The sequence below is a fragment of the Halichoeres trimaculatus genome, unplaced genomic scaffold (assembly GCF_033239565.1).
Source record: "Halichoeres trimaculatus isolate MK-OKI-2021-1 unplaced genomic scaffold, fHalTri1.1 fHalTri1_scaffold_14, whole genome shotgun sequence".
Taxonomy (NCBI): domain Eukaryota; kingdom Metazoa; phylum Chordata; class Actinopteri; order Labriformes; family Labridae; genus Halichoeres; species Halichoeres trimaculatus.
The window spans coordinates 29,164,795-29,288,088 of record NW_027437192.1 but is presented as its reverse complement, the minus strand read 5'-3'; the positions used below and the strand labels follow the sequence as shown (position 1 = coordinate 29,288,088).

The 123,294-nt window shown below is 41.1% G+C and overlaps 2 protein-coding genes across 3 annotated transcripts; both read left to right on the top strand.

Annotated features, from left to right (window-relative positions):
* The first annotated feature begins 1,604 nt into the window (after window positions 1-1,604).
* On the top strand, window positions 1,605-48,069 carry pkib (protein kinase (cAMP-dependent, catalytic) inhibitor beta). Its single transcript, XM_074686889.1, has 3 exons — window positions 1,605-1,829; window positions 43,880-44,033; window positions 46,340-48,069. The coding sequence occupies exons 2-3, from the start codon at window positions 43,892-43,894 to the stop codon at window positions 46,420-46,422; spliced, it is 225 nt and encodes a 74-aa protein (XP_074542990.1). The 5' UTR covers window positions 1,605-1,829; window positions 43,880-43,891; the 3' UTR covers window positions 46,423-48,069.
* Window positions 48,070-74,363: 26,294 nt separating this feature from the next.
* Window positions 74,364-97,814, top strand: LOC141803192 (uncharacterized). 2 transcript variants are annotated; one of them, XM_074687134.1, is made up of 12 exons: window positions 74,364-74,607; window positions 75,284-75,371; window positions 86,034-86,136; window positions 86,234-86,337; window positions 86,432-86,704; window positions 86,844-86,937; window positions 87,107-87,174; window positions 87,274-87,495; window positions 87,588-87,722; window positions 87,809-87,871; window positions 87,981-88,049; window positions 88,152-97,814. In XM_074687134.1, the coding sequence occupies exons 3-12, from the start codon at window positions 86,034-86,036 to the stop codon at window positions 96,534-96,536; spliced, it is 9,516 nt and encodes a 3,171-aa protein (XP_074543235.1). In that variant the 5' UTR covers window positions 74,364-74,607; window positions 75,284-75,371; the 3' UTR covers window positions 96,537-97,814. The 2 variants fall into 2 exon arrangements, with proteins under 2 accessions (XP_074543235.1, XP_074543234.1); XM_074687133.1 differs by having other exon boundaries at window positions 85,623-86,136.
* The last annotated feature ends 25,480 nt before the right edge of the window (window positions 97,815-123,294 follow it).

Below are 123,294 nucleotides of genomic sequence, written 5' to 3'. Positions count from 1 at the left end.
TCACGCCGTCCTCATGTAAACGCGGGTGGCTTTTGAAAACGCAAAGGAAGAATCGTTGCGGGAGTCTCCGTGTAAACGGGGCCTTAAAAGAGAAGATGGTATCGAAAAGAAAAGCAGCTTTTCATGTCATGTCATGTCATGTCATGTCATGTCATGTCATGTCATGTCATGTCATGTCATATCACATCATATCATATCATATCATATCATATCATATCATATCAAATATATCATGTCAAGTCATGTCATATCATATCATATCATATCAAACATATCATGTCAAGTCATGTCATATCATATCATATATCATATCATATCATATCATATCATATCATATCATATCATATCATGTCATGTCATATCATATCATATCATATCATGTCATATCATATCATGTCATGTCATATCATATCATATCATATCATATCATATCATGTCATATCATATCATATCATATCATATCATATCATATCATATCATGTCAAGTCGTCATGTCATATCATATTTATACATGTATCTTTTTGGTATATGAGTTTTTTGCAGGTGATCTTTCTGCTCGGGCCTGTTGTATTTTTAGGTAACTTGTGCAGCACAGCACCAACTGAGACACATTAAGATGGCCATTCTGGGTGTTTTTTATGAGTGGATAACACTAAGAGAGCTTAACAATAAAAACAAAAACAGTGTGGGTCTAAAATCCTCACACAGCTGTATTTTTCTTTGACTTGACCACACTTCTTCTCTTTCTATTTTAAGGTGGTAGAATCTATAACAGCCCTGCCTAAGGTTTATCGCCCGTGTCATGAGAAAGAGATAAAATAAATGATCTGTATAATTTAGGAGTGAAGACAAATTACTGTGTATGATGAGATTATAATAAATGTCAGGTGGAAAGACGAGTCCACTTCTTAATATTTAAAGGTGTTGGGTTGGAGCACCCCTTTGTGAGAGGACAATGGTCCAGACCTGGCTGCTCAGCAAAACGAAACTTGTAAACCGGAAAATGAAGCAGAAATACTTCACAATAAAGTCATAAATAATAATTTTCTATTATCTATTACAAAATAAAACAAAAAAGAAAGAAAGCATTAACTGAAATAAAACTCTGATCAAGATTTTTTTTAAGATGGTCTTACTCAATGTCACTTGCAGAAAACACATTGACCAGACACTGATGCCAAATTTAAAAAAAAATAATGATAAAGGTAATAAGAAATTAACCTGCATTAAAATGTTTTTCATTGTCCTTGATTTAACAAATAAAGGTCAAATAGAGAAGCTGATGGAGATTTAAACGTGCGTTATCTTATACGAACACTTTTTGAAACAAAAACATCCTACTGTCTGGGGTAACAGGTATTGTGTCCTACCACATGCATGAAATTAACATTATAATAGTTAAGTTCTTTTAAAAAAATGAAAATTTAATTCATTTGAGTGTTTTTTATTTTTTATTTTTTTGATTAAAGCCTGGTTTTAACATCCTGAGCAGTTTTCATACGGTCTCCCGCTAAAGCTGCTTTTATTTTGAAGGCGCAATCCCTTTGTTCGCCGGGTCATCTGGGCTGCGCGTGTTCGCCTTGACGCTCCTCCCCGCCGCTGCGCGCACACTGGAGCGCTGTGCTGTCGGCGCGGTGTGTTCAGTCATGAGAGCCGCGGGTTCAGCGTATGAGCTGTATGAGGCAGCGTGAAGTGGAGCACCGGACGGACTCGCTGACACTCCTTTCTCTTCTCTTTCTCTGCTGGAGATGGTGACAGGCGGCTAGTTCCGACTTCGGACTACTTCGTGTGGTTTTTTTTTCTTCAGCGAAGCGCGCAGAAATCAGCTGGTGAGTGTCCGTCATTGCGCACTTAAGCTTCCCAGTCACCTGTTCTGCTCCACAGGTAGGACGACATGCTGGCTTCTACAGCTCTGTGCGTCAACAAACCTAAACAGGCACATGTATTAATGCTGGAGGAGCAGCTCCTGGTTTTAACAGATACTAGGCGTGCAGGGAATAATCATTGAGCCATGCTGGGGCCATTATCTGCACCCATGTCAAATAACTAAGGCTGGAAAAACAAATGCTCATAAGTCGTTTCTGGCTTCACATTTAACACCAACAAGGAGTGAATGCAGAAATCAGGCCGCCAGCAGTCAGCTCCAGCAGCCTACCTGTCACCTCCATATGGGCTCACAGCATTGTGTGTATCAGCTGTTGGGATGAAAATGTCACCGGCTCCCTGCAGAGAGCTCGATGGCAGCTGGATTATCTGCTTTGGTTTATTAAAAAGTGCGCAAACAGTGACCTTCTGGTGGTGATCAATCAGGATGTGCAGCAGTGTCTGAAGACTTAACATCTGAAATATTAATAGTAGATAGGGAAGAAAGAGAAAAGGCCATGCTTGCTTTGGAAAAAGCATGCACCCTCAGAGGCCTGTATGGGTTTATAATTAGACATTTGTTTGAGCTCTAAAGTTGATTCAGTCAGCTTCTTGGGCTTAAAGAAAGAGGACAGTGGACATATGAAACCTAATCCAGCATTTAGACCATGTTCCATAGCTGCAGCCTGTATAATATTGGATTGATAAGGTTTCTAAGCACTAAGAGGGGAGTCTTTAGGTTTTCGGTCTGCATTCTTTTCATCATAACATGGTTGTTTTATGCTGATGGATGAAGTTGAACTTCCTCATTTGTTGCAAGGCTCTAGTTCAAAGTCTGTTCAGCAGAAAGCATGATGACTGTTGAAGACAGAGGTTGCACTTCCTCTTTTTTGTGTTTGTCACAACAAGTGTGACCCTCCTTTATTTTACTATCAAATCTTTGAAGCGTTTCAAGCCTGCAGTGTCCACTGAGGAGAAAGTGGACTCCACGAATGGCTGAGACGCTGCTTGACTGTAAACGTCCACCAGTGGAAACAAAGGTCCGGTCACTTTGCTGCAGAGAAACTCACAAAGTGCTGCAAAAACTGACACCTAAGCAAGAGTTTATGTCTTATTTTGTTGAAAAATGTTTTATTAGCCTTAATATGAGCCACATTTACCTGAAAAAAATTAAAAAATGTCAGGATTTAAAAGGAACAAAATGGTGAGAGTAAACAAAATCTGCTATAATGAAGTAAAAAAAACAAACAAACAAACAAAAAAACAAGTTTTCCTCTTATATGAAGGCATTCTTATTTCAAGAACCTTAGAAAGAAAAAATATTACCTATTTGGAAAAAAAAATTGGTTACTTGTGTCATTTTTTACTTTAAACTTCATGAAAATAAGAACATTTTTCCTGACCCTGAGTGAATTTTGCTTGTTCTCTGTCATTCTGAATAAAGCTTAAAGAGACAGAGGATTAAACTGAGCACTCCTTTGCTGTCTCCCTTTCTCTCCCCCTCTGATCAGAGATTTGAACCTAGCTTAGATTTCTCTTGTTCCAATGGGATCATAGAGTCTACAACTAAACAATTTGATTGGTTAGAATAGGTGAGGCCAACGATAGCAGTGCTAGCACCTCAAACCCTCAGTCCTCCTTGCAGGCTAAGGTCTGCATGTCTGTGCTGGTGACTCATTGCACTGGTTAAGTGGTAATATGCCAGTTTAACCAGCTACAGCCTATATACAACTTTAATCTCCATTTTTAAGAACAAAATATTTCCAGGCTATGAAATCTGCGTCTCTGTGATGTCACCCATTTGTTTCTGATTCAAAGTTCTGAAGGCTATTATCAGCAAAAGCCAGACTAAAAATACTGATCTCTACCTGGCTGTGTTCAAGTCAGGATGAGGTCAAGAGGTGGGTTTCTGGCCTCTTTGCAAACTGCTATATGGTGACTACCAGTCAGTTAAAACTTTGAAAAAAGAGTTAGGAAAAAGTCAACCTCATTCAGTGTGCGCTGATAGAGAAATGAGCTCTTCAGACTCAACAAGTTCTTTGAACTAAGCTGTAAACATGATCAGCTTTTTGGTTAGGTGTCATTTCTAGTGTTTTTGCAGCTAGCCCCAAGTGGACATTTGACGTACTGCAGTTTTTAGAACTTCTGCGTCAGTTTCAGATTTTCAGACCACGGATTACTGCTTCATTTACATCAGGCATTGTAACGCTATGGCAGAAGCTGCATCCTTGGCTAGTGGTGAGTGGCTGCACTTAGGGATGGGTACCAAATTGGGAACTTTTATGGGCACTAACAATTCTGTCTGTAGTAACAAGAACTGATTTTCATAAAATAAAACGGTGCCATGTTAACGTACCTAAAGGCATCCTTGTGTCTGTGAGGGAGTGGAAGAGAAGGGGATTTTCCATGCTGGACATGAATGCAGCATTGTTAATATATTGAGAATTAAAAACGTTAAGTTAAAAACTCTGAGATTTTATTATTTAGCAAATTTATATTTATCACAACATAAACACAGAAAAGTACCAAAAATTGGTACTGTTGAGTACCGATACAGATTGCCAGGTACTGGGTATCATTACTGTATCAATTCAAATGTAAAAGGTACCCATCCCTAGCTGCACTGCTGTATAGACATACAGATACTAATGACTAGTTTAACAGACTAGTTTTGGGGCTAACCAGAGAGAGAACAATGTTTGTTTGTTTGGTCCACTAAACTTGCATGTCCCTGAACACAATCAGAACCAGGGTTCTTGCCAAGTGTGTTTTCACACCAAGGGAATTTTTGTTGAGATACCAACACAATAAAAATTCAATAAACACTGTTGCAAAGTGAGAAAGCTAACAAACAGCAGTGGTGAACAGTCTTACAGTCAAAAAATGAGGACCAAAAAAAAAAGATGATTTGTAAAGCACAAATAGATTACAACAAAGACAACAGTGTGATAGAAGAAAATCAGTTTCAGTCTGAATAGCTCATTTCTTCACCAGCACCCAGAACGGAGGTGATGTTTTTTTTTTGTTTGTTGTTGTTTTTATTTTTTTCAAACTCAGCAGTTTAGAAGAAGATTACCAGTTTGGCCAATCAGCGGCACAGCTCTGCTCATTAGCAGATGGGACTCCTGTACCCATACAGATGCTAGGTTGTGTTTAGCATTTCCATCAGGGCTTCCCATGACAAAAGGCTTCAAAACTCTGCATCAGAAACAGATGGGTGATGTCACGGATTCTAGGCTCATTTACAGTTTATTAGAATAGTGGGTAAAAAAATGTATAAAATGATACAAAACTTTATTTTTCTGTTGTTAAAAGCTATTCTAGGTCAGCAATCTCAACCTGTCTTTGAAACAAAGCTTCTTCATTTTAGCAACACTGAATCTGTTGACAAAGAAGTGAACATCATGAAGGCCAACCACCTGAAATCTGACACTTGACAAAGCTTTGCCTTGAAGCGCTGTTGTCAGGCAGAAGACGTGTGCTCTGTTTGTGGCTCTACCTTTTTTATAAAGCTGGATTTAATTCCTGATTCCTGCGTGCATGGGAATATGTTGCAACGACTTCAAATTTCTATATTTTTGTCCCAGATTTATAAAGCTGATTTCTCTAACTTTGAAAACCCAGATACAAAAGCTGTCCCTGAAGTAAAGATGGTGAAATGTATGTGTGTGTGTATTTTAGGCTGTCAAGTCCTTATCCTTCACAGAGCATCTATTCAACCGAGTGCCAAATCCACATGTGCACCGAGGCCCTTGAACAAGCCTAAGTCTTTCAGCTTTGAGTGAATGTGTCCCAGAGAAGTAAAAAAAGAAACTCAAACACTGTCAGTGTGTGTGTGTGTGTAGTTATTATCCTGGTTCTCATGAGTTCTCTTACATTGTCAGCTGTAGCAGATGAAGCCTGGGTCCGCCGGGGTACCAGCAGCTCCTCTCTATTTTTAATATTCATTTTAGCTCCGAGGCTCTCCCTTTAATTTTGTGATTTCACCCTATGTTAATTACACATCCACGAGGTCACTTTAGGAGACAGGCTCATTTCTTGGCTGTGCTTCAGTGCCTGCCTGCTGTGGTGTTTCTGCAGCGTGAGGCAGCAGTCATAAGTCACTCAAGCTGTGTCTGATAGACATAATTTTACTCTGGTGGCTTCTGCGGCACAGAAAGTTACACATGTTGGCAGTGTTAGTGCGTAACAATGACCCTCTGAGAAATCATCTTTTTAGAGAAGTTATTGTAATTTTTTTTTCAGCTTTTTACTGTCCCTTTGGTGCCCCCGTAGTAGCTTTAAATGATTTCCAACTTTTAGAAAACTGTATTTCAGCCTCTTTCTAAAACACTTTCTCCACTGCCATCTCAAGGCCCCCTGCTCTATAGCCATCTGAAGGCTGCTTTGGGAAGATTACAGTTGACGAATCTTTATGTGACGTCATCATTGCAGCAAATCTCATGAAGATCTCATGAAGACTTTCTTTTAAGAACACTTTTTCTATCAGTTTCCAGACAGATTCAGGGATTTTCTATGAAAATGTAGAGGTTTGAAAATCTGCACATTTAGTCTGAACATCCAGAATGTTATCCCTATCCATGCTGAATACCCCCTCTTTAACCATTAAACCTAATCGACTGTTTAAAGAGTTTTATGAGCAGTGAATCAGCAGTGTTATACTCATGGAAAATAGTCGGCCTGTTGGAGTAAAAGCCTTGATCTTTAGATTTTTATGGGAAGTAAAGGTATTGTCTTTGTTGGCAGCCTCTGCTCTGTCACCGCTGGCTGAATCATCTGATTTATCACCATCTATCCTCCTTCCTCCTCCTGCTCCGTCGTTAACGCCAGGCTGTAATGTCACTGTGTGTTAGCACAGACGATGGCACGGTGCTGCGTACCCTCTGCTCACCCGATCTGATCCTGGAGTCCCAGAGGTGCCACATGTGACCTGTTGCTCCATTCTTTATCTCTCACCTGCAGAATGGCGTCACTCGGCCTTATCTTTTGCTTTTTACGAGGAACAAAGGCCGTCGTGTGATCAGTAAACGGGTATCTGCTTACCGATAAAAATCTGTTTAATCTGCCGTGAACTGGGCTCTACTGAGCGGCTTAACTTAACACCCTGTTAAACACTTTCTTTCAGTAACAAGCAGAGGAGGACATGTTTATTGGATCTTAGATTTTAACCACCATGTTTGTAAGGTTAAACAGATGGGTTGTTTTTACTTTACGTTTCCCAAAACATGGATTAGTCCCATCAACAAAAAATGATTTTGATTCATCAAGCAAAGTGCAAATCATCATAATCATTGTTTATATTCTGTTTTTTATTTATTCATAAGAATTTAGTTTAGCAAGGATACAGAGATTTTTTTTTAACATAGATCTGTGTTCAACATTCAGCTCATATTATCAGCCTTTAGTTCATATATTTTACAGATAATCCACAAAACTAAAAGATTTATGATCTGAACTTCTAACTGACATTACGCATCCCTTTAGTGTTGCCCCTAACATAGACTTCGGCGCCTATGAGTGGGGATGGATACCGAATTGGGTACTCTTATAGGTAGCGACCAAATTCTGTAAAAAGTACCGGGTACCGAATCACGTAAAATCAAAAGGTACCATGTTTAGGTACCTAAATGCATCATAGTGACTGTGAGGGAGTGGAAGAGTAGGCAGTTTTCTATGGTGGACATGAAAACAGCATTACAAGGTTATATATTGAAGAATGGATATCTTAAATTGATTTTTTTAATATATTTTATTATTGAACAAATTTATATTTTTTACCACATAACCACAATAAAATGTACCTAAATTGGTACCGTTGAGTACCAGTACCGATTGCCAAGTGCAGGGTATTGGTACCGTATCGTTTCAAATGTGAAAGTTACCCATCCCTACCTATGAGTGTTTCAAATTGCAGAAACATCGGTATTTTAGAGCCGTGGATACCAATCTCAAGCTTCCTCTGTGGAAGTGCTAAAAACTGCAGTTCTTCGAATGTCCACTTGGGGCTGGCCGCAGAAACACCAGACACCACACACACACCGAGCCAAAAAAGGAGATCTTTACAGCAAACAAAAAAATGTTTACAACTTGGTTTAATAAAACTTTTTAGTCTGAATGAGCTAATGAGTTTTGCCCATATAAGGGCATGGCTAGCTTGAGTGACAGGTGGGCACCCTGTAGCTGTTTGCAAAGAGGCTAAAGATTAACCTCTTTACCTCTTTATAAAGATAGGTTGAGTTGAGCATTTCCAAAACAGCCTCTGTCAACAAAGGACTTTAAAACTTTGCATAGTCTAAGGACTATGTTTGTGTCAAATTGTGTGTCTCTTTGAGCAAGCAGCATTCAAAAAACTGAGTTCTTGGGGCCGGTTTATGCTCAACGTTGCATTCGGATCCAGATATGACTGAAGTCTTCTGTCTATGCTCTGCTTTCATTTCATCCATAATTCTGCATGTTTCTAAAATGCTTACGGACGAACGGAGCAGTACCACCACATCCATTGGGGCAGTGTTGCTGTTACCACCTAATACGTATATTTAGTGAGACACAAAGAAGAAATAACAATGGTGGAACTTGCACAATGTATTTAACAGCCTTACTGACCACCACCTCCTACAGTCACCATGCTTGTTTTTGAGTTTGCTGTTGTCATGAACTTTTGGCTCTTTTTGCCCCCCTGGTGGATGTATTGGTTGACAGCAATGCCGACGTAAAGGACGCATGGAAGTATGTGAGCAGTGACGTTACATCATTTAAAAAGGACAGATACATTTCCGTACGTAAAGGGAGGAGAAATGGGTCTTTACAGCTGTGTACAGAGAGGTGGATTGAACACTATATATCTTCTTATATTTATAAGCCTATGCACTGTGATAATTTGACAAAGAAGAGAAGGTTTCCTCTGTTCAATTAAACGTAGAACTGAGCAGGCGTACACAAGAATTACGCCAACTTCCAATGAATGAATGAATATTGCTACTCGTTTTTTGTTCCCCATGTGAACACGTTAAGTCTCCACATTGGGGGTGATGGTATCCCCCATGAGTTCAGCCCTTGAGCTGTTGGCCCAGTTTTAAATCCAACTAACGGCCTCTTTCCTGAATGTCACTCCCCACTCCTCTCACGGTGACCACTGTCTTCTTTGTGCAAAAACGTACAATTCTTAAAAAAACACTTATAAAAAGAAGTGGATTTTTGAAAACCTCAGTTTTTCACTGTCTTGAAAAAAGCCAAAGCCCTCATGTATTCTTTGTTTTAGAGAAATATCCACCTTCGTGTGGACAAGGCGATGGATATCATGTCAGCACTCTCACCAAAAAATGTCAAATGATTTCCTGCCTGGCTCTCTTTGGCGCTGACTTGCTCAGTGTTTGAAATAAAAAAAGTGGAGGAGCTTGTGCTGTTTGGGGTCTTTGCTGTCTGCTGTGTGAATGCCATAAAAGGAAAAAAAAAAAGTCACTTTCACTTCTGTCTTTTTGTAGTAAGATAAATGACAGCAGAGTGTCGCCTGTCACTTACAATTTCACCTCCCAGCTCTAAACCCAATTCCTATTGATTGCTGGGCTGGGCCGCTTTGAAGATGGAAACAGTAATTTCCTGAGCCAAATTCCAGTCATTCATTATTCCTCTGTATTGACCACTGACCTAAAGAGTTTAGCTTGAGCTGTGGAGCCTCTATGGATCCTTTTGCCCTTTACACTGACCTATAGCTACTTTTATCTTCCTGCCGTTAAAACACGTCAGTCAGTTCTTCCTCCACCTGGCTCTGGAGGATATACAGGATGCTGGACGTGGATTTTAAGAGGACAAAAGACGACAATAAGACCAGAAAATATGTGTTAGACTCCTCCGACCTCATTCTTCCCAGCAGCCAGGCCTAGGAGAGGCTTTCAGCGGGCAGTGTAACCCAGTAGACGCCCCCAGCATGCCTCTGCCTGCCGCTTTGGGAATGGACTGTTAGTCAGTGTCACCCCTCCATACTGATGAGATGGAAACGGGAACAGTAGGTGAGATGGGCTGCTCCTTCAATGCAAACAAAGGCTGTATTGTCATTCCCACAGCGTGCACTCACTCCGCAGATCCCTGACCTTTCACTGTATCAGACCAAACAATAGAATCAGCTGCTCTGTTTCCCCCCCACGGTAATTACAGCGTGGAATCCCGTCTGCCCCAGAAACAGGCACGGCATCTCCAAACGCTGTCAGACATCAAGGATCTGAAGAGGTTATTCAGTTGATTGGCAAATGGAGAGGCGGTGGGAGGTTGAGAGGTACAATTGCCATTTAAATCCACTTCATACGACCATCAAACGTGCTTTTTTAAAGACAGTCCTCTTTACAGCTAGCTGCACCTGGCAGCTTTGCACATTTGCATCTTTAAATGGCACCAAGAGGGACACATTTGAATACCAGAGTATCATCAGCTACTGATCAAAATACTCTTGTCTTCGGTGTTTATGAAAACCAGGTTTGCTAAGAACTGGTTCAGTCCGGAGGGAATCGAGGAGCTTTGATAGCTCCAGCACTGCTGCTGCTGATGTACACCAACAAAACTCAGAGCCAACATCTGAGCAGTAACAACATGTCAGATGACTGAGCACAATGTGGATGACATGCCTCATTGTCACAAAGTCTTGTGTCCTTTAGCTTTTCAGTCTTGTTTGGCTTGTTTGGTTTTTTGGCTCGTAGCTTTCACCACAAGCTTTCCTTTTATAATCAGAGCCAGAAGATCTGTGGCATCCACAATGTGCTACCTGCCAAACCAACAGCAGACACAAAAACTTACTGAAAAGATGAGCAAAGAGGCTGAAAACTCTTTGTTTGCTATCATGAAATGTCCTTTTTTTTTCTTTTTCTTTTTTTTTTTTTAACCACAGACTAAATCATAGACCTATGTACAGCAGATGAAGTCTTAAAGCTAGGTGTGGAAAGTGGATGCAGACTGGCATGTTTGTGATACCTCCTTAAAGAGGGGGTGTTATGTCTCCCCATACTTAAACATGGATAAAAAGTATCCAGTTTGTGCAAGCCCCACAAACATTTCATGAACCAGTCAGGAGATATCTTCACAATATCTTCACAATATCTTCACAATATCTTCATGAGACTTGCAGAAATGATGAGGTCATTTTGTAACTGTTTCAAAGGGATGGGAAACGAAAACTAGCTCCTGTTGAGAATCAATAAGAAATGTTTCAATCCATTGACGTCATCAGCCTTTATGCCTGACGATTCCCTTGACTATTCTTTACGTAACGCCGGAGCTGCCAGATCTTATGTCCACTAGTCTGCCACAGCTAGCTTAGCTTAGCAGATAACAGTTTCCCAAGAAAACCCTGACTCAAGATTTTCTACTTGAAGTTTTACTGAAGAACTGAAGTCACAAAGAAATGAACATTACTCACTCAGAGGAGATTCCTATTCAACACACATGGTATAAATCTCCTTATTCACCAAAAATGATTAAAATAAAATAGTGCTAGCTTGATCCATCCATCCATCCATTTTCTTCCGCTTATCCGGGGTCGGGTCGCGGGGGCAGCAGCCTAAGCAGGGAAGCCCAGACTTCCCTCTCCCTAGCCACTTCGTCCAGCTCTTCCGGGGGGATCCCAAGACGTTCCCAGGCCAGCCGAGAGATGTAGTCTCTCCAGCGTGTCCTGGGTCTGCCCCGGGGTCTCCTCCCGGTGGGACGTGCCCTGAACACCTCACCAGGGAGGCATCCGGGAGGCATCCTCATCAGATGCCCGAGCCACCTCATCTGGCTCCTCTCAACGCGGAGGAGTAGCGGCTCTACTCCGAGCTCCTCCCGGATAGCCGAGCTTCTCACCCTATCTCTAAGGGAGAGCCCGGCCACCCTACGGAGGAAGCTCATTTCGGCCGCTTGTACCCGCGATCTTGTTCTTTCGGTCACTACCCAAAGCTCATGACCATAGGTGAGGGTGGGAACGAAGATCGACCGGTAAACAGAGAGCTTCGCCTTCCGGCTCAGCTCCCTCTTCACCACGACAGACCTGTGCAGAGTCCGCATTACTGCGGACGCCGCACCAATCCGCCTGCCGATCTCTCGCTCCATCCTTCCCTCACTCGTGAACAAGACCCCGAGATTGCTAGCTTGATGCTAACTTATATAGGAAATTTAATTGAATCAAATTGCATTGATATGCTAGCTGTTAGCATATATCAGCATAACTTAGACTTCAAAATAGAATTTCATCTCATCAGAAAAACACATCACAATTAATCTTCCTAAAAAAAAAAAAACGAAAAAACACAAAAAAATAACTCCAAATGTCTAAATACTAATATGTAAATAAAAGAAAAGTTAGGTGGAGGCTCATGGCTGGCTTCATAACTACGGCAAGGTTCCAAACTGCTTAGAGTAATACTACAACCACTTCGAGACACTAGATGGTGTACTTCAGTGAACAACGTTAAACAAAAGAGTAGATCAAGGTCACGTGACATTCGATTTTTATCTACACATTAATATCCTGAGATATCCAGATCCAGAGATTAATTTTACATTTATTCACTTGTAAACTCAATTTAATGTTGTTGACCCAGAAAACCTGTAAAGCTTCTTTTTTTTCACAGAGAAAATTCACAAAAGGAATTGATAAATATTTGTATTGATAAGCAGAATCGATAAGGGCATTGGTATTAATAAGATCTTATCAGTACCCATCCCTACTGTTTCATGACACATTGGAGGGGCAGGCTTTAAACACCAAGGTTTACCCATAGCTCTGTGTGGTGTGTTACACTGAAAGACTGATCAAGAACTCCTCCTTCTTTAATGAAAGAATTATTATTTATATGTGAGCAGTAATTAGCCAATATATCCACTATTTTGTCTTACATGGAGTTTTATCAAAGGCATCTGTTAGATTTGGACCATCAATAGCACTAACGTGATGCTATTTTACCTGAGAAATGAATTGGTCAATCAGATATTCTTTTTTCAACTCCAGAAGAATGTATCTGTTTCATTAGCAGCTTAATGCTAATATCACAGCATGTGAGTGGAGAATAGCAGGCAGAGTTTCAGCTCCTAGCTCCCAAAGATGTCAGCCTCTGTTTCTCCCCACTCAAAATCTCACCTGTAACCACTCAACGCTAAACCAAGATTGCATCCCACTCCACTCCACGCTCACTCCAAAACATGTGTTCTGATTCTGGGCCAGATTTGTGCATGCTTCAGACTCATGATGTGAGTGATAACACAGCGAATCTGGAGTGGGACAGCACCCCACTCCGCCTTACTCTGAAAAAAGAACCCCCCCTCAGCGCTCTTTTCAAAATTCACCCACTCCTTCCACGCTCGCTCCTGATCCACTCCACTGAAATGCTCTGACTAACACAAGCTGCGCTTTGGTCTCAACTTGTCTATCTGTCTCCAAACAACCAGCCTAACAAGAGTCTTAAAAAAATCTGTTGTGAACTGGTTTAATAGAGCTATCAAGCTAAACTAAGTTTTTGTGGAGCTAATTAGAGCTGGGTCTTTGGGTACCTGACTGGAAGCTCACCTGGAGCTCACCAACACTGATTTATTAAAAGGACTTTAACAAAACCAGAATCTCATAATTAAATAACACTTAGGTAAAGGTGTTAAATCTAATGTTGAAAAAAAAAATCACACGCACACACAAAAACAAAAAACAAGGCTTTCCCTTTGATACTACTGTTGTAGCTTTATATGCAGCAAAAAGAAAAGAAAAGAAAACAAAACCCTGTTTTTCTCAGACTATCATCTGAAAACTTTGTTGAAGCTGCTATCTCTTTAAGGCTCTTTACTCCACCAACCTTTTCCCCTGTGATAGGCCAACTCTGTTGTGGACCTTGGTGTTTAAGGTTCATGTCTCCGGTGTGTCATAAAAGTTGTTTTGAGAACTTTTTGTGATGACCTTGTAATTTCAACAAATTTCATGAAGAGCTCCTGCTTTTTAAGATTGTGACTATATATATATATATATATATATATATATATATATATATATATATATATATATATATATATATATATAAATATAGGGATACATATAGGGATTATTTGTTTATCAACATTTGTTTCAACTTGGGTGCAGAAGTACTGCAGAGTATAATGGTTTGTCAACTGACGCGGAGGAGTTAACCACGAAAAAACACATTTTTAAACTAAATACCATCACTTTGAAGGATGGTCAAGAGCTCCCAGGTTTGTGAAATCGCAATGAGCGAACAGAAGAGATCAGCAAGTGGACAGATATAAGTTGGACAGATGTTTTCAGCTGAGAAAATTGGCGTGTACCCAGAGAGCAATTTAAACACACAACTCACTCAATGCTCATGACGGCATTATCCGTGGACACTTACCAGCAAGGTTGCCAACCCTCCTTATTTTCCTGGGAGAGTCCCAAATTTCAGTGCCCCTCCCGAAAATCCTGTTTATCCAGGACAGCGCGAAGGGGACGGGATATGCATAGATTGGTGGTTAATCTATGCAATGCATGCCTTATTTGTTTGTATTTTTATTTATTGAGCATACATTGCAGAGATTAACCACCAATCTATGCAATGTATGCCTTTTTTTTTGTATGCCCCCGTCCTTCGAAAATCTCCCTAATTCTGAGGTCTCAAGGTTGGCAAGTATGCTAACCAGGCTGTGACAAACCAGGATGTAAACATGTGTCAATAAATCAGAAACCCTCACACACCAAAAAAAGCACACAGACTGCTGAGTCTGAGGCCCGGTTCATAATAAAAGAACCAGAAAACTACGTCCTGAGTTATTTATTTACCCGCAGACTTTGCTGGTGTTTCAGTGTAAAGTGTGACCCTGTTAACTGGTGACTCTCGGTCGTTAATCACTGATACTGTCAGTTGAGAATCACCGGTTAGCATGGTCGCTATTAACTCCAAAACACCAGTTGCTCTGTGATGGTCAAAACTTGACAGACGTTGCCTCTGTTGTGTAGTATCATTTTTAAAAACTGACCACAGAGCAACCATACATTTTAATGATGATAGCAGGTTGAAGTATGTTTGAGTATGTGGTTGAAAAAGCTAAACGCTGCTTCTGCGCTCAAGATGCATGCACATCTTTGTGATAATGTAAACTGATAATCCCTCTATTTGAAACAGATCATTTTGATGAATTTCCGGACAGATTCAGGGATTTCTACGACACATGAATATGAAGCAGAATCCCCCTTCTTTAAGATCAGATCTTCTTTGATTGTCCATTAATCCATGCTGGGTGAGACGCAGTCTACTTGCTTGTACATCGGATGAGAAATACATATAAGTGACATTAGATTTGCTCAAATTGAGAGGTCACTGATTGGTGATACTCCTTCAATGAGCTTGATCAAAATTGCCAAACACAAACATCCTGCTCTGCTCTTTGCTGCTGAGACACCAAGGTGAGATAAATCAAGATTTAATTGATCTGTAAATCATGGAGATCTCCCACAGAGGCATCAGAGGGGCAGCATGAAGCCTAATGATGAGCATTATTCCCCTTTTTAATAGAAAATACAACATGTCAAACAAATTCTGTTTGTTACTGGTACAAACATAAACCCTCTTGTTTTCTCTCATCATAGAGGACAGATAGTAGTCCTGAATTATGTTAAATCCTCCTGTGCCTGATTATTTTTTTTCTCTGACAAAGTGAGATGAAAATGATTAATATCCTCTGGTTGGGTTTTCTGGGGGTTTCTCCTGAAGAGCTGAAGACAAATCTTTGTTCATCTGTTAATTTTGGATCATTCTAAATGTTTGAAAACGACCAGATGAAAAGATGAGTGGATTCCCTTGGTGGAGATGAAATCCTCGTCTGTTGCAGCTTTTCTTTCATCCTGCTTGCCGAGTGAAGCTTTAATCACAAACATAACACCAGAGCTTGACACTTCCGCTGATGCATGATGGCAGTGTGTGTGTAGGCTTTATAGCATTTGTTCAGAGTGTGTAGTGTGGGTCTGTGTGTGTCTTTCAGCCGTCGGAGACTGCCAGAGGCGTACGGGTGGTAGCCAGCGTGCAGGAGCAGCACGTGCAGCCACAGCCACTCAGGCTGCTCGCTGTTGACTCGCTGGTCTAGTTTGGAGAGCGCCCGGGGTGGAGGACGGCCCGGTCACACTCTCAGAGCAACAAGCTTGGTGCTGAAATATTGATGTGACGGCATCACAGATTGTCCTCCTGGTGTCACACATGTATCAGACATGTGTGACACATAAACTAGATTTATCCTCCTGGCCTTGCTCTTGATGCTCTTGATGCTCTTGGTTGCGGCTGATAAATGTGATCTAAAAAAGCTGCTGCTGCAAGTTTTAAATGGGCTGTGCTTGTGTGATCACATTTCAGAAAGTTCACCTTGTTTCTTTTATAAATAGAAGGTTTTAAATGGACAAATGTTTTCTTTTCTAAAGATGAAATATCCAAAAGTCCATCAGTTTTGAATCAGTGACAGAATAATGGAGCCACCTGTTTGAAATTTCACACTAAACCCAACACTCTTCAGACCTTACATTTCCATTCATGGTAAATCCAGACATTAGCCAGCTGCACTGTTCAAAATCACTTTTTTATTTAACACAGTCAAACAGTGGCTTTTCCAATGGTGTTTTGAGCTGGTGTATTAAATGACTGCAGATCTAATCTAGATCTTCTGCTTCGTATAAACTCAAACTTTTCTGACAAAAGAAAAAAAAATGGAGTATTGTGCATCGTGTTTTTTAAACTCTAAATTCTAACTGTAAGCAGCATGAAAATATCTGGTTGTTCTGTGGTCGGTTGTCAGAAACGATACTCCACCGCTGACTCAAGTTCTACTGATTCCTGACAGGATCACGACCGTTAAAGAGCAATCAGTGTTTTGGGGTTAAGAGTGACTCTGCCAACTGGAGACCTTTGGCCCAATGTGCCAGTTATTGTCATGGTTACAACTGTTAAGACATGAGAAGAGACTTCATGAGTGCACTGTAGTTTATTTCTTACAATAATGTAAAAAATCTTTACAGACATGTATTTGATTACAAACTAAAGGTATTCTTGTGAAGTGCACTCAGCTGACAGTCACCAGCTAACAAAGTAGTTAATCGAAAAGTTGCGATTTGCGATATGGTGGACAATATTGCGATTGCGATTGTGCTTGCGATTTAATAAAAAAAGTTGTTCATGATGAGTCTACAGACTTGCTTGGTTATCATGGAGAAAAATCTAAATTGCATGTGCTGACATTGCGATTGCGATTGCGATAACCTCTTTTGCGATTACGTAATTGCATGTGCTGACATTGCGATTGCGATAATCGTGCAGCCCTATAACAAAGTTACACTTTAAACCCTTTGCACACTCTACGTGTATTTTTTGCACAAATGTTTCACACGTCATTTATTTTTTTCGTACTGTTTTCCAATGCAAGCTTTCACACCAGCAAGTTGCGCCGAGCTAAGTGGCGGCTTTTATTTTTCAGACCCAGGTAGATTTTTCCCCAAGTTTTGCTTTCAAGGAGTACACATCAGACCAATCGAAACGCTTGTTGTTGACACGTCTCATACCAAAACATTCAACATGGCGGACCACTTGATTGTGTTCATGTCATAGTCTGTGGCCGTTTTCGAATTGGCATACTATACTAGCAGTGCCTACTGATTCGACCAAAATGTAGTATGCAGTATGTGAACAAATGTCAAAGTTGTAGTATGAGAAAAACACCCGGATGACGTACTTAATCGGGAAAAATCCACAGTATGCATCTGACCAGTCTGCTTTGCCTACTGTTACCCACAATGCAACACTCCTGGTCCCATATCGGAAGTGAAAATGGCAGAGAGCAGAGCAACAACAACCGGAGTAGCAGAGGAATATAAATGTAAGAGCCATTTCTTTTTTATCTTTAAATCCACATCATCTCCACCACTGGAAGTTAATATAAAATGCTCTCTCTGGCAATATATTTGCAGATAAGTTACTCGTGGTTCGTTTATTTTCTACATTTTCAATATAGTTTTTTTGGGGAAAAAAGTCAGCTGTAGCCAACTTCTGTTTTCTTTGAACTGAAGACCAGCGTAGCATACTACAAAAATTAACCCAACTGAACAGTCATACTACATACTGCTTATGAAAGTAGTATGAAGTAGGCAGTGCCTACTACATACTACTTTCTATGACGCCAGCTGTGAGTTTTCCTTCGAGCAGCTACAGGGCTCTGACCTGAGCTGTGCCTCTGATTGGACGATCAAACACTCCTAATAACTTCTAAACCCCAGAGATAGAAAAAAATTCACTCACCATACAGTGTGTGCCTATAGTGAAATCAGCGTTTTAGACACAAGCTGTTTTTTGAACCAGGCTGTAAATGTGTTTTTTTTTTTTTTTTTTTATGCCTTAAAAGTCTGTTTTTATTTCTGGGTGTGAACGTGACTTCCGGTCTTTCTGCAGCCAGCCTCAAGCGGATAACTGGATGTTGCCCATTGGTTCGTGTCCAAGTGCCTGCTTCTTTATAACAAAAGACATAAAAACTACAAAAACAACAATTATAAAGACAATGTTTGGAGGAGTTTCTGATGTGCATAGACAGTCTGATTTTTCACAAATTTTAGCCGTTTATTCTCGTCGCTGTTGGTGTGCATAGGCCTTTACACTGGAACACCAGTGATGTCTGTGGCTGTGAGTTGTTATTGTATGTGATTTCTGTATTGAACCACAATCAACCTGTTTTCAATAAGTAGTTAGCTGCCAATATCTAGTTTTTACCAGTATAGTTTACTTCATGACGACATTGGTTTTGGACCAAAGTTATGACCTAATACAACAATTCGGACTCAATATGGAGAGTAGTTAATAAATAAGTGTTTAAACTTTGACAGAACAAAATTTCATGTTTACAGTTAAAATATGGTAAACTATCAAACTGTTAATCATTCTAATCAGCAAAACCAGTAATACACTTATATATTCAACTATATTTCATCATTCAAGAAGCTTGTGGTACAACTTTTAGCACTGTAGCCTCACAGCAAAATAAAGTCATCAGTTCCATTCCCGGGTCGTTTCTTTGTGGAGTTTGCATGTTCTCCCCGTGCATGTGTGGGTTCCTCCCACAGTCCAAAAACATGCTCATCAGGTTAATTGATCACTCTTAATTGTCTGTAGGTGTGAGAGTGTGCGTGAAAGGATGTCTGTATCCATGTGTCAGCCTTGCGACTGATTGGCAACTAGTCCAGAGTGTACCCCTGGTGCCTCTCGGCTTAGGACAGATGGGGTAGGCTGCTTCCACCTGTGACCCCGAACAGGAGAAGCGGTATTGAAAATGGATGGATGGACTTCGGAGTGTAGATGGTCTAGCAGTTAGGGTTGCACTCCATGAGGTTCCCTCATGTGTTTCCTGCTCTATCCTCTGTCTTCTCTCTGATTAAAGGCATAAAAGCCCAAAAAGTAACTTAAAAAAAAAAAAAGAAAATGGATGGATAGATATTTTAAAGCAGTTCTCTGTCTTGACGTATTTTTTTTGGATCCTTTATCATGACTTAGGTTTCATACTCAGTAGTCTGTGTGCTTTAGAGGTCGACCGATATGGGTTTTTTGGGGGCCGATGCCGATATGCATATTTTTCCAATTTGATATTCAGGCCCATTGTTAAATAAATATATATTAATCACTTTGTGAAACGCAGCAATTTCTGAGCAACTAAAAGAAATCTATTACAACAAGTCGTGTCCAGTCCTCTGAACATTTATTCAGCTTTCAAAACAATGAAATATTTTGTCTGAGTAAACACACAATGTAACAAGCAGTAGTGAACATTCACACTCTTCTTAAAATGTCAAAAAAGAAATTTAAACTTATTAATACAATTTGAACAAAAGTATGTAATGTATCCAAGTGGTTCCACAAGTTTGAGGTGCTCATCTTTTTTGTGCCTGATCAAAAATTGCGTCATTTTATACAACGGATCAAAAATCGGCTTTTTAAAAGGAAATACGGCCGATGGCCGATAGAGACAAATGTCCAAATATCGGCCCGATATATCGGCCGGCCGATATATCAGTCTACCTCTATTGTGCTTATCTTAGGTTTGGGAATGTTGCTGATTTATTGACAAGTTTATGCCTTTGTATTTCACAGTTTGAACAAAACCATGGATAATGATTGCATTATAAGCCTAATTTGAGTGTTTCTCTGGTGTATATGCTGGATTTATCCCCGGAAAACGTTTGTCCACTTACTGAAGTAGGTAAGTGTGGAAGTTATCATTCATTGAAATGAGGTTTTTGGTGGTTAATCCCCTTGCATAGCTTGACAAACTATCGTATTCTGCCATACTTCTGTTGCCAAAATGCACACACAGCTGTAACTGTTTACGGACAGTGAAGAGGTCTAAACCCGAAAGAAGAAGTTTCTGGTCTTGGTGATTGGTTTTGCTGTGTATTAAATGAATTTTGTGTTGGTGAACCACTGAATTCAAATGTACTGCTGTTTGGATCTTAATCTTTAATGTTGAGGTCTATCTCTGTCGATATCCCCTCTGTGATGTCAGACCCTGACAGCTTACACACACTCTTTTATTGGACACACTTTGATCGACATGTGCCCACTGGTTGATTGAATCCAAAGTGATTTCAACCTTATAGCTCTGGCAGTAAAACTGGTCCAAACAGGCCAAAGGTCCAGGGTAGCCTTCCAAGAAGTTCCTGCAGAGCCAGAAGGACATTATATAACTGTTTTCATGCTGAGAGGGCGATCCTGCTTTTTTAGGACACCACACTCAGGAACTTGTTTAAACGGTTCAGGTTCTCCTTGTGTTTGGGGATTAAGGTTCACTGACAGATTTATTTAAAGACTCATTCACTTTATTCCTGATGTCCTAACAGAATCAAACAATTTACCTCACTGCCAGAGGACATCACATTACATCACTGCTTAAGTTAAGCTTCTCTTAAATTGACCGTGGCTGACACCACAGGATGTGCTGGAAAGTTCGTCTGTGACATAACCCTTGTTTTTTAATTTGATGTACAAGTTTCTGTTGGCTTGTTGCTTCTTATGGTTTGACTTATAACATTAGCTCTGTCGATTTGTACATTACTTCCTGTTATTGCCCACATGGCCTGGTTTAACCTCTAAGCCATGGTTTGTATCGTGTTTGAGTGTGTGGCGGACGATAACAATAATATCAGCTATAGATTATTTAGATTAACAGTAGCAAATTTATTTCAGCACAATGTTATCAATGGGCAAAGTGCAGGGTTATTATGTTTATCTGGACTTTGGTTTCACTGAGATCAAACAATGTACATGTTTAAGTCAGTGAATTATTGAGTATGGAGCAAGCTGTAAAAGTATTGCACAGATTTCTAATTTTTTTAATGGTTAACAACAAACAGACCCATGAAACGTCAACTTGTACCTGTTATAGCAGCAGTTATATTCGATGTGTTTTCAATAACTACAGCTGGATCTTTGTCAGCCTGCTTCCTTTCCTCTGTTGAGATTCAAGTGCATCTACTTGAAGCACTAAGGATAAAGGATTCTCAATTATTGTCAAAAAGAAAAAGAAAAAAAAAAGGAAAGGGTAGTGTCTGTCAGATTTAGATGTGTTTACAGAAGTTTCTTGGCATTGTGACTTGTTTACCCCTCAGAGTGATTCTGATAAGTTTTTTTTATTTTTCTGGGTGCAGATTAGATATCGCAAAACTTCACAGAAAGTTTAAGTGCCTTTGACCAGAACTAAAGGGTTCCTGGAGCTAAAATGTGTCTGTTTTCACCCAAACTCGAAGTCCCATTTAGACTGTCTCAATCAGACCAGTTACATGTGGAGAGAAAATAAAAGTCATTGCACGACATGGCCATGCCACTAGAGGGCAGTAGAAAGGCCATTAAGCAAAAATGACACCATAGATGATGTGCAGGACTGGAAGTTAGCCTGTTAGCCTGTTAGCATGGAGGATATACAGCCTGTGCTGGTTTTCTAATGTGCTTTTTTGCACCCAAGCTGCAAGCTCCAGTCAGAAATTATGACGTCTATGAAGAAGAGCTAAAAACTGTAGTGCATTGAGTGTCCACTGGAGGCTGGCTGCAGAAAGACCGGAAACCACAAACAAACCTTATTTTGCTAATGGCTCACACTGTAAGGGGCTGATTTTTTTCTTTAACTCAGCAGTTTAGAAGATATTAAGATCATGAGTTTACCCAATCAGATGGGCAGCTTACATGAATGACAGAAGCCTCTTGAGTCTGCAATTTCAATATGGCTTCAACCAAAGTTCAGTACATCAGGAACACATGGGTGACATCATGGAGACTACGTCCATATATCATACAGTCCATGGTTAATCCACTAAGCTGTTACAGAAAGTCAAAATCAGATTTTACTTTTTTAGATCAGTTACCCGAGAACTAAATTTAGACCCTGGTTCCAGCAGTTGAAAAGCGCGTAGTTCCATAATAAGTCTCTAGTTCCTCGGGAATTTCCCTGTGGTCTAAAGCGCTTTAAGATTCTAAGCTGTCACATTGTGTTTGTGAAGATATCTTTTTTTTTTTCTAACATCTCCCATGTAACAGGACATCTTTATTTTTTACACAATGAGGACATTCAAAGTGCTTAAAAGTTGAATATCGTAGGATATAAAAGTAATATTAATCACACAAAAGGAGTGTAGTAATGATAATACATCTAGGTTATAAAGCCCTGTTCATCAGACAAACTGAAAGTGCTACAGCTTGACAGAAAACAAAAAATGAAATTAAAAAAGAGATAATGAATGTTTTATTTATTTGAACAGCAAATGCAGTGATCTGGCTTTAACAGAAAAAATAGGTGGAATTCCCCTTTTTAATGAGCTTATACCCAACAGGTAGTCACAGGTAAAGTCTCGTCAGAGTGAAAAGTCTGACAATGGCAGCTCTGGTATTGGCAGAAATCAGGGCATCTTGCAGTAATAAAACAAGGTGTTTTTCTTTCACTCAGCACTTCTGATGGAACAGACCGAGGAGCCGTGTGACCATGTTTCAGGATCAGCTAATTATCAGAGCTGGGAAAGAAAATAACATGAAAGTCTGACATGCGCCAAACCAGCCTGTTCTTACCGGACCCGTTCTGTTCTTCAGATCGCTCCTCAGGCCTCTGCCAGCACCGCCGCCGCCTGCCAGCCGTTCTTTACTCTTTAATTGTGCTAATTGCTGTAAATAAATGGGCGCTGTGTTGGGTGATTGACCCTTGTGAAAAGCTGTTCAATCTGTCTCATATTTGGCAACGTGGAAAGCACTTTGTCAGCCCCATCTAGTATAATGGCTTGTTGTTATTGCGCATTAAAACACAGTTAATTACGAAGAGGGCAGTCGGATGGAGCGGCTGATAAAAATCAGAGCTCGTAGCTTCCTGCTGCTGATATATCTGGAATCCTGTACAGTTTATGGTTCTTACAATATGGTGTAATAGATTAAAACTACTAACTCAGGTTAAAACTACTAACAGATTAAAACTACTAACTCACTACTGTGGTTGATTTTTTTTTTGTATATATGTATTGTTTTCTTAATTTTGGGAGAAAATACAAAAGGGTAAATAGTTTTCTCAGTTTAGTCTTCCATACCTACAGAACTTCAAACATAGCAATTAGCTAATGCTTTGTAAAAATGACATCTTCAGGAAATTTACTGCTCAAAATCTGATAAAAATATAAATGATTAAAAATAATCTCCAATCTTAACAGCCTTCTCTTTAGAGGTCTCCAGCAACCATTTGGACTGAAGTTGCTGGCTGAGTTATTTGAGGTGTAGACATTAATAACTTGGAAATAGTGAAAAAATTTAGCTCTTCATCTCATAAACCAAACCTTAGATTGTAGACTAAAATATCCATCATCTGCTGTTTTTTCTTTTCTTTTTACAAATAAAGGTAATTGATTCAAAGAAGAATGCTGCACTTTAGATAACTCATGCATTTCAGTCATGTGACCCTTTTAATGCTGTCACCATATTTAGGATCATGTACCGTTAGCCAGATCCATTGAAAAATCACTATTCAGATGAAAATCGGCTGACAGCTGATAACACTTGTTGACGTTCAGTTTAAGGATGGTCCTAAAGCTGAAGCTCATGAGCACCTTTATTCACTTTCTTAAAGACGTGGCTTTTATCAAGCTGTTTGTTTTTAAGCAAATGAATTGAGAGCAGATCTGTTGTTCAAAACTTGACAACAGTCAAACATTGTAAACACAGTTTGTACCAAGATATATTTAGTATTACGTACAGCCTGGTGCTCCAAGACATGTCTGTAATGTGTAAAGTTAGTAAATCCTGGTTATGTCGTGCCAGTCATCTACCAATCAGAGCTAACGTAACCTCACTCTTCATTTTATTGATAGACTCTCAAGTTTGAACAGACCACTGCAGAATAACTGCTGACTGTGGGTTGGAATGAACATTATCACAAACAGTTTAGCTCCTGTGTTAGCCTTTAGCTCGTGCTCTATCTCTCTCCTGTTTATCTTTCTTCTGCTCTTCTGTCCTTTTTCTGTCTAACAGTGAGGCTCCAGTGTCCACCATCACTACAAAATTAATCACAGAAACAGTTCAGCAGAGGAAAACGAGGATCTCTCTTCTCATTGTTTAATTTTGCCAGCTGGCGTGGTGTTGTCATGGGAACTTTTGGTCTAGGAGCTGTGAATGGATTCATTGCCTCAGGGGAATCTGACAGAAATAGCATTTAGAAATAACCAGATTTGATGCTGATAATCTCATTTAAAATCTTGGATTATAAACAGACAAATATATAAAAGTAAATTGATTTCAATATCGCTTCACAAGTCCTGACAGGGTTCTAAGGACGCGGTCACACTGGCCATCCAAAACGTACCGTGCCTAAGCACGATTGCCCCCCTGCAGCGCTGTTCCCCAGCTGGAGAGTACGGCCGGCGGTCACACTACCTCAATATGAACCAGACTTTAGCAGGTATCAACACGTGCACAGCCCGCCTACGTCATTGTGAAGCATTTATTTACATGAATCTCATCAGAGTCAGCACAATGAGACACAGAGAGCACTGCTACAACTTGAGAGACTTTTGGACTTATATTAAGTCGTTTTCGCCTGACACAGCCCTCTAACACCCCCGCTTTGTTTAAAATGACTGTCGAGAGATGCGCTTGCGGTGATTATACGTAATGGATCGCACGCGCTGTCCCCGTGCTTGTGCTCGTGCATGAAGTAAACTGTGCCGAAGCCCACCTCTTCGAAGCGTGCCGAAGCACGGAAGGGAATCGTGCTTGAGCATGGTACAGTTGCAGTCACACTGGCCATTCCAAACGTGCTTTACGGCTGAAGCGTGCTTAGGCACAGCACGATTGGCCAGTGTGACCGCGTCCTAAAAGATGTAGACATCTTTGAGAGGAACCGTTAAAGTAACTATAGTAAGCAATCTTATTCATTGGTTCCTAGATGGATATCTGGTTGTACTGGCCAATCAAACAGTGCCACTCTTGGCATGGTTCAAATGAAGCAGGCTATCGCAAGTGTCACACACACTATTCCCTGATAGCTCTTCCATGTGTTGGACATAGTGCTCTTACTTGGACACAAACTAAAATATTCAAAAGCAAAGATTGGTGATGCCTCTATAGGGCATAGACTGTAAAAAAAAAATTTAACATCATCTTGCTCGGCTTGAAGTGAGGTTGCCACAAAAACTGCTCCCCCTGGTGGCTGGCTGCAGGAAAGGTCAAAAAATCCATCTCCCAGTCATTCCAGATTGGCTGTGGTCAAACTTAAAAAAATTGATACACCTCATAGAAATGTATCTCACGTTCAATTGTTGTGGTGATTTGAAGATATCATTTGGCTGCCTTGTATTCAAGTCCTTTTTTTCTGAAAAGTTTTGTTTTCTGTAGTTAGAAGAGGCTAAAAACAAGGCTTTGCATCATGTTAAACGATGATTGACAGCTGCTGTTCTTGTGTATTTTTTTTCGGGGATTGTAAAATATGACGGGAGGTAGAGTCAGGAAGTGATTAGACTCTTGAAAGAAAAAAAAAATATATTTTTTTTGTCACCAGGCTCCACTCAGATTCTCCCAGAATCCCTCACAGTCTCTACTGCGCAGATGCTAGCAGCACAATGGTGGCACCTGTGGCGAGGAATATTTTGGCTCCAAAACTATACAATGGTAAAACACGAGGACACGTGAACAACACACATGAGACAGCCCTTGTGCAAAACTGGCTTAGTGTTTAGGTCAGTTTTTAGCGCTCAGCTCCTGGCTCTTGGTGCGAACGAGAGACTGTTCCAGCAAAAGACTGAAAATCTTCTCACGGTGAGATTTTTCCTCCATCCAGGGATTCACCTGTATTATCCTGTGCCTGCACAGACCTGTAGCTTAAGACCTGAGAGATTTCTCTCTTCACACCCTGCCCTCCCCCCAAAAGCATGTCATCTACAAAGCAAAAGCCTCTGCTGATCCATTTTTGTCTGCGGTTCCTGGCTTCTGAAACATGAAAGCAGGCAGCTGTAGTAAGAAAAAGAGCCGTGTGTGGATCAGCAGAAAGATGTGGCTGGGATGTGAGATCTAAAGGGAGGCTGTGATCACGCTGTCTCATTAGATCAGGCTCATGTCTCTGCTTCACCCTCTGCTCCTGCTGCTGCTGCTCAGGAAAAGAGACACAGCTTCACTGAAAACAAACTAAGAGAGTCATGTTTCATGTTTCTGCCTTTGTGCATACGTGTGACCTCGTGTGCACCTTTTCATGACAAAGACGACGGAAAAATCGCTGTTTTGTAAGTGTTTCATACTTCTGCGCTGCATGCATCTCCTTAATGCTGCATTTTTAATCATCCTACACTACTTCACCAGATTTCAAACAGACATACCCTCACAACATGTTCTTTAAAGTAGTATTCATTACACATTATTATACCGGCAGGCTCTCCAGACTTCACATATGACATTATTTCCACAAAAGTCACCTCTGAGCAGAAAAAAATGAATGCAGCTCCTTCCTCCCTGGCTCCCCTCCTCCACCATATAGATGTCTTCATAACAATGGAGCTGTTTCCATGGCAGCTGGAGCATGTTAAGCTTTAGGATAACAGTGAAAAAAGTGGGGAAAAGGACAGGGAATAATCACAGGGTATGAGGGGCTAAAAATAGCAAGGAAGTTAATCCCAGGCATTATTTATTCATCTAAAACTTCTCCCGTCTGTGCAGGCTGTGTCAACGTCTTCTCCTCTGCAGATTCTCGTTGTTTTCTGACCCGTACCCTCACAATCCTTTTCACTGACTAATACTGAGACAACAGGAGTCACAAGACAAGCAGGGAATCAAATGCTCATATTTGACTTTTAAACCTCTCAGAAATGACGTCTTCTGACTGCATGTTGATCTTTCTCACAGCCTGGTTTAAATAGATCAAATCTTAAATCTTTTTTAAGCTTCATACCATCCTTTTGATACCCCTGTGGTAGCTTTAAAAATTATGATTCAAGCTTCTTATTTTTAGACGGAGCTTTTTTGGGGGATTTGATTGGAAAATCTTTGTTGTCCCAAAGGAGCAATTTGGTTTGCAATAGAAGTCCTCAGAAGCATCTTGTATAACACAGACAATAAAAAACTCAATTACAAACATATGAGCTCAGTTAATAGCTTCCATGTACCACAGCATTGTTTGTGCAGTCAGATTTGAGACTCAGTATCACAGGCTGTTGTAGCTGTGCAATGGCAACAATACTCCGGTTTGTCTAACCTTATTTTGTAGACGATAACACTAGATTTTTTTAAATCGTCTAAAAATGTGTTTTCTTTCTTTGAATGTAGAAATAATATCAGAAAATTTTGCTTTTATATTTCTTAAAAAGTTGAAGTTTGATGTTTCAGACTTTCAAATGAATATGTGTCACAATCAAACCTTTACTTAGTAATTTATAGCCATTTATTTTAGTATAGTTTTAATTTGTTTTTTTTTTTTTTTTCTTGATGGGAAAGCCCTTTGAGATAAATCATCTTTTTTTACAAGGGGTCCCAGAATTGTCAGATACACCAGATGTGTCCCTGTTCCTTCATGGCACCAGATGAGAAAGGTTTGTATTAAGGGGAAACATACGGTTTGGAAAAATGAAGCCTATGCCGAGGTGCTAAAAATTGCTGTTCATCAAGGATCTGCTTGAGGCTGGCTGCACAAAGACTGGAAGTCACATAAACACCCAGACAAAAAAGTGGCCATTATAGCATTGAAAAGCATAACTACAGCCTGGTTCAAAAATCAGCTTGGGTCTGAAACACTGATTTCACTATTGGTAGACACTGTATCATATCCAATGTGGCTGCATCCAAGGATTGGCTTCATTTTACAGTATCAGAAACAAAGAGGTGACGTCACTATGTCCATATTTTACATACAGTCTATGGTTTCTATTCAAGTCAGTGTGGTAACCTCAAACTGGATCCACTTTGTTGTGGTCCAGCTGCTTCTCTGCTCCGGCAGGTTGCAGCAGTTACACAACAATGCTATTTTTGCTGGACAATAGAGTGATTGAGGGATCAATTTACTAAAAGCAGATCGAGCGGAACTGGAAGTTGTGCACGAAATCACCTGAAAAAACCCCCACTGACTTTCAAAATTACACAAAGCAGATCATACTAAACTTGACTACAACAGATACAATAAGAGCAACCAGGCCAGGTGTCAACAGGTTTGAAGAGAGGCTTATGATGGAGTAGAGACACATAGGGTGTATTTTTGTCTTTTACCGTTTTACGGTTTTGAAGTCAAAATACTCTCCACCAGAGGTGCCACCATTGTGCTGCTAGCATCTGTGCAGTTGAGATTATGAGGACTCTGAGAGAATCTGAGTGGAGCAAGGTGACCAAAATATTTTTCTTTTCTTTTTTTTTTCTGTTTTTTTTGAGAGTCTAATGTCTTCTCAGACCTCCATCCCCGGCGTATTTTACTAATCCAGAAAGAGCTACACAAGAACAGCAGCTGTCAACCATTGTTAAATATGATGCAAAACCTGTTTTTTAAAGACAATTTTTCGGAAACAAGAGAACTTGAATACAACGCAGCCCAATAATATCTTCATATCACCACAGCAAACAGACGTAAGAAACATTTCTAAGGGGTATATTTAATTCTTTAAAGTTTGACTACAGCCCATCTGGAATGACTGGGGAGACAGGGTTTTTTAACCTATATTGCAGCCAGCCACCAGGGGGAGCAGTTTTTGTGGCGACCTCACTTTGAGCTTAGCAAGAGGGATCTTTTTTTTTTTTTTCTTTTCTTTCTTTTTTAAAAATTTACAGTTAAAGCTGTTCTTCTTGTGCATGGCAGACCACATACCGCCCCCTACTGCATTGGCATGTGAAAGCTTGTTATGCACATGACATGAGAGCTGTTATTATCAGCAGATGAAATCAGAAAATTAAATAATAAGATATTTCGGATAATCATCCAATTTTTTTCAGACCCATATTTATTCTGTATCCTTCTTTTTTTTTTTTTTTTACAAAACATCAACAAATGTAAAGATTTAAAAAACATCTGCAGTGCTTAGATAAAATGTCCATTTTTTTCACAGTCAGCTGTTTCAGTTTGATGTGTTTTCTACATATCTGCAGTAACATCTGATGAATGAACCATGTTAATGGTCTATTGTATTTGATTTTCTTTATCCTCAGTAGATAATGCTGTGACAACAAGTGTTGGATGATGATCAGGAAACAAACTGCATGATGACATCTGTCATGAAAAGTTGTGAAAATGTCTGCAGATGGTGCCAGAAAAAAAAAAAAAGGGAATGTGTAAAATGATCATTTTCGGCTCCTTTCTTGTGTTGATTTGTGCTGTTTGGCTCATAATGAAGCTGTAGTGTGCTTTGAGAGTGTGTGCTGTGACGGTGTCAACAGTGACAGTGTGTGTGTGGCTGTCACACTGTGAGTGTTAGACTGATGAAGAGAAGAATAGAGGTCAGCCTTGGGCAGCAGGCAGGCCAGGCTGCCTGGCTCCAAGAACAGATATCAATCACTGTCTGTTGGAGAGCAAAGAGCTCTGAAGGCTTTTTTCAAACACTCCTGGTATTCTGGATGGGAAGCCTGAATCCTTCTGACTGAATGTCTCACTATTTTGTCAAGAAAGAGCTGAGAATAACAGGAGTGTTATAAAATTTAGATAGTCTTTGAAACACTTCAGAGATCAAAACCAACAGGTCTGTTTTTCTCATCTTTCTCCTGTAGATTAGAAGCTGTGTCCTTGACAGACAAATGTTTTCCTGAGCATATTATAGGTTTTGTAGTTAGTGTAAATACAGAGCATTCATTTTGATTTATTCATTCACTCAGTACACAATAGCGCTTTCCCAACAGCAATCAATAATGTAGCCAGCCAAGTTTACATGAACAAAATGTTCCAGTTTTATAACCAGAGCTCTTTCTGTAGCTCATGAAACTGAATTTCTCACCGGGCTTTTCTTTCCAACAGCGAGCCGAGCTGAGCTTCGTGGGGTTTGAGCTGACCGGAGACACGCTGTAGAGCCTGTGTTACAAAGAGAATTAAAAACAGTTTGAAGGAGACAGAAGCTAAAGGCTGCATCCGTACATGACATCAAACAGGAGAAGTGACAGAGTACTGACCTGGAGCTGAACCTGTGTTTGACGTCTGTAGAGCAAGACGTGACAGTTTTAGTCAAGCTTCAGGTTTAATACCAAACAAAGTGCTCTGTGAGACTGATGAGTTCTCTGCTTCTCATACTGTGAACATGGGTATGAAGTAATGATGCTGATCAAACTAAATGTTCATATGCTGTAGAAATCCCTAAATCTGTCTTTGAACTGATCTAAACTATTTGTTTTAACAAAGGTACGAGATCTTTACCAGAGTTACTGAAATGATGAGGTTATCATACATGGCTCTTCTAACTGGTTAATGACACATTGGAGGGGCATGTCTTGTTAGAAGCCAAAATGTGATGACCCAAATTGACAAAAAATGTTTTTTTTTTTTTCTTTTTTTTTTTTATTGATAAAACCCAAAATGTAACAAGTTGCTTGGGGTTAGTCATTTTATTTAGAGTTTTATTACTTTTTTTTTTTTTTTTTACATTTTGGGTCATTGTTACATTTTGGCCTCTAACAGACCTCAAACATCTCACATCTTCATCTCAGTACTCATGGTTCATTATTCAGTGCTGATTCTTGTACTTATTTTATTCTTATGTAAAAAGTAATACTTTTCCACTTTTCTATATATATTTTTTAAATTTCTAATTTCATATTCTGAGAAGTACATTTTTGTTATTATTGTATTTTTTTACTCTGTGAGCTGCTGTGACAAAAAAAAAAAATAATAATAATAGCAAAGAACATATTCCATTCTATTCTATTCCATACATGAAGATCTGTCCATAGCTCCACCCCGTAACAGGCCTCCAGAGAGCGGGCCAATAGGAGCAAAGGGGGTTTGTGGAGCAGGAAGCCTTAAAGAGACAGCAGCAGAGTGCAGATGGCCTAGTAGTCTAGGCAGCACTCCATGACCTTTGCCCCTCTTGTGCGGGTGGCCCAGGTTCAAATTGAGCATGTGGCCTTTTTCCTGCATACAACCCCCCACACTCGCCCTGTTTCTTGCTCCATTCACTGTCCTCATCTCTCTGATGAAAGGCATAAAAGCCCAAAAAGTAACTTAAAAAAAAGAGATAGCAACTTTAAACCGAGGCTAAGGTAAAATATTTTCTAAAACAACGGAGTACGAAAAATAGGGATTTTCAATTGCTCTATGTCATGTTAAGATACTGTGTGGACATAAAAGACACAATACCCCCTCTTTGAGTTTTAAAACATCTGTGGGGATTTCAGCAAGACCATCAGTGACAAGCTTGATCTGTGTTTAGTGCCTAAAAAACAGTGTTTAGCAGAGTTTCAAAATAATTGACACTTTTAAATATCACAGGGGAGCAGGGAGGGCCATAAACAGAAGTTTTACATTTTTAGAAGACCTTTTGTTTCACGGTTCAACCAAATTAGGTCTGTTTTCTTTAATTTAAAGACAGAAAATAACACATTCTGTGTGTTTAAAGGAACATGTGAAGAATGCATCTTTTTTTAAAAAAATATATATTTTTGAATGTCAGAGACAAAAATCCATGCACACAGTTTGCACAAGTAAATGAAAGTTAAACACCACCCTGATCAAATCATTGCTGTTTTTGGATTTTTTTAAATTGCGCAGTTTTCTCTCTGATGTTTCTAAATAATATTAAGTCAATTTAAAAGTTGTGTAACAGGTCAGTGCAGAAGAGAAATCTTCTCTTGAACAGGGTTCAGGTTACTCGGCTCTCTGCGGGTTTATCGCTGTCCGTGGTGCTGAAAGCTTCCATTCACCGTCAGGGAAAGTGTCTGTGCTCAGAAGCATTCTTACTCAGGGTCCTTGGACTTACTTTTTCCATTTACAGGCTCTTAGAAAAAGCCTGCAAAGTTCCTCCTGAATAGAGCCGCTCTTACTAGCGCTGAGAGCACTATGAGGTTTGATCATCGTCAATAACACCGCGCTGCTGAGGACAAAATTACCCTTCAACACTGAATGTGATGGGTTGTTAAGGAACAGAGATAGAACAGACCTGAAGAAGACACGAGTGAAAGGGCCTTTCTGTCTCCAACTGGTAACATATGGGAGGGTAATTTTAGCTGCATGATTATATACACAGTGTCCCTTCAAGAAAGACGATGATTCAACTACAAACTGTAATTTGTTGCTAAATTATAGAGGCCTCTGTTTTTGGACGGGGTCCAGGTAGCAATTTGCTGCATCAGTGAGCTTTTGTTTGATTCCAGTGTTGTCACATGTTTGCAGCTCCAGAGGGAGATAAGAGAAAAAAGGCTTTTGTGTTTTTACCCAGCATCATCTCCATGAACAGCTCTGAACAGCTGACATTTCTTTAACCAGAGTGCTTTCATAACCCTACCTTGTTGCGTAACATACCTGCGGCTTGTTCCTGTGTCTGCGCTGAGCCTGAGCGGACATCAGGGTATCCAGGTCAATTTTCTTGACAAGCTAATCCTACCTAAACAGTGGCTGGATTATCAGCTTAAATAAACTTGTTGAGATGTGGGGTCAGTGGCTGCTCTCTGTTAATCAGAAGGGCTTATTGAATAACACTAAACAGATGTTCTCATTGGGATTGGGTTTGTTGTTGAAACTGAAAGGATAGATTTGACTAACAAAAACCCACTAACGTCAGTATTCATGTAACAAACTGTTTTTAAAACCTCTTTAGACGAACAGACCAGGTTTTATCCACCCATCTGTTATCTATTCAGTGTATCCAATTCAGGCTACAGCCTGGGCAGGTTGAAGGTCTACAACGAGGCATGTGTGAGTTCTCTGGCTTCCTCCTACAGTCCCAAAACAAGCTTCTCAGGCTGATCGGTCACTCTTGTGCTATAGGTGAAAGTGTGACTGTCTGTTTTTATTTGTTAGCCCTGTGATAGGCTGGCGACCGGTCCAGGTTGTACAACGCCTTGCACCCAGTGACAGCTGGGATAGGCTCCAGCTTCGAAAAAGAAAAAGTAGTAAAATAACACAGTATCACAGAGTTGACAGGTAAACAATGTCAACTACTTTTTCACAGTGTGGCTAACATTAGCATTTACTAGCAGAGCTAGCAGCTGCAGCCTCTTGTTCCTCCTGCAGGTGATCATTCAGATGAATATGTTTATTATGCATTGCTCCAATGGAGTTTGGTTTACTCCTCTGGACAGATTGAGCAGGGTTTTTCTTTTGTAAGCAATGGCTTATTCCTCTGAGGGTTTTGATATAACTCTCTATTTTATAGTGGCGAGTATTGGCAAGAACCTCATGATACAAAAGTATCACGATACCACAGTATTGTGATATTCTACACATTTAACTATTTGATTTAAAACATTTTTTTCTATTTTATTGTTTTTAAAATAATGAAATTCAGATTAAGTGTTTCATACAGACACTTACCATAAAAAGATAAAATGTGCAGAGCTGGTTTCTTAAACTACTGTGACATTAAACTGTTTGAAATTATTGGTTAAAAGACGTGGTCACTTGGTGAAACTGATAAATATCACTTGGTGTAACCATTGTTACCCATAAAAAAATTGAATGCAGCGCAAAACATGACTGATTATTTTATTAGTCTATGATACTGTTAAAATTAAACTTAAAATGATTTTAAACAATCAGATCCAAGAATCAGGAAAAGCATTGATGTTTACAGCATCAAACCCACATCATCAAGTTTAGGATAAAATATTTGAATATACTTTGAGATTATATCTATTATACACTGTTAAAAAAAGTAATTTTACCGGAAATGGTCTGTAATTTTTAACAGATTTTTCCTTTTTTTCAAACAACAACATGCTAGTAGATCACAGATGTTTTCAGTCATTTTACAGAGTCAAAAAATAACAGAATTTATGTTTATTAACCCTTAATTTTTTTTATTTTTCTTTCTGTTTTTCAAAAACATTATACAAAACTGTAAAATTACAGAAATTATCTGTAAAATGACAACATCCTGGATGCTTTTTTTGGTATGGGCAACATACAGCGAAGAAGTTCTTTGGTGCCATCTACCCCAGTGGAGGCGAGGAAGATGTATTGTACTTCAAACTCACCTAAAATATGAATTTTTATTTAAACAAAAATATCAGTAGTAAGAGTTAAAATATCGATAGTTTAACACAGGTCAAAGCATCATGATATATTGCTGTATCAATATTTTTCACACCTCTGCTACTTTATTTGTAATGTGACTTGATGATGGGTTTGCATGGTGGTGGAGCAGTTAGCTCTTGTCCCTTACAGCAAGAAGGTCACCTGTTGGGGCAGGGTGGGCCTTTCTGTGTGGAGTTTGCATGAACTCCCTGTGGCTGCTGCCATAAACCTCTCCTTAGTTAATTCTGTAAATCGCCTCTGTATGTGAAAAATGGTCACAAAGCTTCATTTGGCTTAAATTATCTATACACATAGACTGTGTGGCTTTAGTTTGAGTTGGATCAGATTCTCATGTTCCTGTCTTCTTAAGCACACATGAACCCTGTTTCCTTCAAGCAGTTCAATTAGGTTCGTCTTGGCAGGTTGCACATTTTACGGGACAGATCCCTAAATAACCAAGACGAGCCGTCTCACTTTTTGGGACCCTTCCATAAGGGTGCCAGACTGATCCAATCTGGTCCCGGAAGGTGGAGCTACAACACTGCATACTGTTGATTGGTTGAAAAATCGTCACTTACCGAGCAGCAAACAGTCTTCTTTGAAACAAAGCTTGATTGTTCTGTGTATCAAAGAGCCACATGCCAATCACAAAGAAGACAAATTACTAGATGTCTGCCATTATTGCTCTTTGTTAACTGTGTTGTATTTTTCTTGATTTTCTTGTATTTATTAGTGGGGTATAATGTGTCACGCTTCTATGGTGTCATGCTATTATGTAACTGATCCGGCTATCGTCACCAGGCTTACACTCCGTCTACCATGAGGGGGCACAGTTGGCTGTGGAAATGCAAACAGGACCAGGCTTAACCGAGCCAACCCATGCCAAACCGGACTGCTTGGTGGAAACGGGGCTAATGAGATCCCAAGCTAAGCTGAACCCATTGGCTCAAAGATTGATGTCACAATCTCAGGAATGGTAAATACTGAGCACATGGACTGGTCTGTTAGAAGTGAATCTGATTACACTAGGCACCCATGTGTACTGTCTGTCACTGTACAAACTATTTCAACATCTGAGTCTCTTGAGTCTTCCTCATCAAGGGGTTAAGCTTCCTGAAATTTCCGAAACACTCCCTGTCCATGTGTTGGTTCTCTCCAGCTTCCTCCCACAGCCCAAAAACATGCTCATTAGGTATATTGGTGATTCTAAATTGCCCATAGATGTGACTCTGTGTGAAAAGTTGTCTGCCTATGTATCAGCCCTGCCTCTACCCAAAGATGGCTGGGACAGGCTCAGCCACCAATTACCCTGAATTTGATAAGCAGTAGAAGATGGATGGATGGATGGATGGATGGATGGATGGATGGATGGATGGATGGATGGATAGATGGATGGATGGATGGACGGATGTGACTTGGGTGGTTTTATAAATACTGTGTCACCAGTAAAATGCAATTTATGGAAACAGTTGAAGATGCACCAGTTACCCCATCTCCTTTTTGTCTCTGCTCTAATGCTCAGTTTGAGCTTCAGCAGGTCATTGTCAACATGTTTACATGCCTACATGCATCGAGTAGTGGTCTACTGATTAGATACTTTCAAAACAAAGCCCAGGATCAGAAAGACCAACATTTCTGAGAAGAAAAATCTACAACTCTGCCGTGGGAAATCCTTGGACAGAGTCCCAGAATGTGTCCCTGTGCAGGTGGAAGGTATATCTGGAATCAACTGCACGGTAATTATAGACCTGGAAGAACTCCAGCCTAACTCTGTAGTAGTTTTAATTATCTGGATTACAGAATTACCCAGGGTTTCCATTGATGTTCAGCTGTGTAGCGTGACATGAGTGACGCTGTGTAAGGCCTTCTCCCTCTTTAGACCTGATTAGTCCTTTTGTTTAGTGGGAACCTGACCCTTGGACTCTGATCAGGGCCAAAGAGCAGCTTTTTTTAGAGCAGGAAACTTGGAACAGGGCTCTGGCTCACAGTCAGTAAAATCTGAGGACTGGCAGCTACAGAACGAGCACTCCAGTTCAGGGACCTGAGGTTAGAGTGCATGAGAGGTCACTGAGGCCTCATCCTCTGTGTGTTTATTTATGCTCATGTAAATTCTACTTAGAGGCTTGTTTGGATATTCATTCAACAAGTGAAAAGTATAAAACAAAACCTTTTCTTCCTTTTACTCTCTTTGAAAATCAGTATACAGGCTGCATCAGGTGCTCTTACAGGTGGACAGTTCCCGAAATCCATCTGACCCGTTTAACCCGTCAATAACGCCACAACTGGTATGCAAAATAGATTTACCACTGATGACATTAAGCCAGTGCAAAAAACAACCGAGGACACAAAGAGCTCCCATCAAACATCAGTATGAAATGTGTCACTATGCATCTTTAAATACATCATTAATGTTGATTTGATGTCAGTTTGGATTGGTTCAGTGTCATTTGATAATTTATGAATTTTCCTACTGGAGGATGGGAACCATTCATTTACTGCTTTTTTGTTATTCCCTTTGCTCTTTAAATAATGTTAAAAATCTGCTTTTCACCCTTTTAAGCAGCTACAGTCTAATTTTCTGTCTTTCATTTATAGATTTTTTCAGCTTACTGTTCTACAGTTTAATTCCACAAATTCTGTTTATCTTGGGAAAATATTTTAAGGACTTATTTTTAATTGTGGTGATTATGGCTTTCAGTTTATGAAAACAAAAAAAAACTCAGTAATGTGTAAATTCTAAATATTTTATAAGACTGATAAAGGTATTTGTATTGCAGAAATGCTGGCCTTCTAAAAAGTATGTCCATTTGTTTTCACTCAGTGTTTGGTTTGGCTCCTTTTGCATGATTCACTGTACCTGTGTGGTGTGTCATAGAGGAGATCAGCCTGAGGTGTCATGGGAGCTCAGGTTGCTCTGATCGCAGCCTTTTGATAGCACCTCCTCTGTGTCCCTCATCTCCCTCTTGGCAGTACCTCATAGATTCTATAGTCTGGGGTTCAGGCTGAGAGAGTTTGCTGACCAATCTAACAGTTACATCATGGTCGTCTTACCAGCTTTTGGTTATTTTGGTTGTGTGGGCAGGAGCCAGGACACACAGAGAATCCGTAGTTTGTGCTGATGGTGAAACTGTTGATTGCCGCAGCTGGAGTCTGTCAGGTCCACTGTAGCAGGCGGTTTACAGCAACAATCCAGAAGAACCTTGGAGACCTCAGGGACTCACAGAAAGATCTTTAGTGCGACATTGAGGTTTAAAAAGAGAGACAGAAGCTCAGAGTGTCAGCCCAAGCCTACAGCAGCATAACTAAGAGCTGGTCCAGACCATAGACTGTAGAATAGACATTGTGACTCCACTTTTTACCATTGTACAGTTCTTAAGCCTAAAAAACCCTGTCAATTTTTTTTCAGTCTAATCACTTCATGTCTCTCCAATATATTTTAATAATCCAGAAAAAAAACTACACAACGGCAGCTGTCAATCACCGTTAAACATTACATAAAACCCTGTTTTTAGCCTCTTACTACTAATGAAATGAAACTTTCCCAGAAAAGAAAGGGCTTAAACACAACACAACTCAATAATGTCTTCATATCACCACAGCATAGGGATGTGAGAAACGTTCCTACCAGGTGCATCATTTTCTTATGGTTTGACTACGGCCCATCTGGAATGACTGGGGAGATGGATATTTTGACCTATACTACAGTAAGATGTCATCTTACTCTAGCCGAGCAAGATGACATCCATTTTTTTTTCAGTCTGTGGTCTAGAACTGATCCAGCTCTAACTTTAAGCTGTATCAAAAAGGAATTTTTAAGCCTACTTAAAGTAGGAGTGTCTGCCACCTGGACTCTGATTGGTTGATGATTCCAAACAAGAGGAGCCTGATCACTGAAGGCTCCACCTCCTAGACTACTTTTAGAGACTGGAGAAATACAGATACTGAGAGTCCTGAGAGTATTAACAGGGCAATAACTCCAAGTTTCTCTGCATACTTTGGTTCACCATCAAGGTGACTCACTTCATTTGACAGAGTCACTGACATTTGTGTTCAGTAAGATGGATCTATTTTACTGCCTCTGCCAAGGTTATGTTTTTGGGAGAGTTTGTCCGTCTGTTTGTTTGTTTGTGAACAACATAACTCAAAAAGTAATGAACGGATCTTGATGAAATTTTCAGAATTTTTTCAAAATGGGATAAGGAAGAACTGGTTAAATTTTGGAGGTGATCTGGATCACCGTCTGGATCCAGGACTTTTCTAAAGGATTCTTTATCATTGTGAGATAGGGCTGTTTTCACCATATGTGTATATAACTCCACCATAAATGGTCAGATTGCTTTGCAAAACAACACAAGACAAGGTCACCATAATTTCTGACAGATGTAAAAGTACGATGCAGATCCTGGCAATATTCTGGATACTAAGATGCCCAATATAAAATATGTACTGGGTCATCATAATTTTCAACACTGTCAGGTAACAAATTATTGTACAAACCTGCAACTAACACCAAATTGTAGCAGACAGTCTGCTGAAAGGGAGTATAACATCAAAGTGCGACAATCACAATATATTTGGCTGAGGTCTGTGCTTACTGAGTGCTTCTCTAGTTTTATTGTGACCTTAATTTATTATGACTCCAAAATACTGTTTTAATTTAATTATCAATGCCAGCACTCCTGCTTCTGCTGTCCACTTTGGTCACAGTAGATGCCTCTGTGTTCTACAGAAAGCATATCTGCACATGCAGCCAGCAACACGAGTCATCACATATATATACATGTATATATATATGAATATACATGCTGACAGTTTAAATATCCATACGCCTTTAATAATGTAATGCGACAGGCGGTGTATCAGGTGTCATATGCTATCCACAATGAGTCATCTGCACTCATTGATTTATTTAATGTTTTTCGTATTATTGTTGAATAGTGGAATGATCTAATGGCATCTTCTGATATAACCCAGGCCCACGTGTCCCCTTAAATCAAACAAAGCCATGCAGAAGTCATCCTGCTCTCTCCGCCTTGCTGATCCCTCCCTCAGTGTGCAGCAGAGTCACATTTATTCACATTGATTTCCCTTCAAAAGTAGGCCACAACACACTGCTGTGGCTCACACAAAGGCTGAGCCACAATGACACTTCAGGCTAACAGATGGCCAACCTGTGGCCTCTTTTTCTGGAGGTCTAGTGTGTGTGTGAGTGTGTGTGACTTTATTGCTGCATTACCTCACATGTCATTCCTTTGTGAAGAGGGCGCGATGAGGAACGGGGCTTTGCGGTTATTTAAAGCGAAGCAGCACAACAAAAGGAGGAGACCAGGGAGGCAAAGTGAGATAGTGAGAGAAAGGATTTGAGTCATATGTTTACCTGCCAGTCCTGCTTTTTCTGCATTGTTGCCATGGCAACAGCAACTCGCTGTATTTGTGTGTGTCTGTGTGTCTCTATGTGTTTGTGTATGTGTGTGTGTGTGAGGCAAGGGATGTAATTCTGCCTGTCACCAGTGTAGCCCGGAGCCGGCTCCCCAGCTGCTGGTTGCCATGAAACCAGACAGACACATCCTCCGCCTCACTGATACATTTTCCCTCCTGACACTGAAAACGCCTCAAAGATCGGGTTCATTTTGGAAAATGTCACAATAAACGACCACTGACATCTCCTCTTTGACTCCAAATGTGTCACGTCAATCAGTTCAAAAGTGATGTCATTGAAATGCCATGAAAGAAACCAGGGTTAACCCTTTCAGGACTGTGTGAGCCTCTTTTCCAGCATGATGTCATCACAGTCATAAAATGTGCTGCTCATGTTGTTCTGGGAAGTTGACTCTACTATGGTTCATTGGTGTTATGGCACTGACTCTTTTACCCCACTTCTGGTGCTGTACTTTCTAGTTTTTTAGTTGTGATTTTATTTTATATGAAGATAATATTGCTTGTGTTTGATTAAACGGCTCTGTAAGGTGAATCCAGAATTGGTAGTGTTTTTCTGAAGGAGTATTAAACAGTAAAAAACAAAAACAATCCAAACATTAGTGTTTCATTTTAATTTTAGCTTGTTAGTCCCAACAAATACTGAAAAATTACATGACAACTTCATACAAAAAGCAATAGCTTGAACATTTTTCATTTTATTTTCCCTCTAGAGAGGGGATGGACCGATTCTCAGCCAGGCCGATTATCAGGGCCTATATTTGGCATTTTGAGGCATATCGGCATTGGCCTTTTTTTTTTTTTAAATCCAACAGCCAATAAGAAACAAATTTAAAACTGTGTTGTTGCAGCTCTGATGCAGCAGCTGTCTGCAGTCACTTCTCAGCCCCCCCTCAACAGTATCATCTGATTGGTTACAAGCAGAGCCATGGCTTGGGTAACAGCCAGTCAGCAGTGCAGTTATTACAGTTCTTGCAGTTACATTGAAATTTTAGAAAACTTTATTTACTGCAGAAAGCTTTGGCTATTTATTTTTTAAGTTTTCATTTCACTTTATAAAACATGCTGCTAAGCCTGGGAGCTCTGTAACAAACATGTGCTTAAAGGTGTTTGAATGAAGTTAAGTGTTGACCTTTGTATTGGTCAAAATTATGACACCAATATTTTCACTTTAACTGCAAATTAGTATCGGCTTCAAATATCAGTTATTGGCCTCTTTGACTACAAAAAATCGGTATAGGTATGGGCCCGGAAAATTTGGTATCGGTCTATCTCTAATCTAGGGCTCTAATTTCGTAGCGCGCACCAGGGGGAGGTGTCAGCAGATTCATGTTGGCGCAGTGACAATTTCTGCCAAAAACATTGCAGAAAGTGCGCTGAAAGCTCACCAGCTCCAACCTGGTCTATTCTCGGCGCAAAGCGGAGCGCACCCTCCGCAGCTGTAATTTGGTGACAGGCGCACATGTGCGCACATGTCAACAAAGCCTCAGAGGCAGGTTTCCAGAGTGTCAGGCACATTTTAATGCAATAAACAATCACAGCAATCACTATTTAATGTAACTGTCTGAACCAGCATATACATTTATATCTATATGAGCTGTCCCGTCACATCTGATGTCAGATTAAAGCCATTTGTCATAATGGAAAGTTAACCTGACGGCAGCTGGAAGTTTGATGCACATCTTACAATTAAACAATAGACAGCCTTAACATCTGATACTGAGTATATATCTGGCTTCTCTCATTTCATTTAATTCAAAGAAAAGAGGGAAAGAAAAGACGAAGAGAAAAGAGACAAAAAAAAAATGTTTGTCACTCAGGATTTACCTGTGATGTCCCATATTTCTCTGTTTTAGTCTTTATTTTTAACGTGATCTAAAAAGATGGAGTACATTGTTGTAAGGAGGATGAGGTGGAGACACTGGGAGAGTATACAGTATATCACCAAAGGTTCTGCTATTTGGTGATGACAAACCAGGTGTGCAGGTGGATCAAAAGTATTCTGAATGGATAAGCCAGCTCTGTAACTGTCTCTTCATTTTGTACTCCTATTAATGACAAAGGAACAGATAAAATCTGTCCCTGGAGCTGGCCCACACGGTGACGCGCTTCGTGTCCTCTGATGCACCCCGCTAGGAGAGGCGCTCATTTGATTGGTAAAAACAGCGCTCGGCTGTGTTAAACCCACTCACGGCTTTTCTCCTCCCTCTCTGCCATTTGCGCGGAAAGAGGCGTGGACACGCACCTCTGCGCTCCTCTGCGCCTTGACTGCACCTCTCTTGGCACTGCAGGAAACTTGCAAAGTGTGCCGGTCACGCCCTGTCCGCGTGGCGAAGGCCGGCGCAGGGCAGGTAGATGACTCTTTGTTCTATAGAAAAGCATTTCTGCACATGCAGCCAGCAACACGAGTCATCGCATATATATTAACATGTATATACATGAATATACATGCTGACATTTAAAATATCTGTACGCCTTTGATAACGTAATGCGACAGGCTATGTATCAGGTGTCGTGGTATCCACAATGAGTCAAGATAATGTTGCTTGTGTTCGATTAAAAGGCTCTGAAAGGCATATCCAGAATTGGTAGTGTTTTTCTGAAGGAGTAATAAACAGTTAAAAACAAAAACAATCAAAGCATTATTGTTTCATTTTAATTTTAGCATACACTTACCTGTCTACCTTACACTTTGACAATGATGGAGAAAGCTGTTATGCTCTGCAAGTCAATCATCAAACTTACTTAGGTTGACGAAGCCAAACACTGTTGACTGTTGATCTGTGGACAGTGCCGCACTTTCTGCTGCATGCCTCTTCACAATCTATGATTGAGCCTCTCCTCATTCTTGTTTTGCCCGTAAATCCTCCAGCCTGTTCACTTCAGGTCTGGCTCTGTTCAATATTTCAGCTTGTTGCCTTGGTCAAGTTGAATACGATTTGGTTTGGACATGGTTTGTTTATTTTGAAGGTCATTGGGCATTTTAGATTGTTTCTGTGCACGACTTCTTGTCCCACTCGACTTGCTTTTTTTCTGAGAAATTGACATGTGATAGCTCAGGCATCCTGCATAAAACTGCAATCTGCTCCAGAGAGGAGAGATCGATCATCGATTTATTTATTTTTTTTCCCCAGGCCCACCGGTGGGCTAGGAATGCACTTATTTCTCAAATGTCTGGCGTTTACAAACAATTTGTCTTATTCAAAAGCTGTAAAAAGTGGTGTTATCATCAGATTCTTTAGTTTCCGAGAGTCTGTGACGTCAGCAACATGCCGAAAACAGGCAGGAAAGAACCGTGATTATGTGAGACTGCCATCATCTTTGAGTTTATTCACACATCATCTTTGAAAATCTGAAGAAAATCAACAATATACTCTAGCTCAATTATATTACAAACAAATAATTCTACACTTTCTACTGCTTTAAACAAGCCCTGAATGATCAATTTATGTCCCGTATTTATATCTAAAGTATTCTTTGAAAATTTCCTTCCATCTTCCTGGTGTCATGTTTCAGCCTACAGGCACATGCTGAACTGTCCCTTGGCAAAAAATGAATCCTCAAACTGCTCCCGCTGTTGTTCAGCGATGTGTGAATGTGTATGAATGAGATTAGCTAACACTGATGGTCCCTACTATAACAGTTTCTGCCATCAGTGTGTGAATGTGATGTGTATAGTCAGTGTGAAAGTGTTTTGACTGGTTTGAAAGACGAGAAAAGCACTTAATCAGTCCATTTTTCCATTCAGACAAACAGCCAACAATCCAGTGCTTTTGTTCGCCTCCTGTATACTACTTACCAATGCAGTAAACAGTGCTGCATGCTGCTGGTTATTTATTTCATTTTTCATAGGAGCCGGTGTGGTATCTGAGTGGGAACAGTCTGTTTATGACAGTGGTGTAACATCGTTCTTTCTTCCTTTGTCTTGCAGAGTGGTCCTGAGATGACGGAAGTGGAGCCGGTGTTGGACTTTGCCTCCTCGGGACGCTCGGGGAGGAGAAATGCCCTGCCTGACATCCTGGGCTCTCCGGCGGGTGTAAACCCTGGAGATCTGCCTCTGAAGCTGGCTGAGCTGAACCTCAAAGGTAAAGAAACCAGTGGTTTAATACCTGAAACTAAAGTCCTCAGTTCTGTGCAGTGTTCTTTAAAATAAGCCAGGGAAATGGATTTTTATTGCACATTCTGTACATGCAAAAAGGCAATGACAAGCTCCTCATAAGACACCAAAGAAGTATGCCAGGACATGATCCACTACCCGCTTCCCTGACAGCTGTGCAAACAAGGCTGAGCCGTGTGGTCCATGGCTGCATAATGTGGCACAGATTTAAGGAGAAGATTCCAGATTAACCAAGGTTGGGTTAGGTTTGCCATTTGGGGAATTTGGTACAACCAGCTAATTTACCAGATTTATCCTGAATCATTCATCACGACTCTGGCAGCAGTGCAGGGAGCACGCTCACTAAAAGTAGACGGCAGTTGGGATGAGTATTTTTGGCTGAAAAGGAAACAAATGAGCATGATGCACAACCGAAAAGGCTTTTATGATGCTGTTTGTTCTGAATGAAGAGTCTATGAAGTGTACCTTTGGGTCTTTGAACAGTTTGTAGGGATGGGATAGTGGACTATTTTTTTAGTTTAAGGGTTTATACTGTCCCTCTGGGGCCCCAGTAGTAGCATTACATATATTTTATGTACACTGTTTTAGAAAACCCTGATTTCAGCCTCAGTCTGAAACACTTTGTCTAAGCTGCTGTCCCTTTAAGGCTCCCGGCTACACAAACCCTCTTCACTCTGATTGGCCAGGCCTCTAGAGGTCTGCTACAGTCAGAGCTATGAGCAGACCTTGTTGTTTGTGGCCCTGCCCCACCAATGTGTCATGAATTAGTTTATGAGGAGATCCTTATGATGACTTCAACATTTCAGCAGGTTGTTGATTTGTGCGTTTATTGTTTTTTTTTTTCTTTTTACTTTAAAAAACAAACAAAAAACAAGGCATTTCAATCAGTTTACCGACAGATTCAGTGATTTCTTCAACATATGAATATGCAAAGGTCTGGAAATCTGCATACATTTAGTTTGAACACCCAGCATTGTTACTTTATATCTGTCTTTAAAATATGGGAATGCAGAATACCCCCTCTTTATTTTTTTTTAATCCTCAACCACTTTTTATTATCACAACTACTTTGTGTTTGTCTGAAGTGAAATCACTTTTTTTTTTTTTTTTTTTCTTTTTTAGAAATTTGTGTTTTAATTTCTGTAAACCAAAACTTGTATAAGTTTCCCTGAAATTCTGGAAACATTTTCACCTCATGGCTACAAATCAAAACACACATCAGGGCTGCTCCTTGTGTTGACTCTGAAAAATACATATATATATATATACTAACTGCTTGGATTGTTAATAAACAGTGGGTATAATCACATCACTCCAAAATCACTGATCTGATCAATAACTGTCACTATGACATTCTGTATTTAACTATAACAGGCTTTAATTTCTTCAATTATTCAAACAAAGATTCCTCTTCAGTGCTTGTCATCTGTAAAGACATTGTTGACATTATTTTAAAAATAATGAAATAAAATCTTCTTAATCTTTTTTTCCCCTTTTTTTAATTGTTTGCCTAATAAGAAACATTTAATCATCAAACTAATCCTAAAAAGGAAGGTGGTGATTGAGGTTGTCTTATATCAAGATGCCCTCATATTGGGGTAAATATGGTATTTCTGATCCCCTTGGTTTGGCAGGGTTGGGATATAAAAAGATTCACTATTCACCCTCTGAAATGGTGTAAACTGAAAAACACAAGCAAGTGAAACTGAAGAGTCAGTTTATGTGGAAGACAGATAACAACACTGCCCCCTGGTGGCTGGGTGTTACACATGATACGATATGTGACCCCTGCAACAAATCTCTGCCTGTGCATCAAAGAGTTAATGCAGTGGTTTATAGCAGTGGATCCCAAAGTGTGGGATGCAGAATTCTTTCCAACATCAGAAACATTTTGCTCGTACATATTTCATCTGTTATTGTAAAAATAAAAACAAATGTTCAATCAGTGGAGCAGTTCAATTCAGGAAGCAGCAGCTTTTCTACTGATCATCTAACTTAAATATTTATTCATTCAATTATTAATTAATTAATTTATTTTTAATATTATTATTTTTTGTTCATGTTTTTCTGTTTTTGGATTGGCCTGTTAGTGTTTTATCAAAGCAGTGGTCACCAGTGTCTCGCCCTGCTATTTTCCAGGTCAGGCTTAAAATCTGAGAGTCCCTGGTGTAGAGAACTAAAACAATGTTACAGACATCAAACAGTGTTTCACAAATAGTTCATCAGTATTTCTTCAAAGCCCTCACTCTACCCTCTGTGTGTTTTTGTGTGCAGATGGTCCAGGAGGAGCCCAGTCGCCCACGTCGGAGGAGCCTCCAGCCCCACCGGAGGGTTCAGAGGGGAGCGAGGGATCGTAGGGACTCGTTTGTTTTCCTCCCCCCGGAGACCTGAGGAGATAACCTGAGGGACGATAGAGAGAGGACACCCTGTGGGAGAAGGAGGGAGTGATATCTGTGGAGTCAGTCTGTTTGTGCAGCAGCTGAGCCACAGAGTGACGGAGCCAATCCCCTGAAGACTGGAGCCAGGAGCTTAGGACTGTTTGACACTCAGCGCTATCTGAAAGGAGTCAGACGTCTATTAGTTATGAACCAGAGAGTGTGACTGTGCGTGTGTGTGAGTGTGTGTGGAGGTGAGTGACACTGCACTGAGAATCAAAGGAACACTTAAAGATTGTAAACTGTACAGAACTATTTTTCTATGATTTATTTAAAAACTAAAAAAAAAAGGACTCAGAAATCAAACGTTTTAGTGATGTGTCACATGTTGTCTGATCATGTTCAGGAGTTTGGTAGCAGCCTGTAGCGGTAGAGATGGATCAAATTAAGACACGAAATAGCAGAATCCAGTCGAGCGTCATCGTGCTGCTCACTGATTCTCTCACACTAGATGATCTGCTGTATGTTTTCCAATCAGAGGATGTTTGTACAGTTGATTTACTTTATAAATGTACAGTTTCTACCCCTCAACACTAGACTGTTTCCACCCTTGCAACAGTGTCCAGGGATTTATTCCACTGTTGATGTGTCTGTGTGGACGTGGAGGAGCTGAGGACTGACTCACTGCCAGCAGTGAACACTGCTTCACTATGATTCAAGAAAAGACAGAGATGTGCTTTTAAAACTCTTTTGTTTTCCAAACCTTTTACAAAATGTGCCTCATGGCAGTGCACGACCCAAACCCCCGCGCTGGGTTCTCTTTCTGTGATGTACTGTTATTGACTTCCTCTGTTTTTTTCAAGGAGGTATCGTAACACCTCTGATCAGTTTGAACTTTCAAACAGAAAATAACACTTTTGTAACATCCTGCAGACTCTAAGCTGCAGATTCTTCTCTGTCAGGAAAAAGCATTCAGTTTATTTTTTGTGTGTGGGGCTTCTTTTAGCTGCTGCAGCATATGCCCTCTGACTAGGGCATGGGCGAAAACCATCAAACAGTGTCACACGCACACACACAATGTGTTTCCCGGTGAGGCAACTGACAGCACGCTCTCTGCACGCTGATAGAGCCTGTTCACACTCATCAACACATATGCAGAGCTGTGAATAGGATGCAAGAAACAGGGAAGTGAGGAACACATGGAGCATCCACACTTGTTAGCTTTCCTCTCGCGGCGACTGTAAATATACTGTATTGTCGTAAAAACCTGTGCGTGTCATACATGCTGCCTTTACCAGATTTAATCACATATTTTACCCGCAGAGAAAAGATGTTCTTATTGTCTCTATTTGAAGATGTGTTGCTGGTAGCTATGTCTATATGTGGATGTGTTAACAGATGCAACGAGGAAAGCCAGATGTGCTGCGATCTTTCTTCTAAACATGAGAAGAAAGCTGGATGAGCCACTCTCCTACGGGGGCTGAGGAATCACAGATGTGTTTTGTAGTGTCCTGCTCTCTTAGTGGTGCGTATATCTTATGTAGCTGGATTGAATCCCTGATGTTGATTCTATCTGGTGGTGAAAATTGCCATATTAAACCCACAAGCTTTACAGAAACAGATGTGTCTTTGAATGTGTCTCTATTTACTTAACATTTTGACGCAAATAATCTATTCAAAAGAGCACGCTATGCAACCTTTTTCTTTTTTAATCCACATTAGCGAGGATGTTAACATTTTTAAAGAGGAAGTATTTTGATTTTTCATAATTCAAAAATGGACATAAAGTGACAATGCTGAATGTTCAGACTAAATTTGTTCAGATTTTAAACCTCTGCATCTTATTATGTTGCAAATCTGTTCCAAAAAACAGGATAAGATCTTTATGTGATTGGCTGAAATTATGATGTCATCACATTAGGATCTCCTTACTGGTTCATAACACGTTGGAGGGGTGGGCCTCAAACACCAAGGTCTGCCCTTTGCTGCACCCCTAACAGGCCTCTGGAGCAGTGGTTCTAAAACTTTTTTTAGTGGTGCAACCCCTGTGATTTTTTTTTTCCACGCAAGTACCCCCTAAGAAGCACAAAGCAGTTTTTGTTGGAAAAAAAGATAAAACACAGCACTGCACTATTAATGTCTATTGGACACAACGTTCAGTTCAGGAACTTAACTTAAATTTGGTTCAAACATTGATTGAATAAATGGTGTTACAGAAATTGTGCTTGGTTGCTATTTCATTAATGTACTCCCTGGAGTGCCCTCGCAGACCCCAGGGGTACACCTACCACCATTTGAGGACCACTGCTCTAAAGGGCTGGCCAATCAGAGAGAATGGGGTTTCTGGAATTGGGAGCTTTGGTCCTTGTGCACATGTAGTGAGGTATTTTCATATATGGAAAACCCCTGCTCATTCATTTAAAAAAAAAATACATTCCCTCACATGTAACCAGGTAAATCAGTCAGTAAGTGTAGTATAAAGCATACCACACCCATACATGGCAGTGTTTTTCAGACGTGAAACCCATGCCAGCCAATCAGAATTAACCCCCATCATTCAGCTCCAACGTTCGAGAGCCAAGAAAACCAAGTTTTCAGAAAATGTTGTTTCCAGTGACCTAAAACTGTGGTTGACAGGCTTAAAAGAATAAAATATACTCAGCTTGCCAAATACCCAGCTACGTGTGGACAGGACCTTGAAGAGACAGCAGCTAAAGTGATGTGTTGCCAACAGAGGCTGAAGTAAGGGTTTTCTAAAGTATTATTGTGAAAAAAGGGATTTTAAATTGTTTTAAGTTACTGCAGGTGTACAGAGAGAAGATCTCTCTCTCTCTCTCTCTCTCTCTCTCTCTCTCTCTCTCTCTCTCTCTCTCTCTGTCTCTATCTATCTATCTATCTATCTATCTATCTATCTATATATCTATCTAACTATCTATCTATCTATCTATCTATCTATCTATCTATCTATCTATCTATCTATCTATCTATCTATCTATCTATCTATATGTATATATATATATATATATATATATATATATATATATATATATATATATATATATATATATATATATATATATATATAAAATTCAAAAATGCACAATTCTACATTTTTTTGCATGAAACAATGTGTGTTTAAATTGGACCTCAGAAACAACACAACCCAAGATATCCCAGACCTTCCTGACTGGGGTCTTTCTTTGGTAAGAAACTCTACTGAAGGTCTGCAGACCTCTATAAACTCATGAGTGATGGACATTTTGATGTGAATATCTTCCAAGTATGAACAGGATAGCCCATTTTTAACGGTATTTTAACCCTCAGAGGTCTAAAGCAGGAACAGAGTTCAATCATGTAACAGTCCTGAATGTAAAAGTCATTCATTGTTTCAACATCATGAACACAAAAGATAAATACCAAGCACTTCTGCCCCTTCTCAGTGGGGGAGAACTGTCAATTTCCAACACATTTCTGGTGCACTTAAAGCAGCTGACCAACAGGTGGCAGCACATCAGTTACCGTTCAGCAAAAACATCATGGCCAGTGCCTTCAGTCTTTGAGTAGCTATTACTGCAGTCACCGCTGTCTGTGAAGGGGTTAAAAAGATAAAATGATAATTAAAGATAAGCAGGGAACTATTATGTGACGTGTATTCTTGCTGTACAAAAAAACATTTGACTGACAAACAGATGTCTTTGTGCAAGTTAAACTGGTAGATTTTTCCCTTTAACTATCAGTTTGTTATGAAGGATGGTGAGTGTTAGATCATTTAGACTTCTTTCTTGATAAGTCCAAAGTATCAACAAACTGCAGCACATCTCACTGCAGACTACCTGTGATTCTATTTAAGCGTAGCTTCTGAATGTGATGAATGGCAGATACAGTTTGTGATGTGCTTTGCTCTAAAGCAATCACTCAGTGGGTTCCACAAAATTACCAAATAGTTTGAGATGACAGGTGTGATGGAGTAAATGCTGGTTGAATTTTAGAACTTTCAGTAAATAAGGTGATGAAGTTCAGTTATCCTGGACTCAGATCTGATTTTTTAGGGTCACATCAAATGAGTCATTAAATGAATCTTTTTTTTTTTCCCATTTGAAGAGCAAAGATGGGCTGAGAAGAATGTCAAAAACAGACCTTGAAGGGCTGTTACATGCAATAGGCTGTTTACAGGGCTGTCAAAACACATGGTTTAGCAACTACTGAGTATTCAACATGCTGCTGCAAGAGTCCTGACAAAAACTAAAAAGAATGATCACATCACTCCAGCTTTAAAATCTTCAAACTGGTTACCTGTGACTCAGAGGATTGATTTTAAAATTCCACTGCTGGTCTATAAGTCTTTCTGTGGCTCAGCTCTAACATGCTTGTGACATATGAACCATGAGAACATCTGCCTCTGACCTCCTGACTGTAACACAAGCTTCCACTCAGTGTCAGACAAGCCCAGACTCTGAGCACCTTTAAGTCCAGATAAAAGCATTTAATTCTGCTAACTCTGCCCTCTGATGGATGAAAACTCATCTCCAAAGTTATACTATTTTTTTGAGACAATCATACTGATTGAATTTTTTTTTTCTTTTACAAACTGCATTTTAATGAAATATCTTAACTATCAGAGGCTGTCTTGGAACTCTAACAGCCAAAATCCACCGAATGCAGCTTTGCTCTGGCTCTGCTCTGGCTCTGCTCTGGCTCTACTCCGTTTCTGTTCAAGTCACTGTATTGTCTGACACCACTCCTTTGCTGTCTGGCTGCATCCCTGCTCTGGCAGGTTGCACCAGATACACAGGCCTCCTAATTTTCCAGATGCTAGAGCTATGATGAATTAAGTTGCAAAAAGCAAATTAAGCAGGACAGGAAGTTGTGCACGGAACCCACAAAAGAAAACACCTAGTGACTTTCAAAATAATACAAACAGAGCCAGACCAGGAGTCAACAGGTTTAAGGTTTTACAGCCAAACATGGACGAAGAGAGACTTATCAATGGAGTGGGAAGTGCGCAAACTCTTCTGTCTCATGACTCTAGCTGTCCGGCATTCCTGCAACGTGCTTGACTAAACACGGCCAGTGTTAGTTGACAGATGAGAGAGCATGCAGCAAACACATAACAGAGCAGAGCAGAACTGGAGCTGCAAGCTTCTTCTTTCTTCTGCAGCTTTAACCCCAAATTTGCATGTCTCAACAGGCCCCAAAGTTAAAATTCTACATTCATGATCTAAAAAATTGTATGAATCCATTGGTTCTCAGCAAATGTATGCTCTATAGTGCCCCCTAATGACTTTAAAAATGCAGTTCCTCCAGCTACTTTAACCCCTTGATACTTGTTGACGCAAATTTGCGACATACCCTGTCAGGTCTTGATGCAGCTGAAATGACCTTTGTATCTCATTTTTACCTGTTGATTCATATTCTACACAAACTAGAGATTGTGTCAGATCCACCATGTCACAATATATTGGTCAAGGAATGAACTTCTCATGTCTATATATACAATATAAGTAAGTTTCAACTATTGTGTGTACTATACTCAAATTTACAATCTCAACTTAATTTATCATCTGCAAGAAAACACATAAAACAATCTATTTTCATAACTGTTAATTCAGGCAGAAAGGGGTCAACCTCCTTTTTGACACAGCTACCACACCAAGACCAACAAAAAAAGTCTATTATGACCATGGTGACGTCAAGGTATGACACTAAAGTTAGGTCGTCCTCTAATCTAATTGAAGGATATTGTCAGGTGATCATAAGAATAAGGCAAACTTATTAGCTATTGCTCTATTTTTTTCTCACTCTGTAAATGAACATATCTTTCCAGACTGAGATCCTGTTCCCCTGAGGATGATGATAAATTACTGGACCAGTGGGTCTATAAGGGATCTGATAATCACTGAATAACACTCAGTTTTTCTGCTGCTTTATTTGAGTTTTCCACTGGATTTGTGAACTGATGTATAGCTCTGCCACAGACTCTTCTGCCTGACAAGGGTTTATACCTTGAGTCATAAAAGCTCAAGACTGGCCTTTGCAGTTCTTCAAAGTTCCAGGGGAGTGTGTGCGCATTTATACTGGGATTTCATTTATTCATCAGATTTTTTTGTGGACTAATCATAGAAAGCATAATGAACACTTGAAGGCAGCACAGAGCGACACCAGCACTGTCTGCCCCCCTGTAAAAACACAGTTAGTACACTCCTCTTACATAACACTGCAGTTCCTTTGCTGTAGCAGCAGATGGCGACATCCACTAAATTATCTTATACTCCACATTACGCTCGCACACCAACAAGGGAATTTCTTTGTTATGTCTGGTCCAAAGAAAACAGATTTAAAACATTATATTTGCATAAATCACATAAATGAGGTAAATTTGTTGGCTGAAATCAGGATTTGAAGGTTGTGGCGTCTTATTGCTGCTCATGTTTTTAAGTTTAAACCCTGTTAAGATTAGACTTGGACACACCCAGTGTTGTCTCGATGCTCTAACTGCAGGAGGAGGTGATCTGATGAGATATCGAATCAGTCGTGGTTTTGTTAGAGCTGACGCTCTAACCTGTGGAGGTGGAGGTTAGAAATGAAGGAGGTGTGTGTACAGAGTGAATCTTTGTGCTCATGCAGACTGCTTTCCTGGCTGCTTCCCAGCATCCCTGCTGACAGGAGATGAGAGCATCCATTCACCCAAGGGCTCTTTTGTCTCTCGGCAGACGCAGTAAAGCAGTAGCATGTGAGGCCTTATGTTAGTTATGTAACTCTCACATTACTTATTAAACACATAGAAGTGCCCCCAACTCATGAGCTGTACTTATTTATTAATACTGCTCCTTTATTCCAGTGAGCAGACATGTGTAGTCCATCGGTATTGTTTTTTCTAATGTATCTCTGTTAGTCTCCGCCTCCAGACCCAGGCTCCTCGTCTCCTCTGAGGTAGCGTCTTTGCCCAGACTGTTTCCACGTAGCTTGTTGCTAGGGTAGCCTAGCCTTGTTGAAGTGTGTGCAGTCTGATTTTTTCAGAGCATGATGGGAGGTGAGGAGTTTATCTGAAGGACAGGAAGCATGTGCATGATGTCACCCGCGTGCAACAAGGTGAGCTGCGTGTCACCCTCGAGTGAGAGCAGATTTGAGGTGTAGTTAAAGGTTGTTACGCCTCCCAGCAACAGAGACGGTCTAAGCAAAACAGGAGCGACCTTAAGTTAACACGACAATGAGTCAAAGTGTGTAATGCTCCACGTACTGAAGGAGCAGAGTGATGTTGTCTAACAACACTGGCTTTATGATATTTTATCCCCAGAGTGAATTTATCTGAAGTTGCAGCACACTGTATGAAAGTTTGCATGGCGATGCAAAAGCAGTGTCCCCAAGGACAGAACTTGATTTAATTATAAAAACAAGACGAGTCGTGAATAAACACTTTGAGACAGACCCTGAGAGGATTTAGAAGTGATCTTGCAATAGTTGAACTTTAATATTTTTGACTGTTCATTCTTCATGATTTGAAATAATATTCTAGGCACTAAAATTGGTTATTTACAAATGCAGAGGAAGAAAACAAACCTATTTACAGCACGCAGACAACAAGTCCCTTTGATGACACTATGGCAGCTGGTGAAGTTTATCAGTAGGAAATAAGACCTGTCCTTTTTCTTGACTAAAAGGATCCCTTTGATTTATGTAGTGATGGTGGACACTGGAGCCTAACTGTCAGACAGAAAAAGGACAGAAGAGCAGAAGAAAGATAAACAGGAGAGAGATAGAGCACGAGCTAAAGGCTAACACAGGAGCTAATCTGTTTGTGATAATGTTCATTCCAACCCACAGTCTGCATTTATTCTGCAGCCTCAAGTGGACACTGGAGAAACAGCAGACTTCTACATTGTCTCATATCCTTAGACCAGAGGTTGCTTCTTGAACTACCAACTAAACTACCACCTAAATTGACAAAGTTTGATTGTCGGCATGCGTCTAACAACAGCGGCATATAACTACAAATGGATACATCACCTCAGTCCTTTGCATCCTGGGGAAAGTTGTCTTGAACAAGGACAAGTAAAGTTAAAAAGAGATTGGCTATCCCAAAAAAAACACACACACCATGGTAGGAGTCACATCTGTACGATACTGGGTGATAGTGCTCATGGGAAACTGAGTCTTTATCCCAAAAAACAACACCAATTCTGGCCAGGTGTCAGTACAATGAACAAACAGATATGCTGTGTGTCAATTCTGATTCTTCTGTAATTGTACTTACTTTATTTTAAGTACATTGCATACTTACTAGAGCAGTGCACAGAATCTTGCAGGGCAGTGTTGTCTACAACACTTCTGCTTCATACTTACTGGAAATGATGATAGCTTTTCACAACCATTCACAGGTGTTCTTCTGTTATTCAATATTGCATCAATCATCCATTGTTTGTTCAATTCCCTTCGTGTACATAGCCAAGATGGCGACCATTGAGTGTGAGAAGGTTCCACACCTATTTTTTTTTTTAATAGTTTGTGTGCGCCAGCTGAGAAATCAAAGTGCACTGTGTTCTTCCATACTGTCTGTATGAACACACTCATGCTCTCAAAAACGTAAGAGTACATGCAGAAGCATGTGATTGGAGACACAGGCATAGTCCCCACAGTGCTTTTAGCTTTGGAAACTGGGAGTAGCCATCTTGGATTTTAAATTCTACATTACTGAGGTTATAAATTGGACTTCCAACTTCAGGAGGTTAACTAAATGGCGTATTCGACTGGCAACTTGGAATTCGTGGGACCAAATGGAACTATCAAAAGTTTAATCACCTACAGTGTCTGTTTTAGATTGTAAAGTCGGTGATTGAGACTTTTTTTTCCCAAGAATTTAGTAATGAACCATAATAAACTGATATGAAAAGGTAATGATAGCTAGAATAATACGTGATCTAATTTGATTAAAATATCTGTGATATGAGATGGCAATATGATGCCTGTTTTATTTTTATTATCTTCTTTTTGAAGTCAAGAACACCACTGATGTCTACTATATTACTGATGTAAGGTGCATTAGCTCTAAACTCTATGCAAATGGGTTTTAATCACTCGTGTTTTAAACTGCATTTTCCTATTATGACCCATGGGATCAGAATAATCTGCAGAAAGTTCTTTGATCAGAAACATTCCTATCAATTAATACCATCGACTGTATAAAACATGGATGTAGTCTTGTCCACGTCACCCCCTGTCTCTGAAACGGAAAATGAAGCAGATCGGCTATCGCGGCCATATTGGTAGTGGCAAGGGCTTCGTCTACAGCCATAGGGCGCCTGTCGGTCAGGTGACCCTCAGCTGTGCCTCTTATTGGGGGAGCTTGTGATCTTAGGGTGTTGTCACACCTGATAGTGCGCACCCTGGTGCGGCTTGGAATGTCATATTGATACTTTGTTGCCATTTTGCAGTTAGTGCGGTTCCTTTCACATCTGCTTTTTGTCACTCGGGACCAAACGCCGCAGTATTTTGAGAGCGTCATGTTTCCATGACGACAATGGCTAGAGCGCGTGCAGCGTACTTTCAGTTGGAAGCTGGAAGCGCCGAGAGAACTGTTTGCTTAAATCAGAGATGATGGAGAGTCAAATAGGCCTACGCCGAGTTTTTATAGTGCTTAAAATTCATTTCTATATTGTTTGTGTGTATAACCATCTACAAACAATAGTGTCTGAAAATGAAGCGCAGCTGCGGCTTGAAAAAAGCATACAGATGCACTGGAGACGCCGAATGGAAATAGCTGCCCGATTCCGGAGAAGGCGAAGATTAATAGAGTAGAATAAAATAGAAAATACTTTTTTTTTTTTTTTATCCACAAGGGGAAATTCAGAAATAATGATTCTTACCATGTACCGTGAGATCCTCATCAGACGCAGATACACACGACCGACAAGGTAATTAATGCCTGTTATATGATAGGCCATATAAAACGATGTGTTTTTGACGTGAGGAGTCAGGGGAGAGCTCTGCTTTTTAGATGAGTATATAAGGGTAGTTAAGGATGTTGGAGTGCGCAGCTGTCCTGCATCACAAACAAAACACCACGGGAGCCCTCTAATGTCAAACTCGCCGAGTTCGCCTGACAGTTGCATCGCACCAGAGTGCTTTCACACCACAGCTGGTGCGCACCAGAGTGCGGCCAGAGCCGAACCGAGACCACCTCCTCTGGCCGCACCGGTTTGGTGCGCACCAGAGTCCGATTTTGGTTTCACACCAACCCAAACAGGACCAAATATAGGTCGATCCAAATTTGGGTCGACCTAACACTGTAGGTGTGAAAACACCCTTAATTTCCTCTGAACTGCCGAGTTGGAAAAGAAATCACCCCCCCGAACAGTGTGTGCTGATAGTGAAATTAGTGATTCAGACAGGAGACATTTTTTGAACCAGGCTGTAAAAAGGTTAATTTCTGCTGTAAAAAAAAAAACAGCTTTTTTTTTGGCTCGGTGTGTATGTGACTTCCAGTACTTCTGGAGCCAACCTCAAGTGAAAACTCGAGAAACAGCAGATTTTAGCACTTAAGCATTGTCTCATATCCTCAGACCGGGGGTTGCTGGTTGATTAATACATTCATTTCAGGACATCATGAAGAATGTGAAGAAACAGAGACGTGTGTGTTTTTCTTTAGAGGTCCACTGTGTTTTAATATTTGTTCTTGTTTAATGTTTTATTTATTGCATCCTAATTTGATGTGAGTGGCTGCTTCCTTCTCTCTTGTAAAAGAGACTTTGAATCTCAATGGGACTTCCCGGTATTTTTTTTTTCTCACACAGGTGTTTTAAAAACCTTTATGTCAGCCTCTAAGATACTTTTAGCTGCTATCTCCTTATGTGATGACCTCAGCTTGTGCTTTTTTTATCCATTTATTTAAATGAAGAATGTTTTTTTCATCACTTTTCAGTATTATTTTTTAACAACATATGAATATGGTATGGAGGTTTGATAATCTGCATTTTAGTCTGACCATCCAGCGTTGTTACTTGCATTTAAAATAGGGGGAAACAGAATGCTCCTCCTTAAGGTGTTAAAACTGATAAAAAGGACAACCTGGGCCCATATGTATGTCCAGCCATTAGTGGGGAAACCAGACCATTTGCACTAATGGTGAATTTAAGAAAAAGAAAAAACATTAGTGGTATGGATGAGCCACGCTAACGGCCCAAGAGAGCATTACATTTGATGTTGGTAGACCCCATCATTACAGACACTAATGGCAGGATTACCACACATTTGGCTGTTTAAGACCATTTCAGATGAAATATGCAAAGACAGCAGAGACATATTTAGGAATTGAATGAATTCTTTTGAAAAAGATGACAATGTGGAGCTATACAGCAAATTTAGACAAGACATTTTTCAGTTAACAGATGAGATAAGATAATCAAAGTCTTGAGCCAGCGAGACTTGCAGCTGTTAGTTTTTCAAGTTTGATCGCTCTTCGCTTTTATGGGTCTGGATCCTTCCAAGTTGTGTGTGATGAAATATTGGAGTTCATCAAACAGCTGCTTGTAGAGTTATTGATGGACTTGCTCGGGCAATGCTGTGGTGATTGTTCAACAGAGCAGCTTTCGTATCATTTTTATTTTTTATTTCTGAGGTTTTCTACTGTGTGCTCAGTATCACCACACACATTTACTCTGTTCAAGCTCTTTAGTCAAACGTTCCTTTCCTCTTCGTTTGTTCTCTGATTGACTTGCTGATAACAGCTGTTTGCTTGGTCTATATCCTTATAGTAAAATCCCCATTTCTTCGTCTAAAAAATATTTTTCTTGATCTTCTCAGTCAGTCACTTTAGCGCTCACCTGGTTTTTTGCTTTTTATGCACAATTTGAATTTGTTGGGTAGGGGTTTTCCAGGAGGTTCCCCTGACATATAGTGTTCTGCACCTGCCTCGCTTTCATGGCATAATTAGTTACTGGAGGATTGTTCGTTCTAAACAAAACTACCTAAGCAAACACATGATGAGCGTTTGGGTGTTCAAAGGTCATGTGGTGAATTGACCCTCTTATGTGCAGTCTCAGCTCACTCCTGAGTTCATTCCCATGCACTCTGACTGTGATGGCTCTCATTCAAACAGATCCAGAGTAACTCAGCAGTTTGTATCTAATCCCACAGCCCAGACGGGCAGCAGAGTGGAAAGCTCTCTGTCTCCTTACATAATTGAACAGCATGGTATACGTGGTTGGGTTTATGGATTTCCTGAAGGAAACTGTCTTGTAATTGCCTCAAAGAAATGCACCGTGGTTCGTCTCACAGACAGGTTAGAGCCAAATGCTCTGTTATCAATCGAAGCTAAGTGAATGAGCAGCATCAGGAGCATCTGGGCATCCCATCACTCCTTCCTTTTCATCCTCCCTTTATCTCCCACCCAGCATGACCAGTGAAGGAATGAGTGAGGAGCCCAGCTGCTGTGGAGGTAACAGGACGTGGACGTATAGAGAGACACAGCGACAGAGAGGAAGCGGAGAGGGGAGGGCGGGTGATGGGGCTGCTGCTGAGGCCGTGCAGACGTGGGTCACAGAGAGGATGCCAGGCATGCAGGCAGCCCAGCGAATAGAAAAGCCTTCACGTGGAAGTCAACGTGCCATTTCCTACACACAGGAGCCTCAGGAGGAAAAATGGAGAGAGGAAGAGGAAATGTAAGACATGACAGAGGAAGAGCAAGTGATGAAGAAGAGAGCAGACAGTGAAGGTACAGGAGCAGCTATCCAAAAACCCTGAAGCCACGTCATCTGATTTTATCACAAGCCTCATTATAAAACCCTCACCTGACCACTTAAAGGAACAGCCTGTTCCATTATTCTTTTATTTCCAGCAAATCTCATAAAATACCGAACTGATGGACGGTCTCTCTGTGCATTAAGTGATTTGTGTGCAGATAAAGAAACATTAAAGCCTGTGATTATTTCTGACCACAGGATGTTTGAGCAGGAAGGCATCGATGGTTGATGGACTACATCAAATTAACTACAGCGTCCACGTTTCTCCTGACTCATTCTTTAATTGATACAATCAGATTTCAGATGGCGTACAAAGTCAGCTTTTATTGAAAAAACTATTTTATTCATTTCACAGGTAACGTTTTTATGAGGATTTCAATGGAAATCAATCACATGCTGTTTTTACAAAATGGGTTGTTGTTGCAGTCAAAATGGTCTTTCTCCCTCAAATTCTCTACCTATTTAAAATATCCAAATTATGAGCCAAAAAAGATTTTTAAAAAAAAAACTTGACTCCATTATTTACTTTCGTTTCTGTGGGACCATGACGGCTGAAATACACCAGATGCATCTACAGTAAACAGGTCAGATAGGTTTCCATTCAAATCAATGTTTCAACTTACACTGGATCCGTTCTGTTGCGGTTCACCCGTGTGACTGGTCCATCATGTTTCAGGTAATATGCAGCCATCCTATGTTTGACAAACGCGGGGCTGTGATGCATAAATTCAGTATAGGGAAGATCAAACAGGACAAGAAATCAGGACAGGAAAATACTTAAAAAACACCCAGTGACTTTCAAAATAAAACAAACAATGTCAAAATCAGTTCCTATTTAGCTTGACTACTACAACAAACAGACGTAATGAGCAGAGCCAGACCAGGTGTCAACAGGGTTTCAGGTTATACAGCCCAACATGAATGAAGAGAGACTTATCAATGGAGTGGGAAGCCTGGGAACCTGTTCGTGAGTCATGCAGCTTGTTGGACTGTACACACAGCCAGTGTAAGTTCACAAACGCAGTCAACCTGCAACTGAACAAAGCTGGGTTGCTGACGTATTTGGTTTATTTGAGGCGTAAGGCTCAAGGCTAGATTTGGTAAAGCCCATCTATGCAAATTAAAATCAGAGGAGAGACTATCCCTTCCCAGTTATTTGTACTATTATTATTATGCTTGTGTATGGTGGCGTATTGTGTTCACCCACTCTCCATCAGTAAGAGGGTACGTGGTCTGAAAAATGTTGAAAACCTCTGCTCTAACCTCTCTCCTTTTTTTTTTTTTTTTTTTTTTTTTTTTTTCCGTTGCTAGGCGCTGCCCAAGTAGCTGCCTGTTGCAGCAGCTCTCTCGTCTTTGTCCGTTTCTTGTAATTTTTTTGTCTCTTTTTTCGTAATCTTTGTTTTTGGAGTGGATCATCACTTTGTATGGTTCATTGTCGGTCACGGACACCAAACTTTTTGTGGCTTCGGCCATATTTTTTTTTTTTTACTACTTTTCTCCTGTGTTTGTCTGGAGATCCTACATGTTACCATGGCTGCATTGTTTACATGCAAAATTAGCTGTTAGCAGCCTGTAGCATGTCAATACTAACTAGTGTAGGGCTTGATGATTTCCCTCGAGCTGAGGAGGAGGAGGTGAGGACGACGTGCTGGTTCTCGGATGTGAGCTGGGAGGTGACGACGCGGACCTGTCCTTCCATCCATCGTTGTTGGGAACGTGGGATCTAGCCCCGGGGGATGGACGAGCTAGCTGTGCTAACCCAGCGGCATCGTGCTGTTCACGGACGTGGCTGACGGAGCTAACATCGGACGCCGGCGCCACATTTGAGGAGCTTCGCCTGCTGTGAGCAGACAGGATCCAGGAGACGGAGACTGAACAGACTTCTGGGGAGGCTCAGTCCTGGACCCTGTGGAGGTGGAGACTGGCTGGGCCGGAGAGTGGTGGACGAGTGGTGGACGGGATGTCGTCATCTAATTTCTTATGGACTTTTTTTGCACTTTCTATACTCTTTCTTACTTTTGTTTTCTTGAATGCTGCGGTGACTCCTGAATTTCCCCTCGGGGATAAATAAAGTATTTTCTATTCTCTATTCTCTATTCTAAAGCAGTGATTCTGAAAGTGGGGTTGAACCACAGCTTGGTGGTCCGCAGGACAGTTTAAACATGATTACAAAAGTGTGTTGTGTCACTGAAAAAAACATTTTAACGAAAAAAAACTAATTCAAAAAACACCTAAGAGCCAAGATTTTCTCAAAGTTAACAAAATGAGCATTGCAAACTTCTGCATGGAACATTATTTCATGGTACTGAAATAAGCCAATTAATGTTGTGATAATGTCGGTGTCCTTTTTTCAATCTAATGGTACGGCCACACCAAACGCGAAATTGATGGCAAGATTATGTACAAAGTCAATGCAAAGATGTGTTTAGACGCAGATTCACCTCGGCCGGCGCGTTTTGGGCGTTTGCGCGTTTGTAGCGTTCATGCATTTGGGCGGCAGACGCAAATTCGCTCAAGTTGAAAATATTGAACTTTTGACGCAAATTTGGGTGAAGGCTTGCCGCAGCTGCCAGTCAGCAATGACTTTCCCCCACAATGTCATTGATTTGATGACGTTGGGGAGGGGGGGACCGCCACCTGTTCCGACTCAAACCCTGCTGGAAGATGGAGGAGAAAATAATCTGTGTGGTGTGTCATCATCCAGAGTTATACGATACGACGTGTGTACTCTACAGAGACCGGAAAAAAGGAGCAGGCTTGGGTGAAAGTTGCTGAGGAGACAGGTTTTGAAGGCAAGTTCTGTATTCATTCGTTCCCAGCTGGATTTGCCTCCGCGGGTCATCACTGAGTCCGACTGTGTTTTCCTCAGTGGAGTTTTAAGCCTGATAGAGAGGAGGAAAGAGCGGGGCAGGGGCAGAGCCAGGAAAAGATGGAAGTTCTCTGTGCTCCTCTCTTTCCTCAACCCCTTCATTATCCCCAGGAAGACCTCCGGGAACATGGGTCGAGGGTTCAGGTGGTCGGAGGTTTGGAGGGTCAAGGATGAGATCGTAGGGAACAGCCAGGTAGGGCTGGTGGAGGCGGATTACCAGGGAGAGGCAGCAGGCATTGATTGTGATCTCCAAAGCTTTCACACACCCTCCTGTCATGCTTTTGAAACCACAGCTCATTGTTTTCCAGCTGCTCTTTTGGGCTTTCGGTCTTTAAATGAGCAGGTTCTCTACTCTGCATGCGCAGTGCTGGGCTAACGCGCGTTCGCCCCTCAGCTTGTCAAAAAAGTCCAGCGGCGAGCAGTGGCGTGGCGTGGAGATTTTTTTTGAGGAAGCCAAGTGAGACAAGGCCTGTTGTCTGTATTTTTTTAGTGAGTGGGGTACATAAAAGGCTATGTTGCAGTTTGTATCGCTATTTCATGTAACGGACCTGTTAGAGTGCCCAGAGAGCGCTCGTTTTACTTACTTTGAACACCGACACACGCTCTTTAGCTCTCCCACCCTCACTCACTCATTCACACACGTACATTGTCCTCTTGACTTAGCTTAAACATCGTATTAATTAATTCAACCGCCCACTTAAACACACAACCGGCCGCTTCATGCACACTGCTAATGTGCTAACCTCCCTGATTTCATTCAGTGGCTCGAGGACGACGATACTGTGATTTGATTGGTTTGAGGCCAAAGACGGGGTGGCTTCCCTTGACACAGTCTTGGTCAATCACAGATGAGCAGTGTCATGACCACGGCCTCATCTGATTGGTTAATCATTCTTGTTTTTTTTCACCAAGGGATGCCAACTCTGCTTGGCTTCCTTGCGGACAACAGCGTGCAGTATGGTATTTTCACCACGCATTCGCCACAGAACATTTACGAGGGCGCTGTTTTACACATTGTAAAATGCTCAATAACTAGAGGAGAGGAATAAGGAAGAGATGACAGTGACAAAACACAGAAGAAGTATCGATACTGTTAAAAAGGAATATTTTCATTAAATCACAGCTACAGTCTAAAAAAAGAGAGGAAGCATGGCTTCCCTTGGCCTCTGGGAGAAAACGCCACTGGCGGCGAGACTCGGGTGTTTACCCGGCACGTTACAGGCATTTCGCGCGAATAAATTTGTGAGTTTGCGTTTGGTGTGGCCGTGGCATAAAAGTTAACAGACTTTATTACACTAACCTAAGGTACATATTTTTTTTCCCAGATGTATCCCCCACTGAAAAACAAATGCCATCACAGAGAAGCAAAGTTTCTTCATGGTTTTCTAAACTGCCCAAAATTTACTTCATTTAAATCTAAATATTCAATACTGTTTCGGAATTGTTGAATGTAATTTTCGAACCTGACACTCTTCAAGTGCTGTTTGGAGTTTCCGATCAGACTCTCCAGTAAAATAAAAGTCAGCTGAAACTGCCATCCTATGGACACATAATGGCTTAAAACAACAACAACAACAACAACAACAACAACACAAAGAGGCTCCATTTGCCACAGTATGGTTAGAAGAAATGGTAAAACTGTCATTTGAGGAGAGAATTTGACCCTTACTTTCAAATAATCTAGGGCAATTTTGAATAAAAGAAGGAAAGTATATTTAAAAGTCAATGTTTTATTATTGCCCCCTCAATAATATATATATATATATATATATATATATATATATATATATATACATATATATATATATATATATATACATATATATATATATATATATATATATATATATATATATATATATATATATATATATATATATATATCAATGGATTATTGGTGCCCAACTTTAAGAGAGGGTATTCAGCTTTCCCATATTTCAAAGATGGATATAAATTAACAATGCTAAATATTCATACTGAACCTGTCCAGATTTTCTAACCTCTAGATGTTCATATGTTGTAAAAACGCCTGAATCTGAAAAAAAAAAAAGACTTGCCAAAATTATGAGGTCACCACAAGGAGATCACCTAACTGGTTCATGACTTAATGGAGGGGGGACCTTAAACACCAAGGTCTGCCCCACAGGCCTCCACAGGGCTGACCAATCAGAGGGATGGGGATTTGTGGAGTGTGGAGCCTTGAAGAGACAGCAGCTAAAACAAAGTGTTTTCTAAATAGTTTTCTTTAACACCATTGAGAAAAAAAAATGAGCTGTAAATCACATAAAGCTAGGGGATAAATAACTTCAACCACAGCAGAGAGAGAAACTCCCACCATGGTGACCACTTACTGCCTCCATCTGATTTACTGTTGATGTTTTTTAGTGGTTAAGGAATCATCAGCCAAGCAGCATTAGCTGGTAGCTCTTTGTGCAGAGGAAAAAGGAGGAATACAAAATTAAATAATGCAAACTGCTTCCTGTGAATAAAAGCTGTGTGATTAATTGTCTGGAGTGAAAGTCTGCCTCTGTATAAATCACATGGAATACCTGAGAGATTAAACAGCCCGGGGCGTCTCATACTTCTGTCTGAGACGGTGGGGAGAGGAGATGGACTGGGAGTAATTTCCTGTATGCATAATGTGGGTTTCCCTCATGCTCAGCTGCTTTTGGAGACAGACTGCTGGTCCTGAATCTGTTCACTCAAATGAAAGAAATTATTATGATCACAGATGATTTTTACCAGAATCCACTCTAAATATGACACCAGTTTTACAAGATCAACTCTATATCTCCACTTAATACTCAGACACTATGTTGGCATTTTTCAGATGTAGGCCTATAATCTACCAGAGAAGTAAATATGAGGGCTGTCAAGTAAGATCTACAAACACAGTTGAATTGCTTTTTTTAAGATGTAGCAACAATAATTCCACAGAATAGACTTTCAGAATCCAGGAAGTCATTTGGCTTTTATTTCAGTTTTGGCTCAGGTAGTGGCTGAATTCTTTCTTTAGCAGTCTGGCATTTCCTTGGATGTGAAAGATTTTGTTTTTTGATAATGAATATTGAATGATAGAAAGGTAGTGAGAGGATAACCTTTTTTTTTTTTTTTTTGATATATGCAAGGTTCATATGATCTGAAACACTGGACTGTGAACAGGATGTTGTTATATCAACTGTACAAACACATATTTACAATGGTTGATATTTATGACAAAATTTTCATGTCAAAAAAAACAAAAAAACATCATTTTACATTTATCTTACTATCCTGCACCGCAAAGGTCCACACAACAATCGCAAACTTCCCTTTTTTTTTTCTTCAATTAATCCTCAATTCATCAGCCTGCTGCCCCAATTATATTCCAAAGCGCAAATAGTCCTTTTTAATGCACCAAATTGAACTGTTGAAGAGTTATTTCAAAACTGAACCTACAGAAGCCTCAAAATAACGTGCTTCAGTTCATTTTATTCACATGCAGTTAATTGGCATAAACCAGTGGTCTCGGGAAAACACAACAAAACAAAACAAAACAAAACAAAACCCCAGAAAACCAGTAACTTCTTGTTATCAGAGAAAAACAGTGTAAACATAATGTAGGGATGCCTGACCTTTGCGTGTAAGCAGAAGTGATATCCTTCGGTCCATTTTGACAAGTGAAAATTCTGCAAATGAAGTGGTATTGGAGGGAAAAAATAAAAGTGATTGCACTTTAGAGCTGGACCGGTAGAGGGCAGCAAGACAACAAAGAAGGCCATTTAGCAGAATTGACACATTGGAAGTCAGTTAGCCTGTTAGCATGGAGGAGGAGTTAGCCTGTTAGCATGGAGGAGCTTCAGCCTGAGCTGGTTTGGATTTATTGCATCAACACTTGAAAGCAGACAAGTGCAAGTGGCAAAGTTTAACAACAGGCCAAAACAGACTTTCTAAAACAGCTTTGAGTGGTTTTGTTAACTGATGACTTTTGTCAGGATGCGTCCTTCTCAAACTTCTTTGGAACATCATTAAATACTTATCTAATCAGAATATTTTGACATGAATTTATGCAAATATAAAACTAAGATGCATTTCTGAGGACTTCCTCTGTGTTTGAACTGCTGTACTGACACATTCAGCTGAAGGTCTCCAGTTTACAGGGTCACTCTTTAAACTGGAACACTGGGAGCTGACAGAGACACATTCAAACCATCAGGCTGAAAGAAGACCATTGATTAAGAGGTACTAAACCAAGTCTATCACAGCTGGGGGTCAGCTTATTGTGGGCAGAAGGGGACCAAAACACTGTGGGGGACTCCACCAATCAGAAATGTTCAGCCTGCAGGCCCCACCTCCAAAAGTTCCTGGACCCCTACAAGTACTAACCCCAGGACAGAGCTGTAAATTACCCCAGAACAATGTTTAGACTTTAGTTCCTGCAATTTGAAAACACATAGTTCCTAAACTATGTTCCTGCAGTTAAAAAGCATCTTTAGGGGCTCTGTTTTAGAAATTATTTTCTTCAGTACAAGTGGTCTAGACATGACATTGATTAGCTCTTTACAATAAGGTTCGTGACATTGAAAATTAAAAAAAAAAAAAAAAATTGTGGTAAACATGAACTTTCAGAGGAAGTAAACAAAGCGATGATTGAGACTAATTGAGGTTTGACCCTCCTCCTCTCTTGTTGTGTTATCTATGAACAGGCTGCTGAGCAGGAGCCAAACACCAACCAAAACATCATTCTAATCTGTCCTCAATTTCTGGAGCGTACCAAGATGTGTCAAGAAATGAGGGGTGTTAAAACTCAGCGCACACACTGGGATAAAAATTGGGTCAGTTTCATAATTTCTCCATCAGATTGATTCTAAATTTGCCTCTCCTCTTCCTCCTCCTCCTTTCATCAAAGCTTGGCAGAGTCTGCAGTCTTTGTCCGGTGATGGTTTGCAAGGCTGTTAACACACATTTGCTCACAAACACACACACACACACACACACACACAAACACACACACACACACACACACGCTTACTAACAGAGACATATGACATCATCCATCAGTGGCGGGGCGGAGACTGGCAGCGTAAGCCTGGCATCACACACACAAACACAGCGGGACAGCACAGCTCCTCTCCCTCCATAAGCTCTCTGTCAGACGGCTCAGCCTGGCATCACTCTCCCCCCACACGATGAGACGAGCATGAGACTGACCTCGTTCTCACGGAGACCAAGTCACTTCGCACTGACACTGTGGTGTTCTCTGTGTGGTCTGGCATGTCTGGCCTTTCTGAGAGTCCATCTCTCTCCTCTGCTCAGGATTATCTGAGAGGAGCATACACTGAGCTGACAGGGCCAGACTTTCTCCACCCCCAGATCCTCACCTCTCCTCCTCTGTGGAGGTCTGCTCCTGATTGGCTGCCGTTAAAAGCAGCACCTGAAGAGGGTCCGCCCCCGCCAGTGTCCCAGCTCATCAATATTCTCTTTGCACACTCTTGAGTCAGTGAGTTCAGTGTTAGCTTGTTTCTGCAGACTGCTTTTGAAACTTTTAGTGAACAGTAGAGAAACCTCACAGACGAGAACTGTACACTTTGTTCACTGCTTTCCCAGTTATTCCTCCAACCAATATATTTCATTATCTCGAGATAGAAAAGCTGGTTTTCCAGTTTAAACAGAGTAATAATGATGAAAATAAAACATGTTTAAATGACGTCTTAATCTGAGCATCAAAGCTCAGATTAAAACCTACGTAAATCTTGTGCAGCTGGCTTTACATTTTGTGAAAAAACAAAACAAAAAAAATATTTTTTTTCCTTTTTTTTCCAGGCATTGAAGGATGTTTTAAAATGACCAGATGTTGGCATCAGAAAAGAAAGGGAGTATTTTTCTTCTTCCTCCACACATTCAGTTTGAACATCCAGCAATGTTACTTTATATCCATTTTTACAATATAGGAGAGCACAATAACCCCTCTTTAGATCCTTTTCACATCCATTTTGCTCATTTAGCTAGCAAAATCCTGTGCTGTGTCTCAAATCGTGTACTTTTTCCCCTACACTTGATAAATTGAGTGCATAAGTGTGTTCACATTGACAGTATAGAAAAACGTTGAGCATTTTGATTTCTCTGGCGCACCCAAAACCGTCCAAGAGTTGAGTATCTCACCCTCAGTGGTTGTCATCTTGGCTACATAGCGGAAGGGGGTCGAACGGATTAAATGATGGTTCACTCGACATCTTCGGAAGCCCATTGGACTTTCTCTGAGACACAGCTAAGGTAAGCTTGATTGTAAGCCTGCCCGGAACCAGGCTTGTCGCACTAGCCCTAAGCCTCATTTGTGGAACCAAACTGTCCCTAAAGTTAGCGAGGCTAACCAAGAAAAACAACAGGCTTTAAACTAGGCTAGCTTTGTGAAATACCTTCTGAAGATGACAGCAAAGAGGTTCGTTGCTTTAGCGGTAGATTCCACCTGTGGAAGGAGCCGCGCTCTGATTGGTCACAGTGGCTGCCATTCTCCAACAGGCCCCGCCCCCTTGTGTGCCCAAATTACTTTTGCACCAAAAATCCCAGACAAAGCAAAAGTGAGAGCATGCAGAAATTGTGATTAGTGCACTTACAAAAAAATAAAAAATAAGAAACAATAAGGACCTGTAACTAGATTTTTATTTGTAGAAAAAAAAGGCTTCAGGTACTCACAATTACGCATTTTACCGGAAAAGTGATCCGTGAGCTTCTTAACAGCACACAGAATAAACAGAGAGCAGGTTTTCTCCATGGTAACATGTTTGTTTAACTGGTTTAAGGAACAGACAAATCTCTGTTACTGTTTCTGTTTGATCAGAGTTATTACAGCGCACGTGCCCAGACGCACAAACAGCTGTTAGAGCTGACTGACTGATGATCCAGAGGTGATCAGCTGATGCCGTCATCACTGAAACTCGTCGCTTCATGTGACGCTCTGAAGGAGAGGATGTCCCATTGCTCTAAAAACGAATCTCCTCCATTCCTCTCCCCTCTCTTTATTTCCTCGCGTCTCTCCCATGCATCTCTGGTGGGAGGGACTAAGATGCAAGGGAACGACGCAAGTGGAGGAAGGAAGGATGGAACTTAGGAGCTTTGAGACGCACCCAATGAATTGCACTAAATTATGGATTGATATGGAGATTCAACCAGACAAACATTGAAAAATAACTAAAATTCTTGGCACATGTATTTGAAAAAATGACAGCCAGTTAATCAAAATCCTGTTTGTAAACTTCTGTGGGTGAGAGTGGTGCGCTCTTTAGATGAGAGATCAGCATGGGTATGAGGAGAAGATGTGAGATGACAGAGACATAGTCAGAAAAGTTCAGGCAGCTCACGCTCCAACTGAGCATGTGTCGCAGTAGTTCAGAGAGAAAGAGCGGCGCCATCGTGAGAAAAGACGATGGAAATCATGGAGAGGATCAAAAGATGGAGCGCCCAAGATTGTGTTCAAAAAAAGTACATTTTTACAAAGAGACACAAGAGAAGCTAGTCCACTCTTCTTAGGTAGTTTTGGTCTTTACAGAGTCATAGAAAACAATACTATTTGGGTCTTAAAAGATCATTTGAAGATGCGCTGAAAATGGCTGGCAGCCAATGAGTTAAAGGGCAAGTCGAGCTGATCTGATCAGTTTGAACTTCTGCAGACAGGAGTTCAATAAAACTGCTTCCTCTCCAAAGTAAAAACACTGAGCTGATTTGCCTGAAGGTAAACATGGTCTTTGCATGAACCCACTCTTCATTTCATCAAGCTGAGCTTTCCACACAGACATCTGGCCCGTACGAGCGATGTTGGTACGATAATATTAGGATAACACTAATCGCTCATATTGGGATTACGATTATCTCTCTGCAGCACAAACAGAGCTCATGTCCATTTCATCATGTCTCTTTTTGCCAATGAGGCCGTCCACATTTAGGTAAACCATCAGAGAGTTGTGAAGAAACAGTGAGAAACCCTTCACAAAGCCAGTTTGTGTTTCTGACATGAAATCAATGAGCAGCATCGTGTTAGTCACACACTAATTTCATTAAGTGGAACATAAATCTGCATTTACAGGTTTACCAGCCCTGAGCAGACATCTGTGGATCTTCTTTGTCAATCCTCCCGTGGGTTCCTCCTCCCTGCCCCGCCTCTCTCCTCCCTCTCATCCTTTGTTTTCCTCTCCTCCTCTCTCTGTCTCCAGGCTGACATCACGGTCCCAGAGGAGCCCTGTGATGGTAACAAACCCTGAATCAGCACCAAGTCGTCCAATCTGAGCCCCCACCCTGCGTCACTTTTCAGTCGGCAGTCACACCCTATCTACACCGCATCCCTCTCCTTCTTTCTTCTCATCCTCCACACTCCAGCTCCCTCTTCACTGTCCCCAGCCCTCCGGCCCCTGAGCAGACTGCTTTCACTTTGCCGAAAACAAGCTCTCCCAAGAGACAGCATCTTTTTTTTTCAGCGTGAGCCTGGGATGGGTACAGTACGCTACAGGGAAACATCAGGGCAACACCAAAATTAATTAAAGCTGCAAGCAGCGTTAGACGGGTCCTCGGGGCTCATGCCGGTTTTGCCCTACTATCATGGTTTTGGCCCCACTGTGTCCAACAGAATAAGAAGAACATTTTGGTGGTGGTTTCATCTCTCTACGACATTCCTAGCCCCAGTTAGGGCTATTTTGCTGTGCATAGGTGGAAGTGAGCCTAATGGCTCTGAGAGAATATTATGGGATGTCAGGGTGTCAGTTGATACCATGGCAACGTATCCTGTGCTATGCTGAAGAGAAATAGCCAACTTCCTGTCTGGGAAAGGTCAGGGTGTCAGCAAGTAATTTGTTCATCTTAATGAGATGAACATTTTGATGTTGGTTTGATCTCTCTAGGACATTCCTACTGGCTGATATGGCTGTTTTAATGTGTCAGAATGTGGACAGAGGGAATATTATGGGATGTTTGGTATTATATTGAAGAGTTTGATGCTTGAAATGTGTGTGCCGATTTTGGTGAGTTTTTTAGCATGTTCAGGGGGTCTAATAAGCACTTTAATGGAGGAGAGAGTCATTGTTGCCTCTGCTGAGTCATGTGACCAGCTGTGTGGAGCTCCTAATCAGTGTGTGACATCATCACAGAAGTGCAGGAGGATGAAATTCCCCAAAGGACAAACTTCTCATCCTGTAGGCCAGAATGTTGACCTAATCTGTGTAAAAATATGATTTTCTTGAAGAGCGTTTTGTGAGGAATCCAACCATGTCATTTTTAAAGCTGTGCGACTTTTACTTTTTTGTCTAGAGGCCCAACTGCTCAGCGAGGGCTACTCTCCCATCTGTTAACATTGCGTTGTCGGCGACTTTGAGGGCTCGCCATTCGAAAACCGGGCCCGAAACAACAACTTCCTTCACAACTTTTGTAGAGCAGGGTATGGTCTGTCATGTGAGCCTATTTTCATGCCGGTACCATTTTTGGTTATTGACAAGTTAATGTTTGTAGAGAGGCTTAAATTTCAGAAAACTCTTATTTTGGCGGGCAAATTGCCGGCTTCCTGTTGGAGCTACGCGAAAATACCTCCTATATTTTTTGTGCGTCTCAATGAGACGAACATTTTGATGTTGGTTTCATGTGTCTACGACATTTCTGGCCCGAGCTAGAGGCATTTTTGTGTGTTTTAAAGGTTTTTTGGCTGTAGAGAGATTATTATGGGATGGCGGGAGTCATGTTTGGTATTAAACGAAAATTTTCGGCATCCATAATGTGTGTGCCAATTTTGGTGAGTTTTTGAATATGTTTAGGGGTTCTAATAAGCGATTCACTGGAGGAGGGAATAATAATAAGAAAATTAAAGCTGCAAGCAGCGTTAGACGGGTCCTCGGGCTCCTGCCGGTTTTTCCCCCCACTGTGTCCAACAGAATAAGACGAACATTTTGGTGGTGGTTTCATCTCTCTAGGACATTCCTAGCCCCAGTTAGGGCTGTTTTGCTGTGCATAGGTGGAAGTGAGCCTAATGGCTCTGAGAGAATATTATGGGATGTCAGGGAGTCAGTTGATACCATGGCAACGTATCCTCTGCTATGCTGAAGAGAAATAGCCAACTTCCTGTCTGGGAAAGGTCAGGGTGTCAGCAAGTAATTTGTTCGTCTCAATAAGATGAACATTTTGATGTTGGTTTGATTTCTCTAGGACATTCCTACTGGCTGCTATGGCTGTTTTAATGTGTCAGAATGTGGACAGAGGGAATATTATGGGATGTTTGGTATTATATTGAAGAGTTTGATGCTTGAAATGTGTCTGCTGATTTTGGTGAGTTTTTGAGCATGTTCAGGGGGTCTAATAAGCACTTTAATGGAGGAGAGAGTCATTGTTGCCTCTGCTGAGTCATGTGACCAGCTGTGTGGAACCCCTAATCAGTGGGTGACATCATCACAGAAGTGCAGGGGGATGAGATTCCTAAAGGGGACAAACTTCTCATCCTGTAGGCCAGAATGTTGACCTAATCTGTGTGAAAATATGATTTTCTTGAAGAGCGTTTTGTGAGGAATCCAACCATGTCATTTTTAAAGCTGTGCGACTTTTACTTTTTTGTCTAGAGGCCCAACTGCTTCACTGAAGCTCCTCTCCCATCTGTTAACATTGCGTGGTCGGCGACTTTGAGGGCTCGCCATTCGAAAACCGGGCCCGAAACAACGAATTCCCCCACAACTTTTGTAGAACAAGGTCTGGTCTGTCATGTGAGCCAATTTTCATGCCGGTACCATTTTTGGTTATTGACAAGTTAATGTTTGAAGAGAGGCTTAAATTTCAGAAAACTCTTATTTTGGCGGGCAAATTGCCGGCTTCCTGTTGGAGCTACGCGAAAATACCTCCTATATTTTTTGTGCGTCTCGATGAGCTGAACGTTTTGGTGTTGGTTTCATCTCTCTGCGACATTCCTGGCCTGAGCTAGGGCCGTTGAAGTGTGTTTTTTGGGTTTTTTGGCTCTATGGAGATTATTATGGGATGTCGGGGGTCATGTTTGGTATCAAATCGCAATTTCACGCGATCCTGATATGCGTGCCAATTTTGGTGAGTTTTTGAATATGTTTAGGGGGTGTAATTTGCGTTCTCGGGGCGGGTGGTATAATAAGAAAAAAAAAGAAACGCAGCAGGAACAATAGTGCCCTCGGCCTTCGGCCGAGGGCACCTTCTAGCCCTGCTAGAAGGTGCCCTGGCTCAGGCCGAGGACCCTAATTAAAGCTGCAAGCAGCGTTAGACGGGTCCTCGGGGCTCATGCCGGCTCCTGTCCCCTCACAGTCTGTCATACTGTGTGTCTCAATGAGACGAACATTTTGGTGTTGGTTTCATCTCTCTACGACATTCCTACTGGCCGCTATGGCCGTTTTAGTGTGCCTAGGTGGCGCTAGACAGCATTTTATGGGATGTTTGGGGTCAGGTTTGGTTCATGTTCATGTTTGGTATTTTTTCTCTTTTTTTGGACGCAAATAATGTGTGTGCCAATTTTGGTGGATTTCTGAACATGCTTGGGGGTGTAATAAGCGATGGGAGAACGTCAAAAGGGTGTAGTAAGGGTAAAAAATGTACTGGCTGTGGTGGCCATTTTAGTGTGTCCAGAGAGGTCTGGTAAGCAACACTTTAAGTGATTGATTTTTTTTACAAAAAAGAGAAAAATATTTTTTTTTTTTTGTTTTCTTGCATTATTATTAATGTACTAAAAAATTATGGGCAGATGTCAACATCCTATTTATTTTGTTTATCATATCACAGTAGAATCATCATATTTGACTTTTTAATCTTACACTCAAAATTACAATGTGGAAGGGATTGACTTTTTATTTTTACAGCTGGTGGAAAAATAAACATTTCTATATCATTCACGTATGGTTAAAACGAGTATTCATTGGTTTATATGGGCTTTAATAAATTAGTACAATTAAACACCTGTTTTACAAATGAAAGTTACAGGATTTACCAGTCTTTGCATTACTTCCCTTGTATTTCAAGGACTGTGTTGTATTTATCATGGCAACTCATTCCAGTAGATGGCGGTAATTGAGTAATACTTGCCACCAGCGTTAGCGCCGTGCATTGTGGGAACTGTATTCCAAGAACACCGGTCAGATGCAGACACAGATAGAAACGTTCTCTAGTATCAGTGGGACATCCTGGGATGTATACAGTAGATTTTACAACTTTTACCATTCTGCCTAACAAATACTGAATTTGGGGCAAAATAGCAGGCACTGCTACTGTCGTACGCGGTTTGTAAAACATCCGCGGGGATCAGTGGAGCGGCGGGGGATGACGTCACGCGACCTGTCAACAGTATACGGCCTGGTCAACAGCTGATCTCACCAAAACACGAGCGGATGCAGAGGAAGATATGAGTCTGTTTCTCTGTCGGTCGGTCAACTTATTGTACACAGCTGCTTTGCTCCAGCACATGGGAGGAGGGAGAGGATTCACCGTATCCCCAGAGATCCCGCAAGATGACATGAAGTGGATTAGACTGATTCAAACAGGGGACAAGCCAGGAGAGAGCGCTAACGTCGGGAGCTCTCAAACAACGGATTCCGTCTGTGGTTTGAACAGGTACGGTAAATTAAAGTTTCTAGGCTTCAGTACTGTTTATTTTACTACCTGTCATCTTAGTTATCAGCAGTATTTTTGAACGTGAAAGGCAAGTTGGACCGTGTAGCTAACAGAAGCTAACAGAAGCTAAACGTCTGTTGCTCACTTAGCTACAAGCAATTTATTGTAGAAAAGGGGTGGGAAATATAATTGTGGTGTAATGCAAGACTATACAAGCTTCTGCATTTAAAGGGAGATTATCAGTCTACATATCATAAAGATGCGCACGTATTTTGCTGCATTTATCTGCATTCATTGAGACGAGTTGGCATTTTTAAACAATAAATTCAACCTGGTAGCAGCATCAAAATGTACGGTTGTTTCGTGGTGAGTTACCAGAGATTGTACTTCACAACAGAGGCAACGTTGATCAAGTTTTAACGGCTACCGAGCAACCCAGTATTTTGGAGTTAATCGCGACCTTATAACTGGTGACTCTTGGACAAATACTGTAGATGTGGTGCTTTGTTATTCGTTATAGCTGACTCTAAAGACGTTAAAAACACTACAGTTGCGTTAAATGCATGATTAAACGATTCGGTTATGTTCAATAACGTTTTGTGTGGTATCATTCAATGTCAATGTGATTAGAATGCACAGCTAATGGTAGCATTCTCTGCTGCGTCTTCTGCCGAAGGGGGATGTACGTCAGAGTGACGTGAGGTACCAGCGGGGTATAAAATGATCGATCTGGCGTCGTCTCGTTCTTCTCACAGACTCTGGAGGTAAGACCCATTTCGTTGTCTCTTAATTTGATGTAAGCATATGTTGTGTTGAACCTGAGAAATGTTAAACGTGGTTTAAGGTGAAATGAAAGAACGATATCAGGTATAAGTAAGATTTTGCTGCTCTGCGGTGAGATTGAAAACTTTCTAGAAGCTTCTGTGAGGTGTGTTTTCTGAACTACTTTGATAGTGAAACGATGTAAGCCTTTCTATCAAATAAGATGTACATAATTAAGATGGTGTGATACATTTTTCGCGCATTTTGAGTACATTACGATGACTTTTTATCAGCATTTGTGGGTGGTGCTTCAATGCTAGACGTATGCTAATGTTATGGAAATCTCAGCCTTTGTTCTGTTAGCCCGCTAGCGAGGCCTGCTCCGTGTGTGGTTTTGTGTCCTGTTGAGAGAAATGCTCTGTAGTCTTTACTCCAAAGACGATAATTGCCCTAAATTAAATAAGTTTTATATATGTAAGATATTATGTTACATTTGTGGTGAATTTGAAGAACATTTTGATGACTTTTAGTCAGCATTTGTGGGTGGTGCTCCGACGCTAGACGTATGCCAATGTTATGGAAATCTCAGCCTTTGTTCTGTTAGCCCGCTAGCGAGGCCTGCTCCGTGTGTGGTTTTGTGTCCTGTTGAGAGAAATGCTCGGTAGTCTTTGCCCCAAAGACGATAATTGTCCTAAACTAGAGAAGTTGCATTTCCTTGCAGCAAATGCGTTGAAATGCTGAAGCTGGAAAAGTTTGAATAAAAGTGGAAAAAGCTGAAAATGTAAAATAAAGGAAAGAAAAAATGGTAAGCGAAATGAGGTTTATACAATGAGTGGATTAAGAAAGTGGATACAGTGGAAATGTAAATCAGCCTTTAAAAGTTAAAATAAATAAATAAATAAAAAGAGAGAAACCGAACAGTGAAATCTCAAAAATGAAGAAGAAAGCAGAAATCTATGACTAATGTGTAAATGAGATGAAGAGAATAGGACCAGTTTAATGTGTGAACAGAGTCTCGAGTCAAAGTCTGCAAAAAGTAGAAGCAGTTGAAGTTGAAGGACTTGCAGGGGATCAGAAGATTATTTCAGTCTCTATTTTTGATGGTAAAATGTTTTAAATAAAGTTTAATCATTTAAAAGTTAAAAAAGGGGGTTATGATGTGAAGTAGAGCTGAAAATGTGGAATGGAGAGAAGAAGTAGAAGAAATAGGGGAAAAACAGTACAGAGATTAATGAAGCACTAGTAATAGAAGAAAAACCAGCAGTTTGAGAATTATAAGGTGTGGGAAAAAGCTGTATGAATAGTGGAGCATGTAGATTAAGACAAAGGGGGAGGTATGGTATAATAAGTAACTGAAGTACATGTGTGTCTTTGTTCCTGGATGCTTTGATTACTTCCTGTTAACAGCTGTGTGTGATGAAAGGATGTCATGTTTGAATCCTCTGTCGCCTTGTCTCTGTTTTTGATAGTAAAATATTTGTGTGTGTGTGTGTGTGTGTGTGTTAATCATTCAAAAGTAAAGAGGGTAGAGATGTGAAGCCTACAGCATTTTGTGATATAAGTAGAAGAAGATGCAGTAAAAAGGAGCTGTGGATCCATACAGGGGTGAGAAGATTGATGGAGGACTTTGGAAATGGTGCCAAAGTCTTTAAAATGCCCAAACAGTGCAAACTTGTGTGTCCTGTGTGTGTGTGTGGTAGACTGTATCTGCATGTCCTGTGACACCCAGCAGAGATCAGCTGTTGCCATGGTGATCACTACTTAAATCATAACGAGTAACAGATGTTAGGAACCCTACTCCTTCAACAGAAAGCTCTGGGATTTCTGCTGGGACACCCTCTGAATCTTCTGTCACAGTTTAGTAACAGAGTGAGATTTGTAAAAAGCGAGCACATCCTATGAAAGCCAAAGCTTTGGGGAACATGTCAGTACAATTTTTGTACAGATAGATGTAGAAGAGAGAGGACGGTGGCAGTTTCAAAAAGGGCCTCAAAATGGTTCTGACCAGAAATGTTTGATCAAAGTCCCATAGTATTACATAGGAGCAAAAGCTGAGTTAGGTCGACAGTTGGCTGCATACTGTCCAAATGGTACAATCTTTTGCTTAAATATCACCTTTGTTAGAAGCAGGAGGACTCAGGGAACATTTTGATGCCTTTTTTGTTTGATTTGAGTCAAGTTTGAGAATTTTATGGCAGGTTAATCGGCAGTTTTTTTCAGTAGCAGCAGCTGCTTCTCTCAGTCAAAGTGAAAACATTCCGCACTCTGAGAGCTGGAGGAGAGGTGAAAAGAGTGAGGAGTTTGTGTCGCTTAGACAGTGAAATCTCGAAAACAGTTGAAGATATTAAAAAAGTTATTACAGCTATCAGTAGTGGAAAGATCAGTGAACATTTTAAAGCAAAAATGAAGTCTGTAAGTGGGAGTAAGCTGAAGTTAGAGCTTGTTAAAGTTGAAGGAGATTTTAGTCAGAGGAGCTGAAATTTCCCATCTGTTTAACATAGAGAAATTTTTTTGGAAAAAGCTGAATAAATCAAAAAGTTTAATAGTTAGAAAAGTGAAAATATATAGCACACATGTCCTAAACAAGCTGAATAGTTTAAAAGTTGAACGGTGAAAATCGGACAAAATTTGAAGGTTGTGAAAAGGTCCAAAAAACGTACGGAAGAATAAGAAGAAGAAGAAGAAGAAGAAGAAGTGGAATAAAGTCACAGGATAACAATATGTTGAAATGCTGGATCAGCATTTCAACATAATTAAATAAGTTTTATATATGTAAGATATTATGTTTCATTTGTGGTGAATTTGAAGAACATTTTGATGACTTTTAGTTAGCATTTGTGGTTGGTGCTCCGACGCTAAACGAATGCTAATGTTATGGAAATCTCAGCCTTTGATCTGCATTCAGCCTTTGTGTTAGCACGCTAGCTACTCTGTGCTGTCTTTCGTGTCATGTTAACACAAATACTCGATGAACTTTGATCATGGTGCAGTGGTTACCCTTTAAACAAATAAAATATATATATTGATGAAAGAATTGCACATTTTTGGTACATTTTGAATACATTTTGATGGCTTTTACTCGGTTGGCAAAAGTTGTGTGCATACATATGCTAATGTAAGCTCGGCCTTTGTTCAATAATTGCTTTGTGTTAGCCACGTTAGCCTGCTCTGTTATATTAAGACAAATGTTTGATATTCCTAAACCCAAGTACAATAATTGGCTTCTAAACTAATCAAATATATGAATTTTAGATGCAATGAAACATTTTTGGTGCATTTTGGAGAGTATTGCTTGGTGTGATATTTGCTTTGTGGGTTTAGCTATAATAATGCTGTGTCATAGCTACTAGTTAGCCACCATGGTGTGCCAGCCTTGGCCTGCTCAGTGCTTGGTTTTGTTTAATATGGAAAGAAATGCTAGATAGTCTGCCCTTAACACAATTTAGATATATATTTAAGATACTTTGGTACTTTTTTGGTGAATATAACAAGATTTTTATGAGTTTTACTTGGTTGGTTGGTGTGTTGCTTTTCTGTAATACTGAGACAAATGCTTGTTACCTCCATGTACAATGATTGGCTTCTAAATAAATTAAATATATGTATTTTAGACACTATAAAACATTTTTGGTGCATTTTGAAAACATTTTGAAGATTATTTCTTGGTGTGATATGTGCTTAAAGGTTATAGATATGGCTATGCAGTGTCCTTATTCAGTGAACAGAGGTCATAAATAGGACTGTTGCTCTTAGGGTAAGAGGATATGGGCTCTGAATTTAAACATTCAGCATTTGTGTTTAGAAAATGATGACAGCATGCTGTTTTTGTGGCTTTAATATTCCTGTAGTGTTGTAGTCTTGTTTAACAGTAGGAAAAATGTTTTTAATGAGTGAACACAGGATATTGAAATATGAAATAACAAGTTGATATTAATATAAATTATTAATGATAGTTCTAATAAACAAATAAATGAATAGTCAATGATTTGTCACCATGGAAACCTTCTTCTTTGTTGTGCCTGTTTACTTTCAAAGTTGTGAAATAAATATGTCATAAGGGTTTGAGCTTAGGCTTCCGGAACTCTTGTCAGAGGTTCCAAATAGAAGTGGAACCCTCAGAGGGCAGGCTAGGGCTCTGTTTGTTTACATTCAAACTTAAAAATTTTAAATGTGGAAGTATTGTCTTCTTTGTCCTGCATTTTCACATTTTTATTCAGTGAACAGAGGTCATTAATAGGACTGTTGCCCTTAGGGTAAGAGGTTATGGGCTCTAAAATTCAACATTCAGCATTTGTGTTTAGAAAATGACAGCATGCTGTTTTTGTGGCTTTTTTTTCTCCCACAATAATCTTGATTACTCTTAAATAGTATTGATTTGAAGATTCCTTAGCTGTGTGATCTTATGCTCTCCTGTGGTTTTTATTGGGGCATTTTGAATACATTTTGAAGATTATTACTTGGTGTGATATGTGCTTTAAGGTTTTAGATATAGCTGCGCTGTGTCAGCCTTTTTTTTTTGTGAAAGCTACTTGTTAGCCACGTTAGCTGTAGCTTTTTTCTCCTTGTTTGGGTCATGCTGAGAGAATAGACTTATTGTGTAAGTGTGTGTGTGAGGTTTTTCTGCCTTTGTTTTAAATCTTAGCTTGAGCTGTTGATCAGTTGTGTATCTGTCCTGATTAGCAGGCCAGAGCTAACTGGCATTTCGTGAGGGTTAAAGAGCCATAATGTGTGAGTGATTAAAGTGATTGTTTGGGACTTTTAAAGTTGTGTTTTGTGGCATTCCTGGCATGCTTATAATGTGTAGATTAGATTTGCATGCATCTTGATGGCTTTTTTTTTTCCTACTATTATCTTACTCTTAAATGATATTGTTTTTGAGATTCCTTAGCTGCATGCTCTTCAATACTCTCCTGTGCTTTTTGGTGCATTTTAAATATATATTGAAGGTTATTACTTGGTGTTATATGTGCTTTAGAATTTTAGATGAAGCTATTCCATGTCAGCCTTTTTCCCTGTGAAAGCTACTTGTTAGCCATGTCAGCTGTAGCTTTTTGCTCCTTTTTTGGGTCATGCTAAGAGAAAAGACTTATTGTGTGAGTGTGTGTGTGAGGTTTTTCTGCCTTTGTTTTAAATCTTAACTTGAGCTGTTGATCAGTTGTGTATCCGTCCTGGTTAGCAGGCCAGAGCATACTGGCATTTTGTGAGGGTTATAGATCCATAATGTGTGTGTGTGATCTAAATGATTGTTTGGTTCTTCTAAAGTTGTGCTTTGTGGCATTCCTGGCATGATCTTATTGTGTAGATGACATATGCATGCATTTTTTGTGGCTCTTTATCATAATAATCTTGATTACTCTGAAATAGTATTGATTTGAAAATTTCTTTGCTGTGTGATCTTATACTGTCCTGTGCTTTTTTTGGTGCATTTTGAAGGTTATTTACTTGGTGTGATATGTGCTTTAGGGTTTTAGATATAGCTGCGCTGTGTCAGCCTTTTTTTTCTGTAAAAGCTACTTGTTAGCCATGTTGCCTTTATATTTTTGCTCTTTTTTGGGTAGTTCTGATTAAAGATACATTTTGATTACATGTGCATGCATTTTTGATGGCTTTTTTTTCTTCTGCTATAATCTTGGTTACTCTTAAATGGTATTGATTTGCAAATTTCTTGGCTGTGTGATCTTATGCTCTCCTGTGCTTTTGATTGGTGCATTTTAAAAAACATTTTGAAGATTATTTCTAAGTGTGATATGTGCTTTTAGGTTTAAGACAAAGCTATGATGTGTCTGCCTTTTTCCCTGTGTTAGCTTCTTGTTAGCCACGTTAGCTGGAGCTTTTGGCTGATTTTTTAAGTCATGCTGAGAGAAAAGACTTATTGTGTGAGTGTGTTTGAGAGGTTTTGTCAGCCTTTGTTTTAAATCTTAGCTTGAGCTGTTGATCAGATGTGTATCTGTCCTGGTTAGCAGGCCAGAGCTTACTGGCATTTTGTTGAAGTTTTGATCCATGATGTGTGAGTGATTAAAGTGATTGTTTAGGACTTTTAAAGTTGTGTTTTGTGGCATTCCTGGCATGCTTTTGATGTGTAGATTAGATTTGCATGCATTTTTGATGGCTTTTTTCTCCTACTATAATCTTGCCTACTCTTAAATGGAATTGATTTGGAGATTCCTTAGCTGTGAGCTCTTCAGTACTCTCCTGTGCTTTTTGGTGCATTTTAAATATATGTTGAAGGTTATTACTTGGTGTGATATGTGCCTTAATGTTTAAGATATAGCTATTCCACGCCAGCCTTTTTCCCTGTGATAGCTACTTGTTAGCCACGTTAGCTGTAGTTTTTGCTCCTTTTTTGGGTCATGCTGAGAGAAAAGACTTATTGTGTGACTGTGTTTGAGGTTTTTCTGCCTTTTTTTTAAATCTTAGCTTGAGCTGTTGATCAGTTGTGTATCCGTCCTGGTTAGCAGGCGAGAGCTGACTGGCATTTTGTGAGGGTTATAGATCCATAATGTGTGAGTGATTGAAGTGATTGTTTAGGACTTTTAAAGTTGTGTTTTGTGGCATTCCTGGCATGATCTAAATGTGTAGATTACATTTGCATGCATTTTTGTGGCTTTTTATTGCTCACAATAATCTTGATTACTCCGAAATAGTATTGATTTAAAATGTCTTTGCTGTATGATCTTATACTGTCCTGTGCTTTTTTTGGTGCATTTTGAAGGTTATTACTTGGTGTGATATGTGCTTTAAGGTTATAGATATAGCTGCGCTGTGTCAGACTTTTTTTTTTCTGTGAAAGCTACTTGTAAGCCACGTTACCTATATATTTTTGCTCTTTTTTTTGGGTAATTCTGATAAAAGATACATATTGATTACATGTTCATGCACTTTTTGATGGCTTTTTTTCTTCTACTATAATCTTGATTACTCTTAAATGGTATTAATTTTCAAATTTCTTGGCTGTGTGATCTTATGCTCTCCTGTGGTTTTTATTGCGGCATTTTGAATCGTATTGAATATTATTACTAAGTGTGATATGTGCTTTTAGGTTTGAGACAAAGCTATGATGTGTTTGCCTTTTTCCTTGTGTTAGCTTCTTGTTAGCCACGTTAGCTGTAGCTTTTTGCTCCTTGTTTGGGTCATGCTGAGAGAAAAGACTTATTGTGTGATTGTGTGTGTGTGAGGTTTGTCTGCCTTTGTTTTAAATCTTAGCTTGAGCTGTTGATCAGATGTGTATCTGTCCTGGTTAGCAGGCCAGAGCTTACTGGCATTTTGTTGAAGTTTTGATCCATGATGTGTGAGTGATTAAAGTGATTGTTTAGGACTTTTAAAGTTGTGTTTTGTGGCATTCCTGGCTTGATCTTAATGTGTAGATTAAATTGGCATTTTTGATGGCTTTTTATTTTCCTACAATAATCCTGAGTACTCTTTAATGGTATTGTTTGAAGATTCCTTAGCTGTGCGCTCTACTGTACTCTCCTGAGCTTTTTTGGTGCATCTTGAATTCATTTTAAAGAATATTACTTGGTGTGATATGTGCTTTAAGGTTTTAGATATAGCTATGCTGCGTCAGCCTTTTTTTTGCTGTGAAAGCTACTTGTTAGCCATGTTAGCTGTAGCTTTTTTCTCCTTTTTTGGGTCATGCTGAGAGAAAAGACTTATTGTGTGTGTGAGGTTTGTCTGCCTATGTTGTTCAAGTTGTTGATCAGTTGTGTATCTGTCCTGGTTAGCAGGCGAGAGCCGACTGGCATTTTGTGAGGGTTATAGATCCATAATGTGTGAGTGATTAAAGTGATTGTTTAGGACTTTTAAAGTTGTGTTTTGTGGCATTCCTGGCTTGATCTTAATGTGTAGATTAAATTGGCATTTTTGATGGCTTTTTATTTTCCTACAATAATCTTGATTACTCTTTAATGGTATCTTTCAAAGATTCCTTAGCTGTGCGCTCTACTGTACTCTCCTGAGCTTTTTTGGTGCATCTTGAATTTATTTTGAAGATTATTACTTGGTGTGATATGTGCTTAAAGGTTTTAGATATAGCTAATCTGCGTCAGCCTTTTTTTTCTGTGAAAGCTACTTGTTAGCCATGTTAGCTGTAGCTTTTTTCTCCTTTTTTGGGTCATGCTGAGAGAAAAGACTTATTGTGTGTGTGAGGTTTGTCTGCCTATGTTGTTGTTTGTCCAAGTTGTTGATTAGTTGTGTATCTGTCCTGGTTAGCAGGCCAGAGCTTAGTGGCATTTTGTGAGGGTTATAGAGCCATAATGTGTGAGTGATTAAAGTGATTGTTTGGGACTTTTAAAGTTGTGTTTTGTTGCATTCCTGGCATGCTTATAATGTGTAGATAACATGTGCATGCATTTTTGATGGTCTTTTTCTCCTACTATAATCTTGCTTACTCTTAAATGGAATTGATTTGATGATTTCCCTAAATTTGTGCTTTTCAGTACTCTCCTGTGCTTTTTGGTGCATTTTAAATATATGTTGAAGGTAATTTATTGGTGTGATATGTGCTTTAAGGTTTTAGATATAGCTATTCCACTCCAGCCTTTTTCCCTGTGATAGCTACTTGTTGGCCAAATTATGTAGCTTGTTCATCTTAGTTTAAGCTGTTAACCAGTTGTGTATCCTTCCTGGTTAGCAGGCCAGAGCTCACTGGCATTTTGTAAGGGTTAAAGATCCATTATGTGTGAGTGATGATAGTGATTGTTTGGGTGCTTTAATGTTGTGTTTTGTGGCTTTTTATTCTCCCACTATAATCTTGCTTACTTTTAAATGGTAGTGATTAGCAAATTTCTTGGCCTTGTGATCTTATGCTCTATTGTGCTTTTTGATGCATTTTGAATATATTTTGAAGATTATGACCTGGTTTGATATGTGCTTTCAGGTTGTAGATATAGCTATACTATGTTGGCTTTTTTTTCTGTGAAAGCCACGTGTTAGCCACATTATGTGGCTTGTTCATCTTAGTTTAAGCTGTTAATCTGTTGTGTGTGTGTTCTGGTAAGCAGGCCAGAGCTTACTGGCATTTTGTGAGGGTTAAAGATCCATAATGTGTGAGTGATAAAAGTGATTGTTTGGGTCCTTTAAAGTTGTGTTTTGTGGGATTCCTGGCATGATCTAAATGTGTAGATAAGGTTTGCGTGCATTTTTTGTGGCTTTTTCCCCCCCAAAATTATCTTGATTACTCTTAAATGGTATTTGAAAATTCCTTGGCTGTGTGCTCCAATGCTCTCCTGTGCTTTGTTGATGCATTTTAAATATATATGTTGAAAAACTATTACTTGGTGTGATATGTGCTTTAAGGTTGTAGATATATAGCTACGCTGTGTCTGCCTTTTTTCCTGTGTTAGCTACTTGTCAGCCACATTATGTAGCTCTTCCTCTTTTTGGGTATTTCTGATAAAAAAAAATACATATTGTTTGAGAGTGTGTGTGAGGTTTGTCTTCCAATGTTGTTCATCTTAGTTTAAGCTGTTAATCAGTTGTGTATCTGTCCTGGTAAGCAGGCCAGATCTTCATGGCAATTTGTGAGGGTTAAAAATACATAATGTGTGAGTGATTGAAGTGCTTGTTTTGGTCCTTTAAAGTTGTGTTTTGTGGCATTCCTGGCTTGATCTAAATGTTTAGACTAGATTGGCATTTTTTGTAGCTTTTTATTTTCCCACAATAAACTTGATTAATCTTCAATGGTATTGATTTGCAAAATTCTCAGCTGCGTGATCTTATTCTCTTCTGTGCTTTTTTGCTGCATTTTGAATACATTTTGAAGATTATTACTTGGTTTGATATGTGCTTTAAAGTTATAGCTGTGCTGTTTCAGCCTTTTTTTTCTGTGAAAGCTTCTTGATAGCAACGTTAGCTGTATCTTTTTGCTCCTTTTTTGCTGAGAGAAAAGACTTATTGTTGTGTGAGAGTATGTGTGAGGTTTGTCTGCCAATGTTTTAATCTTAGTTTAAGCTGTTAATCAGTTGTGTATCTGTCCTGGTTAGCAGGCAAGAGCCGACTGGCATTTTGTGAGGGTTATAGATCCATAATGTGTGAGTGAATAAAGTGATTGTTTAGGACATTTTAAAGTTGTGTTGTGTGGTTTTCCTGGCATGATCTTAATGCATAGATTACATGTGCATGCATTTGTGTGGCTTTTTTCCTTCAGTACTGTCCTGTGCTTTTTGGTGCATGTTTTAATACATTTTGCATACACTTTTTGTTGCTTTTTTCTCCTACAATTATCTCGATTACTCTTAAATGGTATTAATTTGCAGATTCCTTGGCTGTGTGATTTGCTTCCCTGTGCTCACCTGTGCTTTGGAGACTGACTGCGACTGAGACTGCTGCATTTCTGCGATCTTTTGATCCAGGACACACACATCTTGACACTTAAACATCTCTTTAAACCGACACACACCTAGAGTAACTGCTAATCTGCACACACTTTAATTGATTTTATACACATTCACTCAAGCAGACACACACAGACACACACAGTCACACACTCACACACACAGACACACACACACACTTGCCCTCAGCCAAGGTGAGTTAAAACATTTCTACATTGTAATGTTAGGTGAAGCGTTGCTATGTGAAGCCTTGTGAGTATGATTGGCACAGATTGACTGGTGTTTTCTCTGTGAGCGTGGACTCAAAAATTTCTCTTTAATCTTCCTGTTCAGATGCCGAGAGCGAAAGGCCATCGGAGGGCGTTGGCCTTGAAGAGGAAGAGGGCAGAGGACCACCCCTGGACTGCCCTCGAGCCTGTCCCCGAGTTCGTTGCTCGTATGTGTCAAACTTTCATTTCAGAATGTTCACTGATATGGTTTGGATGTAATGTCCCTTAATAATGTTCTGACAAACTTCAATGTCCATTAAACAGGGCGCGGTACCGGGTACCGCCACCGAACGCGGAGATGGCCAACCTCTGCACTGACCCACCGGAGCCGCAAGTTGGTCACTCCAGCGCATCGTCCGGACCAGAAGGTATGATTTTTGTTTAATTCATCGAAAAATTGCAGCGAGTAAGGTGACTGTTGGCAGGTTTCTCAGTTGTTAAAGAACGTCTGTGTTTTTGCAGCTGGTGTTCGTTGTCGGAGACTCCCACCTCCGGGCCATGGTGGACGGCTTCGTGCCCATGCCGGTAGGTTCTCTGTCCTTTGCTTTTCTGTCTGTTCCAGGTGCATCGGCAGCCGAGCTGAGGACAGAGGCCCTGCACGCAGACGTCCCGTGGACCCCCGACGCCGTCTGCGTGCTCGCCCCGAGCAACAACCTCACGGCCAGCCGGACGGTTGGTGAGGCAGCGTTGGACTTCGGTGCTCTCCTGACCTCCATCGCCAGCCGCTGGCCCAAGGTGTGTGTTTGTGTTAAGTTTTTGTTGCTAACCGTTTGGTTTTGTGTCAGCAAAGCTGTTGTGAGCAGCCTTTGAATTGTCATGCACTTATTTTAGAGAAATGAATGCGATCTGCTGACAAAGGTTTTTTTTCTGTAAGGTGTTCGTGCTGGACTTCCCTCCACGCCTGAACATCCACCCGGGCCTGCAGTTGGCGCTGCGTCAGGAATTCCACCGAGTCGCAGCACGCATGGGTACGTTTCAATCGAGTTTTTCTGCAAAATCGGAGATTTGAGAATTTCATATGTGCTAAAAAACTGTGACGGCATGCATGGATGAACATTTACATGTAAATGCATGCGTTAATGTTTACTTCAAGTATTTAAGTATTTTTTTGTGTGTGGTTTGTGACACTTATTTCAGGTTTCCCTTACGTGTCTGTGGCTGAGCACCTCCCCCTCCATCGGTTGGAGCTGTGGTGCCCCGACGGCGTAAGTATTGTCCTAATTTTTACAAGACACTTTATGTGACACTAAAGAAAACATCCAACTAACAAGGTGAAATGTCTGGTGTGTCTGACTGTTTTTCAGGTGCACCTCAGCGACACCGATGGGACCCCTGTGCTGGTGGATCTGCTGTGGAACGCTGCTGTCCAGCAGCTGACCCAGCGTCCGCCCTCGCCCACGCCCGCGGTGTCCCGCCGGACATCGCCGCGTGCCACGGTGTCTCCCAGGCTAGTTGTGACAGGTCACCTCCCCGTGATCCGTCACAGCGACCCCTGGGAGTGGACTGTGGTTGGAAAGGAGGACAAGGTAAAGTGTTTTTCTGATCGAGTGTGTAGAAGTTTGTGCAAAGCCTGCATGTTAAGTTTTTTTTAAAACAATGTTTGTTTTTTGTTTTGAAGGCCGGAACACCTGCTGTGGTTCGGCCTGTCATCCCGCCCAACCCTGTGTGGTTCAGCGGTGACATGTTGGATGCTATGGAGAAGGTCAGTCCTTCTTCTGGCTCCGGCTGCATCGCTGAGCCACCAGCTGGCCAGGTAAAGTGCACACAAGCCATATGACCAAATAGTTGATAACACAAGTGGTTAACAGCTGTTATAAAGGTTTGTTTTTCTTCCTCTAGGCTTCGCGTGCGAAGCGTCGGCCACGAGGTGTTGCCAAGAAGCGCAGTGGAGGAAAGCGGCAGGTGTGGTTTTTGTTTTTGTTTTTGCTGGTTTTGAAGAGTGACCAATGCAGTGTGATATGTTTTGATAAGAGTTGCATCTTGATTTTTTTTGTTTTCCTGTTCTTTATAGGTGGCGGCAACACCTTCACCTGCCCAGGTGACCGAGTCTGCCTCCGGCCCCAGTCCGGTCCAGCGCCAGGTGTGTTTTTGTTTAAACATATTATGTGACTTATTGTTTTTCCACCTGCATTTTTCCACCTGGTTTGTCATCCAGTTAAACTGAATTTTTGATTTGTGTCAGGCGGAGGCAGCAGCCCAGGAGTCCGTGGTCCCGGAGGTCGTCGTGGAGGAGACATCGCTGGAGTCCGAGGTGTCGCAGGTCGTCGCGGAGGAGGTGGCTGCGCCGTGCCCTGCTGTCCGCGAGGGAACCCAGAGGCCCCAGAAGATCAGCAAAGCTAAGGACCACTTTTTTTCTTCTGCTTGTGTTTCTGATGCTGGGTTAGATTGTGACAGTAGTGATGTAGCAGCAGAGGCTAGCAGAGCTGGGAGGCCAGTCAGGGTTGTGCGCGGGTCGTTTCATCAGGCTGACGAGCGCTTTTTTTACGGAGGACAGCAGTGTATGGCTATAGCTTTGGTCAGCTTAGCCAAACACACGCTGAGCAGTGTTTTTTCCTGGGACAGACGTCAGCTTGATCGCGCGGTGATTTGCGGTGACGAGTTGTACAGTAATTTGCGCGATCGAGGCATCTTCAACCACGTGACAAATCTGCTCTCTGTCCCAGATTTGCCTCAGCGGTTGATGATTGATGATGCGGTGGTTCGCTTTGTTTTTGGCGACTCGGCATTCGGGGATGTCGGCGTGACCGAGGGTGAATACATCGACAGCGGTGTGTTCATCAGTTTGCGTGACGGACTAAACAGGATCTTCGGTCAGTACCGCACATGTCTTCTGACGATGTGTGGCAACACTTCTGCCATCATCTGTGAGGATGGACGGTTCGCTGTGGTGGACAGTCACTCACGCGGTAACGAGGGCTTGTTACACTTTAACGGTACAAGCGTGGTTTTGCATTTTGCGTGCCTGGATGACCTGCACCGCTACATCTGTCGCTTGGCCGACAGTCTCAGTTCGAGGGAGAAGCTCTTTGAACTGTGTGGCGTCACTGTTCATGTGGGTGCAAGTCCAGTGCTGCCTGGTGTTTCTGTGGAGGGTAGGGTCACAGGGGTGACTGCTGCTCCAGCACCAGAGTGTAGTGTTGTGTCTGAGCGTTGTGTGAGTTCAGATGTTAGTCCAGCACTGTCAGGCGTTTCTTTGCGGTCTTATGCCAGTGTGTTGAGCGGTGGCTCACCGGCAGGACCGAGTGTTACTGGTGGCAGTAAGTGGGGCATTTCTTCTGACACTTGTTGGTCGAAGAAATCAAGGCAATCCGGCTTTCGTTTTAGGTACGATGAAGATTTCCCTCCGCTTGGTCTTAGTGCTTACGCAGATGTCAGTCCGGTGCTGTCTGGTGTTTCCGTGGAGAGGCGGGTCACTGAGGTGAACACTGCTCCAACACCAGAGTCTAGTGTAGTCAGTGAAGGCAGGTTCAGTGATGATGTTTTTGAAGGCAGTTGCGAGCCTGAGGTTTGTGTGAGTGGAGATGCCAGTCCAGCGTCGTCAGGAGTGTCTTTAGCTAGCAAAGTTAGCAGTGTCTCAGTGGCAGGGAAGCGTAAGATTTCTTCTGGGCCTCGTGTGTCGAAAAAATCCAAGCACTTTGATGTTGGTGAGGCTAATTTAGATGTAGAGTTTGTAGAAACCGTCAGAAATGCAGAGCTCGCTTTCTGTCCTCTCAGTGTAGATGTCTGCAAGACTGTGTGCAGTAGCTTTAACTTGGAGTTTGTGAAGATCGGTGGACCAGCGTCCACGCGTGTTGGTTTGTTAGGGGTTCCATGTAGAAATGAGAGGATCGTGGCTGATGGTAACTGCTTTTTCAGAGCCATCTCTCAGGCTGTGAGTGGTTCTCAGAAGCACCATCGTAGGGTTAGGCTTGCGGTTTGCAAACATCTCCAGCGGAATGCTAGTCATTATTGTAGTTTGATTAGGAGTGAGTACTCTTCAGTGGCTGAGTACGTTCAGCAGTCCAGGATGGCAAGTGTTAATTCTTGGGCCTCAGAGGTGGAAATTCAGGCTACAGCAGATATGTTAGGCGTTAGTGTTTGTACATTTTATGATGGTCGTTGGCTAAAGTACAGCTGTAGCGGTAGGTGTTTGTCGTCGGATTGCATTTATTTAGAGAATGTCTCAGGGAACCATTTTGAGAATGTAGTTTGTGTTTATGAGCCTGGACTGCAGAGCTGTTATGGTTATTGTAAAGTCAGTGAGGTTTCAGGTTACAGTTTTAGGGCTAGATGTCAGGAAGGTGTTGTTGGTAGGGAGGAACCAGCAGTTTGGTGCAGTGATGCCATGGAATTTTCAGATTTAGGTTTAGATGTTGAAGACGAGGATGCAGAGCCAGGTGTGTGGTTTGCAAAATCGAAGTACATCAACCGTAGGGAGTGGAGTCAGAAGAAAGAAAATAAGTTGCTCAGTGAGAGACGTCAGATGAGGTTTAGAAAGAAATATCAGGATAATGTGATTTTTAGAGAACAGAAAAAGTCAAAGAGTGTTGAAAAGTATAGTGAAGATGCGTCACACAGAGAGAAGGTTAAAGGAATGAGTGTAGGGAAGTATCAAGAGAACCCTGAGCACAGAGAGAAGGTTAAAGGAATGAGTGTAGGGAAGTATAAAGAGAACCCTGAGCACAGAGAGAAGGTTAAAGGAATGAGTGTAGGGAAGTATAAAGAGAACCCTGAGCACAGAGAGAAGGTTAAAGGAATGAGTGTAGGGAAGTATAAAGAGAACCTTGAGCACAGAGAGAAGGTTAAATCCAAGGGTAGGGCACAATATCAAGGTAGTGAGGAGCATAGGGAGAAAGTTATAGACAGGATTATGGCTAAATACAGGGATAGTGAGGAGCATAGGGAGAAAGTTATAGACAGGATTATGGCTAAATACAGGGATAGTGAGGAGCATAGGGAGAAAGTTATAGACAGGATTCTGGTTAAATACAGGGATAGTGAAGAGCTTAGGGAGAAAGTTAAAGCAAGGAGTAGAAAATTTAGTAAGCGTCAGTACGGTAGTTTAGAGCACAGGCGGCGGGTTATTGGTCGTATTAGGTCCAGCAGGAAACATAGGGTAGAGCAGTCAAAAGACTTTGGTTTTGTTATGAATCAGTTTTTAGAGCAGGTTAAAGATGGACCTGATTTTGTCTGCTGTGTTTGTCACAGGTTGTTGTTTAGAAATCAGGTCGTTAGTTGTGACAGGGACGCTTACAGCAGAACCAGCAGAACAGCTGAACTTGCTGAGGAGTGTATTAGTGAGTGTTTCCTGCATCAGTGTCATGAAGAGTGTGTTGTGCCGTGCCAATTGGCAGTTTCTAGAAGTGAGCTGTGGATTTGTCACTCCTGTCAGGGTAAGATTAGTAAAGGTGAGATGCCAGCTGAATGCTGGATCAATAACCTGGAGCTGGATCCCATTCCTCCTGAACTGGGATGTTTGAATAGTTTAGAGCAGCATTTGATAGCGTTGCATATACCGTTCATGAAGATGTTGGCACTGCCGAAAGGGGGGCAGAACGGAGTACATGGACCTGTGACATGTGTTCCAGCTGACATTGTGCAGTCGACTCGTGTGTTGCCCCGGTCCAGTATGGAGGGGTCTTTGGTACAGGTGAAGTTAAAACGTAAACTGACATACAAAGGGTATTACGAGTATCAGTTTGTAGATACTTTGCGTGTAAGACAGGCGCTAGATTATTTAAAGAGGACCAATGCCCTTTATGCAGATATAGAGTTTAATGAGGACTGGGTTAATGAGTTTTGCAGGATAGAGGATGAAGAAAGGGAAGAAGCTGACTCTAGTGAAGAAGAGGCTGTTTCAGAGCAGGCTGTTGTAGAGCAGGGTGGAGTTAGTGCTCAGGTAGCTGATCAGGTTAGAGCACAGGCTGAGTTTGTTGAGGGAGATGTAGAGGAAGCTTCAGACATAATACAAGATGAAATGTTACATGACAGGCAGCAGCACTGCATGTTTCAGGACACTTGTCTTATGCCTGTTGATATTGGTCAGGAAGCATTAGATCAGTATTTTGAGGATATAGTTAATATTGCGCCTGCAGAGGGAAATTGTCCGGTGAAGATGCTTTCTGACCAAACGAATGAGGCTAAATGTTTTCCAGTGTTGTTTCCTCGGGGTAATAAGACCTTCCATGACACTCGATCGGCTCACCTGTCGCTTACGCGTTATTTTAACAATAGGATCATGCATGCGGACGGTCGTTTTGCGGGTAATGTAGAGTACATCTTTTTTGCGCAGTACATGTCGGAGTTAGATCAGGTAGTGTCTAATGTTTCTGTGGCGTTGCGTAAGGGTAAAGTAGGTCAGAGGTCTCAGCGAATCACTCAGGGTATGTTAAAGGATGAGGAAGCTTTAAAGCAGTTGTTAGAGTTTGATGATGGGTTTAAGTTCCTGAGACCAATTAGGGGGACTCCGGCATTTTGGCAGACTGTTCAGAAGGAAGTGATGGCTTGTGTTCGTCAGCTAGGGATACCGACGTGGTTTTGTTCATTTTCGTCTGCTGATATGCGCTGGCAGAATCTGCTGACCAGCATCCTGAGGCAGGAAGGCAGATCGCAGACGGTAGAGGATTTGGAGTGGGCAGACAGATGTCAGTTGTTGCGTCGTAATCCGGTGACAGCTGCGAGGATGTTCGATTACAGATGGCATTGTTTTTTGAAAGCAGTTCTCATGTCTCCCGCTGAACCAATTGGCAAAATCGCCGATCACTTTCATAGGGTCGAGTTTCAGCAGCGCGGTTCTCCTCATGTTCACTGTTTGTTTTGGATCGAGGGCGCCCCCAAAATTGGTAAGAACACAGATGAGGAGGTAGTTGCGTTCATAGATAAATACGTCTCGTGCGAGTTGCCCTCTGATGATGACACATTATTGGACATTGTGACATCAGTTCAAACACACTCCAAACGACACGCTAAGACTTGTAGAAAGTCAAAGAAGAGCAAATGTCGTTTCAATTTCCCAAAACCAGCTACGAAGCGGACATTTATCTGTCATAAAAAAGAGTGCAAATGTGGCGGGAAAGATGCATATGGCATAGACGAGAGAGCTGCTTCAAAAAACATGCCAATCTGTAAGTGTTTCGACAGCGACGACGAGATGCCCAAGGAAACAGCGGAGGCAATTTTAACAGCTGTTAAGAAAGCTGTTGAAAATGAGGTGCCTCCTGCGAGTGTAGATGAGTTGTTTGCGAGTTTGGGCATTAATCAGGACATCTACGAGCAGGCGTATCGGCGTTTAGAAAAGAAGACGAAGGTAGTGTATAGGAGAGAGGTAAACAGTGTTTGGGTGAACCAGTACAGTAAGAAGTTGTTGAAGTGCTGGAACGCCAACATGGACCTTAGCTTTGTCACTGACGCCTACGCAGTTGTCATTTACATCATTTCGTACATTACGAAGTCAGAGAGAGAAATTGGCCTTTTATTGAGCAATGCCCAAAAAGAAGCTTCCAAAGAAGGAAATCTCTCTGCTAGAGAAAGCTTGAAGAAGCTGGGGAGTGTATATTTACACCACAGAGACGTCTGCGCCCAGGAGGCAGTGTATAGGCTAACGTCCATGCATCTGAGGGAATGCTCCCGAAAGGTTGTCTTTGTGCCGACAGGGAGCAACATAGTCAAGATGAGTTTACCTCTCAGTGTTTTGCAGGAAAGGGCGTCATCACATGATCTTCGCTCGGACGACATGTGGATGACTAGCATAGTGGACAGGTTTAAGAACAGGCCCGACGACGACGTGTTTAGCGACATGTGTATGGCGACGTTTGCATCTGAGTATCGTGTTCTCTCCAGGAATGAAAAATCAGAAAATGCGATTGAACTGAAAAACAATTTGGGCTTCATTCTGAGGAGAACACGATCTCAGTTTGCCGTGGTTCGGTACATGCGGTTTAACTTGGAGAAGCAGGAAGAGGCTCATTTTCAGAGTCTATTGCAGTTGTTCCTTCCTTATAGAACTGACTCTGAGTTCAAACCTGAGGGCTTTGAGTTCTTCAGTCAGTTCTATGAGGTCGGGGAGGTCAGGTTCAGGGACGGCTCCGTGCACTCGGTGCAGGCTGTGGTCGAGGAGAATAGGGCCAAATTTGAGTTTGACTGTCCGGATTTGGAGCGAGCTCAGGAGATTGCTGAGCTGCTCGGTGGTGTAGATGAGGATGTGTGGGGTGAGTTGTGTCCTGAGCAGGAAGCTGAACGCATCGAGTGTTTAGAGGAGAGGAGGCAGCAGCAGGCAGAGGAGATAGAGGGAGAGCAGCTAGCTGAAGGTTTAGAGAACATCCCAGATTTGATGGGTGCTGCTAGACAGGTTGTTAGGTTAGAGAAGAACAGAAACACCATGTCTCGCAGTGAGGGTTTGTGTTTGGTTAGGTCTCTGAATGAGACGCAGTTAGCTGTTTTCTACAGAGTGAGACATTGGTGTTTGCAGAAGGTGATGGGCAAAAACCCAGAGCCTCTGCAGGTGTTTGTAACAGGAGGAGCAGGAACGGGGAAGAGTCATTTAATCAGGGCCATTCAGTACGAGGCAGGGAGGCTTCTGTCAGCACTATGTCATCAACCAGACGATGTCACAGTTTTGTTAACTGCTCCTACGGGCATCGCTGCATACAATTTAAATGCAGCCACAATTCATCACACATTCGGCATTGGAACACATGCTAGTTTACCTTACACCCCTTTAGGTGAAGATAAACTAAACTCGCTCAGAGCTGAATTGGGTCACCTCCAAATTCTAATCATTGATGAAATCAGTATGGTTGATCACATCCTGCTGGCTTATGTCCATGGTAGGTTGAGGCAGATTAGACAGACAGGCGACTTTTCCCCTTTTGGCGGTGTGAGCGTGATAGCCGTTGGTGACTTCTATCAGTTGCCTCCTGTTAAAGGGAAGCCTCTGTATAGCAGTCCCATCGGGGTGGATCTGTGGTGTAGCTTTAGCGTAGTGGAGCTCACAGCGGTAGTTAGGCAGAAGGATAGCGTGTTTGCTGAGTTGTTGAACAGGTTGAGAGTGCGTTCTAAGGACACGCCCCTTTTAGAAACGGACGTCCAAATTTTAAAGTCACGCGAGACCGGCGAGGAGAGCTCAGCCTTGCATATTTTCCCGACAAATATGCAAGTAGCTGAGCACAACCTGGAGCAGCTCTTTGCCTCGTGTCCTGATTATGTGACTATTGATGCTCAGGACTACCAAAACAGTAGCAAAACAGGCAAATTGGAAAAGATGGCCGGGCATCATAGAGCAGCATCAGACACGTGTTTGCAAGAGCGGCTGTGTTTAGCGAGGAACGCGCGCGTCATGTTGTGTAAGAATGTAGATGTCGGGGATGGTCTGGTCAATGGAGCATGTGGCACCGTCACTCACATTGAGTTTAAGAATGTGAGTGACAAGTTTCCTCAAACAGTTTATGTTAAATTTGACGATCCTAAAATTGGCTCACAGAGGAGGAAACAGCGTGCACATGCAGCAGTAGAATGCAGGGATTCTACTGCTATTGATCCAGAGCAGGAGAAGGCTACAAAGTGGGGGGGTTTGCGTGTTCAGTTTCCTCTCAGGCTAGCGTGGGCGTGTACGGTACACAAAGTTCAGGGTTTGACGGTGGACCAGGCTGTGGTCTGTTTTAAGAAGGTGTTTGCACCCGGGCAGGCGTATGTAGCACTTAGTCGAGTCAGGGCTTTGTCGGGACTGATCATCAGGGATTTTAATGAGAAGGCCATTTTCAGCAAGACCACCATCAGAGAGGCCTTGGAGGGCATGCCTCCATTTTTGATTGGACAGCAGAAGCCTTCATCAGATGCACCCAGCTTCTCTGTGTATCTGATGAACGTTCAAAGTTTAAGCCGCCACTTGGTGGATCTGATGTCTTGCACACAGCATTTACAGCCTAACTGTATTGCTGTCACAGAAACGTGGCTCACTGTACAGTCCTCATTGGACAGTGTCCAAATAGATGGTTACACTTTCCACAGTCGTCCTCGTGGTGTGTGTTACAGCAGCAGCAGCAGTCACGCCAAATTGTTAGAGCTTCAGCAGCTTGAACATGGTGGAGTTGGTTTATATAGTGAAGACCAATTGGACTGTGACGTTCTGCAGGTACCCGATTTGAATCTGGAGTGTTTGGTGTGCCTGTTTCCAAAAGTAAACGTAGTTTTGGCAGTGATCTATTGTCCACCATGTTATCCAAATTTAGTACTGAAGGAAAATCTGGGGAAGTTACTTGACTGGTTAAATCCAATCAGTAACACAATTGTAGTGATGGGAGATTTTAATGAAAACATTTTGAAAAACTCATCAATTTGTAAATTCATGGGCACAAAAGGTTTTATACAGCATGTAACACAGGAAACCACAGAGAAGGGGACTTTGATTGATCATGTTTATGTTAAAACAACACAGTACGATGTGGAATGTGCAGTGATGCCCACGTACTTTAGTGATCATGAAGGCATTCTGTGTAGTTTTAGAGTTAAAGATGATCAGGGGCAGGTAGATGTCAGTGTAGGTGAGCTAGAGGAGCTTTTTAGTGCTGAGTTTAGTCTAGGTGATGATTAGTGTGGTTGGTTTGGCAAAGGAGGCACACAAAGGATTCACAGTGGCAGTGTGAGTTCATTTTCTGAGTCAAACACGGCTACATCGCTCTGCCATGGTGCAAATATTGGTGTTAGTTGTGTTAATCTGTAGGGTTTAAAGAGGAAACTGGTGTGTAGTTTTTTGGTGTGAAATTTTTGCTTCCACCACGGTTGGAGTTTTGTGTTTTTATCTGGAGTCTGCCCACTCACATAGTGAACGCCATGTAGGAATTTTAGTGGTCCACTGTGCATGTTTTCTATATTTGTGTATTGTATTTATATATTTATATATTTATTTATCTATTAATGGTGAGGTTTTGAATTGTCGGTATTTGTCGTGTAAATTTTGTGTAGTGGTAATTAAAGATGTAAATAGTAATTATGATTTGATTGTCTTTAAAATAATCATGCGTCTTACTGGAAGAGGAAAGTGGTGTTTTTTTTAATGTTGTTGATCATGTAGGCAGGCATTTCAGTTAATCATGTATGTTATAGTTGTTAGTGTTTGTAGCTGTTAGTCTTTGCTTGCTGCACATTAACTGTCATTTTCTTCAAGTGTATGTTTGAGTTCAGTTGTGTTAAATCTTCATAAGTTCACTTTCAACAGTTCAGATGAAAACTGTTTGTGAACATGAAGTAAGAGCAAATCTGTTCTGGCACCACAAGGCTCAGACTCCCCATTCTGCATGCCTGACTGCCAGGACAGGACAGCTTTAAAAAGAAATAGTTATTATTGTTATTGTTGTCATTTTCCATGTCTCCTCCTCCCCCTTTGTGTCTTTCAGTCTTATGTTTTCTCTCTCTGTCCCTCTGAAACCTATTACAACATTGTGGTCATGTAACTCTGTGTTTAGAGACAGTTTAGCTGATGGTGCACACGCTCAGATGATTTTGTTCTTAAAATGAGTCTTTGTGTCTCTGAGGTGAACTGTCTGTTGGAAGATGCTGCAGTGATCCTCAACCTCCTCACCAGCAATGAGCTGTGGATGTGGATGAAGCAGCAAAAGATTTTTGAATTCACAGCAACATATGTATTTGTTTTGTCATCGGCCAGAGTCGTTCAGATGAACTGTAGTCAAAGTATTTATGTCCATGACATTAAAATGTAAAAAGTTAAAGATAAAAAAATAAAGATATGTTAATGTAAGTTCGACAGCAATGAGAGAACTAACGTCTGGATTTCTGATAAGTATTGGATGAATTGCATAATAAAATAATTGTTTTGATAATCTTGATGCTGAGTAACTTTTTCATATTTAAAAGAGAAATGACAAGTAAAATGTATAGACACAATTGAAGTATCTGAAAATACATTTGACCAAGAAACCAGACATTTAAATGTGAAACTGTTTTTGAAAATAAATTATATAATGCTAAACATCAGTGTTGTCTGTCATGCTGTTAATAGTTAATCAAAATGTTTTCCATGTAATGTGAAAAAACAAAGGTGAGTGATAACTTTTCCCCTGGTTTACAGTGTAATGTAGTTGGCTCAAACTTTAAAGTGTCAGCTGAGTGAGGATGAGAAAGGGTGAGATTTTACTGTCTTGGTCCCACACCAGCCACCCAGATGTGAGTTCATTAAAAACAATTCTGGTAACGTAGTCTCATTAAAATTTTAAAGTTCTCGATGACTTGGTTACAGAGTAAATTATGTTCCTTGTTAAGTATATTTTTTATAATTATAAGCAAGATTTCATTTTTTTTTTATAGGTGGTGAGTTTTCCAATATAAAGTTGTAGGTATGAGCCACAAAGTGGGGAAAGTGTGATTGATGTGATGAGAAAAAAGTATCTGTAGTGAAGCACCTGAATGTTTCATTTGGAATGAGAGGTGCACATTCATTCAACCCCATCACACCCAACATGTTTGTTTCACACCTGTACTTGCAGCCTTGTTGAAAAAAAAAATGAATGCAACCAGAGACAAAAAAAAACTTCATTTCAATGGGTGCAATGAGTGTTAAGTTCCACTGTTAAGTGTTTTTGTTTATGAAAGTATCTTCAAACAAATGGTTTGCATTCATATGCTAGATCAAAATTCAGTGGCAACCCTGTGACCTTCTTATAGTTTAACTAATGTGTGAAGCTGCAGCTGTGAGTAGATCCAGCAGTACGAGAATTTTGGGGGGGCTCGATTTGATCATACTAAGAAGAGACAAGCCTTTTACTTTGCTTGTTTCAAATGTAAATTTTTACCTCTAAAGTTTCAAACTTCCTGAGATGTACAAGTTGTTTATGTGCTAATGTTTTAGCTATATTACAAGGAAGTCTTCAGAGTTTTCTTTACTCCTAAAGGATGATCCCTGTTCGGGAGGACATGGACATACAAATGTCAAAACTACATAATTATGGTATCGCTTAGTGATTAAGAGAGTTGACAGTTAAAGGTGTGTTGTTGTTATTATATATATATATATATATATATATATATATATATATATATATATATATATATATATATATATATATATATATATATATATATATATATATATTCTCCCTTTGGGATGAGGACATAAATTTACAGATCCCAATTTTTCATGGATGTGATTTGAATAAATCCTGGTAATCATGAGTGTCCTCCTCTCACAGGGAGGAGGCCTTAGGTGAGTAAGTGTAGATCTGCCAGGAGCCTCAGACTTTATAATGTGTGTTTGTGTCTGAAATCACTTACTCATTCCCTACTCTCTACCAACTACAGACCAATCCTGAGGAACCCCAAAAGTTGACAAGCCGCAATTACTGCGGTGGAAAAAAGCTCCTTAAGTAACATACATTGAAATGGGAGCGGTCTGAAGAATGAATGTAAACCAAAGTATTTGTGTTTTATCACTGTAAATTAACTATGCCAGGGATATCTGGGAGAGTGTGAATTTTTAGGCTGCCATAACACCAATGGATACCAGGTAGCAATTGCCCTGCTTGTACCCAAGAAGCACGTGGCAAATTGAATATTCACGAGATAAACAGGAAGCAGTGGCTGGCAAGGTTCCTGCGGATCCTTGAAAAGTCTTAAAAGGCATTGAATTCATAATTCTAAAAATAAGGCCCTAATTGGCATTAAAATGTTGATGAGTTGAATGAGTTTTGATGCTCTTGCCTGTCTGTCATACTGGTTTCCACTCAACAGTCCGTTTCATCCCACTCTGGCCTCTTAGTGCTATGACAGTTGATACAATGTCTCATTCCCTCTGCTGAGTCATGTGAAGACCAGCTGTAGGGAACTCCTAATTAGTGTGAGACAGAAATCAAGTAGAGTGCAGACTGACAATTTATGAGAAATCTTTGGGAAAGAAATCCTCACAGTCCAAAATTTTACCCAAATCAGTGTAAAAAATATTTTAGTAACATGTTGTTGTAGTAATAATGTGTGGAAATGTTATTTTCAAAGAGAAATAGACAACTTCCTGTCTGGAAAAGGTCAAGGTTTCAGTGTGTATTTTTTTGTGTCAATGAGACAAACATTTTGGCGTTTGTTTCATCTCTCTACGACATTCCTAGCCCCAGTTAGGGCTGTTTTGGTGTGCGTAGGCTGGAAGTGAGTCTAATGGCTCTGAGAGAATATTATGGGATGTCAGGGAGTCAGTTGATACCATGGCAACGTATCCTCTGCTATGCTGAATGACATCACCTGCTTCATGCTTGGAATTCTAATTAGCGTGACACGAGTGTGACTAGAGCTGGAGGGAGTTTTTATCAGGCATCTTATGTAAAGAAATCCTCACAGAGTCCACAATTTTACCCCAATCTGTGTCAAAAATATCATATTTGATAGTAGAGCTTGTGAGGAATCCATTTTTGGCATTTTTAAAGCTGTACGAGTTATACTTTTTTGTCTAGAAGCCCAAATGCGTCACAAGACAGATGGAAGAGTGCTGGAAATGGATTTTTTATTTATGAGAAACGTCCGAAGTACTTGTCCTGTAGGTCACAATGTTGGCTTAATCTGTGTAAAAATATCATATGGTTGTAGACAATTTTGTCAGGAATCCAACCATGTAATTTTTAAAGCTCTATGACTTGTAGTTTTTTGTCTAGAGGCCCAAATGCGGCACTAGTAGAATGAGTGTTTTGACCTGAAATCTTTTCTCCTCATCTGCTAACATGGAGAAATCCTAAATCGGCCAAAAGCGGTCGGCGGCTTTGAGGGCTCGCCATTCGAAAACCGGGCCAGAAATAACAACTTCCTTCACAACTTTTGGAGAGCAGGGTCTAGTCTGTCATGTGATGGTAGTCTCAAACCTGTACCATTTTTGGTTTCAGAGGGTATAATTTCTAAAGAAAGGCTAAAAAAAAAAAAATTTTTATTTTGGGGGGCAAATTGCTGGCTTCCTGTTGGAGATGGGTCCAGGGTAGCAGCGTATGATTTTTGCGTCTCGATCATACGAACATTTTGGTGTTTGTTTCATCTCTTTACGACATTCCTAGCCCGAGCTAGGGCCCTTAGCGTGTGCCTAGGTGGCGCTATTGAGCTTATTATGGGATGTTGGGGGTCATGTTTAGTATCAAACGAAAATTTTCGGCATCCATAATCTGTGTGCCAATTTTGGTGAGTTTTCGAATATGTTAAGAGGACCTAATAAGCGATTTACTGGAGGAGGGAATAATAATAATAATAAGAAAAAAAAAAAAGAAACGGACGAAATACAATAGTGCCCTCGGCCTTCGGCCGAGGGCACCTTCTAGCTCTTGCTAGAAGGTGCCCTCTTCCGTTGGCCGAGGACCCTAATTAAAGCTGCAAGCAGCGTTAGACGGGTCCTCGGGCTCCTGCCGGTTTTCCCTCCAATGTGTCCATCAAAATAAGACGAACATTTCGGCGTTGGTTTCATCTCTCTACGACATTCCTAGCCCCAGTTAGGGCTGTTTTGGTGTGCATAGGGTGAAAGTGAGCCTAATGGCCCTGAGAGAATATTATGGGATGTCTGGGAGTCAGTTGATACTATGGCAACGTATCCTCTGCTGTGCTGAATGACATCACCTGCTGCATGCGTGGAGTTCTAATTAGCGTGACAGAACCCCAAACAGAGTGGAGACTGAGAGTTTATCAGCCATCTAATGTAAAGAAGTCCTCACAGAGTCCACAATTTTATCCCAATCTGTGTCAAAAATATCATATTTGATAGAAGAGCTTGTCAGGAATCCATTTTTGGCATTTTTAAAGCTGTACAAGTTATACTTTTTTGTCTAGAAGCCCAAATGCGTCACAAAAACGCTGTAAAAGCGCTGGAAAAGTGCTAGAAATGGATTTTTTACTTTAGAGAAATGGCTGAACTACTTGTCCTGTAGGCCACAATGTTGGCTTAATCTGTGTAAAAATATCATATGGTTGTAGACAATTTTGTCAGGAATCCAACCATGTAATTTTTAAAGCTCTATGACTTTTAGTTTTTTGTCTAGAGGCCCAAATGCAGCACTAGTAGAATGTGTGTTTTGACCTGAAATCTTTTCTCCTCATCTGCTAACATGGAGAAATCCTAAATCGGCCAAAAGAGGTCGGCGGCTTTGAGGGCTCGCCATTCGAAAACCGGGCCAGAAACAACAACTTCCTTCACAACTTTTGTAGAGCAGGGTCTAGTCTGTCATGTGATGGTATTTTCAAGCATGTGCCATTTTTGGTTTCAGAGGAGAAAATTTTTGCAGAAAGGGAAAAAATGCAGAAAACTCTTATTTTGAAAGGCAAAATAGCCGGCTTCCTGTTGGAGATAGGTCCAGGGTAGCAGCGTATGATTTTTGTGTCTCATTGAGCTGAAAATTTTGGTGTTGGTTTCATCTCTCTACGACATTCCTAGTGGCGGCTAGGGCCGTTTTTGTGTGTTTTTGTGTATTTTTTTTTTAGGTTTTTTGGTTCTCTAGAGAGTATTATGGGATGTCAGGGGTCATGTTTGGTATTTTCTCGAATTTTTTGGCGATCCTGATGTGCGTGCCGAATTTGGTGAGTTTTCGAGCATGTTTAGGGGGTCAAATTAGCGTTCATTGACGGTGTGGAATAATAAGAAATTAAAGCTGCAAGCAGCATTAGACGGGTCCTCGGGCTCCTGCCGGTTTTCCCTCCAATGTGTCCATCAAAATAAGACGAACATTTCGGCGTTGGTTTCATCTCTCTACGACATTCCTAGCCCCAGTTAGGGCTGTTTTGGTGTGCATAGGGTGAAAGTGAGCCTAATGGCTCTGAGAGAATATTATGGGATGTCTGGGAGTCAGTTGATACCATGGCAACGTATCCTCTGCTATGCTGAATGACATCACCTGCTGCATGCTTGGAGTTCTAATTAGCGTGACAGAACCCCAAACAGAGTGGAGACTGAGAGTTTATCAGCCATCTAATGTAAAGAAATCCTCACAGAGTCCACAATTTTACCCCAATCTGTGTCAAAAATATCATATGTGATAGTAATTTTTGTCAGGAATCCATTTTTGGCATTTTTAAAGCTGTACGAGTTTTACTTTTTTCTCTAGAAGCACAAATGCGTCACAAGACAGATGGAAGAGTGCTGGAAATGGATTTTTTATTTATGAGAAACGTCCAAACTACTTGTCCCGTAGGTCACAATGTTGGCTTAATCTGTGTAAAAATATCATATGGTTGTAGACAATTTTGTCAGGAATCCAACCATGTAATTTTTAAAGCTCTATGACTTTTAGTTTTTTGTCTAGAGGCCCAAATGCGGCACTAGTAGAAGTACTAGTAGTGAGTGTTTTGACCTGAAATCTGTTCTCCTCATCTGCTAACATGGAGAAATCCTAAATTGGCCAAAAGCGGTCGGCGACTTTGAGGGCTCGCCATTCGAAAACCGGGCCCGAAACAACAACTTCCTTCACAACTTTTGGAGAGCAGGGTCTGGTCTGTCATGTGAAGCAATTTTCATACCTGTACCATTTTTGGTTTCAGGGGAGAAAATTTTTGCAGAAAGGGTTACAAAAAAATTTTTTTAAATTTTGTGAGGCAAATAGCCGGCTTCCTGTTGGAGATAGGTCCAGGGTAGCAGCGTATGATTTTTGCGTCTCGATGACACGAGCGTTTTGGTGTTGGTTTCATCTCTCTACGACATTCCTAGCCCGAGCTAGGGCTCTTAGCGTGTGCCTAGGTGGCGCTGTTGAGCTTATTATGGGATGTAGGTGGTCATGTTTGGTATCATTACGCAATTTTTCGCAATTGTGAGGTGCGTGCCAATTTTGGTGAGTTTTTGAGTATGTTTAGCAGGTCTAATTTGCGTTCAAAGACGGTGCGGAATAATAAGAAAAAATTAAAGCTGCAAGCAGCGTTAGACGGGTCCTCGGGCTCCTGCCGGTTTTCCCTCCAATGTGTCCATCAAAATAAGACGAACATTTCGGTGTTGGTTTCATCTCTCTACGACATTCCTAGCCCCAGTTAGGGCTGTTTTGGTGTGCATAGGGTGAAAGTGAGCCTAATGGCTCTGAGAGAATATTATTGGATGTCTGGGAGTCAGTTGATACCATGGCAACGTATCCTCTGCTGTGCTGAATGACATCACCTGCTGCATGCGTGGAGTTCTAATTAGCGTGACAGAACCCCAAACAGAGTGGAGACTGAGAGTTTATCAGGCATGTAATGTAAAGAAGTCCTCACAGAGTCCACAATTTTATCCCAATCTGTGTCAAAAATATCATATTTGATAGAAGAGCTTGTCAGGAATCCATTTTTGGCATTTTTAAAGCTGTACGAGTTATACTTTTTTGTCTAGAAGCCCAAATGCGTCACAAAAACGCTGTAAAAGCGCTGGAAAAGTGCTAGAAATGGATTTTTTACTTTAGAGAAATGGCCGAACTACTTGTCCTGTAGGCCACAATGATGGCTTAATCTGTGTAAAAATATCATATGGTTGTAGACAATTTTGTCAGGAATCCAATCATGTCATTTTTGAAGCTGTATGACTTTTAGTTTTTTGTCTAGAGGCCCAAATGCGGCACTAGTAGAATGTGTGTTTTGACCTGAAATCTTTTCTCCTCATCTGCTAACATGGAGAAATCCTAAATCGGCCAAAAGCGGTCGGCGGCTTTGAGGGCTCGCCATTCGAAAACCGGGCCAGAAACAACAACTTCCTTCACAACTTTTGTAGAGCAGGGTCTAGTCTGTCATGTGATGGTATTTTCAAGCATGTGCCATTTTTGGTTTCAGAGGAGAAAATTTTTGCAGAAAGGGAAAAAATGCAGAAAACTCTTATTTTGAAAGGCAAAATAGCCGGCTTCCTGTTGGAGATAGGTCCAGGGTAGCAGCGTATGATTTTTGTGTCTCATTGAGCTGAAAATTTTGGTGTTGGTTTCATCTCTCTACGACATTCCTAGTGGCGGCTAGGGCCGTTTTTGTGTGTTTTTGTGTATTTTTTTTTTAGGTTTTTTGGTTCTCTAGAGAGTATTATGGGATGTCAGGGGTCATGTTTGGTATTTTCTCGAATTTTTTGGCGATCCTGATGTGCGTGCCGATTTTGGTGAGTTTTCGAGCATGTTTAGGGGGTCAAATTAGCGTTCATTGACGGTGTGGAATAATAAGAAAAATTAAAGCTGCAAGCAGCATTAGACGGGTCCTCGGGCTCCTGCCGGTTTTCCCTCCAATGTGTCCATCAAAATAAGACGAACATTTCGGCGTTGGTTTCATCTCTCTACGACATTCCTAGCCCCAGTTAGGGCTCTTTTGGTGTGCATAGGGTGAAAGTGAGCCTTGTGGCTCTGAGAGAATATTATGGGATGTCAGGGAGTCAGTTGATACCATGGCAACGTATCCTCTGCTGTGCTGAATGACATCACCAGCCACATCCGTGGAGTTCTAATTAGCGTGACAGAACCCCAAACAGAGTGGAGACTGAGAGTTTATCAGGCATGTAATGTAAAGAAGTCCTCACAGAGTCCACAATTTTATCCCAATCTGTGTCAAAAATATCATATTTGATAGAAGAGCTTGTCAGGAATCCATTTTTGGCATTTTTAAAGCTGTACAAGTTATACTTTTTTGTCTAGAAGCCCAAATGCGTCACAAAAACGCTGTAAAAGCGCTGGAAAAGTGCTAGAAATGGATTTTTTACTTTAGAGAAATGGCCGAACTACTTGTCCTGTAGGCCACAATGTTGGCTTAATCTGTGTAAAAATATCATATGGTTGTAGGGAATTTTGTCAGGAATCCAACCATGTAATTTTTAAAGCTCTATGACTTTTAGTTTTTTGTCTAGAGGCCCAAATGTGGCACTAGTAGAATGTGTGTTTTGACCTGAAATCTTTTCTCCTCATCTGCTAACATGGAGAAATCCTAAATCGGCCAAAAGCGGTCGGCGGCTTTGAGGGCTCGCCATTCGAAAACCGGGCCAGAAACAACAACTTCCTTCACAACTTTTGGAGAGCAGGGTCTAGTCTGTCATGTGATGGTATTTTCAAGCATGTGCCATTTTTGGTTTCAGAGGAGAAAATTTTTGCAGAAAGGGAAAAAATGCAGAAAACTCTTATTTTGAAAGGCAAAATAGCCGGCTTCCTGTTGGAGATAGGTCCAGGGTAGCAGCGTATGATTTTTGTGTCTCATTGAGCTGAAAATTTTGGTGTTGGTTTCATCTCTCTACGACATTCCTAGTGGCGGCTAGGGCCGTTTTTGTGTGTTTTTGTGTTTTTTTTTTTTAGGTTTTTTGGTTCTCTAGAGAGTATTATGGGATGTCAGGGGTCATGTTTGGTATTTTCTCGAATTTTTTGGCGATCCTGATGTGCGTGCCGATTTTGGTGAGTTTTCGAGCATGTTTAGGGGGTCAAATTAGCGTTCATTGACGGTGTGGAATAATAAGAAAAAAAAAAAAGAAACGGACGAAATACAATAGTGCCCTCGGCCTTCGGCCGAGGGCACCTTCTAGCTCTTGCTAGAAGGTGCCCTGGCTCAGGCCGAGGACCCTAAAAAGAAACGCAGCAGGAACAATAGTGTCCTCCGCCTTCGGCGGAGGACACCTTCTAGCCCTGCTAGAAGGTGCCCTCTGCTCAGGCCGAGGACCCTAATAAGAAAGAAACGCAGCAGGAACAATAGTGCCCTCGGCCTTCGGCCGAGGGCACTTTCTAGCTTGCTAGAAAGTGCCCTCTTCCGTTGGCCGAGGACCCTAAATATTCATCAAAAGCATAAATATGGAAGAAGACATCAAAGTATTACTTTCTACATTTCACCTTTCTCTTAGACTACACTTCTGCACATTTTCAAGTACTCATGCCTCACTCCCAGCAACGACATGTCAACCAGAGGCTGAAAGTGGAAGGTAAGAGGCCTCATGGCTTCACTGAAATGTTGGAAAATGGTGCTAAAAGCAGCAACAGAAAGAGGACGCGTCCTGCCCTCCTGTTCCACCCCCACCACTTACAGGATTTCTAAAGACTGTCTAGGAAATATCTGGATTGTTGAAAAATTCAGGACTGTATTCATGTGCTCATGGCTGCTGAAATTAGCATTTCAGTGGAGGGAGAAAACAGATTCAGTAATGAAACACCGCAGGCGTTAACTTCTACATGCAGAACAAGCTTTTCAGAGTTTTCACACCCAGATTGTAAAATGGGTTATTGTTTTTCCTCAAGAACAACTACGGACTGCGTTTACCGGCAGACCAAAAATGGAGCTGCAACAACTGCACAGAGGAAACATGCAGATGGACCCCCTGCAGTCATTTAAAATACTTCAATAACATATTTCCTCCTTTAGAGATATCATTTTTGATTTGTTTCAGCTGGTATACAGCCAAAAGCCTGGTTCATGCAGGGAATACATATGAAGTGTGTTGACTCATGGGCTGGTTCTACTCAATCAGTACGCTTACATGCACACAGCAGTCCAACTAAGGTCATCGATAAATTGTTAGGTCACAGCTGGGGGTCTGGTCTGATCTACGTATGCATGCAGGAAAGAAAATCAGACTTCCGGCCGAGAACGTTCAATTTGATAGGCGACGCTGTGTCCTATGTGGTAAGTGAAGCAGCGTGTATATCAAACTAGTTTCAGTTCACCCAAAGAGGAAGCAACATTTCAACAACAAAGGAGTTTCCACCAAGAAGTCCAGTTTAGATCAGTACATTTAATTGTGTGACATCATGGCAGCGCAGCAAAGTGCACTAATAAATCCAATGAAGAAGAAAAACGCGACACAGTAAACAAAGAACAACGATGAAAGACATCCAGCAATTCTTCTTCTTTGTGATTGGCGTGTGGCTCTTTGTTACAAAGAACAATCAAACTTTGTTTCAGAGAAGCATGTGTGCTGGCAGGAGAAATACTCAGCTGCTGTTACACAGGAAGTGACGACTCTTTCAACCAATCAACGGTCTGCAGTGTTGTTGCTCAACCTTCCAAGATCAGATCTGTTTAGTCTGGCACCCCAATGAAACAGTGCCAAAAAGTGACAACGGCTAGTCATGGTTGTTTGGGGATCTGTCATGGGGTCATTTAGTGGAAACACCGTAAATTGCGTGCCGTACCAAGATGAACTGAAATGAACCGCTTGGTGGAAACATGGCTATTTTGTTTGATGTGTTAGAACTTAAAGTCCTGTTTCCTTCAAGCAGATCAGTACAGTTCGGTACGGGTTGGCTCAGCTAAGCCTGGTCCTGTCTGCATTTCCACAGCCAACAGTGCCACCTTGTGGTAGGCAGCGTGTAAGCTGGAAGCTGATAGCTACAATCAAAAGACTAAAGAGTTGTAGCTCTACCTTCCGGGATCGGTTTAGTCTGGCACCCCTATGGAAGGGTCCCTAAAAGGGGGAAATGCGTGCTGTACCAAGATGAATTGAACTAAACCACTTGGTGGAAACGGTTCTAAAGGCTGTATGGGAGCAGTGACCCAATTTACCATAGTCACCTACTTCGCCTGCTGGCTAAACGCCTGGGCGTACTGAGACCTGCCAAGTCTAACCGTTGTCATACAGCAATTGCATTACTTAGGTGTGTCAATCAAGCTATGCTGTGTCTGATTTTGGCTTAACTAGGCTGTTTGGGTGCGCTATAATAGTCTGATCTTTCTCTGACTGTGCAGATAGTCTGATTTCTGAAGCTGCATGTAAAGGTATTGACTATGTTGGTTTGTTGTTGTAGTAAAGCTAAACATGATCTGGTTTTTGACAAAGTTTGTTTGATTTTAAAGGTTATGGGCTCTTTTAAGGTAGTTTCTGTGCACAACTTTTTGTCCCTACTCGATCTGCCCTACAGTGATTTGATGCATCATGGCTCCGGCATCTGGCAAAAATAGGATGGTTGCAAATCTGCTGCAATGTGTCAGAGCAGGGACGCAGCCGGATCACAGCGAAGTGGACCCAGTGTGAGTTTACACATTGGCTTGAATAAAATAAACTTGTGAATAATAAACTTATCTGATCTGATGCTTTGGTGGAGTGGAGCATCCAGTGTACTTTGTCTATTAGACTTCTGCTTTGTATCAGTACAGTGGTTTACATATCTATGTAGAAGTCTCGAGTAGTTGTATAAGGTTTGCTGAGGTGAACCCAAGAGTGAGACACACTAACAGTAAGTCTACTAGAAAGTCCAGGGAGTCTTTCCAAACACTTAGTCAGAAGTGTGGAGCACCTACCGGAAAGCAGAAAGAATTCTTCTTGAGACACCAGAAACATCCCAGAAGCATAGAAAGATGAGAGCCTTGAGACGACAGGTAGCTTGTACAGACTGGCAGCTTGCTGGGGAGAATCAAAGCTCCCTCTGATTGTCACAGATGAGGGACAGCTGTGGGTAATTTGAGTGGCTCCTCCACGCTCCACACTACAGAAACTCCCCACTGAAAACCTCAAAAAACCTTCAAAACACAAGCAGCAGAGAAAACAACCTACACAATGAAAAAAACCTGGCCACAGAAAAATGGTTTGTCCAGACTTTTTGAGACTGGAGTGAGTAAACTGGATGCTGGCCTATCTTAGGAGTTTGAAGCTGTTTGGACATAAGACTTGTTCTGATCCACGTTGCTCATTTCTCCAGGATCAGTTGAGCAGATGTTTTCTCATGAGATGATCATCTTAAGTCAGAAAAAACACCTGTTTTTCTCTCCTGTGAGTGCAAAACATCCAAAAGTGCATTTAAAAAATGATCAGAAAATACAAAACAGAAGGTGTGACTAAACCTTTCCATTGCTCACAGCTCCTTTAGATATTGTGTGATCATTACCTCCACCAAGGAGGTTATGTTTTTTGTGAGTTTGTCTGTTTGCCTACAAACAACAGAACTCAAAAAGTAACAAATGGATCTTGATGAAATTTTCCAAAAATGTTCCAAATGGGATAAGGAAGAAGTGATTTCATTTTGGAGGTGATCCGGATCACTGTCTGGATCCAGGACTTTTTTAAAGGATTCTTTATCATTGTGAGATAGGGTTGTTTTCACCAAATGTATATATAACTACATGATAGATGGTCAGATTGCTTTGCAAAACAATACAAGACAAGGTCACCATCATTTCTGACAGATGTAAAAGTATGATCCAGATCCTGGCAATATTCTGAATACTAAGATCCAGAATATGAAATATGTACTGGGTCATCATAATTTTCAACACTGTCAGGTAACAAATTATTGTACAAACCTGCTACTAACACCAAATTGTAGCAGACAGTCTGCTGAAAGAGAGTATAACATTAAAGTAGGACTAAAGAGTTGGTAACAATCACAATATGCTTGGCGGAGGTCTGCGCTCTCTAAGTGCTTTTCTAGTTTTGTCTCTGCAGTAGAGAGTATGCAAAGTCCCTAAACTGTATGACTCTCACCAAGTTTAAGTGTATGTCATGTTTGTTGTCAGTCCTTTATTCTGCAGTTTCGTGAAGATTATTCCAAAGTCCTGTTATTATTTATAAAATCAAAAATTTGTACCAGTTTTATGGTCATAAAAAAATCTTTGCACAGTTTTTATTTTTAAATAAGACAGACTGACTGTTACATACCTAAGGGATGAATCTGAGATGCGATAAGCTACTTACTGTGACACCGAATGAAATGATCCAAGGTAAATACAGCAAATGTCTGATGTGGAATGAGGCTGAAAAGTTTAAGCACATCAGCCATGTTGACACTGTTCTCACAGTGACCTGAATCTGCTTTGTTTCTCACCATGTAAATAGAAAAGTCTGTCACTTAATCTGACACTTTCAATTCAAATTTAGGTCACTTTTAAATGTGGTGCTCAATCAGACACACACACACACACACACACACATATATATCTATATATATATATATACATATATATATATATATATATATATATATATATATATATATATATATATATATATATATATGTATAATTTACACTTTTTCTTTTAGGGAAACCGCAGTCCAAACAGCAAACAGGTCACATTTAATATGACTTTGACGTCATCCTAGAACAACACACGGCACAATTCTGCCACACAGGTGTCACAAGGCAGAAATATGGGTTTGATCATCGAACCAGAGGCCTATATCACAAAGCAGGATTAGTGTCTTATCGAGATAACTTCAGGGTTAACTCTTGATTAGCGATAGCACGAAGCCGGTTCCTTTTTTATCAGAGTAGATCACCATGGTGACCTACTCTGAACGTCTATCCTGCTCTGGAGCAGGATAAGTTGGAGGTTGAATCTGATCCTATAAAAAGCCCCTCCCACTGGCCAATCAGCTTCTCAGAAACAATGACCTGCCCTTTTCTCCCAAACCCGGTGAACAGAGGCGCACAAGTTGTAAGAAGAGTTTTATGAAGAGAAGGGGGTTTAAAGATCGATCAGATCCACTCGATCAAAGTAACGATTCGCCGTATGAGAGGTATAGGTTCTGACAGCCCGGACTACTCTTCCTCTGTGAAATATTAGAGCCGTACATTGCCCGTGCAACCCGCAGGGGCGGTGCACTGACTGTCCCACAGACATTGAGCATCACCCTGCGATTCTTTGCCACAGGCAGCTACATGTAGTCTGTCGGGGATGCAGAGCGGCTGAGCAAGTTTATGGCATCCCACGTTGAGCATCAAGTGGCTGCTGCCCTCACACAACTTAGGGACGAATTCATAGCGTTCCCAGGATGAATGAGAAGGAGGTGGAGCCAGTTACCTGTGATAGGTAGCTGATTCTTAACAAAAGATGAAGGAATTCTAGCGCATATTTTGTCAATGAAATGTACACACAGCAGAACATATCACTACTTTTTTGGGAACATTTTAGGGGAAGCAGAGCTTCCCTTGTAGTCTTAGAGCAATCGCCACTGCTTGAAACAGACTTATCAGACGTGATGATGTTCTTGGTTTTTATCTGCTCCCATGTTCTTCTGACTCCAGAAGGATTACATCTGGGAGAATGACATGATAATTGGAATACACGCAAGTCATTTGCACAGTAGCATTTATTATTTTATGAGATGTAGAAGTGTGATCACTATCATACTGAGCCACTGATGAGTAACTTAGGCTTTTACACAGTCCGCTATGCGTTGCCATGCACTTTGCCCGCGGTTGGCCGCTGCTACCGTGTTCCCCCTTACCCAGTTATTGCTTCTCTCCTCCTTGTATTGCTGCATTATCAGCCGCTGCTATTCAGCGGTGACGTACGGAGCTTTCTTAGTTGCTCATGATTGTGATTGGTCAGCTGCCTCTGAGCCCTCCTCTTTTACATGCGCATTCACGGCTCTTGATGAGACAATCCTGTGTTGAGTTACCATGTTGATAACTTGCGCCGTGCTATCAATTATCCTGACTGCCATTGTTGCGGGTACTCAATCCTGGATAGATGTGAGTTACCGCGGATAAGTTGACCGCGCTTCGTACTATAGGCCTCAGGTGTGTATGTCCAACGTCCTCATCGTGTTTGGCTAAGACTCTCCTCCACTTCAGCAACAGTGCCTGCAGCTCATCCTGTTGTTTTTTGGACTGCTTAAATCTGCGTCTGTTTCTCCTGGTCAGCCGTTGTACCCACCAAAGCCACTTCTAAAACACAGTCACCCTCCAAGGACAGGTTAATGCACATCAGCTTCATCCACGTGGTACAGCTTGCCAAGCTTCTGGTACCGACCCAGAGCCAAATGGAGGGGGTGTGGGTTACACACTCACACAGAGAAAAACAGCCAGCTGTCGCCGGCTGCTGCCACAAATAGTGAAGGAAAAAGGCTGCAATATACTTTCCACACAAACCTGATGGACGAAAATGAGTTGCACAGAAACAGCACGAGAGAACATATACTTTTTATATGCTTATATACTTTATATTATACTTTTTAATGCTCCACGTGGTGTCCCTTCCAGAGCTTCAGGGGGCGGTGTATCACAAACATACGTCTACAACAGAAATAAACCAGAGCAGAAGAAGTTGGGGTTTTTTTGGTCAATCCCTCTTCTATGGTGAGTCTGACTGCAATTTAAAGCCAGGAATTGTTCATCACACAGTTGTCATGGTGATCTCTGTGAGATGAATCATATAAACTTGTGTGCTTCAGATGCTAGGAGCTCCGGTTCTTATACTTGTCTGTGAGGCTGCTAAAAAGACATCATTCGTTCACACACAACTGTGGGGACCTCAGTTTTTAACTTGAATCCGAAACTGACTGGGTGAATAGTCAATCAAAGCTGTGGATCTTAGGGTGGCCAATCAGATGCTCAGGGGGCCCACGCCACCCCTGGTCTTCCTGCTCAACACGTCTCTGAATTAACTTTTTACTCAACAGTTGGAGCAGATCAAAGAATTAACAATCAATAGTTGTGAGAGTTTTTATTCAGAGTCTTAAACGTCCACTTTTAAAAACTGCTGATGAGGCAGAGCCAGCAGAAGCCATTATCCTCCACACTGCTGTCATGAATTATTTATCCTCTCATTTAAAGCTCCTATCAGCTGCTGCTGGTCTCTTTGTCCCTGGCTGACATTGTCTCTCACGCTGCTGTACGGGGACAAGCACTGTTGTTCTCTGTGCATCCAAAAGGTTTATCACCCTCTGCCCTGTCCCTGTCCGCTGTGTACAGCAGGCGTGACTCCAGTCTGTCAGTCCTCATTAGAGACAAACATCCAAACTGGACAGCTGTGTGCAGGCCGAGCTGTCAGGAGGAGGGAGGTGGTAGCAAGGTGGAGGGACAGGCGGGGCTGGAGGAGTCATAAAGAGACAAAGAGACAAAAGAAAGGGACAGCTTCATGCAAACCACTGTGGGACAGTTCTTAAGAAGGGTAAGGTCTTGGACTTTTGGGTCAAAGCATTGAAAATAGGTCTGACATATTTGCATTAAAGGAAAAGTTTGACATTTTTTGTCCCGGACAGTATTTTGCACACCTGCCCATCTACGAACACCAGCCTCTCTTTCATCCACTCCTCACCAGATTGTCAGCTCACCACCTTGTTGTGGGTCCATTATCCAGTTAAGCCTTGACACTATTAACCTTTGCATAACACTTTTACACTACTCAAGGAGCAGTTTAGCTCGTTGAAACTCACTGGTTCATTTAGCTTATTAATCCCGTGATCTTAGAAGAGATGTAGGTGAAAGTGTCTGAGAAACTAGGTCTTTACAGACGACCTGGCATCAAGCAGCAGAAAAACCACAGTGGAGCATTTAGCAGCTAATGAGTCAGACATTTTTTCAGGTGTGACACACAGAGGCAGGTGGCACAGAGGAAAAAAGGAGGTTTGACAAATAGTGATGTTTACAAACAAGTGGCCTACCCACAGGAGGAACTCTGGGTTTGATGTTGGCTCAGGCAGGTCGAGCGAGGCAGGTGCAGGAGCAGTTTTTTAAGCCTTAAATTGTGATCTGCATGTCGTTTTACACTGCTGGCTTTTAGGGAAAGTGTCATGCATAACTTTTCTTTGTAGTTCAAACCTGCTTCCTACTGGATCACTGCAGCTGGTGCTTTGTAAGAAGAGTTGTCTGCATGTGTGCTCAGGTTGGATCACAACTGTACTGTATGAGAGTGATAGTTCTTTATATGCAAGGGTTAGAGAAAGGGAAGGTTTTCCAACTTCGGTGGCCTCTTTTTCTAGACATCAAAAAACAAAACCTGTTTGATCTATGTCTAATTATTTCAAAGCCTATTTTGTTCACTCGGCACTTAACTAATCCAGGGACAGATCCCCAAATAACCAAGAAAAAATATCCGTTGCTTGTTTTGGGACTCTTCCGTAGGGGTGCCAGACTAAACCAATCCGATCCCTAAAGGTGGAGCTACAACACTGCAGTACATTGATTGGTCCAAACAATCGTCACTTTCCTTGCGACAGCAGCTGTATTTCTCCTGGTGGCACACAGCCTACTTTGAAAAAAAAAACTTGATTGTTCTTTGTAACAAAAGAGCCACATGCTAATCACAAAGAAGACAAATTGCTGAACGTCTTCCATCATTGCTCTTTTACTCGTTAACCGAGTTGCGTTTTTCTTCTTCGCTGGATTTATTAGTGGTTTACACTGTGTCGCGCTGCCATGGTGTCACACTAATATGTAACTGATGCAGCTATTAGCATCCCGCTTACACGCTGCCTACCACAAGGGAGCAGGTTTGGCAATCTGTACCAGGCTTTCCCGATCCAGCCTGTATGAAACTGCACTGAACTATATTGGACTGCTTGGTGCGAACAAGGCTAAAGAAGCATTTGCCCATTTCACTACACAAAGCATGCTGGACACTAAGAGGACTTACACATGTCAGGCTGAGAATCTAGAGAGGAACCAGTTCCAGAGCCCAAACCGTGCCATTGTGAAAACCCTTAAAGTGAAGTGTTCCACTCTTGCAGCACCTTTGAACAACCCTCAGTAGGTTTTAAACAAACGTGAGAAGAAATAGTTAAAAACAGTTAAGTAAGTAAAACTTGTGGAGTCTTATTGCAAATATTTCTAAATTTAAGAAGAGTGACCAGCAGAAGGAACGACTCATGAATCTGTAACGTGGGTGCATCTGTACCTCATGTTTCTTTAAGGTCTTTCCTCTCTAATCATGCAGTTGAGTACTTCAATGCATGTGATGGAGCTTTGTTTTGCATGAGATTCATGGGCATTCTTTCTCTTCCTGTCCTGTGGATCTAACTTGTGTTTCTATCATCTGTCTCGTGATTCTTGTATTGTCCCTTGTGTTTCTTGTTTTATTTTGTACGCCTTACACCCTGTGTGTCTGGTTTAGTTTTACCTCATGCCCTTGTGTGAATAGGCCATGTCCACAGGTAGCCGAGTATCCGGGAAACCACGTATATTTTTATACATTTACTCCTGTCATTCACATGAAACTGAAGTTATATGTCTCTGAAACTGATGTTTTCTGAAAACTCTGGCCAAAGTGAAGATTTTGGAAAACTCAGGTTTTACAGTTTTATGTAGACAAAGACAAAGTGAGTTTTTGGATCTCAAACATCACATCTGAATGACGGAGGTTCATTGCTGCTGCCTTGCCTGGGTTTCACATCTGAAAAACACTGGCAAAGATGGGTTTGGCATGCTCCAGACCCCACTTACCGGAGGATTTGAAAAACAAATTAGGGGTGAAATTCATTTTTGAAAATACCCAGCTAACTGTGTACAAGGCCTTAATCTCTGTTTTTTTTTTATAGTTTCAGAAGCTATACGTACTTGTTCTCTCGTGCTGATTCCACACGTCTCATTTCAGTGCGTCACGTTCTTGTGCAGAAAGTGTAACCCAGCCTTTACACACTAATGTGTAACTATAGACCTAGATATTTGCAGTTAACATGTCAACAATCCCTCTCCAAGCTGCTGGTTTCACCCCCAGCCGAGTTGTTGGATTTTATGGTGATAATGTTTTTGTGATTTTCAAACTCCTCCATAATGATTTGTTGCTCTGTCTGAATAAAAAAAAATATGCTATGTCCTCATTATTCACCATGAATTATGACAGAAGCATCCTCATCACTCATGTCTAGATCCAATTATCAAGACTGATTAAGTGCAGTTCAACCATGGAGGAAGATGTACCCCAAATTCACACATACTCAATACTCCATTTAGAAATTTCAAGAGCCCTGTTTCCTTCTGAAGGACTTAAGATTTTTCTTTTTTCTTTTTCGTTTAGTAAGTTTTTTTCCTTTTTGAGCTGTGTGGCCTGAGAAAAAAAAAAAAAAGTGTCCAGTTATTCTGCTCACCTTGAGATGGGGGTTGATCTCCTGTGGCTACATCCTCTCTTGTTACGTGAATTCACACCACCTCACTAAAATTCTAGAAGCATTCAGGTTTATACAGCTTGGAGTTATAGATATTAGCAATGGTAGCTTAATATTCATAAAAAATGATGATATGTTCAAAATACTCATGTCTAATTATCAAATAAAAAAAATCCTGCCACATGATTAGAGGTTTGGGACATACATTATTCTCCCTGGACGCCTGATGCTCTGTCTAATATTCCTAAAAGTCAACTGATGCTCATGCAGAGGAGAATAATGTTTCTAAAAGGTCAAGATGTTCACGATATTAGATTTTAAAAAATGATTTCCGTTTATTTCTGGACACGGATCTCAATTTCACTGTTGTTTTGACAACATATTTCTCTGGTACACTCAGCACATGAGCATGCGTCACACAGGCACACTCATTTAGGCACACACATGCAGAACAAATGTGGGGTGGGGGCAGGGATGCTGAAACCACTTCTAGACAGCCCGCAGCCTCCCGGAGAGCTGAGCAGCTGAGTTGGTGATTATGTAACGCAGTTACATAAAACTTATCACTACACTTGAACGTGACTGCCCTATGGATTCAGCATCAAGCTAACTGAGGACACGCTGGATCGTCTTGGGTGCAACATTTTCAAGAAGGGGCTTGTGTGTTTCTTGTGAATCAGTCTTTGAATACTCAGCTGTTCTCCATCCATTTACAGCAGCAAATGGTTTTCTTAATCACTGCTTCTGACTCTGAATCCTTCACAGTATCTGTTTAATCACTTATCTCCGGCTACCTGCACATGTAACATCATCCTTCCTGAAAAACCCCAGGGAGCAATGCACGCCTGCCAGGCTTTCCATCTGGACATTAACCGCACAAATTATCAGGGACAACCGCCCTGCCCCAATCCCTGATCAGCTCCCTCTGAATCCCACCGCCCCTGTGTTCGTGATGAGGGGAAAGCAGGGAGGTGGCCCGCGCCGTGTTTGTGTGGACTAAAATTGGGTCAGCTCCAGCCACAGCACACAGCAGCATGGCTGAGTGCTTTTGAAAGGAGGGTCCCACTCCTCGGCTCTGCGAGGAGGAATGCTTCCTGTGGATCAGCTGCTGATGTGTGAGCGGCACAGAGGCAGCCCTGCTGGAGGTGCAGAGATTAATAATAACCCCCCTGTGTTTCCCATCATGCAACCACTTGTCCTTTCTTTTATCACGATGCTTTGAAACATGCATGCAGTTAACCCCATGCAAAGTTTGTTGGACGACATTTTTTGGTGAAAAAATGCTTAATTTTGTTGTAGGAGCTTCTCAAACTTGATCAAACTTATTGTTTTTAAATTGTAGCTGCAAGGCTGGATGTACGATAAGATAATCTGCACCACACAAACAAAATCTAAACCCTCGATCCCCCAGACACAGATGATACTCTCCCAAAGTCCTAATCCTCCTCGCCCACACACACATCTGCAGATCTTGGCTGGTGATTTTACTTGACTATATGGACGGACAGACAGACCGTGCACCCCCCTCCTTTCACCGCCCTCCCCTTCTCTGTGTATCTCCCTCTCGTCCGCCCGTCTTTGTCCTGTGAAGCCCCACAGATCCAGTGGGTAAAGGAGACTGATGCTGGCAGGCCGAGGACACCATCTGCTCCTCTTAACCAAGACAGAGCAGCTCGGCCCCACTCGACCAGCAGAGCCTGAGCAAACAGCACGCTGCAGGCTCACAGTCAGAAATGAATACGCTGTTTCATGAGTCCACTGTGCTATGCTACCACATGCAAGTAATGATAACGATGCATGACAGACAACTGAGTCAACTGGCCTCCTATTGGACAAAGGCCACTTTAAACGGACTCCAGACTGTTGATGCTAATATGGACACCACACCTCCAGGCTCGTCCCATAAACACAGTCCGTGTCAAATCAATCCTTTTACCCACCTGCGACAAGGCAAACAAGCTGTCGTATCCTTCACTGAGTCATAATTGGCTCTCCAAAAAGACTGAGACATTAATAAACTAAACAGGACAGGATCAGGTTGTCTGTAAGCCATAAAATATTTCATCAACAATCCCACAATTTACAGTGCAATAACTGAAATCTTATCAAGCGTTTTTGTCTTAATTTTCAGTAGAAACTGTCTTTTTAGACTCAATATGAGCCACATTAACCTGACCAGTCCAGAAAAATGTCTTGTTTCAAGTCGTTTAAAGACAAAAATGAGGTCTGAATTGCTTGCAACAAGTAAAAAAAATCTGCCTATGAAACAAGGGAAAGGTTACTTATATCAAGACATTATTCTAATCTTGAGCAAATTTTTGAGTACATTTTTCTTGTTTCATTGGCAGATTTTTTTCACTTGTTACAAGCAGTTCAAACTTCATTTTTGTCTTCAAATGGTCACTTAAAAGTGTTTCATATCAAGTATAATAAGACAACTCTTGTTTAAATTGAAACAAAAACATTTGATAAGATTTCATTTTTTTGCAGTGTAACAAACACATTGAGACAGTTACAAAGTTGACCTACAGGGGACATATCATGCTGATCCCTGTTTTAATACTTACATATAATATAATAAATTTGAAAACAAGACCTTTCCTGAATTTTCAAAAAATGAGATATTGTATTTTTTCTGATATCCTAGAACGAGATTTGATGCCTCTGAAAATAGAGGTGGATTTTCTTCCTCCTGAGCTGTAGAACCGTCCGGGTCTGACTCGGGGTCCAATACAAAAGGACGTATCCTACACTCTACCATTTTATTAGTGCTATCAATGCCTTATGGTCAAGTTTTGGCAAACAACAAACTCGCTCGGTCTGCTCCATTCAATGTGGTGATTTTGTAAATACTGCCATGCTGCAAAAACCGCCCCCTGGCTCTACCCCCTCCACCCCTCTGATAGAACTGACCAATCAGAGCACAAAGGGTTGTGACGTTGCGATGTTACTGGAGGTCATTCTCAAAGCGTTTCAACGAGATCTTCAGAATGGCCTAAACTGAGAATATTGAGAATGCTATTGTGGGGCAATGAAGGAACTAAATGACTTGTACTGAGGGCAGAAATGCTTTACAGGCATCCTAGTCTGGCATAGTGAAAAGGAGAAACAAGCATGATATGTTCCCTTTAAAGAATGTGTTGGAGATTACAGGACTGATGGCAGCAGGACCTGGAAAAACTGGGCCACGCTTTTTTGTGCAGTAGACTTGATGACTATACCAGCGTCTTTACATGTCTCCCTAAAACTGGTTAGGAACGCTGCTGCTCAAGTTCTCAACAAGACCAAGAAAGTGGATCACATCAGTCCAGCTCTGAGGTCTCTACACTGGCTCCATGTTTGCCAAAAATATATATTTTAAAATACTTCTGTTGGTTTAAAAAGCCGAGAATGGTCTTGGGACAAAATACATCAATAATCTTCTAATCTAGTACGAAACAATCAAGACCACTCAGATCATCTGGATCAGTCCCCAGAGTTGGAACCACACAGGAAGAAGCAGCAATCAACTTCTATGCTCCAAATATCTGGAACGAACTGCCAGAAAAAATAGAATTAAAAAATAATAATAATATATATATTTTTTTCTCTTTCTTGCTGTTTTTATTTTTAATTTTTTAAAATTTTCTTTCTTTCTTTCCTTTTTTTTTTGTTGTTGCTTGAACCAAAATGTATGTGCTGACTTGTCAATGCTAATTTGCAGTGTGAAACACTTTGAATTGCCTTGTTGCCAAAGTGTGCTCTATGAATAAACTTGCCTTGTCTTATTACAATTATCAGTGTGCTACATCATGCAGGGATTAAACACAGAGAATCCTGGTATGTATTTCTGTTAGATTTTTCTATTAATCAAACATTGTTGGTACCCTTTGAAAAGTCTGTAAACTGTTTGGAGAAGGTGAAACTGAGGTTAAACTGACTTATGTGCTGACTACAGACATTAATGTGTTTGAAGTTTGGTTCCTGCAGGCGACTGAACTCTTCCTCTCACAGCCACAGTGTTCTCCTACTCTGCTCTGTGCTTTAAGTCAATGAAACCTTAAATTCAGATTGCTGAGTTTATCTCTGAATCTGTCTGTAAACTGATAAAAATGGTCATTTCTCAAAAAAAAAAAAAAAAAGATCCTCACAAAAGTGGCTGAAATGATGAAGTCACCATAAGGATCTCTTAACATGTTCATGACATGTTGGATGTACAGGATCTCAAACACCAAGGTCTGCCCGGAGCTCTGCCCCCTGACCAAACACAAATGGATGTGGTCTCCATGATCTGTTTCTGAAATGGAGTTCTGCAACAAACTGCCAGCAGGGGCCAAACTGGAAATGAGGCGGGTTTTTAACCTCCACTCTAACACCTATTGGGCACCTGCCTGTCAGTCAGCTGAGCTGGGCCTCTGAATGGGTGAACTCGTCATCTTTTTAAACCATTTATTTTCATTGTCATTTTAATTTACAGAAAAGAAAAAATAATGATAATAATAATGATAATAAATAGATAAGTAAATAAATAAGAAAAAAAAATATAAAAAAGAAAGAAAGAAAGGAAGTATCTGGGGGGATATTAATCTTTGAGTTCACAGAACCATCACCACCAAAGTCAATTTGTTTTGAATAACCATTCAAATCCAAAATAGTCCTTTAGAGGAAACCAGTCTTCCACAAAAATGTCCAGTGTTCTGTCCAGTACATGATGGAGTCTCTCATATGGTAAGTAATGTCAAAAGTTTTTCACGCCAGAGAGTTAAAGTAGGAGGGTGTTCTTGAATCCAAACATGTAATATAGAAGGACGAGCAGTGTACAACATTATAGACATTGTTCTTGTTACCTGGGCACTGTTACTTTCACCAAGAATACACAACGATGTGTCGATGTGGCACTTGAAATCCAAAGACGTTTCAATTTCCTGAACAACCAGTGACCAGAATGAAGCAATTAGAGGACAGTTCCACATTAAGTGGAAATAAGTTCCTGTTTCCTTTTTACATTTAATACAAAATTTAGTACATCTGTCATATTTACTCTGGGTTACAGGAGTGACATGCAGTTTGTTTATAATTTTATTTTGCACTTCATGTGACTTGTTTGATTTTCTAATTTGTTTTGCATTGGCTAATACTTTACTCCATGTCTGATCACTTATTTTATTGCCAAAATTGAGTTCCCGGCTTTGCTTAATATTTATACGGGTATTAATGGGTACCCGTCTGAATGGATGAACTTGTCATCTTAATATCTTCTAAACTGTTATGTTGGGGAAAAAAAACATCACCCCTCCTATTCAGTGTGTGCCTTTAGAGAAATTAGCTGTTCAGACAGGAGACATTTTTGTAGCAGGATGTGAACATGTTTATTTCTGCTCTGAAACTGGCTTTTTTTTGGCAGGGGTGTGTATGTATGTACAGGACTTTCAGGGCCAGCCTGCGGACACCAGAAAAACCTGTAGATCCCTAATAGTTTTAGAACTGAAGTTGCAGGTTGCCCCTGACAGGCCTCCAGAGGGCTGACCAATCAGAGGAGTGTGGTGCCTTAAAGAGATAGTAGCTAAAACAAAGTGTATCTGACAGAGGCTGAAATAAGTGTTTTTTAAAACACCAGTGTAAGACAGAAATTTATGTTTTTTATCTGTAAATCATTTAAAGCTACTGCAGTGGTTTCAGAGGGACAGAATAAAGTTTAAAAAAGAAAAATACCCCCTCTTTAACTTTCGTCTAACTCAGTAGAGCCCTTGCTGTCACCCCGGTCACTTGAGTCAGTGTGTTTCACACTTACTTAGTAAACACATACGCACTAACATCTGTGTATAGGCTCACTCTCACACAGTTGACCACTGCACACGTCCCTGTGGTGCTAACTGCATTAACATCCATCGCTCTGCTCAAAGGCACCTTGTGTGTTATCTGTATGAGCTTGTTTCTCTTTCCATTTTCCCACTGTGACCCCTGAGATTTACACCAGTGACCTTTGAGAGGATGAAGAATCACCTCTGAGTGAGCTAATGTGAGTAATCGTGTTTCCTCTCAGCCTGTGAAACCATGCACAGCCCTGTTATTTCCTCTGCCGCCGTAAGTGTGAGGTTGAATCAGTCCGTCCGCAGCGATCTGATCAGTCCAGTCAGAGCTCCACACACTGACCTGACGGTGGAGAGGATGTTAGCACCAACTTGCTCTGTGCTCTGCAGCATCCCTCTGAAAGTCCCTCCTTTAAAAACAGAAATCAGCACCTTTTATTCTGAGATGAAACGACATCCAAACAGCAACAATAAAAATAGATCTAACTGTAGGCCCTGTGGTCACAAATATCTTCAGCACAGCTTCTCTGTGAGGGAACAAATCCTGATCTGCTCCTCCTGTCATCAGAGTAACGTCAGGCTAAAAATAGGCCTGAATCAAATAGTCTGAGTTAGGTCGATTGAAGCTGAATTCAGTCCAAGCCTTGGCGTTTACATAACGCCTGGCAGTTTAAGCGGAGCTTCATGAATTTGCAGAGCAGAAGATATCACTTAAAATCTGCAGTTTAACGCTAAATTGGATCTTCACATAAATAAATTAGGATTAACGTTGAAGCACACGAGATGCTTAAACTCAGGAGACACACAAAAAGACCACCTCTGATTAAAGGAGACGTTTCATCCACTTAAATATTTTTTAACAGTTCATGAAGGGTTTTCT

Bases quoted from the DNA above. Each gene is read 5' to 3' on its own strand.
- pkib (XM_074686889.1), top strand. From the start codon at position 43,892: ATGACGGAAGTGGAGCCGGTGTTGGACTTTGCCTCCTCGGGACGCTCG. The intron at 44,034-46,339 runs GTAAAGAAACCA...TTTTGTGTGCAG, and splicing joins GGCTGAGCTGAACCTCAAAG to ATGGTCCAGGAGGAGCCCAG.
- LOC141803192 (XM_074687134.1), top strand. From the start codon at position 86,034: ATGCCGAGAGCGAAAGGCCATCGGAGGGCGTTGGCCTTGAAGAGGAAG. The intron at 87,496-87,587 runs GTAAAGTGTTTT...TTTGTTTTGAAG, and splicing joins TGGTTGGAAAGGAGGACAAG to GCCGGAACACCTGCTGTGGT. The intron at 87,872-87,980 runs GTGTGGTTTTTG...TGTTCTTTATAG, and splicing joins GCAGTGGAGGAAAGCGGCAG to GTGGCGGCAACACCTTCACC.